Genomic DNA, 121,896 nt, shown 5'->3' with positions numbered 1-121,896 from the left:
CCAGCGGCACCAGCTTCACCCCGTGTAGGCGTGCACCTCCTGATGCCTCGGGATGCAGTTCTGGAGTCGGTTCTTCCTCTCCCAAAGTCCCAATTCTGATATGTCACTGGAGAGAAAATTAGAACCTGGCCTCACCAAGGGGAGAGCAGACAGTGAAAGTGGGTACTTCTTGTTTTTATCTTTATCTTTCATAAGTAAGCCAGTTTAAATAAAAAACTCTTGGGAAAAGAGGTACATTAAGACAACACAGGACCTTACCAATAACCCACATAATATGCATTATATTCAGAAATCATACACTAGGCTAGATTTAGCCACCAGGATTAGGATTTGGTCCCTAAAGTGTCTGTAATCATTTTACTTGCCAGTAACTTGAAGCAAAATAAAATCAACTGTTGGCACCGTGGCTATGTTAGAGCAGAAGCGTCTGAATATGACTGAATGGCCAGTGGCTCCAGGGGTAAGCTAGGCAGTGTAAATGCTAACGTGGTCCTGGATGCAGTTTCATTCTTCATCTGTGTGTGCTTTCACCATGCTTCATCCATTTATCCTCACCTTCCAGGCTTGTGACCCCTGCAGCTGCCAGCATGCATCTCCAGAGTGTGGAGTGATGGGAGCACTGAGGCCCTGCTGAAGAATCTGCCAAGCTGTTCACACTTCCCAGGGTCCAGAGACTAAGCTGCTCACTGGACTCTCATCTTGCACCCTGGCCAGGCAAGGAGAGATATCTGCATCTTTGTGGTTGCAGATAGACAGTTTTACAACACCTGTCATCAAGCATGGGGTGGGATGAAGCTGAGGCTTATGAAACCATCTCCCAGTTATGCTGATCTGCAAAAACACTAGCTCTCTTATTTAAACCTTAAGAGAATAGCTTCTAGGGAGGCAGAAAGCAGGCTGGAGGCATCTCCTCGCTTTCACTTCTCAGTCACACCTGCCAGAGATGTGAATGCAAAGGTGAAGTTTCCAGTACCAAGTGCCTCCAAGGGATAGTGAGGCTTGCAGCAACTTTCTTGCAGGTACTTTGGAAAGACAATGTACTCCAGGGTGTCATTTGTGTTAATGCAGCCAAAGGAGTTTTGAGAGGAGATCTCAGGGTTTTGGTCACTCTCCAAGTTATGGTGTCACACTTTCCACTGCTTCTTGTGCCAGGAGTAGTCACAAGAATTTTATGCTTCAGCTATAAGCTCTTTTGTGATTTTTCATAAGTTAAGAAATGAGAGACCTGTGCTTCCCTGCACACTAGGGTGAATTTGGGAATTCTGAGATTTGGACAGAAAAATACAAAGGTCCCAACTCTAAATTCTGGAAACGCTCCTATCCCTGTGCTAGAGAAGCCCTTCAATGCTGCAGGAGTTCCCTGCTATGAGATCCATTTGATCTCTGGATCTTTCCTCTCTGAGGAGCCTGAACAGAGGCAGGATTGAGTTTCTTATGTCTATTGTGAACCAGCATGTCACACTTCCACCTGGCAGGCTCTTCTCCCACACACAGCCATTTGTTTCTGCCTTTTTCAGATTGGCTTTTTTTCTTGCTTGCCTTTTCTCCCATCAGTCTTCTTTAGTCACTCTTCCTTGGATAGCATGCAATTACACAGCCTATCTAAAACCCAGGAAAGGCTCTTAATAAAAGGTATATATATATTAGCATAGTGTATCCCTGGCACTCTGCCCAGATTCAGAAGGATCTGTTCATACACTTTCAGACTGATGGTGTGGAACCAAGCATGAATCACATGTATCAGGGAAATAAATACTACCTATTTTTATTATTAAGATCTCTTACTGGTTATACTGGCAGTGGCCTTGTCCTTATGCATTAAGCACAACCTTTAATAATGTTCATGTTCTCCTCATTTGTACAGCAGCTAGTTTGGAGGCTAGTGGAGCCAGGAACATACTGATGGCACCTTGATCATTCACTGGTCCTGTTGAGCCTGGATTACAACTGCTGAAGGCCCGCGCAGCCAGGCCAGACCGGCCCAGCCCTGTCCGCCCGCGGCGCGGAGCGGCAGGACCATGTCGGCCACGGACGAGCGGGCCAAGGAGATCCTCCGGGGCTTCAAGCTGTATCCTCCCGGCGGGGCCGTGAGGCGGGAGGGAGGGACCCGGACGGGAAGGTGTGGGGGGGAGGGTTACGGGTGTGTGTGTGGGGGGGGGATCCCGGGGCCTGAAGGGGGTTGCCATGGAAACGCCTCCCTATGGCGTCCTCCCCTCCGGTGGCGGGAGGAGGGGGGCGTCCTTCCCGCCGGGCTGGCACCGGCCCGGGGAGGGGGGACGGGACGGAGGCCACTTAGCGCTGGGGCCTGGCTCTCGGCCCTGCTCCACTGTGAGGTTCCGGTGGGGGGATGTCCCTGTCGTGGCGGTGGCAGGGGGCCAAAGCCTCCATCGGCGTGGCGGCCGCCGCCGCTTCCCCGGCCCCTACCCCGGCCCCTACCCCGGCTTGCCGGAGCTGTCCGCCGGCGGCTGCTGACGGGCGGCCCGTGGAGACGGGCAGGGTGGGAAGGCGGTGGCCGCTGAGCGGAGGGACTCCCTTGCCTCGGCAGCGAGGACGGCTTTAGAGAGGGCAGGTGAAGTTGCTCGGCGGCCGGTGCCTTCGGTCCCAGGAGAATCTGATCTCTTCCCCTCTGGCCTGCGCTCTCTGCTCGGAAAGGAAATACCTGGTCTTCAGGTCCGGAGGCAACTAAATACCTTGTTCCTTTTCATACTGCTAGGTACTGGCACATGTCATGTCGGTCATACAATGTCTTTTATCACTAATGCTTACATACGCTAGGTGTTAATGCCTTTCTGTACAGTTAATTTCAAAACTTCATGTTGTGGCTTTCAAAAAAACACTCTCATTTCTTGTCTGCATTGTCTGAATATAATGCTGATGGAATGAGAGATCTGAGTTTAGAAGAGAAGCAAGATCTGTGTGCACCCTTCTAACCCAGGATTTCAGCAAAGTAGAGAAAAGTTCAAGCCAAAAGCCCATGTTCAAACTGTGGGTGGGTGAAATATAAAGCTCCTATATTTCACTGTAGTTGATTCTTCTAAGCTTGGAAGACAAATGTGAGCTTGCTAGTTTGACCTTTAGATACCAAAAGATTGATGTTGGTGTGTTTTTTTCCTTTTTTACAATGAAGAGGACAGAAGTGAGCAGAATACCCTCTTGATCTAATACTGTTATTTCTAAACATCTTTTTTTCCCCAGCAAGATGTTCAGAATCTCTATGCCAGATGTAGCAGGAGCTAATTTTCTAAGTTGGATTTAGACAGATAGCTACTATCAAAATATAAGCAGATGCTTTTCTTGACTTTTGAATCATTGTTCTCTCCCACAGCTGTTAGTACCACATCTGGTTCCTTTGCTTCTGCGCTAGTGTTATTGACAGTTCTTTTTATTTATGAAGATTAGTATTTTAGCTGTCAAAACATGATTTAAAACCTTTTGTGCTGGCAATTAGAAGAATAAGCTTCTGACAAGACCAAACATGGCTGTTGGTTGAAGTGAGAAGTGCCTGGCAAGTTAAGCCTAGAAAACAAACTTCTAAATGCTTATTGCATGTGTTTGTATGTAGTCTTTACTGGATAGGAGAATTTACATTAAGGCCTTTGTCCAGCTTTGGATTAAATGACCCAATTTGTTGTTTGTTGGCTTAAGCAGAAAATGCTTTTCTTGCTCTTTGAGAGGGAAGGATATTAGACAAACCTAAGGTAAACTTCTATTATTTCAAGCAGCCATAGCATGGACAAAAAGCCATAATAGAAATACCCTGCAGTTCCATGTTGAAGTACCTCAAGTTTAGTCTTCCTTTGCTTGTTATTGGGAAACAAACAAACCCCCAGAATAAAAAAATACTGATTTTATTTTTGACAGAAGTTTTTAGTAAAGCCTGACTGTGCTTCTCCACAAACAGGCTAGAATACTTTGATGGTTGCCACAGGGGCCAGGTAGTATGAAGTCTAAGAAACAGGAATCTATGCATTCCTTTAATAATCCAGAAGAGCAGCTAAACAGATATTCCTCATTTGTGAGAGGAAGCCTTGAGACACTGCACCATCCACCCAGGAAGCTACTCATGCCCAGATGTGACCATTCTCTGTTCAAGGCAGCCATCAGCTCAGACTTCCACTTCCTTTTCTGAGAGTGAGCATGTATTCTAGAAAGCATTACATTTAAAAGAGATGCTTTATCTTCCACCCACTCTGCTGCTGTATGTGCTGATTTAATTTACTAGTAAGAAAAACATATTCTGAAAGGCCATTAAGTTTATACTTTGAGTACTTGAAGTTTTCCTTCTGCTCCCAGGAGGAAGCGAGTTCAACTCCACCAGCTTAAGCACACCCTACAAACTTGGCACTTCAAACTGAACTTGCCTTTAGCGCAAGAAACCAACACAGTGTTACACCTAGGGTCTGCATGTATTAGATTCCTTGTGTGGCAAGATCAGTTGATGAGGCAGAAAGCCTTGTTGGGGAAGCAGACTTTCAAAATGCTTGCTTGAACATAGGAACAGGCACTTTAGCTGGAAATCCGGCTCACATTGAATTATCAAAGTTTCCTCAAACAAATTCTGCTTACTTATGGTTCCTGAGAAGAGGTTAATTACAAGCTTTCCAACTGATTGGGGTATGCTGCTGTGGAAATTAAATTACAGCCCAAATCCACCCTCTAATGCAGAGATACACTTTCCTTCCTCAATGACACTAGTGCAGAAATATGCTGTGGCTAGTGTCGCAAAACTCAAGCCAGAAACATTTACTCCCCCCTTTCATGGACTTTGCTATTTTAAAAGACTGAAACCAAAGGAAAAATATTTTATGCTTGCTGGCAAATGAGCATATTCATTATACGTTATTACACTTGTCCAAAGAATTTTTATAGCACCAGTTAAACATTGAAGATTGACAGTCCAGTAAGTATAGTGTAGCAAAAGATTGAAAGCAGCCAGCAAAAGCTTCTATAACTTGTCATTTCTTCAGAGACAGTAGCTGTTCACAGAGCTTGTATGTTCATCAGCTTGCTGTTTTGAAGGCACTCACCTGAATAGCAGTTGTTATACTTAATATCTAAAGGTAGTCTAGCACTAAGGAAATGGAGACTTGTTGTTTGACTGATAAGTAATATCAGTTCAGTTGAAACTGAAGATTATTTTCTTTGGAAAAATTAGCAGTCTTATTTCTGCAGGTATTTATGCACAGATGGTCCTATAATCTCAAATGCATGAAATCTGGTAATGCCTGTTTCTCTAGAAGATGGGACAGTTGTTCTGTCAAGCCACAGAATAGCATTTTACTTGACCCTGACTTACCCTTTCAAGACATTCTTCAGGCTTCATTCTGTCATTATCTTTAGAGTTAGTGTGTACTATTAAATGTATTTTGCATCCTTTTTCAGGTAAAAGTAGCACTGATAACACATTTCCCTAACAGTCAAAATTCAGTGGGGTTTTCTTGATGGGTTCTCCCACCATCCCCCTTGATAATTTGTGGGTTGCCTGTTTATCTTTGTTCCAATATGAACTAGCATAGTTTTAGGCTTTTTTTAATGAACTATGTTCACTATTATCTTTGTTCCAATATGGGCTAGCATAGTTTTAGGCTTTTTTTAATGAACTATGTTCACTAGAATGAGGACACTGCAGACAGTTACCCTCTTTGGTTTGCCAGCATTTGGAAGCATACATGCTTTGATTTCTTACATAGCATACATGCTGTAGATTAGAAATATAGTCATAGTTTGCAACAGCAGATTCACATCCAGCTTGAGGGACAACAGTTTAGCTTCTTTATGCAGCTCCTCTGTAATGTTTCAGCCAGAACAGCAAGGAAGAGAAAACCCAAACAAGTCAGTTGGGTCTCATAGCATAGTTAAGGTGCTAAGTCTCACCTCTTAACATATGAGTAAGCACATCTGTTTTCCACTTTAAATCTTACAATTCAAACAAAGTATTACTTGTTTTATTTGCTTTAGTACAGAGGAGGCTCATCAGAATTGGATCTCCATAGTGTTAATTGCCTTATGGATATTTATAAGTTTAGGATAATGGACTTCCATTTAAGGCTATGCAATATATCTTCCTGTACTTCAGAAGTCTCCCAAAACAAATTAATATGATGAACATTAGCATGAAGAGACATTAACTATAGGTCACAGTAATTAGGAGTTATGAAATTAGTATTTGTAGTTGGTATAAACAAATGCCTGTAGCTCAGGCACTCCAATATTTGTAGGCAAAACTTTATGTTAAAAGCTGTCCTAGTTTGTGGAGTCCTCAAAGTTCTCTGTGCAACATCTTCCTAGCTCCCAGAGTTTCTTCCAATCCTCACCACTGGTTTTCTGTCTAGGAAATAATTCTAGCAAAGCATTAACCTCTTAGAAAGATGGATAGAGCTGTAGTGTAAATATTCCAGGAACCATTAAGAGCTTCTCTGAATTTTATCTTAATCTGCAGACAGACTTCTACTTCCACCTTCTACCTGTTTTCTCCTGTACAAACAGAAAGTGTAGCGGATGGTAATCTTGCATATCAGTTCCTAAGAACAGCCACAGAAGTTTTGAACTAGTTTGATGTAGCAATCAAAAGTTGAGAAATCCAAATGGAAGCTCCATCAAATTGAGTTTCCAGTTTGTTAGTCCAGTAGGTCTTTAGCTGCTTGTTTACTTGAAATACTTATCTGTTGCAGCTTCTACAAAACTAACAAGGTTGCAGCTTTAATTGGCTTTAAAAAAAAAAAAAAAGAAAAAATCCCCCTTGTTTTAAGGTTTCCTCAGATTTCAATTTGTTTAGACTTCTCATGATGGAAGAGAAATATGAATCGTCAAATTAATGGGTTAAAAGGAGACACTGTCCAGCTAAAAGTGGGAACTGGGCAGCCCAGAAGCTGAGCAGTATACTCTGTAGAGAGCCAATGCACTTTTAAAACACTCTAGAAAACATGAGTTTGCGCTCCCTTATCCATCTTTCTGGTTTCTAAAAACTGTAATGTTCTTCCATCTAATGCATATAGTTCCTTATTGTATCATATGAAAAGGAATGGTCTTTTGTTCTTAAACTTTACCATTTTCCTGTCTACAAACCTTAGGGTTACAAGTGAGAGTTGTCCACATTCCCAGTTAGTCTGACTGTAGAATAGGTTCCCACCCTTGCAGTATCAAGAAGTCTTTGTTTCAAAGCAGCCACAGTTTCACATAGAAGCTTTAGCCAGGTTGTACTGGGTAGTTAAGTAAGTGTCACTGTGGTCAAGGTACCTTTACTGTATCAGCGTTTCTAGCATTGATGGAAATTCTGCAATACATGATAATCTATATAGGTCTAGTATGCCAAAGAGACTCATCAAGTCTCTTACGCGTAAGTCACGAGCCATAAACCTGCAAACAAAACAGGAACAATTTTACCAGGTTAGGTTTTACCTGCCTGGTTCTTCAGTGAGAATTAAAAACTTCATGTCCTCTACTTGTGAACTTTAATTGAAAAAAGTTTAAGTATTTAATTATGATTAAACAGTGATTTGCATCATATATATGAATAATATATATGATATATATATATATGACTGAATGAGCTACAGTCAGTTTTCTGCATTTCAAGTTTAATGTAGTCCCCTGGCAGTGTTGGAAATGGTGCTGTGTGCCCTTGGCAGTGAAAGGGGAATCAAGGACTCCACCATCAGAGGAAACAAGTGATCTGCCAGGTGCTGTAGAAAATACATCTAACACTGATTTAAAAGTGTAAGTTCACATTGAAGTTCTGGATTTCATTTTAGTCAGCAGTATTACCTTAGCACCTTGTGGTTAGAGTTTTATTCTAAGACTTATCCTTTCATCTCTCCAAGGCTTACCCATCCAGCATTTCACTAGAATTATGGTTTCAGTATTTTTAATTGCTTTCGTAGTGCTGACCTAATAAGGTACCTAAAATAATGCAGTTGTCATTAGCAAAATTATTTCCCTTTATTTCCTTTATAACATGTTAAGATAATGCAAGTTACTCTTTGAATCCTTGGAAGACATTTGTGCCTTATGCCTCAGCTATTGTGACAGAATTTGAGTTTCCACACAGCAGAACATAGCAACTTAATCCATCAAGTGAGAATTGACAGAGCTTCTTCCCCACCATGTACCTTCACAGCCAACTTGTAGGAAAAAGCTAAGTTTACACAGATGTAGGCAAGCTGAGGAGGCATCTAAAAAACCTCAAAGATACTGTTCTGAATAGTATTTTTTCTTATACAGACATCTGATGTGTCTCTTGTGTCTCTGCAAAAACAATATTCTGTTAGCTAAAGCAGTCTCAGCATGCAAGCTGATTCAGCTTGCTCTTCCATGTTTATCCCTGAAATTGAGTTGATCCAGAAAGTATGTTGAGTCAAAATTTTACAAGATAGCAGGCTACTGTACTCTGACTTCTGCCTTTGACTTCCACAATTTATGCAGTATAAACCTCTTCTATTTCCCCATCTTTAAGCTGGGAAATTAAGGCAGCTTCAAATTAGAGTGCAGACGCTCCATTAAAGATAAACCAATGCTTTGTTTACATCTAGATAGCCAAAGTTTGTATAGAAGTACAAGCTATGCCAGGTTCCCAGATACAGACCAGTAAGCAGAACATACCATGATTTATTAAGGTCCACCTGGCAATATTAATTTTGTCTTTTTCTGCATACTAGTATAGCAGGATTTATCACAACTTAGTTCTGTAAGCACATGAAAGGTGACTTTGTTGCTCACACATCTTAAGGAGCAGATCATGTATTTACATTTGATGTGAAAGAAACTACAGTAGTGAGCACTGAAAACAAAAGAAACCCCATACCACCATTCTCAGGGCTGCTTTTCTATTCTGGGCCTGCATCAGGAGCACCCATAGAAAGAAGAGCTTTGGCATCTGGGTAGCATCACTCTCAGATCAGTGTTAAGAACAGATGAGTTTTTTGAGGTAACACTTATTGGGCCTTAGTATAAAGTTTCCAAAGCCATTTCATTTGATATCTTGTCCAAGCACATACTGTAAACTCTTAGGAGGCTCTGTCCAGAAAACACGTGACATTAACTGAGTTTCGCGTAAACAGTGGAAACCACTTCTCAGCTGCATATTGCTAAGTCCTAGTTGACAGCCTGGATTTTCAGTTGCAATTGCGAACTTGAGGGTCCATTGTCAGATTTCTCCTGAACAGGGTTCTCCCTCTGACAGAAATGTTAAGTATAGAAGAGAGACTTAAGGGAAACAGTATCAGATTAATTCAGCCATGAGTGAACTTTTGAGTTGATTATGTTCATAACTAGAATATCAGGCAGCATCCTTCTGGAAGAATGGCAGGCTTAGGTAAAAAGCAAGAAAAATATTTTTTTTTTATTTTCAGTCATCCCTTGGGATAACAGTGCACAAAAGCATCATGTTAAATTCATCTACTCATACTGAGAGGTTTGCCTGCCTAACTAGGAGCAGTATGGCCTTCCATTAGAGAAAATGAGGGTGCAGGGAATTTTACTTTAGTAATTCTATAGAGGAGTATTTATATGGGTCAGTCTACATGCTACACTGTTTACATAAATTTCATCTGCTCTGTGGCAAGTCAGAAGCTCATCTGGTTCTTGGGACCACTGATTATATCCATCTTTTCCTAATTATTGTATCAAGAAAATTGGGAGGATCTTACACCGTAGTCACCAATGAATGTATACCCCACATAAGCAGATTGCCTGCCCTCATGCCTCTTTCCTCCTCACTTCAGATGACTTGATCTCAGCCCTTCCAAAAGGCAAAGATCCAAAAAACCAGAACTTGTAATCAGGGACAGTCTGCTGGGCAAGCAGAGAGTTACCATCAAGTCACTTCTGTTTGGAAAGTCAAATGAAATTCTGGTTTTAGGAGACAGTGAAAAAGTGGCTATTTGTATTGCTTTAACTAAAAATTATTTCTGTGTATAGGAAAAATCTTAGAGACCCTCACTAAAGACAAACTATTTTCCATACATCTGTTGGCATGGACTGCTGCTGCAAGCTTTGTACTTAAAGGCAGTTCTACAACACCCCCAATTCATTTTGAAGGAAGAGGTTTGCAGAGAGGATAGAATCACCACTGTCCCCATTAGTGTAGCTCCACTACAGGGTGGAACAGACCCATCTGGAGATTGCACACCAAGAAATGCATACTAACCTTTAATGCAGAAGGATCTTCTGGAGATAGGTATTTGACTTCCAATTATAAAGTCTTTAAGGTAGACTCTAGTGCGTTAGAATGCTTAGCTATTTGACTTCATTCTGGTAAAGTTACTTTCTTGTCCATACCACTGAAACAACCTCATTTTCAGATTTACTAGCTGAGCTGCTCAAATGAGCACTGCAAACTGACATCTGTTGGAAGGATGGTACGGCCTGGCACAAGCAATCCAGGAGGTTCCTCAATTGTGTAGAAGACAACTTCCTTCTGCAAGTAATAGGGGAGCCGACAAGGAGAGGTGCCATGCTTGACCTTGTGCTCACCAACAGGGAAGGGCTCGTTGGAAATGTGACTCTCCAGGGCAGCCTTGGATGCAGAGATCATGAGATGCTCGAATTTGAGATCCTCAGGACAGTGAGAAGAGCATGCAGCAAGCTCACTGCCCTGGACTTCAAAAGAGCAGACTTTGGCCTCTTCAGGAACCTGCTTAGTAAGGTTCCATGGGATACAGCCCTAGAGGGCAGGGGGGCCCAAGACTGCTGGTTGATATTCAAGGATCACTTGCTACAAGCTCAGGAGTGTTGCATCCCAACCAGAAGGAAGTGCAGCAGGAGGGCCAGGAGACCTGCTTGGATGGATAAGGAGCTCCTGAGGAAAATTCAAATGAAAAAAGAGGCTTATAATAAGTGGAAGCAAGGACAGGTGGCATGGGAAGAGTACAGGGATGTTGTCCAGGAAGCTAGGGACCAGGTTAGGAAAGCTAAGGCCTAGTTAGAATTAAACTTAGCTGGAGGTATTAAAAATAACAGGAAGGGATTCTACAGGTATGTAGCAAATAAAAAACAGACTAGGGAGAATGTAGGCCCCCTCAGGAAGCTCTCAGGAGAGCTGGCTACACAGGATTTGGAGAAGGCTGAGGTTCTGAATGACTTCTTTGCCTCGGTCTTCACTGCCAAAGGCTCTGACTGCACCACCCAAGTCTTGGAAGGCAGATGCAGGGACTGTGAGAATGAAGACCTTGTGCCAACTGTAGGAGAGGAGCTGGTTCGAGACCATCTTAAAAATCTGAACGTGCACAAGTCCATGGGTCCTGATGAGATCCATCCGCGGGTCCTGAAGGAGCTGGCGAATGAAGTTGCGAAGCCGCTGTCCATCATATTTGGGAAATCATGGCAGTCAGGTGAAGTTCCCAATGACTGGAAAAAGGGAAATATAACCCCCATTTTCAAGAAGGGGAAAATGGATGACCCGAGGAATTACAGACCAGTCAGTCTCACCTCTGTGCCTGGCAAAATCTTGGAGCAGTTTCTCCTGAAAGGCATGCTAAGGCACATGAAAAACAAAAAGGTGCTTGGTGACAGCCAGCATGGCTTCACTAAGGGGAAATCCTGCCTGACCAATTTGGTGGCCTTCTGTGATGGGGCTACGGAACTGATGGACAGGGGTAGAGCAGTTGGTGTCATCTACCTGGACTTGTGTAAAGCATTCAGTACTGTCCCACATGACATCCTTGTCTTTAAGTTGGAGAGACATCAACTTGATGGATGGACCACTCGGCGGATAAAGAACTGGCTGGATGGCTGCACACAAAGAGTTGTGGTCAATGGCTCAATGTCCAGCTGGAGACCAGTAACGAGTGGTGTCCCTCAGGGATCGGTGTTGGGACCAGTCTTGTTTAACATCTTTGTCGCTGACACGGACAGTGGGATTGAGTGCGCCCTCAGCAAGTTTTCCGATGGCACCAAGCTGTGTGGTTCGGTTGATACGCTGGAGGGAAGGAATGCCATCCAGAGGGACCTTGACACACTTGTGAGGTGGGCCGATGCCAACCTCATGAAGTTTAACCATGCCAAGTGCAAGGTCCTGCACCTGGGTCGGAGTAATCCCAGGCACAGCTGCAGGTTGGGCAAAGAAGAGATTCAGAGCAGCCCTGTGGAGAAGGGCTTGGGGATGTTGGTCGATGAGAAAATGAACATGGGTTGGCAGTGTGCGCTTGCAGCCCAGAAAGCCAACTGTATCCTGGGCTGCATCAAAAGGAGCGTGACCAGCAGGCTGAAGGAGGTGATCGTGCCCCTCTACTCTGCTCTTGTGAGACCTCACCTGGAGTATTGTGTGCAGTTCTGGTGTCCTCAACATAAAAGGGACGTGGAACTGTTGGAACAAGTCCAGAGAAGGGCCACGAGGATGATCAGGGGACTGGAGCACCTCCCATATGAAGACAGGCTGAGGAAGTTGGGGCTGTTCAGCCTGGAGAAGAGAAGGCTGCATGGAGACCTCATAGCAGCCTTCCAGTATCTGAAGGGGGCCTACAGGGCTGCTGGAGAGGGACTCTTCATTAGGGACTGTAGTGATAGGACAAGGGGTAACGGGTTAAAACTTAAACAGGGGAAGTTTAGATTGGATATAAGAAGGAAATTCTTTCTTGTTAGGGTGGTGAGGCACTGGAACAGGTTACCCAGGGAGGTTGTGAATGCTCCATGCCTGGCAGTGTTCAAGACCAGGTTGGACAAGACCTTGGGTGATATGATTTAGCGTAAGGTGTCCCTGCCCATGGCAGGGGGGTTGGAACTAGATGATCTTAAGGTCCTTTCCAACCCTAATTATTCTATGATTCAATGAAACCTCCCGTTTCCCTCAGAATGAGCCATACTAGCTTGAACCACTTAAGGTTAAGGAGCAGAGACCTGTGATGATCAAGTAGATCAGGTTAGCAGTTTTACAAACAGCTCAACTGTTAGATTTGAGGGAGAAAGTAACAAGCAGCTGGAGAGGGCTGTGAACAGCAGTCCAGTCCAACTGTGCCATGCCCATAGCCTCTGCTTAAGTCAGATGAGCTTGTTCTCAGGACACTCTCACACTGTCTTCAACATTCAGCTGCAACTCACCTGAGGAAGCTTCTCACATTACCATGCTTAATTACCCTTGCAGCACCAATTCTAAAATCCTAGCTTAATGTTATTATTTGAGCATTTAAGCATCACATTGCTATGTCTGTGGTCACATATCTTCTTTAAAATAAGAGTAAATGCATTTAAGATGATTTTGGTACGGTAATCATCTTTTCTTCTGCTTGTTCTTTACAAGGGGTCTTTAGCATTACTGTGCTGTGTGACTTGTCCAGTCACTAGGCAGTCACAAATACTGACCATGCAGTAAGTGCTGTTAAGAGACTATTCTACTGCAGCTCCTGTTATGAGGCAGACATAGGAAATCATTGGCTGAGAATCCCATGCATCCTTGCAGAACAAACACATGTTAATTTTAGAATACCTTTTCCAGGAGGAAGAGAAGCCAATAAAGTTTGAGCTGTTCATTTATGGCACCCTCATTAATCCACAAGGAACCGTTACAGTGACACTGTTGCCATAAAAATGCAGTATTTTAACAGCTCCAGGAAACAGTTGTTTTATGTGCTTCCCCCTATAATTTCTTCAAAGGGAACTGCATTATATTAGTGTAACACTGACCTTAAAGCTTAACTTCTACAGAGAAATCTTTAGCTGCATACAAAGAAAGAAAAAAAAAAAAATCAGTTCCCTGGTTCTCCTAGCACTCTCCACTGTCATTAGAATAAGTTCCTTAGGGTTTTAAACAAAACAAAAGACCAACAAAACAGTCAAAAGGCACTTTAAAGTAGCCTGAACTGGAGTACTACTTGTAAAATCAAAACAGATTCCCCAAGGAAAGTTGTTAGTTACCACTTCAAGCCTCTTGATGTTACTCAGAGAAGAGAATCAAAACTCCCTTCTCACCACATGAATAAACTCCTTTTCCCTGTCTAGCAAAGTAGAGATGAGGCATTAACCAGGCAGCTATAGAGCAAATCTCTACCCCTCCAAGACCTCAAACTATAGTACCCTCATTAAGGCCCTCTTTCTTATTTAAATAGAGCCCTGCCTAGTGGCCGGGTGAAAATTATGGTCTCTTGCATTTATTTCACTGAAAAAAGATTCCTGGTTTTCCTAATTAATGTTTGCACAAGTCCCAGTTTTGCAGGCTCTGAAATAGTAAATACAGTGACTAGGCAGAGAAATGCTTGCAAAGGTGCAAATTCAAATGAATAAAAACTATAGTTTAATGTAGGTGCACCTGTAAATGGTGCAGATATTGCTAATTATGTAATTTTTGAGCTTTTTATATATACCTTCACAACATTGGCATTCACCATAACACAAATGTTTATGAAGTTCACACTTTGAAATACCATAATAATATGTTTAAATTGTAGTATTTGTATTAGCTGTGGGAAAGTCTAGCTTTTCAATAACTAAATTTCTGTTAATTTTGTTATTATTAACTAAATTGAAAAAAAAAAACGAGTTGTGAGTTACACCTAATTGCATTATTTATACATGCTGCTGTTTTCTCAGCAGAAATAAGGTATTCCATTGCTTCAGCTGAAAAATATATTAATAGATTTTTATTAAAATTATAAAAATCAGATTTAAATACTCTGGAAATTTAACATACAGCTACAAACTTCTTAAAATAATAAACATAAAAACTTAGTATAAACATAGCTGTAGATTTTATTGACAATGAAAGATACAGGAGCTGCTTGGAAGTAATAGAGGCCATTACTTTTTTTGTCATTTCAGTGGGGATTTCATTATTGTATCCCCACAGTAATGTTCTTCATCTGAATTCCAATGTGCGCTAAAGCAAAGAGGTGCTGACTTGGGCACAGACCTCCATCTTCAAGAGATCCCCTGGTGACATGCTCAGAGGTTCACATCAGTATAGTTCACATTAGTGTATGTGTAGAGGTTGATTAACATACAGCATTCAGAATCAAATACTAGTATTTTACCTATTCTAAACTCATTTGGAACTGATTTTTTTTACATTTGATTTCCATCTTTTGCTGTAGTGCTTTTCCAAACAACTTTTTCAGACTGCTATACTGTCTAACACTGTATAAAATGTTGGGATGATTAAATTGTCAGATCACAAATCCACACTGCAAATTTAAGCACTTCTCATGTTCTAGTAGGCTTCTAAAAAAAGCATAGTAATTCTGGTATGGAGTCCTTGTTTTTTGAGAGTTCTGCCTCAATCTATGTAAATCCCCTTTTATTCCTCTGCCTCTGCTTTCAGCAGCCTCTTGTCCATTATAAGATTAGTCTCCTCACGCAAATGCCAATCGTTCCCTCCTGACTGTCTTTTCAGTTTTGATTCTCCACTTGGTCTGTATGCTTCAGTTTTCCTCCCTTCCTCAGAAGGGAGCAGATACTGAACTTGTTTTCCTTGAATAATCTTGGTCCTGTCAGTTTTAAGTGGAAAACCAAAACCAGTTTGTTGCAGCATGTGGTCCTACCTGCACAGTGCTCCAGAGATATAACTACTTTAGTGGCTCAGATCCATGACCCTTTTTTCTCTTGTCCCTTTGAGAACTACATCTGACTCTCACTGTGGTTTTGTTCTGTGAATTGAGAGGGACATTGATGTCCACCTAAATGTTCACATCCTTACTTAGTCCCTCAGTTTGGTGTTGTGTTCGTAATCAGGTTTTGCCAGTTTATCTCTGGAAAACAGGGTAGCTGGCAGTAAAGGTGCTCTTCATGTTTAGTCATGGAGGTCCTGGCTGTAAGGGGTGTATTGTAGCTCCAGTGAAATTCACACCAGTACTGTCTACATGGAGTGTATATCCAAGGTCCCATTTAAGCTAATGCCAGGAAAGGGTGGCTTGTTTCCGTGCTGTGCCACATCAGCAAATAGGACATTGGCATTTGTCATTGTGGACTTGATGAAAGTGCTTGTCATAGCTATTTCTCTGGCTGATTTGAATTTTTATTTTGTTTATTAGGTGAAGAGTGTTAGCGCCAGGGCTAAATACTGTTCTACTATAAGATCTTAGTAAGATTATATCCCCTTGTGATTCTCTAATTACATTTCAAGGATACTTAGTTGCTTTCCCAGAGAACCTGTGGTGATCTCTAGATGTATCCCTGGTTACAGAGCAATACTGGGTTGAAACAGCAGGATATAAGCGGCAGGTGAGATACTGTGTGGCAGTTGAATGTGCAGAGGTTCAAAAAAGCCTGAAGTGCTTTGCATAAACCACCTTTAGTAGAACTCAGTGACTTCTGTCGTACTAACTCACTCAAGTGGCATGTTTATGCTGGTGCAGATATGCCAAGTATTGCTATGGCACTGAACAAAACAGTAGAATTGTGTTTGGCTGGTATTATTTTTGCTGCAGTAGTTAGTTTTCACTTTTGTCATAAACACAAATCCTTGTAGACTAATTAACAGATGCACTGCAGCAGCAGCAACGCTTGTTTCACCTTTTCCCCGAAGGCTGCAGTTGGCATTTGCTTTCAAAGCGAGGTAAAGAGTATCTTTCACAATTTCATGCATTTTTGTCATTTTTTAGCAGTACTTGTGAGCAAGGGCATACGAGCACACCTGGAAAAGGAAGTTCAGTTGTCTGGCCTGTTTTCCTGAAGAGTGCACAGAGCTGTAATCCCACCTTGAGGGAATATGCATCATCTTTGTGCCAGCTGGCTTGGGCAATATGAAACTTGTTGGTGCCAGGAGTGTTTGAATGGGTGTAGCTACACTGTGTAAATGTACTGCATTGACACAAACCAGTATCTACACTTTTCTTCCCAGTGTCAAAGAAGAGATTGCTCTGCTCTTGCAAGTAGCTCTAATCAAGATAAAACTCTATGACTTATGTACTTAAAATCTACTCCAGTTTAACTATTTCTGCTTTATTTCCCCATTGTGCATACTTTTATCCCAGAATGAATGTGCCCAGTTCCAAATCATAGAAGTCACTTTAGAGCTTTGGAATTAGACTCTCTTGATGCAGAATAAGAACAGCCAGGCAAGGGTTAAGTAAAGCATAGTTAGCTCTTAAATTCACTCTATGCCTTAATCTGGATTGGCTCCTATGCATTGACAAACTCCTAATTAATTCAATTGCTGGTGAAAGGTACTGTTTAAAAATTAACATTGTGTTGATAAGGTATGGAGGAACAAATTCTCTTTTGGTAGAGCAAGGGGGGTTTAGACAGAGCCAGTGTGAGAATGCAAGAGGAATTCAGTGCTTGATCTTTATTCATACCTTCTCTGAGACTGCCAACAAGAATCTCTTAAGTGCTCCCCTTACTGTTGATTGTGGTGCTGTGAACACCTGCCTGTTAACAATTAGAATAAAGCTCACATGCTTATTTCCTGGAAGGCAGGAGTTATCAGGTATAATGACTGTAGACTTTATTGATCTGATGGGGATTTGGTGTGCTAATGGTCTAAAGTTTCCACAGCCAAATAAAAATCCTGGAATCCCTCAAGCCCTTTGCACAAATGAATTCTTCCTCTTCTACAGACATCTCCAGAATCAAGACGTGAAGACTGAGCTACAGATTTTCCCTAAAAGTTTTTACAAATTGTCTTTTTCAGTAGTAACATTTTGCTTTGTTCTGTATAGTCTCACTTGACAGTAACTCTCAAATCTCCCCTGGCCTACTTTCTGTTCTCAGCAGCACAAGTTAAAATATGCTCTTCAAGACAGTTTTATTTCTCCTCTTTCCTGACTCCCTTGAAGATCAAGAAGCTAATCAACATCCACTTTATCAGAAATATAGAAACTTAAGGGCAGGACTTTCTCTCTAGGGACAACTATCTGTCTCTCATTCAAAAGAGGTGGGTGAACTGCTCTTGATGTGAAAGAACCCTACTTTCATATACCAAACACTCACCAACTGTGTAGGATTGCTGGAGAACAACAAATTACCACTTAAGAATTCTTTAAAGTTATGGCTCTTGAAGACTTCTGTGGTAGCTGCTGTTGCTTCTATATCCAGAGTTAAGGATATCTGCCTTCCTGTGCATGGAGGAGTGTTTTTAGGGCCAGCTCAGAACAGGATCTCACCCCAGTGATAATGCAGTGGAATGGAATATGTATTTGTTCTGTGTGGAACGTTTTAAGTAAAGAGTATCTGAGAGAAGAAATCAAGTTAGCAGGACTATTTCCTTTGTGAACTCTCTAATCACCTCCTTAATGTTAATTTATGGCAGTATAGGAATGATTAATAGGAGGCTTTATAAACATAGATGCCTACATAGTACATATATCGTGTGTGAACTATGTGGTGGTGATCTTTGACATGGGCAGCAGTCCAAAGAAACAGTAGTATGAAGAACCAGGTGTTGTTGAACTGCTGACATTCAGTGATGCTACCATTCTGTCCCTTTTTATCCTTGGAAATGGAATAAATAAAAGTTCTCTAAAGAGAGGAAACCTAGTTGAGCTGCTTGGCATACAGGCACAAAGAATCCAGAAGAGTTTTTGCACTGTTTGGGATGGCAGCATAGTAAAATAATGAGGCTTGGAATTAGAGCTCTTTTGGATTAATAAGGAAAGCCTTTATGCAAAATATTGCTGTAATTGCAAGCTCATGTTCTGATTGCCTTACTGGGGAGATGCATCCTCAATAGCATCTTTGTCTTGCAATGGGAAAAGATAGAAAATAAGCAATTAAAGCAGACTAGTTTAAATGAAAGACTGTTCAGATGCCACAAATCTGAGCATTCAGCTGTGCACTTCTAGCAAAGATTGTTAGTTTTTCTATTAAAAAAAAAACCTAATTTTGTGCTGCTGTGTGTACTTGCCTTGTAGTAAGGCCAGACTACTGACAAGAGATAAATTTTCTCTTTTTGTTTTAACTGTGATCTTATTTTTTTCTTCCCACTTCTCACCCAAAAGCAGTCTCTTATGAATGTGAGTATAGAAATGAGAGGTTAATTACTTCTTTTATGTTCTTGGGTATACCAATTAATCTGTAAAGAAATAATATAAAATCTGGTACTGGTCATTTCAATAGTAGATGGACTTTGCCCTGAATGTGTATCAATTGACATTGCTGCAGTATGTCATGGTAGTTTATTTATCAAGCTTTATGAAAATGAAAAACAAACCCCTTGCTCCCTAGCTCATGGTCTAAGTGCCAGCAAGGCATGGGTAAGTCCACCATTAAATCTGTATCTCCCAGGAACAGAAGATCCCCAGGGAAAATCAGCAGACATCTCTTATATAGTGATAATGTAATATTCAAAAGGAAATTGTTTGGGTTTATCCTGTAATACCTGCTCATAACAGCCATCTAATGTTAGTGGAAGATTGACATTATTCAGTCATTTAAATGCCAAATCTTTATGGCAAACTAGCAGAGATTTTGAGTTAAATCTCAAATACTCTTGCTTTTTCGTTGTGTGTGTATGTGTGTGTGTTGCTTAATCTCCCTGGCCAGTATAGAGGATGTTGTGATCTCCTCGTTAAAGACGTCACACTGAGAAGATTGTAGTAGAGGAATAAATAGAACAAGTGTTAGGAAGCCAAGCAGCTCATCTTGGTTGAACTAAAATGCACTCCACACAAACTGCCTTCCCCATAGGTTTGTTTCTTCTAACTTTAAGCAAGATTCAATTACCATTTTGTAAAGTATCTAGCTAGGTCACTTGAGGCTCTTCTAAGTACACTTGCATCCTTTTCTGAAATGTTGTTTTACTATTTGTGCAACTAAGTAGCTGGTAGGTTTTACGGGAAGTTGTTCCTATTTTGGAGAGAGCAGACAAGGACAGTGTCTCCCAAAGTGCGAAGAAGCTCAAAATTGAGCAAAAAAAGAGTCCTTGCCCATTCTCAGCTGCATCTGGTGAGGCTGGAGCTACTACAAACTTTTTCAAGTTAAGCTAGGAAAAGCTTGCTGCTGGAACTTAATACTTTTTTCCAGAAGTTTTTTTTGTTTTATTCCATGACTATGCTCAGACATTGTTCTGCTCTGATCCCAACAGGTTCTGAAAGAATGCAATGAAAAAAGGAAACAAGGCAAGATGCAACAGGGTGGATGTTTCCCACGGTGGCTGCCTGCTTGCTGTCCAACTCTGGGAAGCTTCAGTGGATATGGAAAAAGCTAGTCCCAAAATACAGTTCCATTACAGTGTAGGTCTATTCGTGGATCCTTGTAATAGGTGGCATTCATTTTGGAAGCATAGCCCTGCCAGGCAGGGAGAGTTTATTTTTAGTATTTTAACCAAACAGCATCAAGAATTGGCATTTTCTCTAACATTTAGACTAATGGCTCTGCCACTGACTGCCGTGTTCAAGGAGTCTGACTCTGAGGGTGTTGATGGAGTGTTTGGACTTACTTAAGCAAAGTATGTTTATATTGGTTCAGCTCTTCAGAGTTCTTTAGCCAGTAATCTCTGAATGTCATTCTGTACAAAATGGATGGTCACTTTGTACAAAATGGTGCCTGCCTGTCCCTGCCAGCAGTGAGCAGCCCTAGGATTTGTCCTGAGACTTTGTCCTTTCAGATTAACTGCTGACTCTGTTTTGCAAAATTATGACTACAGTTCCGGGAGAAGGCAATTTTGAGGACAATTTGAATACATGAAAAAGCACATTTTCATTGGGCTCCCTTTTGCATCTAATGAAATTCTGTGCAAGGAAACCTTGTATATTAAAGGGATGTTAGAAACTGTATCAAGGGCATCTCAAACTTTCAGAGTGGGGGAGATTTTTTAACTTAGCTCGCTACTTGTCATAAGGGAACAAAGAAACAACCTGTAATATTAAGCCTGACCCACATACTGGCTTGATTGAAGCGCTTTGAGCTCAAAATATGATTGAGTGTCCAGTAAAAAAAAAAAAAAAAGGAACTTAAGCATTTTCACAGGAACTCTGTTTGAATTAGTATGAATCAGGAAAGGAACAAATGTGGTATTTCCCCCCGTAACTCTCCTATTTTATATTTCTGGTGGCTTTAAGTTGTCTTAATGAATAACAATATTATTGGTAAGTTTCAGAGGTTTATTCATTTTCCTACCTAGAAGCATTTTGCTTCTGTTGTCAGAGCTAATATATCTATTTTTTTGTCCTGCTTAATATGCCATTTTAGACACTAAAAAATACTTATAATTCTGCAAGAAGTCATCTTTATTTCCTTCCTGCCCCCCGACTTCCATTAGTAATGTTTGGCAGTGATTCAGAGCCACCCTGCTTTTTAGTTAAGGTGAATGAGAAATCACCAAAAGCAAGAAAAACATGGAATGAAGGGACCCACTGGCACCAGCTCCATAGCATGTTTGCAGCAATCTATGCTACTGCACAGTCACTCCAAGTTAGAGTTTCCATTAGTCTTAGAGCACAGTTCCTGGCTGTCTAAAGAGAGAGGCAGTATTATCTACTGAAGCACAAGACTTGAAGCCAAACACCTCCTGAGATATCTTGCCTTCTCTTACCAGTTCATTGTATGGCTGTGGGCAAATCTTCATGCTTATTTCACAGTCTCTACAATTTGCAGTTATTAAAAAGCTACTTTGAGAACATTATTTGTAGTTTTTGATGTGCAGTGTAGTACTAGGAATTGTTTAAATTATTACTCACCCATCTGTAGTGTACTGCCTATTCAGTGAGACATCCTGTCTTTCTAGTTCATTTATAGGATTTGTCTCCTGTCTGGGGTAGCCCAAGGTGGATGATATTGACAGTGTGAAGCTATACAAACTGGTAACACAATGACTCAGTTTGTGCCAAAGCCCCATCTCCCATCAGTTTCCAGTCTGTAGATCTGTACTTAGTAGTACATGATATATTAATACCTCCAGTAAATTACATATTCTTCTAAAATACATGAATCTGATAAGCCTGTGGATTATCAGAAGTAGTCTTTGGAGCTCAATAGGCTAGTGTGCTAGAGAGCTCTGTAAGAAGAGACATCAAGTGAGGGAATAAAAAAGAATTAAACATTTTTTGGGGGGGGGAAGCACATAGTCACAACATAAGCTCTGGCAGTTGGAAGTCATTTAGGCTTTTTGTACTGTCAGTTGCTTATTTTACCAGAGGGACACTTTCAGACGAGATGTTACTTGGAGTTCAGAGGACAGATAATCTGAACAGCAGGGGAACCTGCTGATGCTCAGCTATGCCATTTTCTATAAACATCACTGCGCACAATAGAGAAATTACTGCAGAAGCCTTCAAGGAACAAAGGCGTTGACTGGCCACAAACAGTGCTATATAAAACTGCCTTTTAAAAGCCTTTTAGGTCAGGGTTTTTTTCACTCTTCACACAAGACTACAGGTTATTCAAGTGAAACTGTATGAAAATGCCAGCTAAGCAGCCATGTTTATCCCATTAGAAAATTTGGTCAAAGAAGTCTTTGTTCCTCTGCTCAGGTATGTGCCCTGTCAGCATGGAGAAGTGTGAAAGTCCTTTTATACGTGTAAAAAAATTCAACTCCTACAGTGTTGCAAAATTGACATGAACTCAAGCCAAGCTTTCTGTTACAAGCAAGCCAGTATAGTGCATATTTTAAAGCAATTGAATAATGCTGTAACATAAAGAGGCATATCAAGGTTCAAAATACCTCATTCCGTTAAAGCTAATTTTGCTGCATGACTGTGGTGACATACTGCATTACAACTCTGTAAAGAACAATAGGCTGCAGTGATTTACCGGGAGGTAAATTCCTCTGAGGGCTTCTGGTTGCAACCTCATCTATGAAAATGAAGTTATTCACCAGAACCCCTTGACAGATTATTTCCATGAAACTCCCTCTAGTTCACTTATTGAAGAGAACCTTGAAATATTATCATAATAGTTCAGCTGTGTTGAAATGATTGAATGTTTGAAGTAGTTAAGACTGTTGTTTCAATCGCTGAATCACTTTCAGTATTCACTTACAGAAGGGAAAATTGTTTGATGTGCTAAAGTTAAAAGTGGGCAAACTTATTCCAAATTGTTTGGGGGTTTAAAGCATTTAACTTAGTTTTAAGCATTGTGGATAAAAAAAATCTATCCAGCCGTATTTGAATTGCGGTATTGTTCTTTTAATTGCCTTTTGTTATAGGTGAGGCACCTTCTGTAAGGAGGTCCAGTGTTTTATGTTTCAATTGTACTTTTAATTTCCCTTAAGTATGTGGTGTCTCTCCTTAGTTACATTCAATTTTGTTCTTTCCATGAGCTACAAGCAGCCCACTTTAAAATTATGTGCTGATAAAGCCCTATGGATTTTAAAGGTCACATTCTTTTCTTGTGTGAATACATCATTGCCATTGATTCACCTGCTGTTTCTGCAAACTCAGATATTACTGATGACATTAATTATGTTAATACTGGAAGGGTTCTTAGCATGAGCTCAAGCTTTTCTAACATGCTAATTTTTGAGATCTATTTAAAATGCAGGAACAGTGGGGAGGAGCTGAGTTTCACACTGGAAAAGAGAAAATAATTTTCTTTGTGCAACTCATGTTTCTGAAATGGTTCTGCAAGCAATGATGAGTTTTTCTAAGTTATGGATTGTTTTACTACCTGGGATGTAAAGCAATCTCCAGATGTGATTGCATGTTGTTTTTCCTGCTGAGGCATTGGTATAAAGGAATTCTGTCAAGCCTGTTCAGAGAAGCCAAAGAAAACCTAAACCGTAGGCATCAGAAGGCAGCGTAAAACCACTACATTGCTTAGTCTTGCTTTTATTTGGCACTGTTATCTGGATCTAGGAACCATTTTAAAATCTGTTTCTAGAGGAAACAAAATGCATTTCTAATAGTAGCAAAAAAAGTACTTCCACAGATCTGGCACAGAAAGCAGCTTGCTCCCTCTGACAGGAGAACCTGTCTCATAATTTGGTGATTTGTGTGTAGATTTGATTTGGAGCTTATTCCCACTTAGAACAACATTGAGTTCTATGTGTCACAAGTGCATTTGGATTTTTGCTTTAACTTCCATTGTTAGGAATCTCAAATGTTTGTTGTTGGTTTCTCCTTTTTTTTTTTTTTCCCCAAAGCTTAGAAGTGGTTAGTCTTTTTAGGTGGATCATCTTGGTTCCTACAGAAGTGCCTAGCATGCCCTTAGGAAGTGTTGTCTGTGTGGCCTTTGCTGGTGCTTCAGGATAACAGGGCAGTCTTCTCATCTGCTGCAGGCAGGAGCTGCTGAGGAATGTCACATACTGTTGCTTTTATCTGAAAAAATCAAAGGTTGCCTGCAAATGCCTAAATTGATTCCTATTGCTCAGCAGTGACAAAAATTCTAAGAGAGTTAACCTTCTACACAGCTAGACTACCTGGACAGAGACATAAACCCTGTAACAACAGTGTCTACCTCCCTAGTTCAGCTGTTTGCAAACCACTGTAATTTATTCTTTTTACCTTTTTCCCTCCTGATGACCCCTAGCTTCATCTCAATATGTCTGTAACTCTTTCCTTCAAAATGTACACCCATTTGTTCCTTGTTACTTTCATTTGAGAAAGAGAAGTCAGTGAAATGGAGGCCTGGCTTAGTTTGCAATATTACTGGGTATTACTGAAGAACCAAAACACGTTCTCCCTCCGTATCTGCCCATGCTGACACTTTCCAGAATCTAGGAGCTCTTCATCCTCATTGTTTTCATACAAATACCAGCTTTTGTTAAGCTTTGTGTCACCAGTTCTGATGCAAATATTTAAGATCTGAAGATATTTCACACTGTTTCTATATAAGAAATTTAAAAGAGTGAAAATTAAATGTAAACTAACTGAAAGTAAGCCTTGTGCCTTATTCTACTATGTGATGTCACTAGGATGCTATGCAGTTGAGATGTATGTTAATGGTTCTTCTTGATGAAAAAGTAAATAATAATTGTATTATTCAACCTAAACTGTTCGAAAGGCACAGAAGATGTTGAACTGGATAGTTTGCATAAATTTTTTATTAGCAAACATTGGATGTGGTTTTAAAGCATTTCCAAATTATGCAGAGTTAAAGGACTTTAGTATTTCTCTATTTAATAAATAAGAATCTCTTTGCAGCTGATCTGACTATGAATAGACCTATGTTGCATTTTTATTGTAGACTTTCGCAGTGTGCCTCAAAAAGAGCCCTGCTAAGATAATACGTATTCAGAGGTTCAAGCAGGAAATACTTACATGATGAGAATATACCTCATCTTCAAAATGGTTTCCCAAGGTGGAGGGAGAATGTGGCACATAGCAATGAAATACTGTAGTTTTAACAACAGGACCAGCCTTACTGCATAGCAGAAATTATCTGAGGTCTACTTAATATAATATAATGTAGAGATCATAGAATCATAGAATCGTTAGGGTTGGAAAGGACCTTAAGATCATCAAGTTCCAACCCCCCTGCCGTGGGCAGGGACACCTCACACTAAACCATATCACCCAAGGCCTCGTCCAACCTGGCCTTGAACACTGCCAGGGATGGAGCATTCACAACCTCCCTGGGCAACCTATTCCAGTGCCTCACCACCCTAACAGGAAAGAATTTCCTTCTTATATCCAACCTAAACTTCCCCTGTTTAAGTTTTAACCCGTTACCCCTTGTCCTATCACTACAGTCTCTAAGGAAGAGTCCCTCTTTTTCTGCCCTGCATATTTTTCTATTACAATTAATGTAAGGTTGACATGTTATTCAGTAACATGTCTGACTGTCTTTCCAGTATGGGCCAAGAACAGCTTAATCCAGGACTGTCTGATGGATGTTAGATGAAAATATGTTGTGATGATATAAGATCCATATAGACAGCATTTGCAAGCAAAGATGTAAGGTGGAAAGTAAAAAGGGAAGCACGAAGTATGCAAGTATAAGAGTGTGGATTTTTTCCTATGATGGTATAGCTGTTAAATATATCCCTCTAATTATATAATTTGCTGTGAAATGATTTGTTGGTTGCTGAGGATTTTTGCTGCGTTTTGTCATGTGGTTCACATTAATCTGTGTATCTCCCCAGCTTCTGTTGCTCAGCAATTTGTTCTGTGCGGGAGACTTTAAAAGCTTTATACTGAGTACGGGAGTGTCAGGAGTACTTTGAAGGATAATTGGCTTCCTTCCATTTGAGGATTTAATAAAGCACCCTTCCAGTCCCCAGCACCTCCTGTCATTTGGAGAAACACAGTAACCTATATCTTGTGTGTCACCACAGGAAAGCTGATTTGTAATAGTGGAGTTCTAAAAAATACCTGCTCCTGTAAGAGCTGTTATATCATGATTTCTGGCTAATCTGGAACACAAGAGAGTGTGCTGCTGTCTAAAAGCAGAAGTTGACAGTGCTATAGCCAAAGTCTCCAATAATGTTTGGGGAATAGCTTCCAGTTTGTGTTTGTTTTGGTACTTCTGTTACAAGACACAATGGATGGATGCTCCTTCAGTTCCTTCAAATACGAATTTGCACTGAATTTCAGCCTTAGGCTGGGAGGAAAGGCTCCATGTCTCTTAACACACTGCCGACATGTATACCTGTGGTTTGTTAAACACCAGACAGCAGCATTTCTCGAGTGTGAACAGAGTGAACCACAAGGACCTGATTCAGCAGAATGTGAATATGTTTAAATTTAAGCAGACACTTAAGAGTTCTGTGGAAGAGGGATTTTGGAGTTGCAATAAAAAGTAAGATTAGAGATTGGGAGATTAGAGGATGAATGCTATGAATGAAGTAGAAGCCTAAGGCTGTTTGGGTAGTCTAATTTGTAATCCTGTAGTTTGGTAGTTATTTTGCATAACTTATTTTTGGTCCTTACTTGGCCAGCTAGATTGAAGCAACTGAGATGCAAATATTCTCCTGGGAAAATATGTCTGATAAAAATATAATCCCTAAAGGTTAATTTTTACTTATCTGTAACATTCTTCAAAGTAACATGCTTACCCATGTCATGAGTGCCTGGTTGTGTCTGCTTTTCATGACAGACAGTGTAAAATCAGGAGTGAAAGTTGGGCAATCCAAATCAGAAGCTTTTCTGAGCCTGCTGCAGAGTCTAAGTCTGAATTGTTCAGGGCTTTCAGCTCCATCTTCTCCACCTTCTCTCTGTCATTTGTTTCATAGGACAGTTCTCATTGGCACTTAATTGTTGAGATCCTGTTCGCATCTGGCATGTAGTGAACTGGTCTTAATGTTGCATTTATGTACAAAAAAGGAAAAAAAAGTCAGAGATGATGAAAGCCCTTCCCTTCCAGGAGTGGTTATGAACGTTAGGTGTGCCCTTATTATGAAGAATACAGCAGTTCCTAAGCTTTTAGAATGGTGTAGACAGCAAGGAATAAAACAAAAAATGGACTAGTTTAATGGAAGAGATGGCACCTACTGTTTGCTGCAGCCTTTGAGATATTCAAGAAGTGCTAACATTACAACATACAAAAATGGTCATGGAGATTGGGACAGAACTTCTTTAACTCTGTACTACTTTAATGATTATTTTTGTTTGTACTCATTCTCTTCCTTCAAGGTTATTCTTAATTACCAGTGTGGCAATATGTGGGAATCTTTTGCAATGCTAAAGCACTTAAAGTATGTATATTTTGATTTGTTTGAACAAAGTGATCTCTATGACAGATAAAAAAAAAGAAAGAATTTCTGTTCTGAGATCAGAGGTATTCAAGACAACAAAACTTGGATTTAGAACTGCACAAACCATTTCCCTTCATCTGGCTAAGCAAAGTAGGTCTGAGAGGAAGCTAATTCATGTCATGTATATAAAGCAAGTCAAATTCCAGCTACTACAAAGCTTTTATGTAAGACTTTGCTGACCCAATAGGTGGTGGAATATAAATAGATCAACAGTACACCCTTCCTTCTGCTGTTCTACCTAATCCTTCCTTGCCTTCAGGATTGAAGAGTGTTTGATCTACTGAGTCTTAAATCAGACATTGTTTCCTGGAAAAAAAAAAAAAAAAAAATCCAGGAGAACGAAAATTTAATGGTCTAAGAGAGTTCTTGTGATTTTGGAATGTTAGAATGAGGAGCTGAATTAGGAATATACTTTTTTTTTTTTCTGAATATATTAACTTCACAAAACTGTAACTGCCTGGCTCTCCTTAGCTACCCCTGCCAAGTGGCTTGACAAGCCTCTTCAAAGAGTAATTGTGTTAAACCTATATTAATTTACTTTCTCCTTTTCAATAATACTTAAAATGTCCTCTTCATCCCGCCTGCAGGTCTCCACTGCTGCCCGGGAGACAGAGCACTTTATTTTTAGTAACAATATCTCTCATGCTGGGATGGAAGAATCTTAAACCAATTAAACACATTAGAAGATAACTCTGTGTGTGGGTTTGGTTCAAGATCTCCATTTTCCTCACTCTGGGGTATGTCCTAGTGCCAGCCTTTCTATCCAAGATGACAGAAATAGTGAGATAAGCTGCTAACTAGGTAAGCAGTACAGCTGCTGCTTTTGTCAGGTGTTCCTTTGCCAAAAAATCACTTGTAATGGGTTTTGTCTTTTTTTTTTTTAATTCCATTACAATTAAGTCTTATAAATTTTCTTGCTTTTGACTGAGGATTTTATTCAGATGTCTGTTTCTTTTTAAACGTTTATTAAAAAAAAAAAGAATGAATCTCTTGAACTTTTTTTCCAATAGAAGATAATTGTGTGTTTGCACTTTTAAATTTGATGATTTGTTCTTCCTTTTTACTGCTTACTTATTAGGAAGAAACTTGTGGACTGGCTAGAGTATTTCATCCCTTCAGATATTTTAACTGTGTGGATACACTCTGAAAAGCAGATTGATTTCAATTTTTTCATTTGCGGAAGCTGGAACAGCATGTCCTGAACCTGCACATGCATTTATCTAGGTAGCAAAGCCTTTGGCTACCCAATACTAAACCTTTTTTTATTTGATAAGAAATTTACATGGGTTAGCAATGCACAGATTGCTTAAATACAAGATATTTTCTGGGAACTGTGGCATGCATTGCTGACCTGTATGCTCTCGTGAGCAGGGATATAGTCTTGAGCTTTTTACTTATTCTTCATCTTTAATTTGACAGTCAGTGCAAAGCCCAGGGCAGGTTGTCCTGCATGGATTTATTCTTCCAGTGGAAAGTCAATACCGAATAAAGTCTGGCAGCATTTTACAGAAGTGTAACACCCCAAGTGTTAGCAGATCTAGCATTGTTCATTATGCCAGTATAACTTGCATCATCTCTCTCAGACTGAACTGAGAGATGAGTCCTTGTAGGGAGAAGCGACAGAGATCAGTAGGCTGCAGCAGTGTTTTCTCTCACCAGAAAAAGCAGGTGACTATCAGTCTGTAACTATGCATTTCAACTAAGGATAACAATTATGCTGTGAGGCTATATGTACTCTTTGAAGGGCAGTTCTAATGTGATACTTTTGAAAGTGGTAAATGTGATTTCAGAGTACTTTAAATATTATTAGAGAAGAGGGACAGGAAGGCAAAGCATGGCAAGGAAAAAGGAAGACAGTCCATTAGTTAGAGTACTGATACAGCATTTGGGAGGCTAGATCAGTTCCGTTGCTAGGTTTGCTGTTCTGGTTAGTGTTTCATCTCCAGTTCAGAGGAACTTGTCTACTGCTCAGTTTGGCATTACACATCCTATGGCTAGGCCTGTGAGCTCAGAATTCCCACTGATAATCGATAGTGAACAAATAGAAAGTAAATAAACTTCTGAGGGGGATAATTTTTTAAAGGTAGTACAGGTTTTGATAATCAAGTACCCAATTTACTGAATTACCCTAAAGCTAATAGTGAAGAGTGTTGCATCATGGGGTGTTGTGAAGATAAATGAATTTGTCAGTGAGATGCTCAGATTGTCTTATCTGTTATTTTTCCCTTGTACATGGCATTTGATAGATAGCACGCTGCTTTAAATGCAAATAGCTTCACCCTGGCTGGTTTGTATGTGTGTCTGTGGGAAGATGTTTTGAAAAATGGTGGATTTCTTGGGGCGTTTTAAAATACAGTTGGGGCTGTTCCATCCTGCAGATTGCATTGGCTGGAGACTTTAAGTTTTCCAGCCATCACCATGTGAAATGCCCAGCCCTGCTGCAGGTTCTTCTTGCCATGCTGCTGCTCATCTTCTCTCTCTGACTTGTCTGCCCACAGCCCCTGTCTGCCTTGGTTTGCTAGCTGCAGAGATATCTCCACTTTCCAGCTTTCTGCTGGGATATGGAGGTTGCATATGGGCCCTCCGAGAATGATGCTTTCCATCTTCTCCTCCTTTCACTTTTGCCTTAATCCCAGAAGCAATGGTAGCTATTATGTGTTTCAGAAGTCTAGAAGGACTTGAGCAGACTGCCTGATGCTCCCTCTTCCTGTTGTTGCTAAGTTTTGGAAGCTGCAATGCCATGCCTGTGTCAGCAGACCCTGTGCACATATTCCCAGCTTTCTTCCCTCTCTTGCCCTTTCAGTGGGACACAGAAAGTCTGGCCAGCCTTCAGGAAGGGAAACTGCTCACATCTGCACTGAAGCAGCCACCTTCCCTTCCCTCCTCCACACACATAATTTTAAAACAAATGTTACTCTGTAATGCAAAATTTGCTAAAGCATCTGTTTCTTCCTTGGAGCTCTGGAAAAATTTGATCAATGTGACGAGTTTGTGTGAGTCTGCTTGGAAACTGTGTATGTTAGAGGATGAGTTCAATATGCATATCTCTGACAGCTCCTACTTATACCTACATCAAGGTCCATACTGTCACTCTTCTGTTTCTCTACCTCCCCAGTCAGTTCCTTCAGCAGTTGACCTCTCCCCTTCTCCCAGATAGTCTCCAGTCTCTTGTCTAGGAAGTCCTGAGTACAAAGGTTGCACTAAACCAGCAAAAGGAAACACTTGGAAAGGCACTCATTTGCATAGCTGTAACTCGCAGATCCTGCTGTATTCAGGCTGTTTGTGTTTGTGCCCTTGACTCCTTGGAGCCACGCTGATGAGCTGCAGAGCCGGAGGCAGCTGTGGCACCTTGGGCTGTATTCCTATTCAAATGGCATGGGGCAGGTATGCAGGCTCCTTGTCCTGATATGTCGATGTCTGAATTGTGTGATGGGAGAGATTTTTCAAAGGTATGCTTAAGGTAATTATTAATTGTCCCTTTGAAAATACTGGTATGTCATGCTTGCCTATAACTTTAATGACTAATTCACTGGTCTGGGTTTTTTGAAAGCTGGCACTTGCTGAGAGTGAAAAGAGAGGATCTCACTTTGCTTAGCACTCAGCAGCTGAAGAATTCCCATGAGTGGCAGTTACCAGGTCAACAGCAATAGAACAACCCTTTGTATTAATACTTTGTAAGCTAGGAAAACAAACTCAGTTGAGTGTTACTCTTTTTCTAGTGCTCTATAGGAATCATTTCTTTACCTAGCATTTTTTGAATGCCAGAGAATAGCAGCTGTTTGTGTAGAATTATCTGTTGTTAGCAATGTTCTTGCTTCTCTGCAGCACAGTGGCATTGCCTTTATCCTTTAGAAGCAATGGAAAATGATAAATGAGGTTAACAAGCTTCATTTGAAAGTGAAAATTAGATCTGTGACTATCCAACTCTTGTTGAATTCATTCCGGTCAAGGGTTGGTTTGTTCATTTATTTTCAGGGAAAAAAGAATCTCTTTTTCTTGGCCTCCTGAGAATCAGAAAACATGATTGAAACTCAGCTGGAGCAGCTTATATCAGGGCTTAGCAAAGAATACTAGGCACAGCATTTAGGAAATGTAGATAGCTTCTTTTCCTTAATGGCTTCCCAATCAGAAACTGGATGAACCTTCGGGATGCAGAAACAGGAAAGATCCTTTGGCAAGGAACAGAAGATCTGTCTGTACCTGGAGTGGAGCATGAAGGTACTGTGTGCCCTTATTGTGCATTTGGGGCTGGGTGGTGCTGCATGTCTAGGTCACCAGAGTTGTGAGCATACCCCTGCTTTGAAGGACCAGATGTCCTGGCTTTGACCTCACACCTTCAGGAGCTTCCACCACAAAAATCTGGGGACACACTCCACAAAAAAAGCATGGGAGTGAATCAGGGACTGGCAAAGTGGACAAGTTGAACAATGCTAAGCAGTGAACCAAGCTGGGTAAGGAGTAACTGGCTGACATTTGCTAAGTTAAGTGTTAGTTCCAAAATGGAAAGTATAAAAATATATTAACTTTTCTCAGTATAACAACAGGATTTAGTCAAGGTAGAGGTCAAATGGAGACCCAGTGGGGAAGAAGCATGTACAGTTACTGCCCTGCCTGGCCACACACTAAATTTGACCTGTGCTTTGAAGTGGTGCACATGGTACGTTTGCTCTGTTCTCCTGTCCTTCTACCACTGCTAGAATGCCTCTTGCACTTCTACTCTGTCCTTGCTGATTAGCAGAGGACTTCACAGTTCCTTACTCTTCCCTATTTTTTTGTGACAAAGCACTGTGATAGGTAGTGGCCCTTGCCAAGAGCTTTGCTTTGGCTCTGGGAAGAGTCTGACCTCACTGACTTAATTTTAACTTTTCTATTATGTGAGTACTGTAGCTGATCTCCAGTAAGTGAATTGTTCATTTAATTTTGCTGCTGACATTGATTTATTTTTGGTTAAACATCAAAGACTGAGTTCTGCCTGTCACTACTAGGATTTACCTTTCCCATAATTTGGAAAATCTGCTGTATCTGAAGGAGGCAGCCGGAATATAAAGATCTTCCTCTGCCCAGAGAGCATACAGAAGATCTGTGGCAAAACTCTGTGAATCCAGTAGTCTTCCAGCAATATACCTGGTTTCAAAGCCCACTTAAGGCACAAGAGAAAGAAGTTACCTTCTCGTTTGGTCCCCAGCCAACATTCATCTGCTTTATGACAACAGTTCATTAATAGGACCAGGAGTTTAAGAGGGACCTGATGCAAGGGGTAGAAGATGCAGGTCAGAGCTAGAGGAAAGCAGAGCTTTGACTCAGTGATAACTAAAAGCATTTTCCAAGCTGTTTCTTTCAGCCTTGCTAACCTGTACTCCCATTCTCCTACCAGCACTAACAGCAAACAGTTCGGCTAATAGACCTTAGCAGATACTTACTTATGCCTATTGTATAAGATATCTATATTAAAGAAAAATATTCCAACACCTACAACTGTAGGAAAGCAATTGAAATACATCTTTTAAAAGGAATGTGGGAATTCATCATCTTAATATGGAATTTCTTAGACTGCAGGTTAGTGGTGTTTTGCCTTCTAGAAATAACTGTGTAATAAGATACCTAGGAGAAATGAGGAAACAGGCTCTAGAAGCAGAAGAAAATCAGCTAAAAATATTCCCAGTCTTGCCAGACTTTGTGCTGTAAAAGCTGCTTCTTGGATGCATGGCTAGTCTTTAAATCCTCTTAGCTCTGTCTTGACAGAGCACTGAGCTGCTGTGGTTCAATGCAAACTGCAGGAAGGTGTGCTTTGGGGCAGGAAGGACAGCTGGAGCTGTGTCTCAGGAGGGGTTTTTGTGTTGCCTCATTTCCCTCCTGCCATCTTTCTCACTTTGGCAAATCATATCACCTCGCTGTGTCTCAGATTTTCCTCACATATAAAACAGGAACCCTCACCTCCATTAGAGTAGCTTGGGGAATTAATTAAAACATACTCTGGCATGAGATTAATGCCCATGGTAGAAGGAATTGTTAAGACCTTATGTGGTGTGCAGTTCACTCATCCATTTAGAAGATGGATGACTGCAAACTGGAACAGGTGCAGAGAAGAGCTATTAGGAGAAGCCACTGAAAAGATTACAGATGGGAGAATAGTCTTCCTTAGGAGAAGAGAGGAAAAAAGATGTTCTTGTATGGCTTAGTGAGAAAAGAAGGCTGAGATGGATAGATTATTCTCAATAAATAGGCTAAGAGCTGAGAAAAGGGAGAGGTGTCCAACAAAGGAGGATTATCTGACTATGAATGAAAAGAAGCTATAGGGAAATGTGATTCTGGTATAGTCCTGCAACAGAAACAGTGAGGACAAACAGAATCATAGTACCATAGAATGGCTTGGGTTGGAAGGGGCCTTAAAGCTCATCCAGTTCCATTCCCCTGCTGTGGGCAGGGACACCTTCCACTAGACCAGGTTGCTCAAAGCCCCGTGCAGCCTGGCCTTGAACATTTCCAGGGATGGGGCAGCCACAGCTTCTCAGGACAGCCTGTGCCAGTGTCTCACCCCCATCACAGGGAAGAACTTCCTAATGTCTAATCTAAATCTCCTCTCAAATGTTGGCCATGTATGTCTCAAAGTCATTATATAGTACTTGTGTGTGTTCTGTGGCCATTCAGGGCAAATCACAGTCTAGACATCACAAAGAATCACATATATAGCAGAATGAATAAATTGTATTTCCTTGAAATGGGACTTCTGTTTGGTTTTTAAACAGGACTTCTATTTGATTTAAGTACAAGTTTCTTTAAAAAATAAACCCTTAAGTTTTAAATCATGATACTGTATTACTACATAAAACTTACCACTTAAATAAAAAGAATATTAACATGGTATTGGATTGCTGCTGAAGTCGGAACATTAAACTACTACAAATAGTGGAAATCACTGCCTGAGCACCTGAAACTGGTAGTAACCTTCTAAACCAGCTTTTGACAGCAGGAGCTTTTCTATGTAGCCGGTCAGCTCAATTCACTGACATGCATTCAAAAGTGGGAGGCAATCTGGGAGATGCAAATCCATGAAGTTTGTTTTCTTCTGCTATACAAGCACATAATGGAGTAAGCTGCTGAGGTCTAGCACTTGTAGAATTGCCAGTGTTGTTCCCAGTCACCAGAGCCAGCTTTCATTCAGAAAATACAAATAATCCTTTCATTATGTAAGAAAAGATGTAGTTTGAAATATAAAATAAATTTGGCTACGATAGCTTCCTTTCTTATATGCCCCAAATATTTAAGGTAGTTTCATTAACCTGCATGAAAACATGATACAAATATTTTAATAGAATTTCAGTTTCTAAGTAAACGTGGTTGTACCCAAAATGATTTGCTTAGTAAATAAGAAATGTGTCATTCATCACTTTCTAACCAGAATTAAGTATCTGACCGAATGTGTGTTAGCTTAAATAAATGTGCAGGTGTAAGTATATACTCAAGTTAGAAAAAAAGCAGTAGTAAATTTAGGATAAATTTGATGCTTAACTGCATTTCAGCATAGTTTAATATGAACCTAACTGATGCAAATCAAACTGCTTTCTCTTCTTCTGTCTTTTTAATGGAAAAAGAAGAGGTATGAAAGAAAAATGAGTTTTAAATAAATAATTTCAATTATTATTTTCTGCTTGATGGTATAAATATAAAATAAAATCTCTTAGACCAGATGTTTAAAGATTACACAGCCCCACTTTTCTAAAGTAACCTTTTATTTTGTAGCTTTACACTATTAAAACAAACATTCTCAGCAGTCTGTCTTGAGGATGAAAGAAATGTAGTTACTAAATTGCAGAATAGTTTTAACGAGTCATTTTACACTTAACTGCAAAGGTGTATTTATTCACAACAGGCTGTAGTCTGTACTTGTGAGGGCAGTAAAGGATGGTGCCATGCAGATTTCTGTGCTTAAAAAAAAACCAAACAACAAAAAGGATTAAAAATAATTAGAGACCTTTTATATTTAAAACTCTTCTCTTACACTTTTAATTTTCTTTTTACCTCTTTATTTTATTTAATTTGTTTTTAACAGACCATGGACTGTGTACTTCTCCATGGGATAGGATGGTAGCTTACATTCCCTATCCCTCCAGCTCTCTAAACTGGTTTCTCATCAAAGTTCTACTCCATTAAACTGTTCAAATCAGATGGATTTGACTGGGGTTTGGTAGACTCTTCCTTTGATTAAACAGCAGCCTGCTGTCTGCTTATGGATGTTTTGATATGCTTTCCATTTAAGAACAGTTTGGCTCATAAAGCACATGCCAGCTGTATTCCCTCCCCTCTTTATTCCTAATAAATTTACATGAAACATTTTCTAATATGCAGGAAGGAATATGTACAATCACACCACTGAAGCATGACAGGCTTGGGATATTTTTAGTATATTGACTCCCTCCTTTATTCTCCCGATTAGGACCTTGCAGCATATTAATCAGTGCTCCCAAACCATCCCTTATCTTACTCCTTCACTTATAAAAAAAGCCTTATGAAATATCTACCAGGTACAGTTTGCCATTTGCTGTTGGTGTCTCACCAACTGCAAGAGCCCAGAAACCCTGGATTGCCAAATTACTCTTAAGCTCTAGTTTGGTACTGACTTTACTGCCTGTGTGGGTCTCAGTGTTTGAGGGACAGGCATTCTGTACACTTGTACAGGACAACTTCCCAGAGCTGTGTCAGGTGGCTGAAACAGTGCTGCTGAGCTTCAGAAATAGCCCTTTGTAGTTCGCAGGGGATATACAGTCTGAAAGGGAAGGAGAAGTGAGGAGGGCTAACACACTGGCTGTACTGCGCAGCCCTTCAGCTGCTTGTGGTATTCAGCACACTTCCTGAAGAAGAAATTCAAGTTGCATCTCATCTTTCAACTTGAAGAGTTGTGAGGTTTATTAATAAACAGCTTAGAACCAGGAATCTGAGAGATCAGTGGTGTTCTGTCACAAGTTTCATCCCTGGCTCAAGGCAAGGTACTTAACCTATTTGCATCTTGGATTTTACTCCTGCAAATGTAAAAACTTAAGTCGTTTCTGAGAGGAGATCATGAGGGGTGAGCAGGAGTGGCCATGAGGGAAGATCATGAGGAGAGAGGCGGGGTGGTCATGAGGGGAGAGCAGGGGTGGCCACGAAGGATGAGGGGAGATTGTGGCGGGAGAGCAAGGGTGGCCATGAGGGAAGATCATGAGGAGAGACTTGGCGCAGTCATGAGAAGAGATCGTGAGGGGACAGGAGGGATGGCCATGAGGGATGGCTTGAGGGGAGAGCAGGGGCAGCCATGAGGGAAGATCATGAGGGGAGTGGTGGGGTGGTTGCAAGAGGAGATCGTGAGGTGAGAGCAGGGGCAGCCATGGGCTGTGAGGGGTGGCAGACTGTGAGGCGTGGCCATGAGGGGAGATCTTATGGGGAGATGAGGGACGGCCATGAGGGGTAGAGGTGGCAGCTATACAGTGTGAGCCATTGTGGGGGGTAGATGAGGAGTGGCTGTGACTGGAGATCATGAGGGGAGATCAGTTTGCCCTTAGTGACATGGTTTAGTGGTGGGCTTGACAGTCCTGGGGTAACAGTTGAGCTTGATGATCTTGAAGATCTTTTCCAACCTGGTTGATTCTATGATTCTATTGTGTCCAAATAATGCTTCTTTATCTGTTTCACAGCTCGAGTTCCTAAAAAAATCCTGAAATGCAAAGCAGTGTCGCGGGAGTTAAACTTTTCCTCAGCAGAGCAAATGGAAAAATTCCGCCTGGAACAGAAAGTTTATTTCAAAGGGCAGTGTCTAGAAGGTACGCATCTGCTCTGAGCAGTCCTGCTGCAGCACAGGGAGGGACCCCCATCGCGGCGGGGATTAATGAAACTGAAACTGGTTGAACGTGGTGATTTTAATTTTTCAGAGTAGCGCTGAAGCACTCATCTTGTCAAGACTAATGGGGCACAGCATTAGGGATAGCATTTCATAAGTGTATTAACACTTCGTTATGTAAGAAAAAAATCTGGGTGATCATGCTTCAGGCATAAATCCACCACAGGCTGCCTGAGGCAAGGGAACAGCTTATTTTAGAGTCACTCATTACTAGGGTTCATGCGTCTTCTTCATAAGCACCTAGTGCTGGCCACTGCCAGACTGGAGGCTGGACTAAAGGAGCCTCTGGTTTACTTTGGTTACAGCAGTACCACTGAATACTGTCTCTGTGACTCCTTAGCTGCACCTCTGACCTCCCTCACTGTGGTATTACTCTTGATCTGGGCTGGAGGAGGGGGAGATAAAACATTGAGCTCCTTGTCTTTGGGCAGCCAGTTGTACACTTAATCTCAACTGGATCCCGGGGATGTCTGCAAGAGTGGGAGTGTGGTTTCCCTGCTCACAATTAGGTGTGATGTAGTCTCCACTGAATGCTAAGGAAGTGGTGTGATTTTATCGTTACCATCAGCTATTTCAGAGAGGGAGTATCTGCTCTAAGAGGAGGGCAGGGTTTGGTGCAGTTTAAGCTGTACGAAGTAATATAAATGTAAAATATTGGCAGCATAGCAGGACAGCCTAGGGACTTCCTTAGTCTATCAGGTGAAAAGCAAAAGGGTCATTTGTGGATTTTATCTTCTTTCAAATACCTCTGGATCTTCTTTTTACTTTGCAGAATGGTTCTTTGAATTCGGTTTTGTGATTCCTAACTCCACAAACACTTGGCAGTCCTTGATAGAGGCAGCACCTGAATCACAGATGATGCCAGCTAACGTTTTAACGTGAGTGCCTTGGGAATACAGAATCTGAGAGCAGGCAGAAAAAAAGCAGTGTGTGGCATTTCCATGGGGGCTACAGTCGGAATGAAGTGAGGGAGCTGCTACCAACTCTGGATCACCCTCACTACTGTTAGCTGTTGAGAGATAAAAGGGGCTAAGCCAACCTCATTACCTTCTTTCCCATAGGTCCAATTTGCATTAATATAGTAATAAAAGTTTGAAGAAAGTGGAACTGATCCTTTATTAGAGTTGCTTTATTTTTTTGAAAGGTGAACCGTGAAAGGATTTTACAATGCTTTGCAGCTTAATACCCAGGAAAACCAGAACAACGAGATGTCTGGGCCATTTTCAAATCTAGCTGTTCATCACTGACTTGTGTCCAAGGTGGCTATTTTTCTTGCAATATATCATCCCATAGGAGCTGCTGTAGCATTTTGTTTCAGCTCCCTACCATTTTGCCAAGTTTTGTGTCTTTTACATTGGCTTATAAACCATACATTCAGTCACACAGACCTGTATCTGGGGATAAAATGTCCTTAACAGATAGCAAACAGTCATTTTACAGTCACCTGTAATGGTATTCATGCACCTGCCTCAGAAACATCTGGTCCTGGCCGCTGTTTGCACATTGAGTTGTCAGCAGGTGAGCAATCCCATGGGCTTGTGTCATAGTGGCGCATGCTAGGCACCACTCTAAGTGTGGACAGCCAGGCATAAGGGGGCAAACAGAAAAGGCTCCTTAAGGGAGGCCCCTGGGAAGCTGTAATCACTGACAAAAAGCCACCTTCCCTGCAGTGCTAGATGGGTGTTGGCAAGTACATGAGGAACACATTGCCAGCAGAGACAGAAGGGTATTGGAATCCTGCTGCCAACAAGAGGCAGACAGGAGCAGCCAGTCTCACCACAAGGTTGCTGAGTCCTCTGGAAGACCTCCCTCTCCAGCATTTTCCCTCTCGTTCCCTGTCTGGAAGAAAGCCAGTTGCATAGAGAAGGCACCAGGATAGGAATTACCATCACTGGTTTCTGTTCACAGCAGAGAGAAGAGACAGTGGTCTCAGAAGAGAGCATCAGTGTTCAAATAGTGCTCCCTGGCACAATACCTGCTCAGACCCTTACAGGTGCTACACACATCCTCAGCTACCAGAGCTGGTGGCTCTCAGTCAGTACAGCAGAAGCCAGATTTGGGAATCAGAGTAAGGAAAGAAAGACATCTGACAAGTTGGTTTTGACCATCTCAGGAACTCAAGGCATTTTCAGGACTGAGAGTCATGAGAGTCCAGTTCTCACTCAAGTGACCTTGAGGATTTTTCAGTGTCCCGTTCTCTCCCTGGAGCGTGGACTTGTAGTGAGCAGCCAAGATCTATCTCCTATACACGGAGGTGTCCTAAAGTCATTCTTGAGACTTTTCAGTAGAATCACCAGCCCAAAGAAATCCAAAAGGGGTTTTGTGACCCAAAGAAATCAGCTTTTTTCATCTGCTAAGACTTGGAGAACCTCTCACCTTCTGATATTTCCGAAAACCTTGTGTTTGTCTCAGTGTCTCCATAGCAGGAAAGAATTGAGATGTGATACTTAGTGTGCAGGATTTCTGAATATCAATCGGACTGAGAACATTCTCCAACATTTGAGTTCAGACTTTGTCCATGCGACAGCAAAAAACTTATGCTCTTGCCAGGTCCAGCTTTGCCAGTGGTACAGATACTAAGAGCCACAGTGAAGATGGTACTGCTGCATTGATTTTCCAGAGCTATGTTATTTAGACACAGTCAGATTACACTGCTCAGGTGTCCAGGTGCTGTAATGGCCTCAGAGTTCTTAATTTTATCCACCAAAATCTCAGAGTCAGCAAGTTAAACTACCAGAGCTTTTGTCACACCCAAAACTGCACTTCCATTGCAGTTTGTATAAAATATGCTTTTGCGTTTGCATTTAAGCACCCTTGAGGGAAATGACACAGTAAGTTGAAGTACCTTGCTGAGCGCTAGAGGACAGAGCTGGGGAATAAAATAAGAATTCCCATTGGTTTTCACTATTGACTACAGGAGAGAGGGGCCTGAACATGCTGGGACTGATACTTTATTTTTAGCAGTAGATGTGAGCAGATGTTTGCTGTGAGCCCTCTGCAGCCTGTGGGGTACCGTGCCCAGAGGAGGGGTGATGAGAGGGATGGGGAGAACTGCTCCATGTAGGAATGCAGTGGGGAGCTCCTTTGGCCCCAGCCACCCCTGGATCAGGACACAGTGATCATTGCGTGTGGCTCTGAACCAAAGTTCCTGTTACGTGGGGGTTAGGTGACAGCCCAGGGTTGTGAGAGCACAGAGAGGAGCAGTCATTTTCTACTGTCTTGCAATCTTCTAACACCTCTTCTCTCTCCTCTTTTCCTTCCACAGTGGTAATGTTATTATAGAAACCAAATTCTATGATGACGATCTTCTCGTAAGCACTTCCAGAGTGAGACTTTTCTACATTTGAGATGGGGCTTTTTGGAGCTGTTTTAGTTTTCCTCCATACAGTTCTTGGTGCAGAACCCCCCGACTATCCAGTGGAAGACACTCCTGTAGGCGGTGACCCCTGGGGACCAGCTCAACGTGGGTTGTGACCTTTGCCCGTCAGTTATTTTGCTTTCTCCTCTGACAAGACCAGACCAAACCCTCAGAGACAGGACCAGCTGCTCAGCGATGCACTGGGGAAAAGAGGCTGTCTCTGAACACGGGCAAACCGATGGTCATGGAGAACCAATACTGTAAATTATGTTAGTCTCATCCTTTGTACTTCTCTGGATCCTGGTATAATCTCCCATTTCCACTCACACTAAACTCTCAATGCGTTTCATTTTGGGGGGATTAAGTTAACCTTTTCATTTTTCTCATGTTGTAGGTTTTTAACCTTTTACTGGATTCCTGTGTAATTGGTCCACACATCCTCTTACCTGAACTTGTAAAATAGACTGTGATATCACCTAATGTAATTAAAACAACTTTCTCAATTAAAACATTCCTACCGTCCAAAGAAGGGAAGAAATGTTAGCTCTGTGCATGTTCCTTTCTGTTACAAAAATGACTTGCAGCAGCCACGAACTGCTGTTGCTTAAGCCAGCAGCAGAACAGGACTTCCTGTGCCCCGCTGATCCTTGTTACATTTCTCCTCCTCCAGCTGCCCATGTTGAAGAGGTTTTCTGACTGCTCTGAGCAAGGCTTCTCCTCACCCTCATTTCTGTTCACCAGTCCCATAGGGCATTTTATGCTGTTTGCTATCACTTGTTTCTTGAGCAGCACTGCACACTGTTCTGCTTTCCCAACTTTCTAGGAGTCCCTGCAGAAAACCTATGTTCCCTGAGCCCACCAGCATCAGCCCTGCCAAGCAAACTGAGGCACAGCTGCGGCTGCAGTGGCTGAGCCAAGCAATCCCCACGTTGTGCAGCTTTAATGACACATGGCATCAGTTTATCTACCAAAAGCAGCCTCCTCAAGCCCTACTGCTACTCTTTCCCCCCTGTTGTTAGTAGTTCTAGCACATGCTAATCTTGTGAAGAAGGCATTTCCAGCTTCTGCTCTTAAACCATCACGGGCAGCTTTATGATCGCTTGACACCCTCATCAGCCTGGGCTTGCAATTCGCAGGCACCACAGAGAAATGAAATGCATCACCTCGGATCCTGAGTTCAGCCACTGGGAGTACATGGGAGGAATACAGCATAAAATTTTTTGAGGTGAATTGAAGCTGGACCATTAATCCCCATGAGGAGAGCGTTAGCCAATTTAGCAGCTTCTGCATGAGACCTCGCTGATGGGTTTCAGCCTGCTGGACTCATGGGGCAGAGACTTCTCAGCATGGCCCGTGCTAGGCCAACCTTTACACAGAGATCAGCTGAAACTGCCTTCTGCACCCAGCGTGAACGACACCCAGTGATGGTATCTCTATCACAGAGGGGAGACAGAAGGTATCCAAAAAGGGAAAGTATAAAAAGTGAGTGGTCTGGAGAGAGGTAGCTCGATTCCAGCAGAGATGTTCCAGTAGATGTTCCCAGGATAGATATTTCCGGCTGCCCTGGGAGAGGGCCCCGGTGGGACACGAATCCTGAGGAAGCCCGGGGTGGCCCCGGAGCCCCTTCCCTGCCCGCCCGCACCCTTCCGGCCTGGTCTGTCCCAGTTCGTCCGTCTGGCCCAGTTGGAGCCGGCCGGACCCGTGTTGGCGGCTCTGCGGCGCGTCACTGCCGCCCTCAAGTGGCTCCCTGGGAAATAGCTGGCAGCTCACCGGCCCGCGCCCCGGGACCGGCATCTCCCAGCCCTCCCCAGCATCTCCCAGCGCGGGGCTAAGCCTCCCTTAAAGAGCCGTCGGAGCAAACGCAGGGGCCCGATCTGATGGCAGAAAGGCCCCGGTAGGGCAGAGCTCAGCGTGCTCTGACCTGACACCACCCAAATCCGGGAGAAGGACCCCCGGGTGCTGGGAGCAGGAACTTGTGCTTGGCCCAAGCAGCTGTGGGTGCCCTCCCGTAGGGCTAAGGGGCATTTGAGAGCACTGAGAGAAGGGGCAGGAGGCACTGCTAATGGGCTGCTCTTAGCGTGCCCGTACCCAGCTGCTGAGCGTGGTGCTGGCAGCTCTCAGTTACCTTGCATGGGGCAATTAACACGGGGCCAGCAAAAGCACCAGCAAAGGGAAAAGTGGGGCTGGAAGGCGCAAGAGAGGAGCAGGAAGTCAGGACCTGTGTGCCACTAACTGCCCATGTGTCCAGGGTGGTTCTCACCACAGCGTGAAGGCAGCCCCATGCCATCCTTTGTGCAAAGGCTGGTGGGGGAGAAGTGGGTGCGAGGAGCAACACAGCAGTTACACCTTTTATTTACCAAAAAAGTCCCCACCCAGAAACCTGCAGCCTCAGCAGGCATCTCTGAGCAGGGGAATTTCCCCCAGCGGGGTCCACATGCGTGGGCTCTGCACAAGGGGAGGGACACATGGTGGCAAACGGGGCAATTCTGGGGGTTAGAACCTGGCTGGGGCAGGCGAGGAGCCTCTCGCCAGGCAGGGCCACTCCCAGTGCCCAGCCACTCACACAAACCCTGGCTCACCTGGAGATGCTGCTTCCCAGCACATGCTGGAGCTGTTGGTATCAGACTGGCCAAGCAGTGCTGGGGAGAGGGAACTGGCCTAATTCAGCAGCAGCAGCAGCAGCAGCAGCAGCAGCAGCAGCAGCAGCAGCAGCAGCAGCAGCCATTGTGAGTGAATCCCAGCCAAGACTCACAGATTCCTCTGCTCACTCTTCACAGCCGGGGTGTTTTGGGCTCAGCAGCTCCCATGGTGGGTGCAAGAGCCTTCAGCCACCAGCATGCAGTGGGCATTTGTTTCTGCAACAGCCTCGAGGCAGAGAACATGCCTGGGAGGCTGCTCCCCACCATAGAAGGCTCACCCCCTACACTGGGGGGGAGCCTGGCAGCAACAGCAGGGTGGCCCTGTGGAGCCCAGATACACAGCCAGAGGCAACAGAGGCACATTGGGAAATGGAGGAAGGACGGAGAAGCAAGTGGGAGCTGGAGCTGTTCACAGAATGGGGAGCTGGCATGGACAGATTCAGGGTGAAGCTTGTGCAAAGCAAGCTTGACCCTCACTGCCCTTCACCTGGGAGCCCTCCCAGCTAGGGTTCGGCACATCTGCTGTTCAAAAGCAGCGAGACAGCATGGGAGGAGGGTGATGCACAACGGGCTTTTGGCTTTAGGGGAGCTCTCTGCATGGTTTTGTGGTCCATCACACCACAGGAGCTCCCTGAAGCATGGGCATGGCTTATGGCAATGAACAACACCAGGAAGGCTGCTGCAAAGCAGGACCCTGACCCTGGGCATATTGGGGTCTTGCCTGTGTGCTGCAATGGGGGAACAGGGCAGCTCCTCCCCACCACACAGCAAGCACTAGGTTCTTACATCCTCGCTGCCGACAGCCAGCACCATCAGCGTGTTACCTACCCTGGCTGCCACCGGGGAATCTCGGCTGCCTGAGCTCCCAGCAAAGTGGAGCAGGGCTCCCGCTGGCACGGTGCCCCAGATCTGCCCTGCCTGATAACGCTCAGGCAGGAAGCAGAGCCGTCCTAATGCGGTTAATGAGCTGATTCACGAGAAAGTTACTGGTGAACAAAAGGCGCGCAAACAGCCCAGGGCCACGTTATGTTCGGTGCCTGCTTTGCTACTCTTACCTTCCTACTAGTGCAGGCAGCACAGGCAGGTGGTAGGCAGCAGGCAGCCAGCAGCAGCAGGGCCAGGACCGTCCTGTTCCAACTCAACCAGCTCCATCCTCCCCCAGCAGCACTGGGAGGGCGACAGGAGGGCTGGGAAGATTCAAGTCCCTCTGCCCCTTTTGGGGGGCACAGATCCCGCTCCTGGATCCCTAGAACAGTGCAGCCAGGCATCAAACTGCTTGGACAAAAGGACTTCAGGGTTGTCAGGTCACTTGGGCACAGCCCCTTCCATCCTCAAAGGCAGGAGGGCAGCCAAGGCAGAGGCTGCCAAAGGGCCCCTTTTCAGCTGAAGGTGCCAAACTCCTGCCCTAGGGAGCCTCAGGCCACCAGCCTGTCAGTGCTATGGGATCTGGGTGCAATCTCTACTGGGACTCAGCACTCACCTCACTCCACTGCACATCTGACATCCACACCAGTGCTCCCCACTGGTACCCCACACTGTGGGAGGGGAGTGGGGCAAGCCATCGCCACAGCCCCTCTTGCAGAGCTTCCCATTCTTATGGCACCCAGCTCTGTGCCAAACCCCAGCCTGCTCTCCCAGTGCCAGGAAAGGTAGGGAGTGTGGCAGGCACCTGAGGGAGGTGAAGAGTTGGGAGGGGATGAGCTGGGACGCAGAGGCAGGGAAGGAGAGCACAGTAGGACTGTGCCGCAGAAAGCTCTCCAGGTGTCCCAAAAGCCAGGCTGGAAAGGGTTGGCATTGCCTCAGGTGTGTAAAAGGGGAATGGTGACAAGCTGTGGGAAGGGGTCACGCTCACACCAGCTATGGAAGATGGGCACCAGGAAACTGTGGGAGATGCTATGAGAATGAAGGTCTTGGCAATGAGAGACTTACAGAGCTGGGGTCATCCGGCTGATAGAGAAGCAAAAGTGGCACGAGGATTGGGCAGAAGCCTTATATCCATCGGAGGAAGTGGCAAAACCAACAGGTGAGGCAGACCCATTAGGCTCAGAAACAGGGAAACATCTGCACCTCTTGATGCTTCCTGGGATCCTCGCAGGATATTCCCTAACATAGAGCAGGGCACAGGGAAACAGAGGCGAGTTCCGGCTGCCCCAAGCCGGGGGACACGCTGTGCCGCCCGTCCGTCCTCACCAACAGCATGTTTGGGTCTCCTGGCAGGTTGGCCTTGGCCTGTCCCCCCGGTGCTGCCGTAGCTCGCGGGTGGGATGTTGGGGTGCTGGGCTTCCCCATCCCACAGCACTAGATGGCGCTGCAATACAGCCGTACGGCCTGGACCGCACAGCGCATGCCCAGCGCCGGCCGCCGGGCGGGAAGGACTCCGGCTGTAGGCCACCGCGTCGGGCACGACCTCAAGGGAGCCACGGAGGGGCAGCTCTGGCCGCTCAGCCCCGGGCAGGCAGGCTGCGGGGCCAGCCGGGATGGGACATGCCACCAGCTCCATCCCAGGAGAGCAGCCCTTGTGCTGGACCAGGTACACGGAACCCTCTGCCAGCCCAGAGCCCCAGAGTTACTGACAGGCACAAAGTAAGGGCCAGGGTGAGGTGTGCCAGCAGCTCCCGCAAGACTGACACCCCTATGCCTTGCTCCTGCCTTTCGTCCCTCTTTTGTCCCTACTTCAAGAAGCCTTGAGAGCCCAAGGCCACAGCTAACAGCACTATGGGGCTCCCACAGCTGAACGTAGCCCCCAGCCTTTGCTGGGACCAGCCTGCACTTTGGGGTGCCCCACAGCCCCCCCATGGTGCAGCAGCTCCAGTAGGTGCTTCTTGTTCACCCCTTCCCATAGCAAAGTTGTGCTCCCTGCTCCTGCCTGCTGCTCACCTCCTCCCTCCCCCGGAGGTCCCCATCCTAGAGATCAGCCTTTGCGCTGAGAGTTGTCCCCAGGGAAACAGCATCCTCACCTTCAGGGGATAAGGAGGGCTGGGAGGGGATGTCAAATCAATGGCTGTGATTTGACTTGCCAGGGCTGGAGGCTGCTGGCTCTGAACCCCACAGCAGCCGGGGGCCACTCCAGGACCCCATGCTGCCTTTGGGGTCACACTTGGTGGTGTAGCAAACCCTGGGCAGCCTCCATAGGCTCCCCAGACCCAGGCAGGACCACAGTGCCTGCCAGGCAACTTGGAGCCACATCTCTTCTCTGCCTGTGGACCCAGGGTCTGGCAGTGCCTCGGCTGCTCACCGCAGAGGGGACGGCTCGTACTTGCTGTGGGTTGTCCCCCTCAGTAGTGCCCATGGGTCTCACACCAACTGAGCATCCAGATCTGAGCCTTGTACACGAGCTGCATCACCCCTTGTACCTCCTGCCTAAGTCATGAAAGAGGTGTGCTGGTTTCTAGCTCCCTGAAAGACCAGGGCCAGAAGCCTGCTCTGCCTGCAGTAAAGAAGAGATTCGGTGCCTACAGAGCTTGGAGCACCCCATGCTCAAAGGGAGCTGGAGGATCCACATCCCCACCTAACACCCAACTGGTATACAGAGAGAGGCAGAGCCCCTTACCTTCAGGCCTCCCTCCCGAGTGGGAAAGGACACATGCAAATACTCCATTCCTCTGGATTAACAGCCTGAGGTCCCCATCCCCATGGATTCTCTAAGGGCTAATTGGGTTGGACTTTCTCACTCCCCAGCTGTCTCCTTTGCATTGTGCTTTCCTACAAAACAGGGGCAAGAGCTTCTCCAGATCCACACTCTGCTTTGAAGCACAGCACTCACTGCTTCCTCCCAAGTCTACTCCTGGCCTCCAAGCCCACTGCCACTGGCTGCCCCCCAACCCTCCCACGAGGGCGGTCCAGCTGGCCGTGAACAGAAGCCATGGCCTTCCTTGGCATCTGCAAACTTGAGGGTCCCCCACAGCCCCTTTTCCTGCTCTCCTGCCCTTTGGAGAGGGTCAGCTCAGCCAGAACAGATGGAGCAGCCACTGGCGCAGGGGAGGATGGAGGATTGCCAGTGTCTGTGTAGGAGTCACTGGCAACCCAGCTCTGCTCCCCCTTTTGAGGCTAGCACCCCAAAGCATGGAAGAACTGGGGTGGTGGTCACAGTGAGATCTGGCAGCAGGTGTTAGCATTCAGTTGGGTTTCAGAGCTTGAGGACCTCCACTGAGCTGGGGACTGCCAGTTTTTTTCCAACTGCCAAGTCAGTTACAGCACCAGAGCTGCCCTGGCTCACTGAGGGGGACATAGTAGCCAGGGACAGGACAGGAACTAGATCTCCCACATCTACCCTTCAGCATGGGCTGGGCTTTCCTGCTGCTGTGTGGGATGAGACAAGATTGATCAATGGCCCTGGGCTTCCCCAGCCTGCTCCTGAAGGGTCTTCTCCCCCAGGACACCTCACACCCTGAGCCGGGTGGCAATTGCTCTGCCAGAGGAACAGCTCTTCATGTTTAACAGCTATGCTGCAAAAGCACTTCTATGTTTGTGATCTTGAGGATTTGTGCCTGGAAGGCTGTTTCACTCATTAGACTCTTAAGTAGATGCCAATTATTTGCTCAGACACAAACTGCACTAGGAACCCTGGCCATGTCTAATTTGGAGTCCAAGTCCTGCATTCCCTACAGACAAGCTCTCCACCAAGCCCTCAAGGTGCTCCAATTTTCATGAAAGTTGTCAAGATGCAACAAGAAGAGTTTTGGATGAGGCTAACAAAGCTACAACTGGTGCAGTTACAAGCTTGAGCTGATGAAACAGGCCCCAACCTAATACGGGCAGGAGGTCAGAACTGAAGATAGGTCCAGACCCAGTCCAGGTGCCTGCAGGGCATGAGCTCAGCCCTACCAGTTACACTGTCTATGATCTTCCTTTGTACAGCTTTGCTCACGCATCATATTTTGGGTCAGCCACGTGGATGCTCTCTCAGTTCACCTGGACACACACTGGACATTGTTGCTCCATTAAAGGGCCAGCCAAAGCAGAGTCCTTGGGAAGGGCTGCCCTTGGTCAAAGTAGTCACCTCTACACATCACATAGCCTAAGTCCTTCCAGGTTTGTATGAGCCACCCTGCAGCTCTCCTGACAGCTACGTTTGGGAGCTACTTGGTCTGTCTTCAGTGCTCAGCAGCCAGCTAGCACACTCAGAACAGCTTCAGTCATTCTTATCCATGATCTCCAGGACCAGCGTGACCAGCAGCCCAATGAGGATTCCAACCACCCACATCACACAGGTCACATCTGCAGGCAAAGGACAGCACAACATGTTTTTCTGCTCCACAGGTTGCAGCTGAACATGGAACCTGAGAAGTTCTAGGTTAGGACCAAGCATCACAACACCATGCCTAAAGGCACACAATGGCTGCATGCTCTTCACTTCCAGTCCCATGGCTTCAGCACCCTGCAGAGCCTGACTCTGGTCACCAAGCAGTGGTGGAGATCATCTTCTGCACACCAGAGGTAGGTGGGAGCCCCCAGGTCCCAGCAGGCTGCCTCCTGCATAAGGCTGGCTCACCAGGAAGACCATTTCTAAGATCCTCAGGGATGTCTTCAGCAGGAACAACTCCTGCAAGCCTTCCCCTGTGGAGGGGTACCTGCTCCCAGTTCCAGCCCAAGACATCATCCAGGCAAGCAATCCCTGCAGCATTTTGGAATCCCCCAGAAGGCCCCATGTGGCATCAGGCACCAAACGAGATGCAGAGCCACCTTCAAGCCCCTCTAGGACCTCACAGGCAGGAAGCTTTCAAAGACACATCACCCCTCCACCGAATAACAGCCTCAAACACATGCAGAGTCCCACCACTGATGGACCTTTATACCCCTTGGAGAGGTGTGGCTGTCCCTGATTGGCTGGCACAATTTTCAGGCGGCAGCTTCGGATTGGCTCAGTGCAGTCTCCCTCACACTGTGATTGGTGAGCTGCTGCTGTGAAGGGTGAGGCAGCAGCAAAGACATGTGGAGGCACATGGTTGGCTGAGGGGAAAAGCCAGGTGGCAGGCTGGGATTGGTCAGGCCTTGGTGCTGCTTGACTGTGGTTGGTGGACACAGCATGAGGGGGGGAGGGAAGTGTGGGGGCGAAGGGATAAACAGGTGGCAGCATGGGACTGGCTGCTAGGCTGTGCTGGAGCTTGGGGATTGGCTGGGATTTGATGACCAAGCAGTGGGGCTGAGGGATTCCTGCAGTGGCCCATGCACTGAGCTGTACCCACTCTCAGTCCCCAGTGCTGGGACCAGCCTGTCGCCCTTCTCTGCTCTGCAGCCAGGGAGCTTCTGCCCTCTGCACTGAAGACACGGAAGCACATCCAGAGGGCTGCCAGACCTCCCCGACACCCAGACACGATGGGATAAAGACAGGGTACAGAAACACCAGGGCTGCCCTGCACAGCTGGAGGCGAGGGAGCCAGCTTTGCTTTCTCCATCAGCAGTGGCCATAGGGCTCATGGCAGCCGGGCAAGGACCAGGAGCTGTGGAGCTGGCAGGCTCCCCAGCCTGCGCTTGCCTCACCCCCCACTACGCCATGCTCTACCCACTGCCAGTCTGTCTGGCTGCAAGCAGCCACTGGTTTTACCCACGTGTCAGACCCAAGAGGACCCTACTACCCAAGACCCCCAGGTCTTGGGAAGCTGCAGGCTGTAGGTCAGGTCCTGCTTTGCAGTGGGGACCAGTAAGGTCACTGGTCCCCCAAACACCACCCTGCACAGGGGCCTCCCCACCAGCTGCGTGCGCAGAGTCCCCATGTGTCGGTGACACAGAGCTGGTTCTCACCAGCTCCTCAGCTGCAGAAACTGATTTCAATAATTTGCCTCACAAATCTGCGATCACCTCAAATCGCACATCACCGGAGCCTCTCATGGTGCACAAGCCATGCACCAGGCAGCCACGACGAGACAGCACAGCTCCTGGTGCTGCACAACAAAGCAGCGCTGTTTGCTGCTCCTGTGTTGTCACATCCCATCAGGGACATCAGAGCACCTGCTAATTAAAACTAGCACTGGCCTCCAGAGTGCTAAGAGCATCCCATCACCCAGGCACGTGACAGGCAGGGCTGGACACTGCTCATGAATTGAGGCAGTAAATCTGATAAGCTATCAGCTAGCACCACGATTAGCTGGATAATTAGGGACAAGGAGAGTTTTTGAGCTTCTTTGCCACCGGTGCAAACAGAGTAAGTGACCTGGCTGCTGCCGGGGATCAGGAAGAGCTGTGACCAGCGCACTGAATACACAATTCCTCTTGGGTTTTTTTGAAGGGTTTCTTCTTTAAGTAAAATAAAAATAACCCCCCAGCATCTTAATGTTAACTGCCAGGAACTGCACCGTGAGAGAAGGAAGTGAGAGCATCCGGCAAGGCTTCGGCACAAACCCCGGTCAGCACAGTCACCCAGGTGAGGGTTTGGGAGGCACAGATACAAGGCAGGTTCCATGCAAACAGCCTCCACACACCTGGCAGAGCCAGCTGAGCTTTTCAGAGCTCCAGTGCTCTAGAGAGGAATGATGAGTTGAGGGAATATTAGGAGCTAAGCAGTAGAGGTCTAGGTGAAATTACAGCACTTGTGGTTTAGTTAAAGCAGACAAATCCCAGCCTGCATCCCAGGATCCCACCACCAAACCTCTGCTAACTTGGTACCCCAGATACAGCTGGGCAGCCAGTGCAGGCTGGAGCAGCCCTCAAGGGCCATCTCTGGCCGAATTCAATCCCTGCTGAATGCTGCCTTCTCCAGCATGCATCCTACCCTGCTGCCAACAACGCTGTAAATAAGCCTGTGCTGCCTCACACAGCCCAGAAGGCGAGGCATTTCACAGAATGGGTTAGAAGGGACCTTAAAGATCATACAGATCCAACCCCCTGCAATGGGCAGGGACACCTTCCACTAAACCCGTGGCTCAAAGCCCCATCAATCTGGCCTTGAACACTGCCAGGGATAAGGCAGTCTGATCCAACACTTCACCACTCTCACAGGGTCTTCCCAGTATCACCCACTATCCAACTACAGCATAATTCACCCACACCAGACACTGAAAGATTTTGGGGTTGAGTTTCTTGCGCCCACTGCTCCAGCCCAGCAGAGTCTCCAAGTCCAGTTGTAGATGAACAGGAGGATTACTGAGATTCCCATACCCACACAGCCCAGCTCACTTTTATAGAGCCTGCATCTGCAGTGTTTTTTTTCCTGGCCTGACCTGTCCCTACCACTCCCCAAGAGCAGCCAGACCCTTCAGAACCATACAGAGGTCATGCTGGGGCACAGCTGCAGCAGCCCAGAGTACAGCTATGAGAACACGCTGCCCCAGGGATAGCACAGCCCTATGCTGAAGACACCAGTTGGGCCCAGTGCCCCCAGACCCACCCTATGAGCACTCTGCACCTCTCAACTCTTGCTCAACCTAACTTCTCAGCCCGAGTCCAAAGCAAAGAAAGGCAGGCAAGAAAGAAATGAAAACCAAAACCAAATGAAAACTAAAACAAAAAGCAGCAGTTGGGAGGCAGCCTTGTTAGGACAACTCAGCAAAATAAAATTCCGGTTTATTGTTGGACAACATTGTTTCACACATACATCAAACAGGCCAAAAAAAAGAAAACCAAACAAAAAACAGCAACTTCATAGACAGGAAAAAAAAAACCCAAAACAAAAAAAAAAAAAAGAGAGAAAAAAAACTAAAAAAACAAACAAAAAAAAAACAAAACAAAAAAACCCCAAAACAAAAACCTTTTTATCTTTGGCCTTGCCACCTCATACAAACCACAATCTATGGTACAGCTAAAGTACAATACACAAAAAAAGTTACTGGAATGCTCAGATAAGATTGTAAATTTTTTTTTTTTGCATTTTTGTCTCTTTTTTAATTTTTTTTTTTTTACAAGGTTTTGTTTTATTCTCCTTTGAGATAATGGTTTGGGCCTGGTCACACCACAAGTAAAGTCAGAGATAGGTAACAAGAGATATACACTTCAAAGCCCCCCTTTTGGTCAATCCGAGATCACTTAAAAATGGCGGACCTCCTAACAATATGTACAAAAATATAAAATGTAAATAAAAAATACAAACAAATTCTCCTTTAAAGTACTTTTAAGAAAGAAAGCAGGGCCTTGAAGTTTTGGTGCTTGGGGGGAGGGTCTGTGGGAAAGGGGGGGTTCTCTCCCCGCTAACAGGCGAATCGTTTCGTATGGTCATTGAGTGGCAGCGCCGCGCCGGGGGGCTGGGGTTCACTCTACTTGGTGAGGATGACCACGGCAGAGGGGGGAGGAAGGGCTGTGTGTGTGTCGGGGAGGGGAAAAAGGGCTGTAACAGGAGGGAAGGGGGTCCCAAGGGTGAAGAGGATGCGCTGGCCTTTTTTTGTTGGTTTGTTTTCCTCCTTATTTAAAAAAAAAATAATAATAATAAATTTGCTGCCTAGTCATCTTCATCGGTTTTCTGCTTCTTGGGATCGACGTCGTCATCCTGGAGGGAAAGCAAAGCCATCAGGAGAGGGGAAGTGGAGCAGGGCTGGGAGCCCTCTGGTGCTAGCCACAGCATGGTAGGCAGCCTGGTTTCAGGTCCCTCCCCCACCACAGGGAGAGGGAAATACAAGAGTACTTTCCTTGTGCAAAATCCTCTTTCTCAGCCAGCTCAGGAGCCCCTGAGCACCGTGGGACTCCACAGCCAGAGCCAGCAGCTCGGCACAGCCAGAGCTGACACCCCCACTAAGCAGGCCAGCGTATAAACAGAACTGGGCCACATCCCTGGAGAGGCACGGGAGCACACAGGCAGGGTGTTACAGCCCCATAGCCCAGCCTGGCCTCTGGCACCACTGAAGCTCCCCTCCAACCCTCTGAAGACACAGGTGACTCCAGGCAGCCAGGTGCTTTTCCTACCTCATCATCCTCAGCTGCCCTTTTGCCTGTGGCTCCCTCAGCTTCATCATCTTCATCACCATCCTCTTCCTCACCTGCATGGAGAAAGGGAGGAATGAGGCCCTCTTGAAAGACCTCCTTGCGACCTTCCTCTTGGAAGGTTATAGGACCACGCACCTTCCCAGTGAGTTTAATTCTGGCTCAGCCCCACAGTGATGCCCAGCATTCCATCTTCCCAGCTGGCACAGACAGCAGAGCCTGAAGACACGGGATTTCAGGGCATCCCCCACTGACTTGACCCACCCAAGGGGAAATAAGGATTGACAGTGTCAAGTTTGGCTCACACTGTGCTTGTAGTGCAAGCAATGGGACAGCAAAACCAGCACCTGCCACAAGCACCAAGATCACACATGCACACTAAAAAAATATAAAATGCTTTCCAGTGGCTGCTCCTCCCAATTGCTCCAGATTACTTCTGCTTCCCTTCGCAGCCATTAGTCCATCTTTAATGAGTTAAGAGAGCCAGAACGCATTAGTTCTGAGTCAGAACACTTTCTAATTATCAGAACAGCAGACAAATGTTACCGACTTACCTTGCAGCCAGAGAAGAGAATGAGCAGAGCTCTGGGCTTTGACCCACTTCAAGCTCAAATAGGCCAGTGGATCAGAACAACCTAGTCTATCACCTTTGTGCAGTTTTGGGGGGTTGGGGGCAAGACCAAAGGCTGCAGAGGAACAACAACCTCTTGGCTGCCAAGATGAGTCTCTTGTGTAACAGGAGACCCTACTAAAACTTAGAGCGTCAAGGCCAGTAAGCTGGCTTTAAACCACGGCCACGAGCCACACATATAGACAGCTGGGGGGATTAAGGTCAGCCCATCCTCCCTTCCCTTCTCCTCTCCCCGTCGTGTGCCCAGAGGCAGCATGGCCCATGCAGGGGGAAGGACCAAGATTAGCTACCAGCGATGGATCAACACCCTGGCAGCCATCACATGCACTGTGCCGGTGGGTAGGTCAGGTGACAGTGCCAAGCTGATTGGGAGCATTTTTAGTTCTTTGAGCTGCTTTAAGCAAAGCAAATAATGAGATGGGATGGGGACAAGGGTGAGAAAAAACACACCCTCAAGCTCCCCTCTGCTGTCAAATTCTAGAATGGAGTTTGGCTGCAAGTGTTGGACAAAAAAAAAAAGAACAAAAACACAACAACCTGATACAAGCTGCACTCACTGTCTTGGAATCTCTTTCCTGCAGCATTCAGCTGCTCAGGTGCAGCTCTCGGGCAGGGATCACCTAAGGGCAGCAGGCATGGATGGACAAGAGCCCATGCAGGATCCCAGCAAGGTGTTAACACCTCCAAGCACTGTGTGCCAAATTGTGCCTGTGCTGGGAACAGCAGGCCTGGCACCGTGGGACTGAAGCTCCCCAGGCTTGTCACAGCAGTATCCAAGCAACACTTCCACCCCACACACACATGCCTGTGGCACACACATCCCCCCCTCCTGTCCAAGGGGAGGTAAGGAGAGGCAAGTATTCCACCACCCACCCCCCCCCCCAGGGCAGGAATGGAGGTCAATGGGTTCAGGACAGCACATGGCAACACTGTGCTATGTCTCCAAGGGTTAAAATCCCAAGTATGAAGAGGACCAACCGCAATTCCCATTTTTTTTCCTAGTGAATCAGCAGACAGAAGGCTGCTGAGAGCAGAGTGCTACCCCAGCGGCAGCAGCTTTCCCTGCTTACACTGTCTGAATAGGTGCTGGCCTAACAGTCATTACATTTCCAGCCCTGTCCCCGTCTTCCAAAACTAATCAAAAGGTTAGTCGGTCAGCACATAGACTGAAAATTTACAGGGGATTAACCCACTAATAGCTAATCAAGGGCCCCAGGTTCATTCTGGCATAGGAATGGTTTTCTCTCAGCATTAACGAGTGATAAAAATAAACATTATTCATCCAAGCAGATCTTGGGGAAAAAAAAATAATAGCAGGGAGAGCGAGAAGCAATTCAGCAAATCACTGCTGGATCTCTGGTTGCTGCTGCCAAAACCCACTTCCAGGCTGGGTCAGGTCAGGAAGCAAAGCAGGGGAGGGCAGGGAGATGCAGGACACCACAGACAGGGAAGGTTCAAAGCAAGCCTGTCAGCTCCTGTTGAAGGGAGAGGGAAGAGCCCCAGGTTCCTTCACCAGCTTTCACATGGCATCCAGCCCAAGAAATGGCTGGGAGAGCAGATCACATCAGCCCCTCAGCATGTTACTCCACAACAGCTGCCCCGTGAACATGGACAGCAATACCTGTCCTCTGTGCCTGGACCACAACACAAACACCACAGCTGTCCCCATCCCACTGGCCAGCACTTGCTTGTGCAGCAGCCTTGTGATCACAGGAGTTAAGGGCAGGTTTTGCTACTCGCACGGAAGGGCTAATGCGCTTATTCAGCGCCACAGTACGGTGCCGTCTGGCTGGAGGAGGGGGGAAGGAAGGAATCTGCCCTCAACCTGCTGGAAGGGATTCAAGACTGACTTCACTCCCAGCACTGGTGGTTCGGGCAAGCAAGGAAGGAGTGCGCCCGGCTGCAGCCGCGAGGGGGAGATGCTGCTTTTGGCTCTCCTCTGCTTCCCGGGAGTCAGCTGTGCAGGGCAGGACACAGGCGTGGGATGGGGGCACTGGGAACAAAGAAAAGTTACCATCACCCTCTTCCTCCTCGTCCTCTTCCTCACCACCTTCTTCTTCCTCTTCATCTACTTCGTTGTCAGCCTCCTGCTCTCCGTTTTCCTCGTTCTCCTTGGCAAGACAAAACATCACTTAAAAAAATGCACTGGGGAAGGGAGAAGGGGGAAGAGATGCTCAGCACAAGTGTGCATCCCCACCTTTCCTGCCTAAAGCAAAGCACCAGCCCATCAGAGCCCCAGGCACACATCCCAGTTGCTGCCTGCCTGCCTCCACATGAGGCAGACAGCACAGGCATGAAGAATCTAGTGTAGAGTAACCTGGGGCTGCAGCTTCCATGCCAAGCAAAGGCTCTTGTGACACGCTAAAATGTAGCGGAGTGAATTTCCCCAGCATGTTAAAAATAGGAAACCAACCGGTCACTTGTACACAATGTGTTTCCCCACTCAACTAATTGTAACACTGTAAATCTCAGGTTTGGGTTGGCTTTTGTTTCTCTCCTCTGCCAGCACCTAGGAAGGAGGTGGCACTGGACATGGCCTCACCCAGCTGTTGGGGAGGGGGATCCAAGCCCAGTCCTTCCTTTCTGCACACAGGAACTGCCCGCAGGAGGCTCAGGAGTGTCTGTTGACCCTGAAGCACCAAATGCTCAAGGGCTCTGCACAGTGCTGCCATTTGGAAAGGTCCCCTTTCAGCAAGGCTGTGGACAACCTCACAGAAAAAAAAGTGAGGAGAGGAAAATAAAAAGAAGTACTGGTACAAGGGCTGCCTCTCCCTGCAGACTGTAGCCATACTCACAGCATTGCCGTTGGCCGGTGCATCTCTGCCATTTTCTGTTTCTTCAACAACTTCCTTCTTCTCTTTTAGATCCTGGAAGCAGAAAAATCACACAAGTCACTCTGATTCTAGCTGCCTGGGTCAGAAAAGCTGCAGACCAGGTGCAAAAAACAGTCTAAGAGAGCAGGAGCTGGGTTTCTCTTCACACCCATTTGTTCTGCAATTTGGTCACTGCATTCTGACTCTTCCCTGGGAACAGGAGAGCATGGGGATGAATCTCAATTCAAGTCAGCCTTGCCACAAAGCAGCTAAAAGAGACAGCTCTGTTTCACGTCTGAGCTCCCAAACACACAGCGCTGGCCACCTGCATATGCTCAACAGCAGCAGAGCTGGCTGACTGCCCATCTTAACACAGTCCACGCAAGCTCCTGCCATGCCATGGAGAGCCAGCAGCCTCCTCCAACACAGGGGGGCTCAGCTGCCCCAGGGCTGCGGATGTCCATGGCTGCTCAGTACCTTCACAGCAGGAACAAATCCCAGGAACTCATTATCTGAGACTGCGGTCTCTGCCTTGCCTGGGGAAAGTCAGACAGCAAATATTACATGCCTGGTCTTCCTTGCAGCAGCAGAAAGGAGACTCCAGGATCCAGCTCGCAGCTGTAAGTGTAACAAGATGGGGTGGGGGGAAAAGTCTATTTTTACACTGAACCACGAGCCGTGCCTGGCTGGTTTGGTTCAAATCACCATGAGCAAAGCGAGAGGAGAGCTTGTGTGTTTTTGCTATTGATCACTGTCAAAATGTCATGCCAAGTCACTCAGCAAACAGGCTGAGAGGATCCAACTTTATGTTCCCGCATAAAGAACACTTGGATTTAACACTGGCATCTCTGCTCACATCCTCCTCCCCTTCTGTTCCTCTATCAGCTGGAGCAAGATCCTTCAGCACAAGGAGCATTCCCTCAGCCAAGGCTAGCCATACAGCCGGCTTCTGCAGCAACTGTGCTGTTTAACACACCTCGCTGCCCTGCTGCAGCACAAGCAGCTTTGACCCCCCTCCCGCCCGCCCTTCCCAGCTGCCTTGCAGTGTTGCAGGCACTTTCACTCCTACTAAGCCACTATCACTTCCTTGTGGAAACACTGTGGGTAACAGCATGGCCCTGGCCCTGCTGGTTTGACTCTCAGACTGTTTTGGGAGGGTTTCTACTACCCAACAAGCTGCTTAGGTGGGACAGGCAGGAGTTATTTAAGCCACTTGGACCCAGAGGGGCACACAGAATGTTGCCAGTGGTGCCCAGCCTGCCAGCACACTGAGGACACCCTAAGCTCTGGGGTGACTCCACCTGTTGATCAAGCCTTGCCTAATCACACCAGCACCCCAGAAATCTGGAGTGGAACAGAACACCCAAGCTCCCTCCTCACATTCAAAACCCAGGCCACTTCCTTCACAATTCCACCCTAGTCTTACACCATCGGTGGCTCCTCTATTTCCTGAAGACTGATGACAACCCTGAAATTTCTCGTGTACTGTTGCACTGCTGCATTCTGCAGCCAAGGCCTCACATGAGGCACACAGGCATAAGAGCAACAAAGCATTTCCCAACTTAAACACAGCACAAAGCAAGCAGTCAGTTTCCATATCTCACTATGCCCGGGGGGTTCTGTTCACAAAACATAAGCAATTCTCCCAGCAAAGGAACAGCTCATTCTGGGGGATACCAGCTGAACAAGTCTCCAACACTGACCTTTCCCACACCACTGAAGACGCTCAGTTTAACGACTATGAGGGTGCCAGGTCATGAAGTTTGTGCTAGCAACAGGGCTGCTGAGAGGGCCACAGCTTCTCTCTCTCCCCTGGTCCAGTCCAACACAAACACGCAGATGTGCGTAGCAGCCTCCAAACGGAAGGCTGCACTGCTGCAGCTCCAGAGCTTTGACAGAGCCTCTAATTATAGGTGTGGTGAAGCTGTTTGTCCACAAGTCTCGCTCAGTCATGCACCGACTGCCTGGGCATCCTGCCCCTGCTCTGCTCCCGGGGCGCGAGGGCCAGCAGCCCCCCGTGCAGCCGCGATCCCAGCAGGACGGCCCTGGTGTGCCGCTGCCATCCCCCCGGCACACACACGTCCCCCCGGGACGGCGGAGCACCCGCTGCCGCTCGCGCCTCCCGCCGGCAGGGGGCACCCTCGCGCTCCCACGCGCCCGGCCGCCGTTTAAACCGCGCGCCACTCTGCGTGCTCCTCTCATTGGCCGCCCGCCAGGGCGCCGGCCCGGCGCCCGCGGAATGACGGGAAGTGTAGTCCCGGCGGGGGCGTCGGACTCCCGCTCCCAGGGGGCGGCGCGGGCAGGGCCGCACGTGGTGGGCGCCCGGCGGCGGACGGGGGCGGTGCTCGGAGCGGAGCCACCGCCCGAGCGGGGCGGGACCCCCCTCCCCGCCTCCCGAGAGGGCTCCGGACGGCAAGGAGGGACGAAGGCGAACGGCCCCGGTGCCTCCGCGCTTCCCCACCGACATCGGTATTGGTAGGGAGAAAGGGGGTCACCTTGCCGCTGCGCGCGCCTCCGTCCGCCTAACAGCGTGGATACTCGTACCCCTCCTGTGAGGGTGAGCCAGGGACGAAGCCCCCTTCCCCCACGCTGTAAAGGGCAGGGGAAGGTTAACGGCAAACTTGGCCCAGTTCCCCCGGGGAGGTATGGGGATCGACCCGCCTCACTGCTTCCCGGCTCCGGGGAAGCCGAAGGCAGCGAGGACCGACCCGCGGTCCCGGAGCGGAGGCGGGGAGCGGGGAGAGTGTACGGCTGCGGGAGCGGGAAACAGAAGCGAAATCGAAATTTATAAGAAACGGTGTTTTGTTGGCGTTTTTCGCAAATCCTCTACCGTGAGGGTTTTTTTCCGCCAACCCCGCTCCTCCGGTAGCGGCACGGCCCGGTGCCGGACGGGGCGCAGGGCCAGGAGGGCCCCGGGCACAGCCACCCTATCTCCGCCGTCTTCCCACGCACACGCACAGTCAGCCTCCCCCCCGCAACTTTCCCGGCCGCGGCCCCGGGGCTCGACAGAGCGCATCACCGCCTGGGGCCCGAAGGGAACGCAGCCCGCCTGGGAGACCGGCGCCCCCGGGGGACGCTCCGCGGCGGCTCGCAGACAAAGGCGAGAGCCGGGAACCGCAGCGGGGACTCCGGGGAGAGCCTCTCCCTACTGGCACCAGGGCTCCGTAACCGCTCACCATCACCCCTAGCACTGACTCGCAAAGTTACCCTCTGCGAGGAGTTCAGCTCGGGGCCGGAGCCCCCCAGCGCCGGGGGGGCTGCGCCCGCCGGGGCAGCTCCGAAAATAGCAACTGCCCACCACCCCCTAGTCCTCTCCCACCCCCATTCCCACCCCCCCCACCCCCGACAGCACTGGTGCAGCCCCCTGCTTTCTCCCCGCCTCTGGGGGGGGACTCCGAAATAGCAAACATACACACACCAACCGGGGCAGCTCCGACACAGCTACTGCCTTCCCCCCCTTTTCCGGGGGGGCAATTCCGAAATAGCGACTGCTCCCCGTCCCTCCAGGGGCAACAGCGACCCAGCAATTAACCTCCCCGCATCAATCGGGTGAAACTCTAAAATAGCAACCGCCCCCCACCCCCATTTTCGGCAACAACTCCACAGCAGTCACTGCCCCCTCCCCCTTCCAGTCCCTCCGGCGCACTCCCCCCACACCCGCGCAGGGACCGCGACCGAGAGGGACCCAAGTTTGACGGGGCTGTCAAGCTCCCGCAGTGGATTGAATGAGACGAGCGCCGCCGCCATCCCCCGCCGCACACGGGTGCCGAGCCACAGCCGTGCCCCCCCACCCACCCGCACACACACGCACTCCCCGAGCTCTATCGCGGCGGGACAGCACCGCGGCCGCCCTCGGGAAGGTGGGAGGGAGCGGGCCGCGGAGCCGGGCGCGTCTGGCGACACCGGCGAGGGCAGCGAGCACGTTTCCCGCACGCTCTAGACAAAGAAACGGCGCAAGCGGCTCCGCGCGGCGGCCCCGCGCGGAGCGCGCCACGAACTTCCACCGGGGGCGGGGGACGAAAGAAAGGAGGAAGAAGAGCTGGGGGGAAAACGAGGCGTAAAAGACAATTTTTAAAAAAAGGAAAATATTTAAATACGCGAAAAAAAAAACAAAACCAGAAACGTTTGGGGAAGAAAAGCCCTCGCAGCCGGTAACACGGCGAGGGGCGGGCGGCTCACCTTGGCGGAGATCTCGGCGCTGGTGTCCACGGCCGCGTCGGACATGGCGGGGGCGCGCGGGGCTGTGGCGGGGCTGTGGCGGCGGGGGCGGCGGCGCGGGCAGAACAATGCCAAGATGGCTTTGCGCGAGTCAGTGGGGACTCACGCGGCTCCACGGGCCCTCTTATAGACGGGGGGGCGGCGCGCGCGCTGCCCCGCGCCGCGCCCATTGGCCGCGCGCGCCGCGGCCGCCCGCTCCCATTGGCCGCGGCTCAAACAATGGGCAAGGCCGCTTAAAGAGGCAGTAGCCGGCGCCCGACGACACCGCGGCGATGAGTTCGGGTTCGGTCTCAGCGTTGTGCTGAAGAGCGGGTCAGTGGGAGGGAGAGCCGAGCCCCCTCCATCCCCGCCCCTCCGCGCTGCCACGCCCCCAACCGCCTCCGCCACGCCCGCCGTCCGAGGCGGCGGGCGGGCAGGGGGGGAATTTATCCATTCACCCCCCCCCCTCCGTGTGTGTGTGTGTGTGTCCCCGTCCCCGTCCCCGTCCCCGCCGCAGCCGGCCCGCATGCCTGCGGAGGGGCGGGAGGCGCGGCCGCCCGCCCGCCCGCGGAGGGGAGAAAAATAATAGGAGTTAATAATAACAATGCGGGAGAACCGGTGCCGCTCCCCACCGCCTCCTTGCACCCCGCCGTGCCGGAGCGGGCGGGTGATACCGGAGAACCGTCGAGGGGTAGCCGCGGAGGGGGTTGTGTGTATGTGTGTGTGTCCCCAGCCCGCGCCGTGTTGTCAGGGCCGCATAAAGTTTCACCACAACAGCCGCCAGCGGGAGAACGGTGGGAGGAGGCGGCTAGCCGAGCTCGCCGGGGCTGCCGGGCGCCGCCGGTCGGAAACGCGGGATTCCCACCCGTACGTTTATTTTATTTTACAGTTAATAAAAACGGACTCGGGCCACCCCACCGCCCCTTTCCACCACCGCCACCACACACCTTTTGCACCCAGAGTTTCCCCTTACTGCCCCCTCCGCAAGCTCTTGTTACACCAACACACATTCATCCCCCCTTACCCCCGCGGGCACCGGGGCCACCCCACACCCCTCCCAAACAGTGGGGTAACGGGGCACCGACCCCGCGAGCGAGAAGGCTCTGCCACACTCAAGATGGCGCCGAGAGCCCCTCGTGGGGTAAGCACGCGGTTTTTCCCCACCTCGGGAACCGCTTCGCTGTCCGTAACGGCCCCGCGGGCGAGGCGGCGCCGCGCGTAAGCACCCCCCGATGCGGAAAGTACAGAGGAAAGGGCGAAAAGGTGAAAAAAAGCACCTTTAGACGGAGCAGCACCTCTGCCACACTCAAGATGGCCGCCGGCACAGGGCAATAGTCGGCAGAGCCTGCTCTCGGAGGGCGGGATATAGGGATCGAGCGATCTGGATTGGCCAACAGCACAGAGCGAACGCTGTGCTGACGCTTTGCGGCTTCTTACTGGCTGGAGCTCCTATCTGTCTAAAGCGATAGTGGCTTTGAAAACCCGGAGCGGGAGCGGGCGGGAGCGGAGCAGAAACCACCTGGTCGGGGTATCGGGGTACCCCACAGGGGCGCGACCCCCGGCGGGACTGCCGCGGGCGGAGTGCGAGTTTCTCCTCGTTGCCGGGAGCCGGGCTACCCCCGAGTTGCCTCCCCCAGTTTCAGGAGAGCTGCGGAGAATCCATGGCAGCCCCATACCGCCTGGCACCAGGCGTCGCGGCACGAGGCATCATGGCGCCGGTCTCCCTCATTGCAGCCCCTCATGTCCCCGGGCGGCTGGGTACCGGGGGAGCAGGGCTGCGTTTCCAGGACAAAATATCCCTTCCACAAAGCATAGTAGCACTGAAAACAGGCTGGTCTTTGCCTGGTGGCACCGTGGAGCATTTTTCTCCTCAGCTTCCTGCCCCTCGTGGGAGAAGCCGTGAGGTGCCGGTGGGGGGTATCGGGGCCTCAGGGAGGAGGCAGGAGCGGGAGCCCGAGAGCAAAGCCCTGACACGGGAAACTCACTTTGCGTCAGAGACGCTTTCCGCACAACGGTGCCCCGATCGCGGCTTTCGGGCGCTGCCGTTGAACCGGTGTTTAGGCAGGAGGGGCCTTTGGGGACAGCAATTTCTCACGTTTGGATGTCCCGTTCTGACCTGGAACGGGAGCTGGATGTCCCGTTCCGACCTGGTGGCGGAGCTGGGCGGGAGTGGGGCGAGAGCCTCTCCACGCACCACGGGGAAGGACAGAGCAGAGGAATCCAGGATTTCTGCTGGCTGCGCCTCTCGCTCGGTGGCAGCTGCTCTTTATTCCCGGAGACGGCACTCGAGAGAGGCCGTGGGTTTGGGGCAGGTTAGAAACACGGCTGGAGGCAGGAGCGCCCTCTGCCACGGTCGAGTCTGGCGTTGGCGGGCAGTGAGTCTCTGCCTCCGAAAGAGGAAAGAAAAATGCCACCCAAGCCTAGCTCTAAAATAAAGCACTCCTGCTGCAACTTGGCTTTAGTGCGTACCTTTTCAAACTAGGGATGTTCCTTTGGGCTTGGGGTTCCCACGTTTCATGAGCAGTTGAGAAAATAAAAAGAGATGTGGGATATTTGGGAAGAAAATTAGGAAGTCTCAAGGGATGGTCACAGCAGGACCCCACTAACGACCGGAGGGGGGGGGGGGGGGGGGGCAGGGAGGGAGGAACGAGCCCAAAGTGGAAGCAAAACTCCCTTAAACCACTCAGCTTCGGAAATCCTTGTATAGCCCTTGCTGCTGTCCCTCTGTGCGGCGGGATAACCCAGTTGCTGCGTGCTCCAGCGCGTGAGGCAGAGAGGCACAGGCTCAGTCCCGCGTTTTACGCCTCAGCAGTCCGAAAAGAACAACAACAAAAAAAAACTGTTGCCTGTAAAAGGCAGCTGCTGCGCTACCTCTTCTCCACCCGTCTCGGCGGCTGGGCTGGGGAGCGGCTCCGCAGGGAGCAACGAGAGGAGAAGAAGGAGGGTGGAAGGAGACTTTTCTAAAGTGCCTGAGCATCAGGGACAGAAGTTTCCAGGGCTGAGCTCTGCCTGCGACCTCACTCCGTCTGCGGCAGCGATCACTTTGGCAAAGTAGGTGCCAGAGGAGGCGGTAGGAGTTTTTCCCCTTCACCGGCTGTTTCCCTGGTTCAGCAAGTAGCAGCCTCTCTAATCCCCGGCGAAGATCCTGCTGCTCGGGCGATTATTTCATCGCGGCAAGCTGCTCCTCGGAGGAAATTCTCATTACACTCTTCGGAGAGACAGGGGAGGGGCGACTGTCACTCAGCTGCTCTGGAAAAAACAGAGGGATGAGCCTGCAGCATCCCCGGGCTCTGGCGCGTGAGATGATGTGGTGTTTCTAGGTCAGGCTGGTGATGCGGGACGTGAAGCTGGCAGAGATGACATCCTCGCTGTGTCACCTTCTGTTCCTCGACGGGCAAGGGTTGCACACGGGGGCCATGGCTTTGTGGACGTTTGCTCTTGTGGGGCCTGAAGGAGCATTGCCAGGAGGGCTGGAGGGCAATGGGGAGGCGGGAAGGGGCTTTATGGGTGCTTACAGGAGGGAGTGGAGGTGTGTAGAGCAGTGGGGCTGGCTCACGGGTGCAGGAAACATATTTGTGAGACCACGGGGCCAAAGCTGAGACTTCACCACAGAAGACAGATTGTGCTTGGACAGCACCAGCCGCCACAGCCCAGAGGAGGGATGATGAGGCTGCCCTCCTCCCCACATCCCGGGCTGCCACTGCTCAATCCATCCCTGTGAGCCACGTAAACAGGAGGGAGCTGGTCCCTGTGGCACACTCTCATTAAGGGATGGAAACTTCGACTTCGCCTTTCCCCGGCTGATTGCAAAAGGCCAAGGCGGGCACCGCACTTCAGCTCACGGCCATCCCTGCTCCGACACGCGCTCTGCCCCCCGTGTTACAAAACGGGACTGACTCACCGGGCTTTCCCAGCCCATTGCTCCTGGAGCCTGGAGACATTTGCAGGGATCCCTCAGAGGGATGTAGGAGTCTGGCTGCTCTGCACCCTGCTGACGGCACCCAGGATGGGACACTGTGTCCCTCCAGCAGTCCCCTTGGGCCTCTGTGTGGAGCCCGGGGTGAGGACAGCTTTCTAGGGGGTTATCCCCTGAGACTGGGGGACATGGGAAAGTGAGTGTGACCTCTCCATCTTCCCTGACCCTCAGCAGGCAGTAACACCATGGTTCCTTGATGTCTAAGATGTTTGCTGCCTTTTCCACTGCTCTGTGAAGGCACTGCCCTAGCTGGTAGGGAGGTGGTGACAAGGGCGCACCTTCTTCTGGCTCCCTCAGCTGGGTGCTGGCAGGAGCCAGGGCCAGGTTGAGGGCAGCAGTACACCCCAGTGCTGCTACTAATCCTGCTCCTGCCTATGGGCAGGCAGGGATGCAATGTGGAGACAAGGGAAGCCTCCAGTTTGGAATGATGGCTTTTCCAGGGTGCCCACAACAGCAGGAGAAGGCCCAGCATCACCTCCCTCGCTGCCAGGGACCAGCGCCAGTGATGCCATGGCCCAGGATCTAACCCTTTCCTTCCCTGCCTGTATGCCAGGATGACTGCAGTTCAGCCCTAGCAGGCTGCCGGGGGCCTACAGCCTGGTTTGAAGGCAACAAAGCTGATTATTGCCTTTCTCTAAAGTGAAGGGTGAGGAGGGCATCAGGGCAACCTGCCCCAGAGGCAAGGGGAAGAGACCTGGGCCCCAGGATGTGTGCTTGGGGAAGCTGGAAAAAAATTGTTTCTGTCTGAATGAGTTTTCTGTTTTGGGTTGTTTTTTCCCCCTGGTTTGAAGGCTGGTTGTGACTATGAGCCCAACTGAACAATGCCACGGATCAGACTCAGGGCAAGGGCCTATCACACACAGATTACACCCACACCCTGCCCCAGGTCTGGGCCTTGGGCCAGAGACATGGTTTTGCTCCTTGGGGCTCCTGTCCCATTGCTAAAAGTGATGTGTGGAAGAGAGAACAAGAAGGTGGGAGGGAGGAGGCGAGGCCAGGTTCTCTTCTCTCCCTCCCTCTCCCAGTGCTTTGCAAACACAACGTCTTTACTGTGTCCTCAGGAGGACAGAAAACACTCCCTGCACGTGCTTGAGGCTGGATGCATGTTGGGGCAGGGATCGCTGCATGGTTTAGCCAGGCAAGGCACATGACCCCAGTCGTGCCCTTCTCTCCATCTCCCTTCCTCTTGCTGTCCCCAGGAGAACACCTACCAGGACCACTCCATGGGAGTCTCCACCCAACCAGGGCCACCGTCCTGCTCCCAGCCAACTGTGAGGCGCTGATGGCCTTCGTCCTGCAGGGGCATCTGTGAGGTGAGGCACTACTACGCCTTCCTTGCCACATTGGCACACCTGGGAGAAGACGGACACAACGTGCACACACATACTCACAAAACCAACTCCAAATCTGGATCAGTATCAGAGGGAATTAATTACTGGCTCATGCATATTCAGATGAGAAACTCAGCTGAACCTGGCGGCAGTTTGGTGCCTGGGGCGGCCCTGGAAAGGAGAATTCCTCTGGAGAGATATAAATCACTGCTCCCCTCTATTGCTTCCCCCATGGAGTGCTACCTCCTGGGGAAGACTGAACCTTGATTTGCTTTTTTCCTCCGTCTTCGTTTTCAATCTGCGCGGGGCCCCTGTAATTACAATGGGCTGCTTTAGGGCTTGAGTTATTTATTGGGTAACAGCGACACACCCACCCGGCTCCAGCCGCCTGCCCGCCCGCCCGCCCGCCCGCCTGTCGCGGCTTGCCCTGCCTACCCAGCGGCGCCCACCGCGCAGTGCCATGCCGTGCTGTGCTGCGCTGCTATAGCTTGAGGCAGCAGAGGTAGCGGCAGCAAACAGACCACCGGCCTTAAGTGATCTACTCAGTATGTCCCTAGTGGTGTAGCCCCTGCGAGCAGGAGCAAGAGGCACCTTCTCGTTCTGTTGCAAAACACCATCTCACACACACGTTTCTGTGCTGGCACGGCAGGTGGTGGAAGCCTCCTCAGCTCACATTGGTTGTGAAATCTTTAGCCCCATTTTACAGTTGGGGAAAGCGAGGCACAGAGTGGGGAGGCGATTTGCATGCATTATCTCAGGAGGTCGAAAAAGAAAAACTCATCCGTCCAGCTGATGTGTGGCTGGGTTAAGAAGATGTTGGCTAATGCACTCAGTTCAGTGCTTCGGCTGGAGGGACCTGTCTCTCTGCCTCTGCTTTCCCAGCAGGGGTCCTCTGCCCAGCCTTTGCTTCACATCCCCCTGCTCAACCCCACTCTTCCCCCACCAGGCTGGTGTGTTCCAAGGAGATGAGCACCCGGGGCTGGACACCACATGGCTGGAGGGAATTAAATAATTGATGGGCCAGGAATCTCGAACAGCTACCAAACCTCCAGAGGCGCGCTGCATTCAAGAGCAAAACAGAGCCCCGGACAAGCCCCTTCTCTCCGATACGGTGCCAACGTGTCTCACTCCTTCCTGGAGCTCCTGGTGGGGAGAAGACGGGGTGCCGAGGGTGGGAGTGCTCACCCGCTCATCTGGCCTCCCAGCTCCGCCTCGGCCCCGTGCTGCTGGAGCACTGAAGGGACTGGCCGCCTTCCAGCCAGGCGGGGAGGGGCCAGGGGGAAGGAGACTGCTGCGACCAGGCTAAAACCCTCCTGCATGGGATGGTTCCCACAGAGCAGCAGCCTCGGAAAGAGCAAGCTGAGCGGTGAGGGGAAAAAAAAGCCTGCAGAATCAGGGTGGGTGCTCAGCTCTTCCCTGCACAAGAGCGTGGGGCCACCAGAAAGCAGCAAGCACCACACCAGCGAAAGGGATAGCTTTTCTGCCATAGCCAAGCTGTGGCCACCTTGCTGTGGAAGGATGGAGAATGGTTTAAAAAATTACAGGCAAAAATCAACTGGATAAATTCAGTATAGAAACTGGAAAGAGTTAAATCCAATGACTTCTCATTACGGAGGTCACTCAGCTCCAAAGCCTCGGCAGCTAGGAGAGGATTGCAGTCCAACAGCCCTCTTTCTGCTCCCTGCTCTGAGCATCACAGTAGTGGTGCTGGTCACTCACTGTTGGCACAGGCACACCGGGCATTCGTGGGTCACAAGGTGAAAGGGACAGCTCCTGTGTAATGGATGCGGCTGCATGGATCCCAGGAATCAGCCCGACAGGATCTCAGTGGTGGGAGGAAGAGGTTTTCCCACCCGAAGTGCTGATCCAGCACTGCCATGGGATTTGTCAGGCTGCAGCATGAAGCATCTCCCTACCTAAACATATTTGTCAATATTTAATCCGCCAATAAAAGCAGTGCGTGATCAAATTGAGTATTCAATTTGATGTACGCTAAAGCAGGAACTAGTTTGGCATTTCACCAAATGGGAAATGTTTGCTGCCCTTTCTCCCTTTCTAACACATTTTTTTCATGAAAAGTTGTTGATTTATTTATTTAGTATTTATAACTTGTTTTTTTCTTTTAGCTGATAATGTTATTATCTGAAAATGACAATTTTCATTTACTGGCTCAGGAGTATAATGAACGAGCTATTTCAATAACCATTTGGACAAGTATTTTTTTAAAAAAGAGAGCAGAATCCATTTCAGATCTTCAGAAACAGCCCCCCCTCCACCAACCTCAGTAATTTGCAGAAGAGCAGTTTCTTCTGTTTTTTTTCCCCAGCGTACTACATGAAACAGTTGAAAGTGTTTGAAGCTGGCAAGAAATGCATTTCTAGCTACTGATGTCATGAAAATATAAATTGGCAGATTTTTCACGCTGGGTCAACATGTAGTGATAAGCACAATGCCATACCTTTAAGGAGCGGGTTTTGTTGGTAAACAGATGGAAGCAGCCTGTAATGTCCATAGTCAATAATGCATAGCCAATGTGCATTGGCAGGATTGTTGTCAGAGCAATAAATTGTGCATCTTCCTGGCGGAGCCTGAATCATCCTGTGTGCAGACACTGTTGAGCCTGTTGTGGACAAAACACAAACCGTGGAGAATCACAATGAATAATTTAGAGAGCGCCCTTGTTCATCTCTCTTAAACTGCCCATTGAGTCATTTTTGCTGCTCCCATTTCAAGTGGACGGAGGAATCCTTCCTATTTTCCATGCCAAATATAGCATTTATTCCAGAAATGCTGAAATACACAATCCAGCAAGTTTCCCTTCTCTGTGTGAGTCACTGGAAGTTCAGGCTGCAGTTTCACGATTGCTTCAAGCTGATCAAAATCTGTGCCGCTGCCAAAAGGAGACGTCCAGCCCTGCCCGATGAGCGGCCTCGCTCCCTCCTTGTGCAATGAGAGTTGGTTTAGGGAATGAATCAGGCTGAAAACAAATCCTTTTCCGTATAGAAAGAGGTTGTTTTTTAAGCAGATCATTTGCCCAGCTCGTCTTACGGCTGCGAAGACTCGAGAGGAGGCTTGTCTGATCTCAGAGGTGTGTTACTGGGATGCTCCTTACATCAGAGTGACTGAAGGCAGAGGCGAAGGGATATGAGGGGAAGTGCCCATGGGGCAACAGATGGGTGTGTGTCTCCTGTGGCACACAGCTCAGCTGCAGAGGTGATGTGAGCTGTGTTCACACCCCTAACCCCAGGATGGGAACACAGGGAAGATCTCTGCCTGGGAGGGATTTTCTTGGGTGCTGTTTCTCAGATTCAGGACAAGGATGTGCCATCAGGACAAATCTATCTTAGGACTGTTCTCTCTGGGGCAGGATGCTCGCATATCTACTTCAGTGGAGACACCTGAAGTAATGTGGTGCCTCCACATCTGCTTCAGGGTTTGTGAAGTAGGTGTGGATCATCCCTGTGGATCTGCAGGGTTTTGTAGAGGAGGGATATTTCAAGCCTCCTCTCTTAGGAGCAAGACATCTCTCTTCCTACATCTTTCCAGCCTCCCACATTCCCCAGCATTTTTTTCTAGCTACTTTCCACATTGGTCTCCAAAGAAAGGGAGCCTTCATCCCAGTTTTGCTTCCCATTCCCTTCTAATTGTTGCACACTTATGGGACCAATTTAAACTAATTTGATGGGAAGCAGAAGGGGAGATCCTAGTTCTTCTTGCAAGTGAGCTGGAAACAAGTGGCAAAGCAGAGGGGGGATGCTCACTGCCAGGCCTGGGGTTCTGGGTGCAATGCACTCCATGGGCTTCCACATGGGTAAACCAGCCTGGTTAGTTACATATTTCCAGTGGTCTTGAGAGCTGCAACTTTCATGGCTGGGGGACCCCCGTGGCTCCATGGACTGCTTTTAAGGAAGAGTAACTGAGGCCAGCAAGTGTCTTGCCAGGTGGTGTGGTCAAAGGAACTCACATCTCTGTTGGGATATTTTTGGAGATCAGCAAAGTAGATCAGGTTGAAACCCCTGCTCTAGAAACCTGCATTATTTTTTTCCTCCTCCCAGTGTTTGTTCTGGTATTTTTCAGAGACACTGCTTGCCTCTTTGTGGAGAAGCCTTGCTTATGGGCTATTTCTCTGCCTCCTTTGGAAAGGCATGCCCACTCGCCTCCATTCTCTCCCTTCTCCTCCAAGGGAGCCTCATGGCCAAAGTTTGCTCCTGCTGGCTCCGATCCAGGCAGGCACTTATGCAGGTCACTGCTCCAACTTGGAAGTTGGTGGATTGCTCCCAGAGTGCCTCAGGAACTAACAGGTTTTCCGGCTTCATCTCCTGGAGAAGCTGTGTAAGGGAGGGGGGTTCCAAGCTAGGGCCAGAGCTCACTCTGGTGCCCTGGATGAGGTGTTGGAGGTGCTGGGATAGTTTTTCCATAGCCTACGTGACACTGCTGTGCCCAGGTGCTGGTGCTGCAGAGTGGCAGAGTCACCAGGGTGGGACATGGCACCTCCTGGGCAGTCTAGGCTTGAAGGATGCCCACAGGGAGCTGGGCAGCTCCAGTGCCAGGTGGGACAGCTCCGTCATGGACTCCTGGCTGCCACCAAGGAAAGTTCCTCTTTCCAAGGACTTTGCTTCCTATCTGCATTTTCGATCTGCCAGCAGAGACCAGAGCCAGGACTCACCCTTACTATGAAACCCTCTAAGGAGGACGTGCCACCATCCCTGCTTATCCTCCTTCTTCCAGGGTCCCTGGATATGGTAAGGAGCAGCCACACTCAAACTGCAATTCCCTTCGGACCCCACAGCTCTTGCCCTGCCATGGGTACAGCTCCCCATGCAGGGAGCCAGCAGGCATTGGGATACTGATGGTCCCTCCCCAGATCCAGGTGATAAATGATACGGGGATGCAGTTTGAAGAGGACACCCCGCAGTGCTCCCATCTCCACTGCTTGCCTGCAGCAAGACCCATCAGCTTAGCTCAAACAGGCACCTTGGCTGCCCTGGTGCAGTGAGGATCAGCTCTTTTGTGTCCAGGCCTCCGTGATGTGGGCCTGGGCAAGACTCAAGGCTGGACACCTTGCAATGTCAGTCTGGGCTGGGCAGTGGTTGCCACAGGACAGAGCAGAAATGAGGTAGCCAAGGCCCTGCAGATCTGTTTATCTCCACACGACTCACACACCCTCAGTCAGGCTCCGGAAAGTAAATCACCCTGGCCTTCCGCAGCCATGCCATTTCCACCCCAGCTGGGACAACAAGGTCCTCACCAGTGCTTCCTGCACCCCACACTTCCCACAGCGAGCAGAGCTGGGCTGAGGTCTACTCCCTTAGCATAGCCAGGACTCCGCTCCTGTTCCTGGCTAAATGCTGCATGGGCTTTGCCTCAGGATGTGAATTTGGGTGCTGGAATTTATCCGCGGCTGTTTTGGCTGTGGCTGAACTCCACCTCCGGGCAATGACATGTTGTTTCCATAGTAGCTAATGGACTGGAGATGGAAGGGGGGAAACACATACCCACACTAAAAAAGGACTCGTGAGTAATGTGGTTGCTCCCAGCGCAGAGTAGGAACAACTTTCTAGCGCTCGACCGAACCCCTCCTTTGCCAGGCGCCTGTGAAGCATCAAGAGGAGAGTGTGTCTTTTCAGAGCACAGGGCGGGAGGAAGGGTGCTGGGGTGGCTTGGGGGTGCATGGCGCTGAGGAGGGTTGTGTGGAGGCTGTGCAGGGGCAGCCTGTGCAAGGAAAGGGGGGACATGGCAAGCATAAGAGCTTATGGGGAGGTGATGGGGACACACATGGGTGGCACATGTCTGCAGGGGTGTCCACATCCTTTTGCATATAGGGGGCTGTTTTGGAGGGAGGAGGGAGCAGCCCTGAGCAGAGTCACACCGTGATGGTCCCTCAGTGCAGAGACTGTCACAGGCAGCAGAGTGACTGGGACAAGGCAGGCCAGAGGTGTCCAAGGGCTGCACTCACCCATGGGACAATAAAGGGTGACAAGGACAAATCCTGGAAGGTACAAAGAGACAGTGGGAAGGGGGGTGTGTCAGGACCCTTTGTTCCTGCTGGCCCCTATGCAAGCACTGGCTGGGTCTCTATGTGAGAGCAGGGGGACAGCCCCAGCTCCACTGCTGACCTGCTTGCTTGCAGCCTCCCACCATCCTTGAGACCCATGGCTTTCCAGGAGCAGAGAGAACAGGATGTTCCTCTTGTACCAATGCAGCCCTGGGGTTCTCCCTCGCCAGCTGGCCACAGCACCTCTGGGCCACCACCTTTGGACATTTCCGTCACACTCTGCTGCACTACAGACCAAATCTGTCCTTGGGGGAGAACAGCTCCGTTACTCCATGTGGAAATGGAGAACAGCTCTTGGGATCATCTCGTGCCCATCTCTGACTGCCGTCCCTGGCCAGATCCCTGCACCCCAGCTGCTGTTACAGCATTTTTCTTCCAGTTGTACGTTCCCCAGCTTGTTTGGTTGTGTAGCTCCCGCCGTGTCCGGCTCTTTGTGTTGTTTGCTGTTAAGTAAATCACTGGCAGCTCCCCAGAGTGCTGGGTAATGGCAGGATAATTCCCAGCAAGACCCTGGTAATTCACTTGAAGGAAAGCAGAGCAGAGGAAAACAGCACTATTAGCCATTATCCTGGCCTCTTAAAGGCCTCCTTGCCTGCAGAAACGCCGTGTGGTGCAGCAGGCATGCCTGCCACGGCTCCCAGACACTGCGGGTCATGAGAGGGCTGCGAGCAGCAGAGGAGGCCAGGTTTCAGGCTTCTCTTGCCAGCCTGGACCAGCAGACAAAATGTGGCTGAGTGCCTCTGGCTGCTATGGGCACAAGGATGGTGTTAGTCCCAGGAAAAGAACCTTGAGGACAGGAGTCAGGCGAGGGGAAGGTGCCCATCGGGCCTTAAGGACCCACAGGATTCTCCAGCTTTGGGTCTTCCACAACAGCACCGGATGCATGGTGGGGCTGAGGTCTCAAGCTACATGTGTGACCCTTTAACCAAGAGCTGCCAGGCGCCTGCCCTGCTCCTGGCAGGGGTTGATAGCCTAGGTAGGGAGGAGGACAGATGTGATGCTGGGGCTGCCATGGGCTGCTGGCAGCTCCTCTGGATCTCAGGGAGCTTTGCCACCTACATCAGCAAAGATAACATCATCAGCTTCCAGAGAGCCTCAGCACCTCTCACACCTCCCTGTTGTGGGGACACACAAGTGCGTGGCATGGCGTGGGACACCGGGAGGGCAGACCCTCCAAAGAGCTTGGAGGTGGGCTCGAGGTGACACGCTGTCTGCAGAAGCTGCCTGCTTCCTTCCAGCTCTGCAGTGGGGCACGGAGCTCCTTTGCAAACCCGCCCATGAAGTGGCTGCCGACGTCTGTAAGAGAGGCCTCTGTTTGCAGAAGTGCTGAACTTCCCCCCCCCCCCCCCGAGCCTCCTGGCAGTGGGAGGGAGCCTGCAGCCAGCGGCAGCCCCCTGCCTGGCTCCCCACGCCGGCACCCGGGGCAGGTGAGGTGCGCTCCCGCTCCACCCAAACCACTGCTCACACCCCTTGGCACGTTCACACGTACACACACGGGCACCCACACATGAAGGAATGCGTACACACACAAAGGTGCGCGCATGCTTATAGATACTGGTGCATGTTTTCTGATGCTTCCCATTGGTTGGCTTTAGAGCAAAGTCCTGGCTGTGTCGGGAGCAATAAGGGCTTCCAGGCCAGGCTAGTAGTAAAAGCAGTAAACTTTAAGGGGAAAAGGGTTCTCTGACTGTTTCCACAGCAGCAGTCACCATTGCCTCACAAAGGCTTTCCCTCTGTTCACTTTATGCATGTGCACATTTGGTGCTGATTAAGTGTGTGGGACTGCAGCTCCAAGCACATGGGGCAGCTCTGCTCCCTAGCACCCGCAGAGGCACCCACACTCACCCCACATCTGTTCCCATCCAGGTTCCCCTCTCTAGCAGCCAAGTGGGGTCTGCAGGGCCCTCCCCAAATTGCCATGGCTTTGGTTGATATCTCACGTGCTCCCTGGGAGTGTAAGTCCATGCCGCAGCATCATGTTGTGATAGTCAACACCTGCATATGTGTCAAAGCCGGGGCCTTTGCTCTATACTCATGCAGCAAGAAATGAACAGCCCAGGAAACAGGGATTTGCAGGGAGACTGGGAGCAGCCTGTCCCTTTTGGACAAGTGGATTCCACTGTTTTGGGCTGTCACCTGAGGAGGTCCTAGGAGCATTATGGTTTCCTTTTGAATGTTTTCTGTCAAAGGAACAAATGATGGCTCTAACCTTGGCTTTCAGGCTGTACCACAGCCTCACACCATGGAGCACCCAAAGACAAGGAGAGTTTGAACTCACTAAGGATGTCAAAAGTCCATCCTTTTGGAAATGTGGCAATGCTGCTCCAAGCTCACTGCTTGTCTCCTCAGGGAAAACTCTTCATATCCAGGGTACTGTGCTGCTGTGGGGCAGCCAGAAATGGTGGTGAGAAAGGGAGGAGCTGACAGAGATGTGGACATGTCCAGAGGGATAGTATGGAGTCTGCCAGCAGGAAGTCTGAAGCAAAGCTTGACTGAGGGATGCTTCAAGGTGATAGCTGAAGCTGAGATTTTACTACCCCTAATATAACTAATACTGGGATGCCCATTACCATCAAGCAGGACAGAAAGCCACCTTCAATGCACAATTCATCCTCTAACCTTTCACCCATCCCATTATGCCTTCCACCAAAGAGCAAACATTGTGTCCTGAGGTACATCTCAGTTAATAAGCCATCAGAAGACAACATTTTGGGTCACTTGTGAGAAGACAATCCTGGCATAGATGCTGTAAGGTATGTAAGCAGCTCTGATCTAACGGGACTTCCCTCGAGCACCATGACCTGTGGGCTCAACCTCAGGGTGGGAGCTAGGGTTTTGAAAAGGAACAAGTTCACCAAGCTGAGACCTCAGAGGAAGGCCCTGTTCAGTCTTTCAGGTTGGTCGAAGTTCTAGACACGTACTGAAGTTTTACATATCAGAGAGGCTCACGGCCTTTCCTGACCCTGGGCTGGGGTTAGCCACGCTTTGGCTCTCTGCTCCTGACTGTTTTACCTGCATATTAAGAGATCCCTTGAAGGCAGAGAGGAGGGCAGGCTGGATTGAGAGCTGTCTCCCCAGCTGTGATTTTAGGGAGCCCATTTGCTCACCCCTAGGTCTTGGTGAAGCAAGTGGAGGTGCAGTATGTTTGGGAGGATCAGACCAGAAAGAATGGCTACCCCTCCCATGTGGCTTCTTTAACAGCACAGGCCACTGTACTTTGACTACAGTGGATGCCAAATCAAGCACTACTTCCAGAAGGTAACCAAGTCTTGACCTGGAGGTAAAGCCATAGATTTTAAACTCAGCCTCTCATTAGCTGTTTGGTTCCGATGACTAATCATGCTTCTCATTGAAGAAGCCTGATCATTTCTAATGTGGGTTTACCCTGGCTTTGGAATTTAGCCATTGGTTTGTTGCCTATAGTAAAGTATTTAGCATTGAAATGGAGGCAATTAGGCTCCTGAGAGCATTTTAACTTAAAAAACTTTAACTCTTAGTTAAGTGTTTTGTCAGTTAGTACAAAGAAAAGAGTTGTAGGACCTCAGACATGGACTAAGGTGGATGATTTTGTTAATGGAGCGATAAAACAATGAATCTCTCTAGATGTAAAGGTCCTAGATTAAAATGGGTGTAGACAGTCATAAGGGCATGGGCTATCCTCATAAGACATTAACAAAGTCAAGCTGTATGAACACCACCTTCTCTAAGATACTTGTGAGATCAAGCACTGATAATAATACATTAAGTGGCCCTAATGTTTCAACTAAGGCGGAACTGATAAGAATGTAGTTGTTAGCCAGCAGTGGTAGGTATCCCAGGTATGTGCTGTGGGATACCTGCTTGGGGTATGTTGAGATAAATATTGGATTGCTGTAGGGGATTGAAGGGCGTGTCTGAGGGTTTTGTTTCCCAGGGTGAGGTCTCCGACACCTGTGGTGCATCTTCCTTCTGCCAAGCCAGAGAGATTGGGAACATGATGAGAAATGGATGGTGGTTTTACTTTGTCAGAACGCGTCCTTTGTGTCGGCAGCAGGCTGTAGAGTTTGTGTCTTGTTGGTTTCTCCTCTGTAAATGGTCGGTGTTACCTACAACAACTGAAATTAGCTTTCCTGGCTTTAAGGAAACACTCATATACCTCTTAATCTCTGTTTCATTTAGATAACCAGACTAGGCATGTGTGCTCTCTTTCTCTCCCATGCTTGGCTTTCTTGCAGTGATTCTTTCCTACATCTTCTCCCACATTTCAACCCCATGAAAAACAAAGCAAGACAAACCAAAACTGAAAAGCATAGGCAGGACTTCTGCATCAGCCATGTTAACTGCTATTTGAACATCCAAAAATTTTGCTACTCCTTTTACTCCCGTATCACCGTGGGAGCTCTGGTTGAGTTTGTTTATCTGAACCTTTCCAGCCTCCCATTTGGTACATGAAGTCCACAATCTGTTCCATGCTTCTCGCATTTGACTTGCTAAGATGTTTGGTTTGAATGGGTTGCGTTCACCAAAGGAGCAAACCACGGAGCAGGACCGTGATGCCTTTATCTCATTATCATCCTTCTGCCATGTGGCAGCTTTATCAGCGGTAAGAAGGATTCAGGAACATCCATCTTCCAAGGGAAAACTCCTCTGTGTCAACAGAAGTCAATTATTTCTAAGGCCCACCCTGTGGGGAATATTTTATCGTGTTGTATTGCAGAGTTCTCAGTCAAAACGTTCACAGAAATAATGTGGTCATTCAATGACCTTCACTTACCAAAACCAGGATTGCTTTTATGTGCCAACCAAATTTTGTTGCCACAAAACCAGGGCAATTTATTATTTATGTTCTTGCCTGTTAGTTCTGTGATGGTAAAGGTCAGATTCTCTTCCACTCTTTTGCATGATGCCAGGTCTGGCATCAGGTCTGATTTATCCAGTGATCTCATTTGCCTTCTTTGGAAATTATGGCAAAACATTAGCATTTCTCTGATCTTTTTGCAAATAAAGATTAGTAAGACAGGACACCTTTGCCAGCTCTCTAAGGACTCTTCTGGGCTTGTGAGTTTGCTCTTGTATGTGCTCTAATATCTTTCCAAGATTCCAGTGGTCTGTATGATATCTCATCTGATACAAGTATATCCCCCTGCTGCTCTCCAAATACTTACCAAGCACAACAACTTTTATATATCACTCTTAGTTTTATCATCTCCGTGGTGTTAGGTGGAGACTGTACCAGTGCTGTCACTTCTTTTGTTCTCCATCTACCTGCAAGTCTCTCCTGTTGTCCTCACCCCTGCCCAACATGGCTTTTTTTTCCTTGTTCTTTAGCTTTCCCAATCAATATCATAAATTTCCATTTTATTGACTGATTTTTAATGTCTTCCCTCCCCTCCGGTTCTGATGTGTAGCTCTTTGGTTTCCAATTTGCCATGGAATCAGAATGGGCCTATAGCCAAACCCGTTTCCTCTCCATTTGCACTGTGACCTGTCAGCTATCAGAAATTCTTTCTGAAGAGCTCACAGTATTTTCTCACATTTTTTCTAAATTATTCCTCCCATCTAGTTTCTCTCCTACTTTCTCTCAGCTTTGGAAAAATTAACCCTATGGGGTATCACATGTAAATGAGCCAGAGCTGCCCCTTTTCACCCAGAACAAGCAGAATCAGGTCATGCTGACTAGTCCCCAGGCAACCACTGCCTTCCAGCCCAGAGATTAATTCATCTGTATCCGTCATAACAAGGTCTGGAGTCATGTTATTTTGTGTCCTGTGTGGTTCCTTTCATGTCAGATTATTGCCTACAGTTCCGGCAACCTCCATTCTTTGTTTTTTAACTAGTGGATGTGTCAGGCCTTCAGGATGGTCTTCACCCAGGTGTAGTTTCTCTGAACAACCCAGTGTTTTACCCCAGTTTCCTCGATGGCAGGGCAAGGAGTAATGAAGTGTTTCTGCTCTCTGGTTCAGCTGCCTGGTGCGGAGCCTGGCAGGCAGGACTGCTCTTGGGTGCTGGCGTTAGCACATCACTCCATGTGCAGTCCAGATCTCGTACTTCACAGTTATCAATAATTCTAAATGGAGGAAGCAGCCCATTCATAAAGCACTCCCTCCCACACAGCTCTCACGCAGACTGTCCTTGAACAGTTCCCCTCACGTGAACTGTACCAGTGGCTTTTATTCCTACCAATGGGCGTCAAGTTGTTCCTCACCAGGGAGGGCTTCCCATTCCTTTGGCTTGGTAAGCACACATCTAACCCCAACAAATATGTGACCAAGATCTCTTCCAGCCCTGTCCTCTCCCACATGGGCTCGTTCTGTTGATACAGTTGTTGTTACAACTGCTTTTACCTCCTCAGCATCTTTGCCTTGCACTGTCAGCCCAATGCTTTCCCAGACTGTCACCAGCTCATCTCAAAGCCATGGCAGTAGCCAACAGAGCCCCAGTTCCATGTGTAGCTCTGCTCCCTGCACAGTCCAGGGTTTCAACTGACAAAACCAACTCACACCTAACACTTTCTTCTTTTTCTTTTGGGGCTGGAAGAGGCTCTACAAATCCCCTTTGGACTTTTTCCCATAGGGTGTCAACCATACTGGTATGTGTTAACACCAACAAAGACTTGTCAGATGACTTCAAACTCCTACCCAGCCTCACTGCTACATCTCCCATCCTTTCTTCTAGGAGAAAGCACAGCATGTCCTATATCTCCTGCGCTATTTAAACATCTCAATTTGCTTTTCACCTCTCAGCCCCAGACTGTAATTCTTCTTCACACCATGACAGTGTATAATCCTTCTCCTCCAAATGCCTGAGGCACCACTTGTCCCTGAAGTTGGGCTGGGGCAATTACCTCCTGGTCTGGAGCTTTTCCCCCTCCTCCTGGGCTGTTTGTGGGATCCTCAAATTCATGAGCTCCCTGGGGTGTCTTGGTACCATCATGGGCACATCATGGCATAGCAAGCACAGAGAGTATGTGGTATTTAACCATCTGGCCAAACTGTGGGGCAAGAAAAGGGGCAAGGTAAAGGTGGCGGTATCATTTCCAGACAAATAACAAAGCCCCAGGAAATGTCTGAACCCTGAAGCCAAGAGGTCAAGGTGATGGGCTCTCGCTTGGAGCTGCAGGCAGTCAGCTGGCGAGGAAAAGATGAAGGAAAGGAAAAACCCAGAACAACTCCTGGCAGCTCAGAGAGAGGAGAGCAGAGAGAGCAGCACAGCAGCATCCTCCACTCTCCCCATGTGCACAGGCAGAAGGGAGGCCGTTGCGATTCAGATCACAGCCTGGCCAGACTGTGTGCCTTGGCTTGCTGGAAGAGACCAGGAGCCCCAGGGCTGCTGCCCCTGTTTGTCTTCTGGAAACAAGATGGCAGCGTGGGGCACCAGAGACCACACACAGGACATTCCGCTTGTCCTTCTATGGGCTCCTTCCTCTTCAGGATGAAACAGCCCCTGGGAGGGATGCTCCTCTGGTGAGTTTCCCAAGGGCTTTTGCAAAATTCTTTGCCAGTAGTCCTGCAAGAAAAACTGCAACAAATCTTCTCTGTGTCCCATCCACAACAGGGGGGACAGGAGGACAAAAGGGGTCTCAGAGCAGAGAGGGCTCTTGCTCAGAGGGGACACACAGCCCATGTTCAGGTCTGCCCAATCGCTTGCTAGGACACCAGCCATTGTCCTCCCAAGCTCTGCCTTCAGCAAAGTGGCTTTTCCCATAGTGTCCTCTGTCACCCCAGTCCTGTCCCCAGGGGACCTTTCTCACTCCTGAGCAATGCTGGTAACTGCTGGCCTTCAGACAACCAGCCAAAGGCTTGCCAGGGTGCCTGGACAGCACGGGCTGGCCAAGGGATTGTGGCTTAGCACAAAGCTTTCTCTCTCCCTGCCCTGTGCACTTCATTGCTGGGGTAGGTGAGAAACAAAACATACAGCCAGAAAAGCTAAGCTGGAAGAAACTGCATCCATAAAAGCAGGGATCTGGGTGCACTGCCTCTCCCTGGGCAGCTCTGTGTGGGCACCAGGCTGTGGAGTTGGAGGAGAGATCAAGCTGCTGGTAATGAGCTCAGCTAGGACCATTGGCATCTGTCCAATGACCAAGGACTTGGTGCCAGTTCCTTGCCTGCTTGTTTTGGTTTCTTCCCTAGCTTTTCCTTCCCTTGGGCAGCAGGGACAGATCACATCACATAGGACCAGCAGCACCTACGACGGGGTGCTGGAGGGTACTGTGCCAGGATGCCAATCCATCTCACTACAACCTGGAGCTAATTCTTAATCTGGCGATGAGCTTTGGGGATTTCCCAGTGCTGACACACTCTGCAATTGCAAGAGCATCTGAATTACAGCTCCAATCCTCCCTCTGCATGAATGTAGGCCTCTGTCCCTGCACCGGAAGGAGGTGCTTTATAGTCTAGATCCCATGACATCGGCTTCCCCTAAAGCCACCTCCTTTGTGTACCCAGGCTTCCCAGAGAGGTTCAGCTGCAGGCAGTAATTCTTATGGTCTGTTTCTTGGTCCTTTGCTCATGCAATGAAACAAGTGACCCAGAACCCAGATGGGACAGGTGTTCTCGGGTAGGAGCAACTTGCCTCTTTTAGGGGCAAAAATAAAAAGCCCAGAAAATCAATTAGATTTCAAGGTGGAGGGTGGCTTGGTAGGACATACTGCAGCATGAAGTCCAGATTGTGTGAGAAGGAAAGAGAGGTAGAGCGAGCCAGCCAGAGGTCTCTCACCACCACAGCCAGCCTGGATGTCTCCCAGATGAGCAGGGAGCAGTGCAGGAGCAGGAACCACAGGATGGGATTGACCGGGTGGTTCTCTATCCTCTGGCCACCAGTACCACAGGGATGTTGGAGCATTTATATCTAACAGACTTCTGTGCTTTTCTCTTCCACGATTTTGTCCACTTCTTTGTCAGCCATGTGTGAACCTCTGAGCATCCAGGCCCTCCTGCAGCAGGGCGGCATCATGTGACCTACACTGCCCATTTCGCGTCTCCATGTGCTGCCACAATCTTCTGTTGGAGATGTCAGGAACAGTCACCCTTCCCCACCTTTTCCTTGCCTCTTGGGATATTTTAACCTTCTATCATATCCCCATGGTGTTTCTTCATCCTTGTGGGCATCGCAGCTGTTCCCTACACAGAACATCATTGAAGTGCCTTTCTGAGATTGATCCAGGTCTAGGCAACCCTCAGTAAATGGGAAGACCAGAGCGGTAGGGGCAGGACGTGGCATGGGCAGGGATGCAGGCTGCAAACCACCCTTCCCTCCATGGGGCAGAGCTGCAGGGGTGTAGGGCTGCAGGCGGGAAACCACCTTGCTCTCCATGGTGCAGGGATGCAGGTTGCAAACCACCTTGCCCTCTGGAACAGGGTGCAGGGCTGCAGAGCTGCAGGGCTGCAGGCTACAAACCACCTCGCACTCCGCGGGGCCGGGATCCCTGTTTCGGGGCAGTGTGCTCTCGCTCGGGGCTTTGGGAATCAGCCATCCCAAACCCGAACCGCCTCTCTGCGCCGCGCCTCGCAAGCGTGGAGCAGGGCGCCCTCTGCCGTGGGAGAGCGGGACTGCTGGGAGCTGGGACCCCTCCTGGCCGCCCAAAACCGCTCGCCCTGTTCCCGGCAGCCCCATTACGACGGAGGTGGGCAGAGAGGCAGAGCCTCCCTTCCCTCCACCGCAGCAACAACTTGGAAAGTCTGTCCCCCACTTACCCCCTTGGTCATGCTCACCCCCGGTCCCCCATTCCGCACTAAGGATGCTATTACAAGCCCCCCGCACTAAGGATGCTATTACAAGCCCCCACGAGTGTCCTCCTCCAGGTGGGGTGCAGCACCCTACCGTGGAGCAGGAGCTTCCCCCAGGGGAAGGAGGAGAAACGTGTTTGTGCTCCCCGGCTTTTCCTCAAAGGCTCATTTCAAGCTGCTGCTCCCAGTGAGAGGTACTTTGCGGCGTGTCTGGGCTAGTGAGTTTGGCTGCCGAGGACTTTTTTGAGTGCTTTTTGTCTCGTGTGGCTCCTTCCCTCGCACCCTGCCCCTCCTGACCCTCCATGCACACCCATCTCGCTCGGATCACTCCTTAGAGGGAGCTGTGCATCCTCCCGAGCATCCCCAAGCTGCTTGATGTACCCTGGTCTAGCAAACCGGCTGCAGGAAAGCTGGCAGCAGTGAGCTGAGAAATCACAGCATCCAGCTGGCTCCTCTCCTCCACTGCCGGAGGGCCATGTGTGTCCCTTGCATGTCCCCAGTCTCTCTTTTGAACCTGAACGTGGCCGTGGATTTGCACTCAGGCCCCGAGCTGCAAACTCAGGACTGGAGAAACTTCCCCTGCGGCTGCCTCTGCTTCCCCAGGGGAATGTCTGGCAAGCCCGACACCAGCCACAGGCTGATTTATGCTGCCGCCTGAAATAAAGCGTTGCCCATCCTGCTCTTCACGCTGGGGGAGCCGAGCCCGTTCAGAAACCAGTTTCAGGAGGAAACTTCTGTGATCCCTTGGTGTGAACCAGGCCTACGCAGACATGTATGGGGGCACACTGCAGCCCCTGGGCAGGGCATGGGAAGGGTGTTCACAGCAGGGATGCAGGCAGCTGCAGGGCAGATGCCCTAATTCTATGAGGGACCACCGGTAGGAGCTCCCTGTGGCTGCCTTAGAAGAAAGGGAGCGAAGAGGCTTTCACTAAGTCTCCAAATCCCCTCCATCTAGGCAGATGGATGTTACCGCTCTCAAGGTCCAGCGTCTCACAGCACCCAGTGGGAAGCAGCGCAGGGCATGGGATGGCACCTCCCCTCCTCATGCCATCCACTGGGTGCTTGGGACAGGGACCTGGCTAGCCCCGAATTGCAGCTGGGACATGTGACTATCCCCTTCATGCTCATGTCCTCAGTGATTTCCACTAGCCTCCCCTCAGCAATGTCCTGCTCCCCCACCAGCTCCAAAACTGCCCTTTGGGGAAGGAGGCAGTAGTCTTTGTGCGCCTTTAAGATGTGACTATGCTTTGCCAATGCCAGCTGCTCCCCAGCCACACATGCTCCCCTACAATGCCCTTTTCATGCACAGAGAGTGTCTGAGCAGTGAAATGCCCCTTCAGAGCAGCGCCGTGCCTGTGCCAGCTGTGACTCTCGCAATGCGGGTGCTCTCTCAGCATGGCACAACATCATTGCCAGCTCCACCGTGAGTGATGCCAGTGAATACCCCCAGACCACAGGAGCCTGCTCTCACTCTGTGCAAACATGGCATCAACAAAGGTCGCTGGGCATCGTAGCTGCCTTGTTGTCCCAGAATCCCCAGGGATACGGGTCTTCATCTCTTTTCCTTTGCATTAAATGGCTGTCTCTACTCCAAGTCACACGACAGCACTGCAGTCATAAATCCTGGCCACCTGCCCTCAAGGGCTGGCACAAATGCTGCCTCATTAGGTTTAGCTAATAAAGCAACAACAACAACAGAAAAGGAGCTAATCCCCCAGCACTGGTGCTGGGCAGTGTGATGCCATATTGCACCAGGGAGGAGATGCGAGGCAGCTGGGCCAGGCAGGCTGTAAGTGGCGTGGAGGGGAACCCATGGCCATACAGAACTGACCTCAGCTCTGCTGGGAATTACAACACTGATGTTTCCAGGTAGGAAACTGGTGTCCCAGGCCTGGCGGGCTCATTTGCAGCCTCCAGAGAGACAGTACATCCCGTGGGGTGAGGAAGGGGAGGAAATGAGTTCAAGAAGAGAAGCAGCATCACAGAGGATGCTCCTAGGGTTGGAAGGGTGGATATGAACACACACACACCTGCCCCCCAGCCCCATGGAGCTGCTGCTGTGGGCAGAGGGGTATAAAACACAGAGCCAGGAATCTCTAAGGCCTCCCCTCAAAATATAGAGTGTGGCTCTCAGCCCAGTTTTGCCCTCATTAGAACCCCCCTCAGCCCCAATGCCAAAGCACTTCCACCCCAATATGTCCCAGCCCAATGTCTCTTTCCAGCCCTGGTCCCTCCACAGTGTGGTGGCATCATGCCAAGTACCACAGCAAGTGGATGTCCCATGGGTCACACAGGTGCCTCCTGTCCCAGGGGATGCCTGCAGCAGCAGGGAGCACGTCCCGTGGGTGATGCTGCTGTCCCATCACTGCCCCTTGCTGCCCTGACCACAGCTCCCTGGAGAGCTGGGCTGAAGTCGGTGTGAAAGTCGCACCCCACTGTAGGGGACCTGGCTCTCAGAGAGACTCCAGCTGCCCAGGAATGGGCTCTCCATTGTGGTTTGGCTGCTTGGACATTTTGGGAGCAAGGTCCCTTTCTTAGGATCCTCCCAAAGCCTTCCAGATGCGATCAGCCCAGGGGACTGCACCCATCTTGGGCTGTGACTCCTATACTGACTTAACCCTGATGCAAAGCTATGCAGATGTCTTCATTGTGTGCCCCTACCTTCCTAACTGCCACCCTTCCCTTCTCTTGGGAAAGTCCTATGTGGCCCACCTCCCTTGCTGCTGAGTGCTGTGCTCATGTCCAGGCTGGGAAGCAGAGCAACCTTAACTTGCTGGTCAAGGTGGAGCATTGCATTCAAATGAGCCACACGTGCTTGTGACAAGGCTTGTCACAAGGGTGTCCCAGCAAGGAGAAGATGCTCTTAGAGAGAGCAATGTTGAACAGAAACACTCCCTAGTGCAACACGCCATTGGATGTTGGGGTGGGACTCACCAGCCAGTTTTAGGTGCCTTGAGTATCAGTGGGTTTGGGCATGAAAAGCCATAAGGAAGCTGGTACATCACGTCTGCCTATTAGGGTGTCTGATGAGCCCAACCTATTAGGGAGTCTGATGAGTCTGATGAGCATTTGGCTGCAATGCTTTGCAGCGCTGAGGCTATCTCCCCTTCCTTGCCATGGACAGACCTGGCCGCCACACTCCATCCCTGGCTCACTGCAGGCAGCCAGCCTGAGGCAGTGTTGCAGAGGAGTGAGACATTCAGCATCTTAGCTTCTCCCTTAAATGCTGCCAGCCTCACACAGGGGCTCTTCAGCTCTTGCAGGCACATTTCCCAAGAAGTGCATGCTCACCACTTTCTCCTGAGCTGCAGCCCAGGTTGGTCATGAATAACGTATTGAATGCCTCTGATCAATGTGCCTCACCCGGACAGACTCGCCTCCTCTCCACCAGCCTCCCCCACAGTGCCTTCCTCATTCTGCACGGCTGGACCCACTGACACTCTTTTGCTGGTGGCATCGTGTAAGGACAGTCGGGGCTCACACCCGGTGGATGAGTGGAGTCGGAGGCATCAGCAGCCACTGACAAGCAGGGGTCTGGCTCTGTGGATCATTTCATATCCTGTTTCCAAGGGGAAATTTGGCAGATCCAGAATCTTCCACTCCACCAAGGGTTTCGCTGTGAGGCAGAGCTCAGCAGCAACAATGGGTAACTCTTCCCTCCACAGCAGCAGGGATGGGAGATCCATATCCAGTGGCCTCAGCTGGAGGAGAACATGAGCCTGGGGATGCACGACCAGCTCCATGAGGAGACAGAAAAGGCAGGATCAGCCCTGAGGAGCTGCATGTTCTTCGTGGATGGGAGACCAGCCTCTTGCCACCACCAGGCTATTTGCTGTGGGGACAAATGGGTGATTTTTATTATGCACCCCCCTTGGATGCTATGCCACCAGGCACAGCTGCCCAGGTGAGCGGGAATAGGACACAGCCCTTTTGAAAAGCTCTCTGAGAGGACACCACTGAAGCCTAATGGGATCTAAAGCTAAGGGATATGAGACAAGAGCATGAGCAAGTGCTGAGAGAACCTCGAGTGAAGGGGTATCAGCAGGGATGGATGTAGATAAGGAGTGGCCCCTCCTGGGGGCACGTGTCTGAGCACACGCACAGCCACTTGCCCAGGGTTTGCAAATCCAGACTGATTTATCCTGCCTCCAGGACTTCAGCCAAATAGCGTCTTGGCAGGAATTTCTTGGCCAGACACGGAGTCAGCTCTGCCTTGGCAAAGCCAATGCTGAACATTTCAGAGAGGCCGGGATCAAGAATGTCTCAAATTGCCTTAGACTTCCCGTGGGATGCAGGTACCAGGGCTCCAGTCATCCCCGTTAACTGTCTAAGCATCCTCCTCCTCTGCAGCAGCCTGTTCATGGGACTTCCACAGCACCTCTCAGAGAGCTCCCAGTCAGCAAGGAGAGCAGAGGTATGCTCCCAAGTGTTCCAGCCTTGACATGCTGTGCTTCAGCTGGTTCCCACATGGCAATTCCAAAACAACCCACAGGTTGTTTTGCGGCAGAATCACCTCTATCACTAACCCAGTCACCCCCTTCACCAGCTAAACCACGGCCTCCAGCCTCACCTGGATGCAGTCAGACCCCTGACCCCCGCTGTGTTCTCCAGGAGCTCACTGTATGGCTCAGAATCTCAAGTTCTGTGTTCCTAGAATGTTCTGGGATCACACCATTACCAGCAGGGCCAAAACCCGATCTCTTGGCGATTCTGGAGATTAGCGCCAAGGCCTTGAGTTGGCAACAGAAAGAGAGGCAGAGGTTGCTTGGGGCTGTTTCCAACTGGGCCAGGCACACAGTCAGCAGTGGAGGTAATCTCTCCCCAGGGATGCCCCGACCCTGCAGCCACAGGGATGGCGATTGCTGACGATCACAGAACAGTTATGAATGGACAAGCCGTACAACCTCTGAGGATGAGACCTTGTGGTCTCCAGATGTCACACCCATGTAAGCTGGCCATGTCGTCAGTCAGGGACCACAGAGCCAAGCTCAGGCAGCCATGCTAGCCTGTCACTTCTGAGCGTTTCCCAGGTATTGATCCTGTGTGAGGATGTACCTCCATCCAGGTGATGCTGTCCAGTGATGATCCCACAGCCCCACAATTCAGAGCCAGGAGCAAACCCCATGGGCTCACCCCTTCCCAGGGAATTAACCTGCCTTGTCCCACTGTGCCTGCATAATTTAACCCATTGCCTGATTCTCCCTACTGACCCTGCTTCACTCTGTCTTTCTGAGAGCCTTGGCTCCCTGCCTCTTGTTCTCCTGTCTCAGGAGAAAGTGGTTCCCAAGGTGCTCAGAGCAGCGAGGCCAGAAAACCAGGGCACTTCTCCAGCTCACCTAATTGCTGGTTACTGCCCCTCTCCCTCAGTGCCTAATTAAATAGAGCAGGAGGAAAGCCCAGGAGAAGCTGCTGAAGGCACAGGAACATGTGTGCACATTATGAGGAGGCTGGTGAGGGGCCTCATCTAGACAGGCTGCTCCAGAAACAGCAGGAGCCAAGTGATGCTGGGAAGAAGCTCAAGCAGAGACCAGACTTGATGTTCAGACCTGGATGCACACATACAACGCTTCATACACGCTTCCTCCTAAGTGATCTGCAAGACAGCTATTAGGTTAACAAGAGCAGAGAAAAGAGCTCATCCCACAGGCAATGTGGTAGGAATGAGCATGTCCAGGGTTGGTGGTCATGCTTCCAGCTCTTAGGGCTCCCAGCTCTCAGCTAGAGCATCACCTTCCTTGTCTCCTACCCCAGACTTTAAGCTAACCCTTTTCTATTGAATTTTCATCATGGCTAGCTTGAACCCAGCACCAGGAGTGCATGAGACATGAAAGACCATCTCCAAACTGATTTCCTGGCTGCCTCAGCCTTGTAATCCCTCAGAACTGTGGGTGGGTGTATTTGTGCACTGGCCCAGGGTTAGGCTGAAAACCCCTGTGCAGACCTGACTCCTTGCCCCATTGCTTTGAAAGGATTTCAAAAGACCCATTTCAGCTTTGAATGGTTGACTCAAATCTGCTGCAAGCCAGGGCTGCCAGCCCCAGCTGCCCAGCTGTGGTGTGTTGAAGGGAAGGAATCCCTCTCCACCAGTGCAATAACTGCAAAGCTGAAATCCCTGGGAAGATGTCATTGCAGGCAGAGGAAGAGCCGAGCCGGTATTACAGACCAGACATGATGCTGGTCCCAGCTCCTTGCTGGATCACTGCATTCCCATGGCCAAACCAGCTCAGGTCTAGTTCCCGCTCTCAGCTGGAGATAAGCAGCCAGACTGCTGAATTCATCCATGGTGTCCCGAAGGAGGTGCTGCACGTGTGTGCATGTCACTGCGTGCAGGCAGAGACACCCAATACACACCCAAGCTGCACAAGAGCAGTGAAAGCAGTAGCAGGCAGCACATGGTGCTGGAGTCCTGCCTGCACTCCTACCTGACAGTAACTGTAGGACTAGCTGCCTCATGCTTTACTGCAGCCTTTGGCTCTCCTGCTGCCTCCTGCCAGCGACATCATGTGCATTTTTCACAGTGACAAATAGCCCCTTGATGTCACCAAAGGTCACGATGCTGTTACATTTCTTGCTGAAAGAAGCAATAAGGTCCTTGGGGGTCAGGCCTTTCTGGCTCCACATCTCCCTCCTGCAGCCAGCCTGATCCCACAGGGCTGCTCCGAAGGGTGGTAAAGCAAACTCACCAGGACCCCATTAATAAAAAAGGGGGGCTTCACACAAAAGGTAGAAGAATGCTAGTAACAGTATTTATTTTGCCAGGGTGCTGTAGCCAGCTCTAGCCTAACTTTCCTGCTCAGTATTTGTGTTTGTTTTCTCCCCATTGCCTGGGTTGTGGGAGGTTTATCTTCAGGAGAGAAAAGGTAGCTGGGCTCAGTGACATCCCTCTCCTTCAGGATCCAGCCCATTTGGGCCGTTTTCAGATGAGGGGAACTTAGTATGTGTGGCCGGGGCTGGGCAGCAACTTCCATCCGCCTTGGGAGGGCTCAAGAAGCAAGGTGAGCCCCAGGGATGGGCAGGCATCCCAAAGCACCCTGTCACCCTTCCCCACCTGCATCTCTACCTGAGCAAAGCCCAGGACCCTTCAAACCACGAGTATCCACCATGTCCTGTTTGTGCTACTGCCAGCAGCTTGGAGATAGAGACCTGCCGTAGCCATGGAGGAAGTTTTCAGATGTGCTTCAGAGCAGGTCTGGTTTCACACACAGGTGCTGGAACAGGGCTAAATGGTTTTATATACATGGCAATCTAATTAAAGTCTGGGTTTTAACAAGTCTTGAGGGTGATGCTGTGTCATCATTAGAGCTGTCTGTAGGGGAGCCCCAAGCACTGGTTCACATGGTTCATCTCCAGGGTTAATTCTTGTCCCCAAGAAAACAGCCTGATCAAAATCCCTCCATGGTTTTACCTACCTGCAGAGCAGCAGCAGAAATCAAAAGCCAGGTCAGGTTCCCTATAGGAAAAGAAAAAAAGGGATCAAAGAGCCTGGATACAGCCTGTGTATGATGTGGCCTTGTTTTCTATACACCTGCTGATCTCCAAGGTGGACTTGCCACAGATGGGGCTGCCCATGTGTCAGCAACTGCAGGAGACAGTTTGCCCTTAGTGTGGGTCTCACACAGCTGGGCATGAGCCTTGCTTTGGGAACTGGTACAGGGGCTGGAGAGGAAGAACAGTGCTGAGGGTTACTGGGTCACTGCTTTGAACTAAAATCTGGGGGGTTTTAGGTAGCTAAGCAGGCTCAACACAGGTTGAATGCTGGCTGCCTGGCTTCTGTCAGTTTCTCCACTGAAGGATACCAGCTGCTCAGGCAGAGCTACCCACAAGTCCAACAGGAGATGCATGAAGAGGGGAATGACCACAGCATCCAACTCCATCTCCGCTGGCATTGCTTGGAGGAATTCTTTATGAGGACATGAGATGACAGCCACACAGCACAGTATCGAGAGAGGAGTCACTGAGTTAATTTGGCTGCCCAGTTAACAACGAGTCTGAATGGCTCATGGCTCTCTGTCCAGGCAGAGAAAAGCTTGGCAGCCACGCAAAGAGGATAGGCTGGGGGCCCCAACGAGGCGCTTGCCCACTGCCCCATGAACAAAGCCCGGTGCAAGCACTGCTGTTGCAGAAATTCAAAGCAAAAGAGGGGCCTGGGATTGGCGTTCTCGGCGGCTCCCGCCCTCCTGCCTGCTCCAGACCCCCCCCTGCTTCCCCAGAGAGCCCTCCCCTTCCTGCGGCCATCCCAGAGCATCCATTCTGCCTGAGTAGGGCCTCAGAGTTTCTCTGCCCTGCAGGCACCTGCACATATGCACACACACACGCATGTGCACATGCTTCCCGGCCACACATGGACACCGTTTGGTGCTTCCTGCTTCTCCTGTAACTTTGCTGCTACCAGAAGGTGCCCAGCACCAAGGGGTGATGTTTCACATGTAAACCCCAGAAATTACTAAAAAACAGGTCATGAACACTTTAAACTCAAGCCTGGGACACTTTTTAAAGCACCCAGGTTGAAGCACAATAGGGATGGAAACTTTTCCCATCAGGGTGGGATTTTGTAAAGTTTTGGACACCATAAAAGACCCATTTGTTTTCCCACTACTGCTCTTCCTCTCTGCACAGTCACAGCTCAGGGCCCAGGGGACAGGAGAGAGAAAATGGCCCCAACCCTGCTGCTGGGATGAACATCCCAGCACTCTTTGGTCCATCTCAAGGCTGTCAGCCAGCACTGCTGGGGCCTGGATGTTTCCTGGTCCTGGAGGCTCTAAAATAATCGTAGAATCCCAGTTTGGAAGTGACCTGAAGGATCATCTTGTCCGACCTTTCTAGGCAGAGCATGACCCGGACTCTACATCCCACCACCTTTCCCAGCCTGATCTTAAGTGTCCGATGCTGGGGAGCCCACCACTTCCCCGGGCAGATTATTCCAACGGTCGATTGTTCTCAATGGCCGATTGAAAAATTTTCCTCTTGTGTCCAGTAGGAATCTCCCTGGGTTGATTAAAGTGGGGACACAGCATCAGAGGTCTGTGAGGAGTACAGCTCTGCTCCAAGCACTCCGGGCTGGGAGAGAGATGGCAACAGGGACCTAGTGCTGTCCTTGACTCCCTCTGTGTAAAATTTTTCCCGTGCCTCAGTTTCCCTCTCTGTAGGTGGGTCATGTGCCCAGAGCCTGTGACAGCAAAATAACACTTGGCCAAATACACAGAGCTACTGAGAACATGTGAGACACCAGCACAAGCAGCCCTGACTGTACCCGGTGCAGCCCGGGACTGTGCTCTGCCTCTGTGCAGGGCTGTCCTGCAACCCCAAGCCATAAATGTGCTCTGCCCGTGCCACCCAGCCCCAAAACATCCCCCTTCTGCCCAGTGCCCTTTGCAGCAGCACACGTGGGCTCGAAAGTGCCTTCCCAGGGGTGGGACTGGGTGAAGAGTATCGCTCTGCTCGCCTGTCACCCGCGGGGTGCACCCAGTAGCACCTCAGCTCAACCGGTGTCTCCCGGGCTCTGCCTGCCCCGCGGGCAAGGGATGGGACCAGGGATGGGACCGCGGTGGGGGCTGCGTCCTGGGCAAAACGGCTGGATTATTCGGTACAAGCATACCCCCTGCCGACGAGCTGGAAAAGCACAGCTCCTCGGGCACCCCCCCCCCAAAAAAAAACCCAAACAACAAACTGACCCCGGGGGACAACACTGGGGGCCCAGGCGAAGCCCAGCGGCTGAAGAGGAGCCGAGCGCAGACAAGGGGCTGGAGCCGGGCGCTGCCAGCAACAAGCGTGAGCACCCGGCACCCGCCCACCCGCGTCTCGCCAGGCCCGGCAGTGCCCAGTGTCTTCCACAGGAGTTTCGCGATTTCCAGCCTTTCCCGCCCGGCCCCTCCGCGCCCCACACGGGGCTCCCTGCGAACCCCCGCCAGCCCCGCGGGCAGCGGGTGCCCGGACCGGGGTACCCCGGGGTTGGGCTTTCCGGTGCTTGAGGTCGGTTTGCACTTTCCCCTCGGCGTGTGGCTTTTTTTTGTTGGTTTTGTTTTGTTTTTTTTTTTTCTGGTTTTTTTTTCTGTTTTTTTTTTTTTAATTCCCCCCCTCCGGCTGCGCTGCCCCGGCCCGACCAATCAGGGCCCTGTGGGATTGGGGGAACCGGGCCGTGGGCTTTAAAAGCGGAGCCCTTTGTGTACCGGAGCCGGGTGGGGGCTGCACCGGCTGCCGGGGGGTAAGGGATGCGCCGCCGGGATGCGCCGTCGGGATGCGCCGTCGCTGCCGCCGGGAGGAGCCCTGGACGGCGCTGCACCGGTGGGCTCAGGAGCCCACCACCCTGCGGCAGGTATTGCCTCCGCTTCTTCGGCACCCAAATAAACGTGTGGTGGCAGCCCAGCTTGCACTGCTCGCCGTTTGCCGGGTCTGGGGTGGCTGGGATTTTGTTTGTTTGCTTTGTTTTCCTTTACCCATGTTGTTTGCTCCCTCCTTTACACCTGATGGTGTGTTATGGCAGGCCCTATCGTACCCTATGGTAGGGCTGTGTATGTTGTGCTGTTGGTGTGGGGGACAGAGCAGGCTGGGAAGATGGGACTGTTGGTGGAGCTGGGGGTGCTGACTGCCGGTGTTGGCGCTTGGCATCAGGCTGCTTGTGGGGATGGGGTGAGCACAGAGTGGGTCCCTGGGGCCTGTTACAGTAGGGCCACTCGACAGGGTGGGATCAGTGCTGCCTATCGGTGCTGCTCCAGGCTGGGTGCTGTATGTGCAGCTCCAGGCTTTCCTCCCAGTGACATGGGCAGACTTACCTCCTTTGAAATTTGGCCCTCAACAGACCTACAACCCAACTGTGCTCAGGTACCAGCTGGAGGGAGGCTCTGACCTGGCCTGGAACATCCTTGCAGCTGTCTTGTCACCAGGTTGTGCCGTAGGCGGTGGCCCTGGGCAGCAGTAGCAGCCCTACTCTGTCCCCAGTCAGCCCTGCTACAGTGGGACCTGCCTGCATCCCCTTTAGCCCCACTTTGCATTTTGTCCAAAGCCCTGCTGCAGTCCTAGAGCTGTGCCGTGTCCTTGGCAGCAGGAAAGCTTCCTACTGGGCTCAGCAGTGATGACTGGAGCCAGCCAACAGCATCACAGGCACTGAACCTGGGCTGTCACTCTTTGTGCCATGTCCCCAGCATCCGTGCTGGGCTGGGAGAGGACATGCTGGTGGCCCAGGCTGAAGCTGGGAGATAGAAGGGTTGGGTAGGTAGTGGTCAGCCATTGCACCTGGGTTTGCTCTTTGTTCTTGATGGAGACCCAAGAGTGATGGAGAAGCGGCACACTCAGCTGGGGACCATGAGGAGCCCCAAACTTTGCACTGTGGAAAGTTATCCATCAAACTGCCAATGAACTTGGATGCTAAAGCAGTGCTTCTGTGCCAAAGCCAATGGCTTTGCGTGAGCAGAGGATGGAAAAGACGTCAGTCACAGCCACCCCATGGAGCCACCTCTCCTCACCTCTGTTGTTACATGGATGCGACTGCCCCGATTGCTGTCTGGAGTGTGGCTGAGCACCCATGCACTGTGATGCACCCCACAGGGCTTGCAGTCTCCCCTGCAGCACTGGGATGGGGATGAGCCCTGGCTGGGAACCAAAGGCAGGCCTCACAAGCCCCCCCCAGGCAGCCGTTGGTGAGGCTGTCTGCATGAGCAAGAGCTGGGTCTGACCACAGGAGCCTGCGGCTGCAAGTGGGCCTGGTGGCCCCAGGAAGCAGCTCTGGGGCTGTTATGCAAATTGAGAGGAGCCAGGAAGCTGGTCAGAGGGCAGAAGAGTGAGCCTGAATTTCTCTTCTCTCATCTGTGTCACCAGCATTTACTCCCCTGGCTCTGAAATGCTGTGGCAGTGCCTGCCGAGAGCCTTTCCTGAGCTCCTTCAAGCATGTCATCTTGTACCTGGGTACCAGCTGGTGCTTGTCCCTGTGGCTGAGCAGAGCTGGGCACTGAGGGTCCCCCTGCTCCCAGGCTTGGACTCCATGTATCGCTCAGCCCCATGTTCTCCATGCTGGCTCTGTGGCTGCTGCAACAATGGGCAGGACATACAGTTTTGGGAAGGGGCTGGGAGCAGTGTGGAGTGATGTGTGGCTGGAGGCTGGTGGTGGGACAGAGTGAGACTGTTTTCAGCAAAATCATTGTTCCTGGAGTCCTTCCATGCATGGCCTCACAACAATCTCTGGGACACTGGGACTGCTGCAGGGCCTTGAAGGAGGGAAACTACTATGGGATATGGAAGGGAAGATAAACCTTTTGGCAACAGAGAGACAAGAAAAGGGGCACTGGTGGCTGAAGTATGAAATGTCCAGGGATTTGGCCCTGGTGCAGTACCCTGAAAGTCATCCTGATTCCTTTCTTGTGGCATGTCACTGGGGGTTAGTAGTGGCTGTTCTCTGCCGGGGAGATGCCCTGTAATTATCCTGAATGCACCTTTAAGTGATGGAGGCTGAGCACTGCGTGGCTCTGTGACACTGCCTGCAGACTGGCAGTGCTGCTCCAGTGGGATGGGGTGACTGCTTTTGCTGCCCTGAAGTGGGGTGCTCTCTGGGCTTGGGCTCCTGCTGCAGCCATTTGCCCCTGTGCCCTCCTTCCCTGCTGCCTTCCTGTGCTGCAGGGAGGCAGAGCACAGCTGAAAATACACCCTCTGGGTCCCCCTCTTCCTGCCTGTTTGCTTCCTCCCCTCCTGGCCTGGCTTTTCAATGTGGCTTCCTAAGAAAACAAAGGTCGTGCTGTCACACTTGGCCTATATATACACACAAACACACACACGTGTATGCGTGGCTGGCGCCCTGCTAATGAACTTTGACCACTTTTCCATCCTGGTGGACAGAGGGGCGGTGATCTGCAAACATGCTTAGGTTAATGGGGCTGGCAAGAATGAGCAACTGGGGGAGGGAGAGAGAGGCTTTCCTTTCCTTTAGTATGGATGGGGGCTGCTCTGCCGCTCAACCCCTTGTTAGATGGTGGAAAAGCCACACATGGGGCACCCAGTACACCCCACCTGCAGAGAGGTCTTTGATCTGGTTTGCATCTGAGCTGTGTTGCTGTGGAAGCTCCCTGGGGACCGATGTATGACTGCCAGCCTACTCACCTGGCTGAGCCCCAGCACACTCATCCCACAACTGGGGAGGAACTGAGGTGCTGGATATAGGTGTAAGAAACATGGGTTTTTCTCTGAGGGGCATCTGCTGGTATTTAAAAATGCTGGGTTTATTTTGTGCAGAATGGGAATATGTCTCTCCTTGCTCCCCAGCCACCACGTGAGCCCCCCCTGCCTGCACCAAGAGCCTGTCCTCTTCCTGCATCCCCTTGGATATGTTTTAAGCACTGGCAGGACAAAAGTGTTGGGGGGCCATGCCCCTGCCCAACCTGATACAGAAAATCTCCATGTTGAGCTCTGGAACAAGACAAGCGGACTCCAGATCTGAGCCCAGTGCTGGTGCCATAGCCTGGCTCCCAAACCCCCTGGCAGCCGTAGCCTGCACCACGTGCACCCCAGTGATGCAGCTGGGGGCCACCAAGCTCCATCAGTTCTGAGTCAGTAAATTGCCGTCAAATGCAGTCATCCCGCAGCTCCCTGCTCCATCCATCTTCCCTCAAAAAAAAACCCACCTGCCAAAACCCACTGCAAAATCCACCCGTCTCTGCTCACGCTGAGAGCACAGGGCTTGCACTGACTTACTGCTGTAGTTTTCCAGAAACTTCACCTCTGGACTTGGCGTTTCCGTGCTGTTTCAGCAGCAGCGTGCCAGCAGGGACAGCAGAGCTCACGGCAGCGCCTGAGCTGCCCACAGGCTGCGTGCAAGAACTGGGTAACCTGTGGTGCCCTGTGGGCCATGCTTCCTTAGCCCCGTTCAGTCTAAAAAGTAGTTTGATTATTAAAATACACCGTGGGAAGAGCTTTAGGTTGAGCAGGCAAAGACAAAACCCTCCCAGGCTCTATGGCGATGCTGAGTGTGGATGATCAGCAATCTCTGGAGGTGTGACACCTGGGGGTGACCCAGGGCAAGTGTCCCTTTCTGTCCCCAGGCTGCAGCCGGTGCTCAGGGGAGGGCAATGGACAGAGACCAGGCTCCTTTTCCCTGGATGCAGCTCCTCCGGGGCTGTGCCCCCCATTCGTGGGCAAGTAAAGGCTGCCAGGCACAGGGAGATGGGGCATCTGTACCTAGCCCTGGCCCTCAAAAGCTGCACTCCACACTGCAGGCGGCAGCCATGTTGCCCACACCTTCCCGCATGCAGGGCTGCTACATGTGCAGCCCACAGCTCAGCATGCCAGCACCCGCACCACGCAGCAGCTGCCCGGTGCAAGCCAGCCATCCCTCCACCCTTCCTGCCGTCACACGGGCTCCAAATGGGGTTTTATTGCATCCTGTTTTGCAACAGCATGGGGATGAGCCCATCGCAGGGCTCTGTCAGGCTGTGTCCTGCAGTCCCAGCAGGACAGGCTGAGCTGGGGTGGGAAGAGAGGCTGAAACTCTGCTGGTTCCCGGCTTTGGCTGCTGACCGTTAACGCTGCTTTTTTTACACTCAGTATCACCAGGACGTGGGTTATTCCCAGGAAGGAAGCCAGGCAAAACCACGCTCTTAAAACGCTCCAGTGGCCTTTGCAGCAGGAAGCCCTCAGGCTTTGCTAAGCAGCTGCCTGAAATTAGGGTTGGGGGACGCAAGGAAGCTGCCTTTGAGCACTACAAGGCTGCCCCTATGCCCCCCATCGCCTTGTTCCACCCACCCCAGCCTGGAGGGTCCCCTGGGCTGAGCAGTGGGGCTTGGTGCCCCCTTCCATTGTGCGAAGGCAGAAGGGGCCAGACCGAGTTCCCTCCTCTACTGGAGGGGCTGCCGGCGGGTGCTGCTTTGGCACCCAGCCCAGAAGCAATTACTCCAGCAGCACCATGCGCAGCGATGATGCCACGCTGCAGGAATGGCAGGGGTGGCTTGCCTCTGCTCCCGCTGCTCGTGGGAGCTGCCAGGCTGGGATTCAGCTCATTCGGTCACGTCCGTGTCAGGTCCTCCCACCCTCGCGGGGGGTCCTTAAATATCCCAGCTGTGACACCCCCCCTCAGCATGGCGCTGCCCTGGGCGTTTCCCCTCCTGGTTGCAAATGGGGGACTTATGCTTTGCAGTAAGCAGGCTCATGGGGTGCACCCCGTGCAGATGCTCCCATGACCTGGTGTCCTGGTTCCCTGAGTGGTTTGGGCCTGTGAGCAGGATCTCACTTGTGTAATGCACAGCACATTCTTGGTTGTTGGGGTCACAGAGGGAAGCTTGAAAATGGACCTGAAGGCAAAAAGAAAAGGAGACCCTTCATCTGGTGCTTTCTCTCAGGGGTTTGAAGACAGCCATGGTGGTGGGATCTGGCATGGTGCTTTCCATCCTCTCCTCAACCAGAATTCATTCCTCTTTCTTCAGCTATAACACTTATTTCTCCCTGAAAAACACCCCTGCTGCTGTTGTCGCCCTTGGCCCTGCTGTGCACCCAGGCAGCAGAACACAGTGCCTGCCCCACTGCAACAGCTGCTGCTTCCCATCACCCTCCCTCCATCCCTGCTCAGCACTGATGCCCTGGGCTCCCAGTTGCACCGGTGGATATTGGGATTGTGGCTCTTGGCCTTTTGGCCCTCCCTCTCAGCCTGTGGTGTTAGCTTGGGCTCCCAAAGTCAGGGGTGTTCAGACCCCATCTTCCTCCATCCATGGGCACTCTCTTCCTGTTTCTCTCTCCAGCCTTGGTTCTCGGTCAGTTTGCAGCTACTCTGCCCCAGAGAAGGGGACCACAAGTCCCAGCACTTGTCTAGTACTCAGAGCTAATATCCCCAAAATGATATTTCTTTCCTCACAGACCCCCCTTTAGCTCTGCTCCCAGAGCGCCTGCTGGCCATCCCACAGGATCTCAGCAGGGGGACTGTCATCCACCACCCAGCCTGTTCCTGCTGCGGCACACAGGGAGCCCTCCTCCCCACCGTGTGACCTTGTTTGGGACCCAGTGTTTATTAATCTGAGCTCAACAGGCAACTCCTCTTGGTGACTGGGCTAGCTGGTACTTGGGGGATGGAAGGGAAGGAGGGTAGGGAAGAGGGAGCAGCTCCTGAACAAAGCGAAACCTAGGGGAGAGATGCAGGGAGAGCTGGACCCTGTGCTGCATTAAGCGCATGCACAGGAGAGCAGCTGGCAAGGAGGAAAGTGACCCTGGTCCCCAGGGCATCATTTGGCTGCATGCTGGGGGATGTGGCTCTCCTCTGCTCCCAGTCACTTCTGCAGGAGGCTGGCACAAAGCATCCACCCAGGCACATCCCACCAAAGCAGGGCACAGGCAGGCCAGCAGGTTCATTGCAATGCTGAACTCCTTCACAAGGAGGGGATGGAGAAGGGAACTGAATATTTAATGCCAGCAAAGTGCCTTGATGCTGGTGTCTGGAAGACGCTGGGGAGGGGATGGGAGCTGTGATTAGAGTACTGCTCACCACAGGTAGCTCGTGGGGCAGCCACTCTGGGGCAGGGTGGCACCTGTACACACATTGTGTCCTCTGCCCTGGCTTTTTAGCCCCATTGCTGATGAAGGCATGAGTCACCAGCCCTTGCTTGTCACCAAGTAAGGGCACCATGGGGTAGAGGAGAGGGAACACACCAAGATCTGGGGGCATATGCATGTAAAAGCATGAACTGAGGATGGTCCACGCCTGTTTGCAGGTGAGCCGTGCCCTGCTGCTGCTTGGGTTGATTTCTCCTTGGAGGGCTACGGGGGAAATGGGAAGGGGGGGAAAATATAAGCCCTGTGGGGATGTAGATGTTTTTAAGCACATCCAGCTTAAAAGTTTAAAAGCTTAAGCCAAAAGCCAGGGAGAGCTGGGAAAGGCTCCTGTGCTCTGGGAGGTAAAAGAGACAAGGCTGTCATTGCCAAGGCAAGATAAACCTGAAAGGGGGAATGGATTAAAAACCGGGTGGAAGACGAGCGAAGGAGGCAGCACCACCGCGTGCTGTACGGTTTCCGGCTACAGGACCAAGCCTTCGCAGGCGGGGAAGGTTGGCCAGGGCCTGGGAACAGGATCCCACCCACCTCCCATCATTCACCTCGCACGCCCTCCAGTGCCGCCGCTCCCTCCTCTTCCATTTCCCGGCAGCCGCTTGTAGCCCAGTGCTGTTTCCCGCTGTCTCCCCGCGACACCGGAGAGCAGGACGGGGCTAGGAATCCCGACGGCTGCCCTCCCGCCCCGGTCTTGATGCTCGTTTCTGTGGGATCAGCAGCTGGGAGCACGGTGGAATCGAGCTCTCCCTCCAGGAGGGGACGGCAGGGGGAGCACCCCACTCTGCCCGGTGACCCAGGATCTGTACCCCCGCGCCCTTCTCCTGTGCACCTTCCACTCCGGTGGGGCACAGCTTCCCCCTCTGGTTGCCCCCGCCCCAACAGCTCCCCCCTCTCGTTGCCCCTCTTAAACAGTGTCACCCTCTGGTTGTCCCCGTCCAAAACAGCGCCCCCACTCGTTGCTCCCTAGCACAGTGCCCCTGATGGCTGTCCTCGGGACAGCACTGCGGGGACAGGCATCCTTGAGGCTCAGGGCTGTTTTCCCTGAGAAGGCATGTGCACATGTTAACACACGCACACACATACACACATGATCACCTCTGTGTCCTCACACTGACCCCTCACTCGCACACTGGGGAGGAAACGAGGGACACACACTGGACACACAGTGTGGGTGCCACATGTGGGACCCCCAGATGCACACTCACGCAGACCCCATGTACAGCGCCCTCACTGATCATGGGCATGCACGTGCACACTTGCACACACTCTTGCTGTCACACTGCCACAGCCTGGCACACGCAGGCACAGCCATGTGAGCACACACAGTGTCATGTGTGCAGGGTGTCATGTGTCGGTCACGTCAGCAGTGTGTCGTGTGCAGTGTGTGCACACCGTGGCACACATGTGCAAACACGGTGTCATATGTATGCAATGTGTGCTTAAGTCAGGTGTCTGCAGTGTCGCATGTGCAGACTGCCACGTGTGCGGACACATGTGCACAGCTACAAGAGCACATGGTAGTGTGTGCTGGCTGTCAGGTCAACACACGCCCATACACCTGATTCACATGCATACAATTCCCCATGCACACAAACTGTCACAGGAGTACCCAAGTCACACGCACGCACGGCCATGCGTGCATGCATCACCACTGCAGCTCTCTCCTGTGCACATGCAGCACCTCTCCATGCCTGCCTTGCACATGTGCCATGTCCCTCATGGACCACCATGGTGCTCGGGCAGCGCTCTGTGCAGGGCTACCGTGCCGAGGCAGGATGAGACGTGGGGGAGCCACGCGAGAGCTGGCGGAAGGAGGGCACGGCCCCGGTGTTGCTTCCACCAAGCTGAGGCCGGGACAAACTCATCGCACACGTGTGCACGCCAGGTCTGAAATAACACCTCTCGGTGCTAACACAGCTCGGACACGGCGGGGCGTGGCGGTGGAGCGCGAGGGTGCCGGGAGAAGACAAGCGTCCCCCGTCCGCGGGGCACGGTGCGAGTGGGGTTCTTTGTTCCTCCTGCCGCCGGTCCTCCATGATGTGGAGAGGGCGCGGGCGAGGCCGGCTCTGCGAAATGGCGGCCGGGGGAGGCGGGGATCGGCAGGAGGAGGAGGGGGGAAGGCCGGGCGCCCTCCCCGCGCACGCCGCCGCGCACACAAAAGGCTGCAGGGAAAACACGGAGGGTAGCGGGGCGTCGTGCGGAGCGGCCTCTCCGGTGTTGCACCCGCCACTCCTCGGTACGGGACTGCCTTTCCCAAGCCCCGGGGGGGGGGGGGGGAATGGGCCCCCGTCACCCCGCCCGGACAGCCCGATAAGGGATGCGGTGGCAGTCTGGGGTTCGGTGGGGGTGTCGGGACTGGGGCCAGGCGCCTCTCGAAGGGGGCGGGCCGGGATCGAACTCAAGGGCTCTATTACCTCAGTCGGTGCTGCCAAAGTGCCCCCCCCCCCGCCCCATCTCGGCACGTCCCTTGGCCCCCCAAGGGAGAAGGATGGGTGCTCGAGTGGTTGGTGTCCCACAGGCCGAGCGCCGCCGGGAGCAGGATGTGGCAGCCGCTGTCGCTCCCCGGCCCAACGGGCACCGCCGTTCCCGTGCTCAGCACTGCATCCGCGTCATGCCCGCGGGCCCGTCCCGCTGGGCAGGGGCGAGCTGCGAGCCTAGCACCAGCGCATCGTGGCGGGGCAGCCGCTGAGTGGGCGCCGCCGGGCTCCGGGACACGCTCGTGCCCGTGCATGCCGCGGCCTCTCCCGGGACAAAGCCGTGCTCCGGCAGGCAGGGAGAGCTCGGCAAGCCCGGGCACAACGCAGCTTCGTGCCGGGCTCTTTGTCTGAAGGGGCCCAATGGCTCCTTCGAGGTGCCCCCTCGCAGCCCCGGGCGTTGCTGCAGCGGCTGGGCCCTTTTTGGGATGAGGCCCTTCCTGGGGAGAGGCTGGCGGTGCAGAGGTAGGGGAGCGCGGAGCAGGAAAGCGTGAGTCTCCCAGCAGGTCTGGCCTCCTCAGCAGGTCGGGCCGGTTTCGAGGAGCCATGGGGCCAGAATGGCTCCTGGGCGGTCCCGAGCCTCCCACCTGGACTGATGGCAGCTCCCCAAGGGGGAGCTGGTGGGGTGGCTGGGAGCGACCCACATGCATGAGGCAGACTGGCAGTGGGGACGAAGGTGCATGGAGCTGGGATGGGGATGGACCAGAAATTGTGACTCCCAGCTCTCCTCAGTCTCGACTTCATCTCTGCTGTGCCCACATGTGATGAGTCTGTTTCAGTCTTGGCCTCATGAAAATGAGTATTGGTGCCACGCTGCAGCCCCTGCCCTGCGCATGTGGTGTAAATCAAGCATCTCCTGCTCTGCATGGGTCTGGAGTCACTGCAGGCTTGGGGCAGTGACACCCAAAAATGCTATGTGTGTCTAAGCCACCCGTGAGGCTGGACACAGTAGGTGAGGGGGCAGCTGCCCACCCAGCCAAACCACAGACAGGCCCTGCAGTTCCCAAGCTCTGCTCCCTCTCCTGCCACGAGGACACCACCCTGCAGCAAAGCCTCCTCCTCCAGTGCCACCAAGGGTCTTGCTCACCACTCTAATCACCTCTGTAGACAGCATTGGCACTGACAGGTGTCCCCATGGATGTCACCCTCCACTCACTGTGGTGGGTGTTCTGCCTAGCTGGAAAGGCAAAACACCCATGGGCCAGTGCCAGGCAGTGTCCCCCCATGTCCCTCCACAGGGTGCAGGCTTGGGTCCCCAAGAGGTGACATGGAGGCAGGGCACCATCTGGTGGTGCCTGGGCACAGCACACGCCACTCCACATACGTGCTGCCCACCCACATGCTCCCACACACTTGTGCACACACACACATGTACTGAGCACACACGTGTACACCGAACCCTGCACGTAAACACACACCTCCGTGTTTGCACACCCACAGTGCACACACGTTCACACACACATGAGGGTGAGTGCACGGGTAAGGCCATGGTGGGACGCACAGGCATGGGGTGAGTATGAGGCTCAGTGGGACACCTGAATCCTTGCGTGGGCCATGTGTGTGAGCACGCACAGACATGCAGGGAGATGGTGCATGCACAGTGGGAAATGGTGCCGTACACTCTGATTTTCAGCCGGGCGGGCAGCATGGATAGGGTAAGCATGTGTGCACGTCATGCCTGCCAGATTTGCTGCTCCAAATTCACTGCTCCATCCGGAGAGCAGACATGGACCAAGCTGGGATTTCCTTGCTTGAGCCTGGGGTAATTATCAGCTCTGCCAGATTCCTTGGAGGCACCTTGGCATGTCAGTTACCCATGACCTCCCGCTTGCCTAGGGCAAGGGCTGTGGTAGCCACAGGTGTGGGGCATCACAGTGTTGGGGAGGCAGCCATGGAGAGTGAGGCCAAAGCATGGGTCCTTCCTGGCACCCTGCAGACACCCAGGGCTGGTGGCCTCTCTTCAAGGAGTGTGCAGGGCTGCAGAGGTTTTGGCTGCCAGCCTGGCTCGCACAACTAGAGACAGAAGAAGTCCTGAATTTAAAGGTGTCGAGGCTGGCAGGGGGGGGGGCAGGGACTGGAGGAGGCCGCCTGTGCGTGAGGCGCGGGGCATGGGCATGTTTTTGTCACTGCACCCTTTTTTTCACTGGGGAGTTACAGGGTTGGCAGGGAGAAGTACCCTTTTCATCAGCAGGAAATGATGCCGGGGCTGAGCTCGAGTGGTGCCTCATGCCACAGTGGGGATATCCCTTCTCCTGTGCGACCCCAGCCTGCACACAGCTAGCACCTATAGACACCTGCGCTGTCTAGCAGCCCCACTGTGTGCACACGGCCATGCTCTCACACAGCCAAGCATGCATGCACATGCACATCTGGACATATGCACACAGCTGGACATGCCCTCGCACCTCCCAGACCTCCTCAGCTGGGGCCAGCCCCTCTCCCCCCCAGTTGCAGGCTTCAGGTGCACACATGCCCTGCTGTGCACCCCACAGCCCTCGTTCTTCACCACCGCCCCCCCCCCCCCCCCCCCAGCGCTCTGGGGTAGTAAAAGTACCGTTTGAGGGTGCTTACAACTTTTATTTAAAATCCCCTTTTCCAGGTAATTTTCAGGACTGCAAGCGAGGCACAAAGTGCATGTGTGAGTCTCTTGCAGGCAGGGTGGGGAGTTATAAATACCCCACAGCTGAAAAGTGGGGCCTACATTGGGCCCTGAAAGCTGCCTTTGGCTGCCCTAGTCCCCGGAGCCAGCAAGGGTCAGCAGGAGCACCCACATTTTGAGGAGCGGGGAGCCATCGAGCTGGTGGGGTGCCTGTGATGCCACCCCAGCTGTCACAAGCAGCTACATGAGTGCTTCTTCTCCCTCTACCTCCAATCCCAGGATCTGGCAGATGCAGGCAGGCTGGAGCTGGCTAAAATGAAAACAGGGGAAAAAACAACCCTGGGACAGCATCCAAAGCTGCTTAGTGTTAATGAATTCATACCCGCAACGTGAGCTGCCCTCGGCCCCAGAACATCCTAACATTGTCAGGGCCATGGCAGCCACCCCAACCTGCCTGCTGGCCACTGCCTTGCTTTAGGGAGGAGATGGGCAGACAGTTTCCTACCCCTTTCTGCACCAGTGTATGCCAGGGGCTTTGGGCTGTGGGTGGTCGAGGGAGGGTAACTGTACCAGTACCAGCATACACAGCCTCTGCTGTGGGGCTACAGCCTCATTTGCCCCACGGCTGCTTGCCAGCTCCCTGAAAACCACCTGAAAACCCCTGTGGGGGCTGGGGCAGCACAGCAATGGTGCCACGGTGAGACACCCCATCACCTCTGGGAGGTGGGATAGGGTCCCCTGTGCATACCTTTCCCCCCCTATGAGGTGGGATGAAGGCATCGTTGTGCTGAGTCTGGTGGGTGCCTGGCACTGACACTCCCGTGGAGGCAGAGCAGAGCTGCCTTGTTTCTCCATGTACCACCACTATTACCCCAAAATCTCCTTCCCTGCTCATACCCTCTGCTCAGTTGGATGAGGGGGCCAGGCACAGCACCCCATCCTGGCCCTCACATGGTGTGTGAAGCAGGTCTTTCTGTCTCTGCCTGCTCCTGCCTGGCTATTTTTGTCCGTGGCAGTGGGCAAGGACTCTGCTGGAGCTGCAGCCACCAGTGGGCCTGAGAGTGAGGGCTGGGGCCATGCTAGCAAATCGTGCCCCTCTTGGAGCCAGGCTCTCTGGAGTGGGGAAGCAAGGGAACATCCTGATGTCATGAGGCTGGGGACAGCCATGCCACCATGGAGTTTGCTCCATAAATCCCCAGCTACTGGAGTCCCGGGATGGGGGAAAGTGAAGCCAACCCCGAGTCCGGCCCTGGAAGAGGCAGTGCCCCATAAATGGGAGCAGGGCTGGCTCGGGGGACGCCAGCTATTGGGTTTTGGGGCCAGGGGTGGGAGGGAGGGGGAAACGGGAGAGAGGAGCACGCAGCGCCGTGACTCAGCCGGGGGTGGCAGCCCGTGAGGTGTTTGTGTTGTTTCTAACGTTACGGTTTCCACAGCACCGGGAAGCAGCCCCGGGGGAAGGGGGGGGGCGTCAGCACCGAGGGCGGGCTGGGGCAGCAGCGGGAGCGGAGGAGCCGCTCTGCCGCTAGCGCCACAGCAGCTAAAAATAGTGCGGGCTATTGTCGCTGGCAACAAAGCCTCTGGCGGATTTTTAGCGTTATCTCCACCACCATCAGCTCTGCTGCCCTCCCAGGAAGCGCTGTGCCCGCTCCACCCGGGCACTGCCCCCCGGAGCCGGGCAGAGCCTCCTCCCTAACCCCGGACGCAGCCCCTACAGCCGCCGTGCCTCAGTTTTCCTCCTACGCCTTGTGTTGTGGTGCCATCCCCATCCCACCACTGTCATCCAACTCCACTCCACAAACGGCCCAAAGCTGCCACACTTGTCCCCTGCATGAACACTGTGTCCCCTACCCCAAAGGAGTGCTTGAGGACTCATGGCATGTAGGGCAGCCGTCTCCATCCAGGCAGCTCCAGTCCACCCCAGACAGCTGGAAAAGGAGGGCAGAGACCGGATGCAATGAGTTGGCCAAGTGTCACCAGGAGACCGATGATGGTCCCTCCTCTCTGTCGGGGCGCCAGCCCTTCTCTGCTCATTCCAACAGGCAAAGCCAATCAGGCTGTTAAACCGCCCTGTCCAGCCCCACTCAGGGGGGAGCTGTCATTGCTCGCCCTGGGTGAAATGAGTTGGCGTGGTCTCAGCGCAGCAGGCGGGTGCCGGGGGGCCAGCAGGGAGGGCTGTGCCAGGCTGTGCAGGCTCTGCCAGCAGCTGGGCACAGCCCAAGCCCCTAAGCGCCAGGATAACACTGGGTTTGTGCAAATTTCCTCACAAAAACAGGGAGGGAGGGAAGAAGGGAGGGAGGTTTAACTTGCCTTTTCCCTGCCAGAGCAGCTTCACTTTCTGCATCCTTCTCCATCACAGAGAGAGCAGATCAGAGTGTCTTGCCCACAGCAGCTCTGGGGCAGGGATGAGGTGGTGGCAATGATCCAGAGCTGGGCTTGGGAGGAGTGTGGCAGGAGACAGGCTGGATCCACAGGTGGGCTGTGGCTGCCAGCACAGCTGCCCACGGTCACTTTGCCAGGCAGGGGGCACAGCCAAGGCAAGCAATGAGCCCGTCTGTCTGGTCGTGCTTGGATTTCACAGCACAGCCCTAAGCTGAGGGTGCTGCAGCCCCACAGTGATCCCTCCCCAGCCAGCCTGCTGCATCCCACCGTCACTCGTGTAGGAAGCTGGGGACCAGGGGACTGCTCTCATAGAGACGCAGGGCAATTAATAACTTGCCTAATGACAGGCAGGAGGAACTGGTCACCCCTTCCCTCTGCTTCTCAAGTACCTGCTGCTCCCGACTGTCCTCGAGACAGTCCCAGCATGTCCTTTCCTACACACTGTTTCACACAGGGGGGTTTACTGTGTGCCCCTCTCCCCTGCTTAATGCTCTCTTGGTATCCTGCCCCACTCTTAGCTTGGGGTCCTGCCTGCTCTAGCTGCAGAGCCCCAGGCAGAACAACCTCTCCCCTCAGCACAGATGGTTCGGGGGCTCCCTATTACTAGGGGAAAGGGAGGTGAAACCTGCTTGGGAGGGGCAGGGAGTCCCCCTTCCCGGGGGGGGGGGGGGGGGGGACGGACACACGACACGACACACACGAATGGGGCTGTATCTCTGCGGTGCGACTGAATGCTGCTGCTGGGGCATTTATGGCGGGGGGTGGGGGTGGGGTGTTATCTACATCTCGGAGAGGGGAGAGCTGGTGGGGCACCCTGTCAACAGCACCCTTGGAAGCAGAGACTGAAGGGCGGGTGGAAGAAATGGGTCTGGTAAGAGCAGAGCTGTGCATTGTAGGTGGAGGGGGTGCTGGGGAGCGATCGGGGATACAGGAGACAGCAGCAGCAGGAGAGGGAGAGGGGGAGAGCAGACCTTACAGGAGCAGAGCTTTGGGGTGAGTGGGGGAGTATTTCAGCGAGGGGGTATGAGACCCGATCTCCCACTGCAGCAGGGATTGAGGACCGGGGATCGGGGTCCTCCTCCAGCCGCAGTCCTAGTCCCTGTCCCCCGGCAGCGGGGCGGGGAGCACGCAGGCCCCCCCCGGCCAGGCCCCGCGGTGGCGGCCCGGGGGAGCTGGAGGCATCGGCGCAGGGCGGGCAGAAGCTGAGAGCGGCGGCGCCGAGACCGGCTCCGGCAGCCCTGCGGTGGATCAGTACCCGGCGAGCTCCAGCCGCTCCCGCACCGCGGAGGCTCCAGTACGTTTGGGCGGCTCCGCACCCGTACAGCACGGCACCTCTGGTACCCCATGGCAGCTCCGCAGCCCAGGCGCCGGGCAGAGGCTAAGGAGGCAGCGGCCGCAGCCAGGCAAGCGGGGTGGGGGTCCGGCCGGCCAGGGGCTCAGCTCTCCTCCGGCACCCCCTGCCCGCGACCCCGCCGAGGACAATGGGACACCCCGTAGGGGATTCAGGCGGGAGGGTGGTTCCCTCGGGTGGCAGGGGAATGCATGCGACCCCCTTGCCAGGAAGGAGCCGGATCCGTGATTTGCAAAGAACAAAGGACCGGGGGTGGTGGTGGAAAAATACCGGCGGGAGGGGAGGGCTGTTCGGCTGCAAACCGGGCTGGGGGCGGCCGTGCGTCGTTTGTGGGGGTTCCAGAGCACCCCTCCGTGCTGGGGTGGTTGCTCGAAGTTGGGGGCTATGAAGGGGTTTGCAGCAGTCCCGACGGGGTGGAGGGTGAGTGGGCTCTGCCCCCCACCCTCAGCCATCTTGCCGCAAGTTGTGGGGTACAGAGGGGCTAAAGGATTTGCTCTTGGGTTAGGGGGTGCAGCGTGTCTGCAGTGCAGCAGAGAGGGGTGAATGTGTTTTGGCATGCAGGGCTTTGCAGGTCTGTATGGGGTGGATTTAGGGGTGTTGTGCTTGTAAAGGAAGGTGGGGGTCACACTGGGGAAAAAGAGTGGCTGGGGGGCAGATGGGGCATTCGTGGAGCTGGTATTACCTCTTCTATGTGCTGGTGGCAGAAATGCCGCCGATGCTTGCCTGCACAACCCGCACACCACTCTGCCAACCACGTCTTGACTCTGTACCCCAGTGCCCTCGCCGTGAACCTGGAGATGGGGGGACTCCAGAGAGCGGGCTGTGCTGCGCAGGCACCGATGCTGCAGAGGATCTGCATGAGGGCAGCGCTTCCTCTTGCGTGATCTCTGCTCCCTGACCGAGACTAGCAAAAGGAGATACAGTTGTTGCTCTGCTAGCCCGAGGTTTGCATGGCCCGAAACAGGACTGGGAGTTGCCACCCCGCATCCAGAATCCTCTGGATAAAGCTGAGCCATTTCCCCAGCAGGGCCGGGGTGGGTGGGAGCCTGCAGTGTTAAATGGGTTGCATGCAACATGCTGTGGCTTGCTGCCAGACTACAAGTCCTGGTGTGCTCTTTTGCCTGCTTGCTGGTGCTGCAGAGGCCTCACAGGGAAGGTGCAGGGAGCAGCTTTTCCTTTCGTCTGGGCCAGGCAAAGAAGCACAGTGCCATGCAAGGATGGGGATAAAGGGGAGAGGCCATGCTTTGGCTTTGCTGTGAGATACAGATTGGCCAGAGCTATGGCAGGCTGAGGGAGAGGTGAGAAGGCAGTGTGGGCTACATGTCTGGGAGTGTTTGCCACATGCTTTGTCTCTGTGGCTCCAACCACCATGTGTCCCCAGGTCCTAGCAAAGGGAAATGAGAGGTCTGGTAACTGCCTCGAGTCAATCTGTGCCACTGCATGCTCCATGTCTGGAACAGCCTTCTCTTAGGTCCTTCCTGAGCCACCAGCATGTGGGTATGGCCAGAGCTGGAGCCATGCTCCTTCTTTGTGTCAGATGGTCCTACGGATGTGGTCCTCTCCTGATGGGGCATCTGCTCTGCTGATGTCTGCGGGCTCTTCCCTCCCCTGGCACAATGCCCTGCAGTATGTGGGGATGCCTCTGTGCGTGCCCCAGCTCCTCTCCCAGTCCCCTGATCTGCATGGTTCACACGTGACAGCCAGATGCCATCGCTGTGCTGGTGTTGCTGCCCCATCCCCTCCACCTTAGAAAGGCTGGGGCCAGGCTGGCAGCTGTTTTCTGCCCTCCTGCCATGCTCACCAGGTGAGTGGCATCTGCTCGCCTTTGGGTGGGGGGGAGGATTGGGGCAGGGTGAGGTGGGAGTGGGAGATCAGGGCAAGGGATAAAGCCAGGCCTATTTTTATACTGCAAAGTAATTACCAGAGCTTTCCAATCCTTCATCTGCTGAGAGCACCCCAGTGCGATTGGATCCCTCTCTGAGCCTGGCAACAATTCTCCCATCACACGTCTCCTGCGTCAAAGCCCCGTAAACTCCCACACTTAGGCTCACACTGGGATGCGTGTGCTGTAGAGCTGCCAGCATGTCTGCCTCCACCCCCAGCATTCCCCAGCCCAGGAACAGGAATGGGGACCCCATTTTGGATCCTGGTTTGCAGCTGGGAGGGGATGTGTCTCACCGCCAGCCCCAGTGCGATGTGCTGTATCCTTAGTCACCTTGCTCAAGTGCTGTGAACATCTCTGTCCCTACACCTTGCCTGGAGCTGGTGGGTAGATTTGGGTACCAATCCTGTGAATGCACTAAACCTTTGTTTTCCCCTATACTTGCTTCCCAGGGGATTTTGGCTGTAGTTAGCGGCCCCACACAGCACCCATCCAGGTTGGTTTCCTACTGGCAGAGCCAGGGTCTGTGGTGCTCCTCTCCCAGCCACATGTGGGGCGGCTCTGACCGGCAGTGCCAAGTCTCGACTGGCACCTTTCCCAGCCTCTCCCCATCCTGTCATCGTGCCAGGGGGTTGCTGAAGAACCTGTTCCGTAGCTCCTGCCATGTGGGAGGAAATGGCAGGTGGTGGTTACAGCAACACCTTTCATCCTGGGTCTGGGGACTGCTTCATCTCTGCCTGCCTGCAGCCAGCTCTGGGGTGGAGCACAGGAACTTGTCAGCCTGGGGATGGAGGTGAGGGCTTGGGCTGGGTCTCACCTTCCTCCACCCATCCCATCCCTGGTGCCCATCAGTTCCCCAGCACCTCTCCCCAGAGCCAGGCTGGGGCGTTCAGCCATGCTCCATGGTGGGATGGAGAGTCTTTTTGTGCCACAATCCCTCCACTCAGACCTTGTGGAGTTCACAACACCCTTGTCAAATATTTGGGAGTATTCCTCAATCCATTTATCTCAGGGCACAGCAGGAGGCACAGAGTAAACTTCGCAGTGTACCAGATGTGGTGTCCCCAAAATGCTGCTGTTTCATGGCATGTAGAGAGTAAGCTGCCGTGGGGCATCCCCGGGTGACCCCACCAGTGTCCCTTCCCCCTGCCTGCCAGGACCCAGTGGGATGGAAAGCCACCCTGGCTGCAGTCCTGCCCAAGCCAATGGCCATAAAAGGCACTGAAATGGAGGAGCTGGATGGGAGGCCGGGCTGTTCTTTAAGCCCAAGCAGGATTGTCCTGCCTGCCCACGCAGGCAAAGATTTCCAGGATGAGGGAATGGGAGGCTGGATGGGGGAGAGCAGCTCTGGCAGTCCAGAGTAAGGTCAAGGGGCTGGGGCACACCGAGCTCCCCTCTGTTTCTGTTTCCTGGGATGGCAGGTTTGTGCTCTGCCCTGAGATGCTGGGGATCCTCATCAGCTCCCACTGGAGTTTAGGCGGGGATAAAACTGCCTTTTCATCGGGTTACCTGAGCTGTGGGGCAGCAGGGGCTGGGGAGGGCTAGGGGCATGGAGTGGGCTCCCCTGCTGTCCCCCTGCCACCTCTCCCCAGACAATGGCCACCCTTTGTTGGGGTTTTATGTGCCTGGCCCCCTTCCCCAGGGCCCAGCTGGTGACATTTTACCACCTCCACATTCACATGGGGATTCAAAGGGCATAGATGCACCGTGAAACCACAAAGCGCAGCCTCCCCCCACCACCCCTCCCAGCGACCAGGGAGGCAGGACTGGGATGCAGGGAGGGGATGCACCCGCTGGGAACCTCCCTCTGGGGCTGTTTCACAGGCAACCTGCCAGTTCCATGGGGCTCCTTCCACCCTCCTGCTCTTCCCCTGCCATAAGCCTTCTATCCGTTTGCAACCTTCTTGAGGTCCTTCCCCCCATCCCTGGCCCAAGCAGGGTTGGCATGTTGGACATCCACTGATGGGAGAAGAAGGGAGGCAGAGTGGGCACCGTTTCCAGGCTGGTGATGCTTGACCTTTTGGAGCTGGAGCTGTGTGGGTGGTACCCACCTCTGCCATACAGGCATCTGGCTGCCAGTGATGCCCAGCAGGGTGACGTGCCAGCCCTGGAATTGCCCGGCGCTCCTGGGGGTAGCCACTCAGATACGCAGTGGCCTCTATTCCTTCAGAAGGGCCCCAGTGTTCAGGCGTCCCTTCCTTGCCCCTTCCTTCCAGCTCCCAGGCCTCTGGGGCCTTTTCCTCAAGGACCTGGGCAAGCAGCCCAGTTTCTCCTAACTGGTCATTGCTTCCACAGGGACATTGGGAATGCAGCCTGTAAACAGGCAGGCAGAGAGCATGAGTCACAGTGACTGAGAGGGAAATAAATGCACAAAGGGAATTTGCAGCATGTGTTGGGTCATGGGGATGAATCCAGCCTGTCCCAGTGATGGTGAGTGACTGGCACGTAGGTGCTTTCCTGTGGAGTTGGCTGTCCCAGAAGGTGTGGTTATCCCACTGACAGGACTGTGCCCAAGCAAGCAGCAAAACGGAGATCCAGCTCTCTTCTCCCACAAAAAGCATCCCCTGATTCCTTGCTGCTGTCATTCTAAGGGATGAGCAGTCACTGTCCCAGAGACAGCTGTGTTTCAGCAAGCAGCACCCTACCCGTAGAGCCATACAGATCGCATCCTTGCTGAAAGTCACCCTGCCATGGCTATTTTTGGCTGGCGGTGGGGCCGAAGGAGCTGGCTCTTTCCCAGCAACTGCAGTGCACCCGTTTGGGATTACGTCCTTGGTGGTGGGTAGTGCTTGGGTGAACAGGCTGCCTTCAGCATCTCCTCTCCCTGCTGCCAAGTACCTGCCAGCTCCCTCGCCTGTGTGTAAAGCAAGAGTGCTATCTAGTGGCTAATCCCACTCGGGGATATCACTGACACTGGGAATTAACTTCTGCAAAGGCCTCCGGTGACACGGGGCACTTCTGTGAGTGTAGCCTTATCATCCCGGTTTGTGAACTGGTAGCCCAAGGTGGTGACAGGTATATCCACGGTACAGAAAGCCTGCTCTTTACCTTGGCTGCACTTGAGGCTGGAGGGACATCCAGGGCTCAGAGCCACGGAGGAGGAAGCGTGTTTGCCAGGGTGAGGGGTGCCCACATGAGGTGGAGGAAGGATGCACCTTACGGGGGATGAAGGGTGAGTACAGTTTGCTTGGGGGGGGGTATGAAGCAGCTCATGCCAGATGCTTCATCCAGGACACGCTCCCATCCGGCTGCACCCCGAGGACTAAAACATTTTGTGCTTCTCGTTCAGGAGCCGCTGCCGCGGTGTCCCCCACAGTGCATCAACCCCCCCAGCAGGGCGGGGGGGGCCGTGCCGGGGTTAGTGCCCCCCGTCCGGGCAGAGCTGGGGTGTGCTTGAGCGATGCTTTGAGGGGTCGTGGGTGATGAACTGCCCCGTTTTACCCCCTAAACCGCCGTGGGGGCCAGCCGGGCTCATTCCTCATCGGACCCTCCCCCATGCAGTTGGCCCGCGGCTAACGTCACTAAGTTATGCAGATTTATGCGCGTTAACCCTTTCGCCGCGGGTCTCAGGGGGATGCGGGGGGGGGGGGGGGGGTGTCCCGCCTCCCGCCCTGCCCCGCGGGTTGCCGTGGGAACCCGACAGGGCTTCTGATGTCACTAGGACGGTTGCTACGCGACCGGTCCGCTAGCCCGTCCTCGCGTGAGGTCACTGTCGCCATGGAGACCGGTCGGTTGGGGGGGTGCTGGGGGGAATGCGGGGCCACACGGAGGGCGGCCCCGGTACCGGATCCGGGAAGACCCTCTGCCCCTCTTCCCGTCCTCCGGCAGAGAGCGGAGCGCTGCCTCCGCCCCGAGCGGGGGCTGGGGGTAGGCGGTGTCCTCCCGCGGGAACAGCTTCGCTTTAAAACAGTGAAATAAAGGAAAATAAAGCTTTTTTTTTGGCTCGGCCTGAGTTACTATTTTTAGAAATCCTGGCGGAAAAGCTACCCGTGCCTGGAATAACCTTCCACGGGAAACGCACTTCCTCTGTGGGGGGGCTGTGCTCCATGGGGAGCAGGGCCAGGGTTGGGTGCTGAAGCTGAATGCCAGTTTCTGCTCTAGTCCCAGTCCCCGTGGATTGGACGTGTAAAGCCTTGGGTCTTAACATTTCTCCCAGCTTGTATTCCTGCTGGAGGTAATTTATTCCTAAACCCTGACATCTGCTTCGTGGAAAGGAATTGAGCTGCTCCTTCTGAGGCACAAATTCCTGCTTCCCTTCTGCCACCGGCTCTAGGACCCCGGCTGGACCAGACAGCGCCGCAGCCGGGTGGCTTTGCTCGGCTGGGTGGGCATGCCCCCTCACTACTCCTTTTCTCTGAGAACGTGTCCTGCCCCTCCATTGTGCCACCCCTGACCCTGCTGCCCGATCTGGCGCTGCCGGAGATCCCGCTGTCCACAAAGCCATGGAGATTAGCAGCTTCCTCCAGCTGGGGATTTAGCTAAAGCTACTTAGAACCACAGAGAGTGGGCAGCAGCCAGCTTGGCTGGATAGAGGAAGACAGAGAAAGCTGGGATATGCAGCCTGAGCCCTCTTAAGGATGCCGAGTGGGAAAGGGGTTGCCCGGGGCTAAGAGCTGAGCATCTCTTGGTGGAACCCTGGGTCTGGCCAAGCCGGGTATCCTGCAGTGTCTTACCCCAGCTTCTGTGTTATTTCCAAAGCCCCGTGGAGACCTTTGAGCCAAATCTCTGTTCTGTGCAGGTGAGGCAGAGTGACGGGACAAGGGCAGCCCCCGCTCTCAGGGCGCTGCCAATCGAGATGCAGGACAGGAGCTGGCAGATGGAGGTGGGCAGACGGAGGAGCGTGAAGCTGCTCCGAGACGCTCTTTGCTGTGACGAGATCTTGGCTCGCTGCTGGTTAAACAGCTGCTGAGTTTAGTGGGGCTGGGCATGCTGTGGGGCTGCTGGGGGAGGAAGGAGGTGTGGATGGGATGGGATGGGAACAGGGATGGGGAGCTTGAGTGACTCCCCAGTGTGGAGGGCAGCTAGGGAGAGAGCAGGGAAGGGCTCATCTGCTAAAATCACAGAGATGAGGCTGGAGCTGCTGCTGGGGATGGAGCTGGGGGCAGAGGAGGCTCACAGGCTTTTCTGTGGTACATGCTTGTCCTGCCAATGGCATGTGAAGCACTATTGGAACACGCTGGAGTCCCTGGACTGCTGTGGAGACCAAAAAGGAAAACTGCCTACCAAGCCTACACAAATATCACAGAAGGCAAAGCTGCAAGCAGCAGAAAGCCCTGCCCTGATAAAGCACATGGGACAAGAGGGAGCTCCATTAGAGGGACCCTAAACCCACTCGGGACTCACCAAAGTCCTCTCTGGAGGCCTAATCCTCTACTAATACACATTGCCTTATGGGGAGGGTCACAAGGGAAAATCTGGCTGCAATGGGGGGAGAGGAAGAGCCCCATACCCTTTGGGAAGAGTTCAGCAGATGGCGGGCTGGGGGCTGTGGTCAACAGCTCAATGTCCAAGTGGAGACCAGGGAAGAAATGCATTCCTCAGGAGTCAGTATGGGGACTGGTGCTGTTCAACATCTTTGCTGGCAAAATAGACAGTGGGATCAAGCACCTCAGTGTGGTGTGGTAAACAAACTGGAGGGAAGGGATGCCAGTGAGAGATGTGACAGGCCGGAGAGATGGTCCCATGTGCATCTCATGAAGCTCAACAAGGCCAAGTGCAAGGTCCTACATCAGGATTGGGGCAATCCCAAGCAGAAATACAGGCTGGGCAGAGACTGGATTGAGACCAGCCCTGACTAGAAAGGTCTGGGGTGTTGGTTGACAAGAAGCTCAACATGAGTCAACAGTATGCGGTCACAGCCTGGAAAGCCAGGCATGTGCTGGGCTGCATCAAAAGGAGTGTGACTAGTAGGTTGAGGGAGGTGATTCTCCTTTTCTACTCTGCTCTCATAAGACCCCACCTGAAGTACAACATTCAACTCTGAGGTGCACAAGAAGGATGTGGAGCTGTTGGAGCAAGCCCAGAAGAGATCAGGAAGATGATCTGAGGGCTGGAACAGGTTTACTATGAAGACAGGCTGGAGAAGAGAAGGCACTGGGAGACCTTAGAGCAACTTCCAGTACCTAAAGGGGCCAACAAGAAATCTGGAGAGGGATTTTTTACAAGGGCCGGTAGTGACAGAAAAAGTGGGAATGGCTTTAAACTGAAAGACAGTAGATCTGGATTAGATATTAGGAAGAAGTTCATTATGATGTTGGTGAGACACTGGAATAGGTTAACCAGAGAAGCTGTGGCTGCCTCATCCCTGGCAGTGTTCAAGGCCAGGTTGGATGGGGCTTTGAACAACCTGATCTAGTGGAAGATGTCCCTGTCTGTGGCAGGGGAGGTGGAACTGGATGATCCTTAAGGTCCTTTCCAACCCAAACCATTCTATGATGCTATGATATCCCTTGGAAAGAGTTCAGCAGATGGAGGAGAGGGGATCTTGGTCTGCAGCCACCAGCACAGGGCTGTCATGGAGATGAATGAGAGCCTGGTTGCCTGGTGAGAGATTTGGGGTCAAATAATGCTGGTGCTGAGCCTGTGCAGGATCAGCTGGAATCAGCATGTGGTTTAACCCAGGTGATTTACAGGGATGTCATCATCACAGTCATTACGATCTCAAGCCCTCTGTGGTAGCGTCCAGCCTGGCCGCTTTTCATACAGGCTATTAGGACGGGACAGGATGAACAAAGCTCTCACCTGCCAGACCCTGAGCAACAAATCCTGGTCCGCACTGAGATACTCCAACGTGTCCTGCCAGCGGTTCAAAAACTAGGCAGGATCCATCCCTCTGCCCGCTGCTCCCTTGCATTCACCTCACCTGCCACTTCCTCCCTGCTTTCTGGGGGAGTGGGCTGGGGTTTGTTTGGTGGGGAGGTGGGAGGTTCTGCCCTGTGGCAGGGAGGTGTGTGCCAGGCAGGGTGGCTCTGTGCACACCTGAGCCAGGTGGGGCTGGTACAGAGAGGTGGCAGAAGTTGAGAGCAGGGGATGAAGCAGAGAAACAAGCACCAGGTTTTAGACACCTCTGTCTTGTTTTGCACCCAGAGCAAAAGCAGGAGCATACAAAGCTGGAGGGATGCTGAGAGGAGCTTCTGTCAGGGAGCTGTCGCACAGCCCTTACCCTAAACCCCCTCCACGAGTGGAGCACTGCCAAAATAGCCTTCGTCTCTTCTAGGCACAGGGTCACACAGCCCTGAGTGAGGATGAGGGTCCTGCCATGCCACCCTGGCTGGGGACACCTCTCCGGGTCTGGTGCCATCGTGTGGACACACGACGCTTCCACAAATCCCTTGTCCCCGTCCCTGCGCTTCACAGCCTTCCCCGGCTGCAGGGACCCGGTTTGGCCGCGCTGGTTTCCCAGGCTGTCCTGAGCATAGGGATAATTTCTGTCCCCGTCCCAACACCCCATGTCCACCAAAACTTTCTTTTTCACACTCGGTTACCAGTAGCGCTCCCTCCCTCCCCACCCCATTACTCCCACTGTTGTACCCCACCTGCTCTGGCCACCCCCAAATTGTGACTGTGTTAAGGAGCCAAGCTCCTACTGACCTGGTGAGGACATTCACACCCAACCCCCCCCCCCAAGTCCCCTGGGCAAGGGAAAGGGGGAAGTAAATGGCACAAGCGGCCATACATGGAAGGATATGATGGGGCTGGGAGGAACTGCTCTGCCGCCTCAGCCCTGAAAGGGGCTCTTCCCTGCATGCAAACTATCCCCTCTCCCCCTTTTTACACCCCTTATCCCCCCATTTCGTGCTCCTTCTTCCCTGTTTTCCAGCACCCCCCCCCCCACACCTCTCCATGGACAAGACCAAACCTGCTCCAGACCCCCCCTTTGCCTAGGGGTGCAGGGTGCCAGCATGTCTCCAGGGTGCCCCACTGCCGGCTGCACCCCTGCCTACCTGTGGGCATCGCTACCCCGGTCCCAGGGGACTGCAGCTAGCGGTCACAGCCCGACTCCCCCAGCCCAGCCCAGCCCACAGTGGAACGAGGGTGCAGGCAAGTGCCTGCCCTGCCCGGGAGCCTCTCACACCGTGGTGGCCAGCTGGTGGCTGGTGATAGCCCGTGGCTGTGGGACACGCAGAGCTCCCACGTGTTCCCACCAGAGGGAGCCAAACGGCCACGAATGGTGGTCTCTGCCGCCCATCATTGCGGCGTCGGGTCTCCGGGCCACGCCACAGCCCTTGGATCACACCGGGCCTGTCACCCCTCCATGTGGCTTGCAAAGCCAACCTGCCAGGAAACACCCTTCCAGCTCTCACACAGCCCGGGGGGAAAACCCGTGTGTCAGTCCCTCTGTGGGCCGGCTGAGGCGCTCACAGCCTCACAGCCTGGGTTGGGGGGCTGTACCCCGCTGCCAGTGCTTTTCTCCAGCCCAGCTGCCTGTGCAATTAATTTGAGGGTGGTTGTGTCTTGGAACAGCAACTGCAGCAGCAAAGAGGATGTTCCCCACACCTTGGGGCAGTCCCAAACCAGAGTCCAAACAGAGTCCAAACTCCTTGGGGCAGTCCAAACCCAGAGCAGGGATGAAAAACTCTGCTCATATCACTTTAAGGTGGATGTAATTAATCTAAATTAACGCAGATGTAAAGTACCAGAAAGGGAGGGTTTGAAACGAAGCTCCTGGTGCTCTTGGAACAGCAACTCATGGCATCACACCAGAAGCTCTTTCCCATTCACACCTCACCATTTCCCGGGTTTGAGTAGCGTCAGACACATTATTGGTGGGAAAAAGGAGCGGGATGGAAATAACCTGCCAGATGGGGATGGGAAGTGTGCAGAGGGAGAACTGGAGAAGAAATATTGCAGGCAATGCTGCATGGTGCCAGGGGAAAATCTCTGCCATTTGCCCAGCGTTTGCTCGTTTACATAAAGCCCATCATTAGTGGCAGCCATGTGGGATGGAATTCACACCAGTACTGGACAAATCAGGTACCATGTTATGGCCATGTGTCTAATTCACCAAAGTACTCTCCAGATTCCGGTTTTCCACTGAAAACTGGTGCTTTCTGCAGCAGCCAGGAGGTCTGGGAGTTCCAGCCCCTCACCTGCATGAGGGAGATTCTGGGCACATCTGTGGATGGAGCTGAGAGCAGGGGCCTGCCATAGTGTTGGCAAGAAGGAGAGGCTGTGGGCCAGGGCAAATAATGCATAAATGGGCTGCAGGCCAAATCCAGGCAGGTAGTGCCAGGCTGCCAACCAGTATTGCTGCCAGAATAGCCTAGTGTGGCTGGGGAGAGGAAATCCCAGCCAGATTTGGCATTTAATCCTGTCTTCCTAGTGGAACAGCTGGAAATGCCCAGCTCTTGACTTTGAGGCATTGGAAGCAACCAGAGGCCAAGACACTACTGGGAGGACACCAAGCTTGGCTGGGAAGCCCCATTCAAGAGCTGCAGGGCCAGCAGGAGGGATACTCTTTCATGGACTGAGTTTATGCTCCAGACACATCCCGGCAGCCCCAGAGGTGCTGGAAGCACGGTGTGTATGCCACAAGTCTTGTGGTGGGCCAGGTGGGATGGGAAAATAGGGAAATAATGCCTGCATGTCTGGGAAAAGAGGAGAATGCAGGAATTTTCTTAGAATCACAGTGGCAGGTGGGGACACACAGGAAAACAGGCATGGGAATATGGACTGGTGGGATGAAGTGGGACAGGGCAGCTGAAATGTGTGGATGCACAGCTGTCCTCAACCCTCTCCTCTAGAGCTGCTGGTGAGGGTGGTGTTAGGTTAATGGCTGGTGAATAGAGGGTTAACTTAGCCTGGCCCAGACTGGCCCAGCCGCTGAGTGGCTGGTCTGGGGAGAGGTTGTTGGAATGTCTAGCAGGGTGGGTAGGGACTCCTCCAGACTTGGCAAGGGGGTGGTAGTGGGGCTGCGCTGGGGTTTGGGCAGAAGTGGAGGTGCAGTCAATCATCCCAAAGCCTGTTGCCTTGTTTGGGAGCATGTTGTATCGGACAGCACTGGGAGTTTTACTGTGATAAGACTGTGCCAGCCTGATGGCTTTTATTCACTGTCCTGCTGTAGAGGGGAACTGGATGGGCTAGATCTGCTGTGACTGTGAGATATAAGTTTGGGATTATTCTCATTACTTGCAGGTGAGATGTTTAATTATGCATTTTGGTTTCTTTCTGAGTGTGAAAATCAGGCTGAGAGTCTCTCATCTCTATCCACTTAGAGGGAATTAGCATCCCTAATCTTTTTCCATCCTGTCGTGGTTTAAACCCAGCCAGACAGCTCATTCACTCGCTCCCCCGCCTTCTTTCCCTCCCCCTACTCCTGGAGGGACGGAGAGGAGAATCGAAAAGAATGCAACTCCCACAGGTTGAGATAAGAACAGTTTAGTAACTCAGGTATAACACAAATCACTACTGCTACCACCAATGATAATAATGATAAAGGAAACAGCAAGGGAAGAGAATAAATCATCTCACCACCAGCCGACCGATAACTCGCCCCCCCAGCCTGACCAAGCACCGACTGATACCTCCTCCAACCCTGCAGTCTCCTAGCCCTTCCGGGTAACTCCCAGTTACATCCTGGGCATGACGTGCTGTGGTATGGAATATCTCTTTGGTCAATTTGGGTCTGGTGTCCTGTCTCTGCTTCCTCCTGGCTTCCCCTCCTCCCTGGCAGAGCATGAGGCTCACAAAGTCCTTGGCCAAACCAAAACATCCTTGTTATCAGCTCTGATCCCAGGCCGAAAGTCAAAACACAGCACAGCTACCAAGAAGGAGAAAAATGACTGCTACTGCTGAACCCAGGACACATCCCCTGGGTGTCCCCAAGGTCTCCAGTAATAGCAGAGTGACTTTGGTGCCTTGTTGTGGTCTCCCAGGGTGGGTGTCATCTGGATGTGCCACCCTGCACGTGTCTACTTAACCTGTTAGTGCTTGTGTCCTCACCTCTGGCTTCATGACTGTACGTGTTACAGCACATGGGTGGGCAAGCCATGGAAAGAAGCATTAGCCAAAGGCAATTTCATCTTGGAGGGTTGATTAGCTGGTCTGAAATGTAGTAAGCTGTCTTAACTGTAGTAAGCCCCCCTTTGTGGGCTGTTGACAGAGGCAACTCCTGCCTGTCCACCTTGGTGACCACTGCTCACTGCTGGAGGAAGCAAGGTGATACCAACAGCTCTGAGAAGTGTAGGTGAGCCCTCTGCAAAGCCCAGGCCATGGCATTTCTACTTCTTGCATATGCTGGTGTGATAAATTTCATCCACCTGAGAGCAGAAATCAGATTGCCTGGATGCTTTGGTCTTCCCAGCCTCTGCAATGATCCCTTCTCCCTCAAACAAAGGGCAGACAGGCAGCCTGGCTATACAAGTTGCTGGGAGCTCACCCCAGAACTCTCCTCTTATCCAGGTCCAATTTGCTGTAGCAAAACACTACAAGTTTCTCAAGGGGCTGGGTCTGCCTCTCTCCTTGGTGAAGCCCGAGCATCCCCTGCTCTGTAGCACAGCAGCACTGCTGGCAGCTGTCTTGCAAAATTGTGCCTGTGCTCAGAGATGCACCCTGCCAGCTCCACCAATTCACTAGATCTCTTCTGCTCAGCAGGCACGAGTATTTCAGGCTGTTTGCTCACATTTGGTTTGGTTTTTTTTTTTTTACCTCCTGGGGCTCAGGCCACTTTCATTCACGCTAAAGTTGCTGCACTGGCATCCCTGAGAGTTCATGGTGTGCTCTGAGCTTTCATTCTACCTAGCTGAAGCACACACTTTCTGATGGAAAAAAAATGGAAGTGTGTGCATGGTCCCACTGTTTTGTTTTGTTTTAATTTAATTTATCTTTTGGATGAAGAACAAACCTGAAAAAGTTCAACTCTGAAGTTTATCAGTGGCTGAAAAGCAAGGCTTAGTGTAAAAATCTGTCCAAGGACCTACAGCAGAGCACGGTACTTCTTGCACAGAGAAGATGCAGGGAAAGCATCTTGTCCCATGCCTGGCAGCTGAGCTCTGTGGCTGTGTGAAAAGGGCTTTGAATGTGCCATGGGGGTCACGTGAGTCTGTATGGAGGATTGGCAGCACCCTTGGCTACCAGCTGGGTAAGGAGGTGCTGGGGCCTCACTAGGCGCTCTGAGCCCACCTCTGCCAGGAGAACCCCCCACTTCACCGTCAGCACTAGGATCCATACTTGGTTGGTTGACATGCTGTGTCTGGGGTGGCTGTGGACATCTCAGGTGATTGAGTGGCCCTGCTCAGTGTGATCCTCTCCAAAGCCTTTTCCCCTCTCTCACTTGCCCCATGCAGCTTTTCCTGCGCCCTGAGAGAAGATGCTGCAGATGTGGGGAGGGCTCCCTGCTCTTGTCCCTGAAGAAGCCACTCATCTTAATCCCAGCCCTTTTTTCTCTTAGTGAAAAAGTAAAGGTTCCAGCAACCAGTGTATGATACTTCCACCCTCCTCAGTCACCAACCACCATGCTGCAAAAGCATGAAGCAATAAGGAAAATTATGGTGCTGTTACTGTGACAGTTAAGTTGGTTCTGGTGGTGATGGCATGAAGAATCAGGTGCTTGCAGCAGCCCCTGTACCTGCCACCCCTATGGCCCTGTCCCTGCTCTATGCTGGACCTGGGAGACGCTCATTTGCAAATGACTTAAGGGCAGACCCTGTTATGAGTTTCCCTCTTCCTAGCCTAAATCTCAGTTTGCTACCATGTTTGTGTTTCACTGGGATGTTGTAGCTGATTGGGGGTTTTTATGGCTGGAAAATCTGATCTTGGCTCAGAGAGTGAGTCACTGTATGACAAAAGGG

At 51.0% G+C, this 121,896-nt stretch overlaps 2 protein-coding genes across 5 annotated transcripts; one reads left to right on the top strand and one right to left on the bottom strand.

Annotated features, from left to right (window-relative positions):
* The first annotated feature begins 1,955 nt into the window (after positions 1-1,955).
* Positions 1,956-41,265, top strand: PDE6D (phosphodiesterase 6D). Its single transcript, XM_057427387.1, has 5 exons — positions 1,956-2,068; positions 31,623-31,711; positions 37,162-37,287; positions 38,137-38,242; positions 40,630-41,265. The coding sequence occupies exons 1-5, from the start codon at positions 2,019-2,021 to the stop codon at positions 40,709-40,711; spliced, it is 453 nt and encodes a 150-aa protein (XP_057283370.1). The 5' UTR covers positions 1,956-2,018; the 3' UTR covers positions 40,712-41,265.
* Positions 41,266-52,136: 10,871 nt separating this feature from the next.
* On the bottom strand, positions 52,137-61,019 carry PTMA (prothymosin alpha). 4 transcript variants are annotated; one of them, XM_057427156.1, is made up of 5 exons: positions 60,831-61,019; positions 56,634-56,705; positions 55,853-55,949; positions 53,190-53,263; positions 52,137-52,776 (listed from the first exon to the last, which is right to left on the bottom strand). In XM_057427156.1, exons 1-5 carry the CDS (start codon positions 60,873-60,875, stop codon positions 52,729-52,731), a joined length of 336 nt encoding a protein of 111 aa, XP_057283139.1. In that variant the 5' UTR covers positions 60,876-61,019; the 3' UTR covers positions 52,137-52,728. The 4 variants fall into 4 exon arrangements, with proteins under 4 accessions (XP_057283139.1, XP_057283141.1, XP_057283142.1 ...); XM_057427158.1 differs by having other exon boundaries at positions 55,853-55,946; positions 60,831-61,002; XM_057427159.1 differs by having other exon boundaries at positions 55,859-55,949; positions 60,831-61,000.
* Between the last annotated feature and the right edge of the window lie 60,877 nt (positions 61,020-121,896).

The sequence above is a fragment of the Pezoporus wallicus genome, unplaced genomic scaffold (genome assembly GCF_028554395.1).
Source record: "Pezoporus wallicus isolate ANWC-B61680 ecotype Strahan unplaced genomic scaffold, APGP_CSIRO_Pwel_v1 scaffold_7107, whole genome shotgun sequence".
NCBI classification, from domain to species: Eukaryota; Metazoa; Chordata; class Aves; order Psittaciformes; family Psittacidae; genus Pezoporus; species Pezoporus wallicus.
This window is presented reverse-complemented; position numbering and strand designations above follow the sequence as displayed.

What these genes read in the sequence shown, in the direction of transcription:
- PDE6D (XM_057427387.1), top strand. Translation starts at nt 2,019, where the DNA reads ATGTCGGCCACGGACGAGCGGGCCAAGGAGATCCTCCGGGGCTTCAAG. An exon ending in ATCCTCCGGGGCTTCAAGCT is followed by an intron (nt 2,069 to 31,622) that starts GTATCCTCCCGG and finishes CTTCCCAATCAG; the next exon opens with AAACTGGATGAACCTTCGGG. An exon ending in ATGCCAGCTAACGTTTTAAC is followed by an intron (nt 38,243 to 40,629) that starts GTGAGTGCCTTG and finishes TTCCTTCCACAG; the next exon opens with TGGTAATGTTATTATAGAAA.
- PTMA (XM_057427156.1), bottom strand. Translation starts at nt 60,875, where the DNA reads ATGTCCGACGCGGCCGTGGACACCAGCGCCGAGATCTCCGCCAAG. An exon ending in CACCGGCCAACGGCAATGCT is followed by an intron (nt 55,950 to 56,633) that starts GTGAGTATGGCT and finishes TGTCTTGCCAAG; the next exon opens with GAGAACGAGGAAAACGGAGA. An exon ending in CGAGGAGGAAGAGGGTGATG is followed by an intron (nt 53,264 to 55,852) that starts GTAACTTTTCTT and finishes TTCTCCATGCAG; the next exon opens with GTGAGGAAGAGGATGGTGAT.